The sequence below is a fragment of the Cricetulus griseus genome, chromosome 2 (genome assembly GCF_003668045.3).
Source record: "Cricetulus griseus strain 17A/GY chromosome 2, alternate assembly CriGri-PICRH-1.0, whole genome shotgun sequence".
NCBI lineage: Eukaryota > Metazoa > Chordata > Mammalia > Rodentia > Cricetidae > Cricetulus > Cricetulus griseus.
In genome coordinates this window covers 64,330,036-64,474,214 of record NC_048595.1, presented here as the reverse complement: position 1 = coordinate 64,474,214, position 144,179 = coordinate 64,330,036, and the positions used below count along the sequence as shown (strand labels likewise).

Genomic DNA, 144,179 nt, shown 5'->3' with positions numbered 1-144,179 from the left:
GCTGAACTCTTTTTGCATACAAGCAATAGGGGTGGGGAAGCAAGGTTGACAACCAGAATAGGCACATTGTGGGGAGATGTTGGAATTGAAAAGTTTGTTCATGGTTGCTTGGAGGCTATATAATACTCTAACAGGGAAAAGAATATTGTACCCAGTTAGGAGAGTTGATGATTATGCAGAATGGTTTTATATTAACTCAACAGAAGCTAAAGTCAGAGGAGGATACCTCAATTAAGAAAATGCCTCTGTTGGCAGGAGGTGGTAGCATATGCCTTTAATACCAGCCCTTGGGAGGCAGAGGCAGGGGAAGCTCTGAGTTTGAGGCAACCTGGTCTACAAACTGAGTTCCAGGACAGCCAGGGCTCCACAGAGAAATCCTGTCTCAAAACACAAAGAAAGAAGAAGAAAAAGTCTCTGGCTGTAGGCAAGCCTGTTGGGCTTTCTTAATTCAGTGATTGATGGGGGAGGGCTCAGCCCATGGTAGTTGTGGTCATCTTGGTGATCCAGGGTTCCATAGGAAAGCAAGCTGACCAATCCAAAGGGAACAAGCCAGTAAGCAGCACTCCTCTATGGCTTTTTCATCGCTGCCTGCTCTGTTTGAGTTCCTTTCCTGACTTCCTTTAATGATGAACAGTGATGTGGAAGTGTAAGCCAAATAAACTCTTTCCTCTTCAGCTTGCTTTCAGTCATGGTGTTTCATCACAGCAGTAGTAACCCTAACCAGGACAATGATCTTTAGAGCAGTTTTTGTAATAGAATAATGTATGGCCCTGGAGAAATGCTCAATGTCCCAAACTATGGGATTGACTTGGGCTATGAGAGAAGCTGAGAGTGAAAAGGAGGCATTAGGGAAAGAAGAATCCTTATAAGGATCGTATGCAGGTGAACAGCGAGAGCAATGTGGAGCATAGAATGTCTCATCCCAAAAGTGGAGATAGGTTAATGAGTAAAGATTCATGTGTCTTTAAACACAGGAGGGGCTAGGTTTTAAGAGGTTGGGAGGTAAGGCTATCCATCTCCATAAAAAAGACAAAAGATGAAACCACTGAGTGTTCAGTTAAGGATGAATGAGTTTAAATGAGAAGATATTGGTCCACCAGCAACTGTGATGTTTATTCTAGGCTCGTCTTAGTGATGGCAGTATCTGTGAGTGCTTCTGAGTCTGGACAGAAGCATCGTCACTGACCTGTCCCAAAAGGTCAGTGTCCTAATTGCTATTTATGTGCTAAATGATCAAAAGAAACTGGAGAGAAGAAGGTTTATTTCATCTTAAAGCTTATAGCCCACCATGAAAGGAAGTCAGAGAAGGAACTCAAGGCTAGAACCTAGAGTCAGGAGCTTAATCACAGATCTTGAAGGAATGCTGCTCACTGGCTTGCTCCCCAAGGTGTGCTCAGCCTGTTTTATTTTTGTTTTGTTGTTGTTGTTGTTGTTGTTTGTTTGTTTGTTTGAGACAAAGTTTCTCTTCATAACAGCCCTGGCTGTTCTGGAACTCACTCTGTAGACCAGGCTGGCCTCGAACTCAGAGATCTGCCTGCCTCTGCCTCCCAAGCGCTGGGATTAAAGACATGTGCCACCACTGCCTGCCTCAGTCTGCTTTTTATACAACCCAAACCCACTTACCCAGAGGTGACCCAACCCACAGTGAACAGGCTCTCCCACATCAATCATTCATCAAAATATTCCACAGGCTTGCCAACAGGCCAATCTGATGGGGGCATTTTTTCAATTAAGGTTCCTCCTCCCAGATGACTCTAGCATGTGTCGAGTTGGCAAAAAAACTAACCAGCCAGTTAGGCATTGAGGATCCTGGCTCAGAGTTAGTGTCTGGAACAACCAGCCTCCATCCATGAGTTTAAGAACATTCTAGTTCTCAATGTCCCTTAATGATACACACTGGTGAGGATCCCAGTAGAGTTCATAGACAGGACAAGGTTCAACCAATGTCCCTCTTCACCATACTTGAAGCAAGGTCATGGTGGCTTCCTGTTGAGCTGTCCTGGATGTGCTAGTAATCAATTGATATTCAACCTGATCTTTTCTGTGCTTGCTGTCTGTCTAGTTGATATCAAAGAAGATACTTCCTTTATTAAAGACTTTGAGGAGGTCCTTTTGAGGAGGTTAAAGGTCATCCTCCCATTTAGGGAGCATTTTCCTAACATCTGGGGAGGATTAGGCGATGCATTAGGCATCTAAACAGATTCCCTGCCTTTGAATTCAGATCTAGGTTGTTGTATTTAAGGAGAAGCTATATAAGGCAGTTCACAAAGGCAAGCAGAGTTTCTTCATGCCTCTTGGTGATTTCTTAAGTCTTATCACAGTTCACTGCCTTAAGGCAGGCCTTTTCTATACCCTGAGTCCCCAGATGAGGAAGTGACATGCATACCAGATCTTCAGAGTTAGGCTGATGATTCTATCTAGGTTTGGTAGAGGGGACCACCTCATTCCCAGAAGGGTAAGGGTGAGGATCCTGGGAATGGAGAGACTCAAAAAACAAAACAAAACAAAACACTTCCAAAGCCCAGACATGGGTTTTGCTTCTTCCAGCATAGAAGAATGGAATGTTAGCCTATAAGATCATCTGGAATGTTAGCCTATTAGAGTTTAAGACATTCTGTAATTCCTTGGTGAACCAGGCAAGATACCAGAAGAACCCAGACATGTATTGGAAAGGTGAGGCTGTGTGTATGTATGTGTGTGACTATCTCTTTGGACGCAGTAACTTGAAGAGCAGAAAGGTTCTAGAAACCTGAGAAGGTTGGGTTTTAAGCAAATGTCAGAAAGAGAAAAATAGTGTGAGAGGGAGGTAAGAGTAGTAAGAAGGGGTATTGGAGGGGGAAGGGACAGGAGGAATCTGGCTTTTGTGATGCCACAGAGAAAAAGAAATTGAGGTAGTTTTTGGTTAGTAGGACCAGAGGAGGACAGGAGAAGGACCAAAAGAGCAGTAAGGGGAAGGGTAAGTAATTAAAGACCACTTTCAAGACATAAGGAGGGAGGGAGCATTGAAGGGTTGATTACCTCAAAGCCTCAAGTGGACTGAGCCACTCTGGACAGTATGTGATGATGTCACCTGTGGAAGCTTCTAATACAGTGACCCACACCCCAAACATGCTAGTATCTACCACTTCCAGGCTGCAGGGGAACTGATTCCACATTTCCCAAATGTAGAATCTTCCATACTAGACCCCAAGACCACCACACCACATGAACACTTGTTCTGTGTTGCCTCCCTTGATCCCACTCTAACAAGCTTCCGTAGTCCGTGGGGCCAGAGTTGGTTTTCCAGAAGAGAAGTTTGTACCAGAGGTGTGGATGTCTTGCCTCCTAGCAGGATTTGGAACGTGACTCAGTATTGACAGAGAGAGAGGGGGTTGTTTGTAGACAAAGAAGAAAGCCCAAATGTAAGGACTCTCAGACCACTTACAATATGCCCTGAATGAACTTACATAAGTCTAAGAATAACTTAAAGTCAAAGGTACTATTTTCAAGTCACTGGCTGCCATTACCCAGTTAACATTGTTGTGGTCAGACAGTATGAAAAAGAAGATTGACTTCCTAAGTCAATTACGATACCCAGGATATAGTACTGTGAAGTTACAAAGAAGACAGCTAAGCAGAGTGCGTCTTTAGGCAAGTGAGGTTGAGCAGTAGCCATTCTGAAGTCTGATGACTCAAGGACTAGCAGAAAAGTGGGGGAGGAAAACTAGCACCCTCCTGTTCCTTAGGCTCCCTTCTAGTCCCTAAACCCACAGGTGTGGGCAAAGGAACAGACCGAAGCCCAGAGGATCTTCTGACCTAGTACCAAAATTCCTGGACAGACAGGTGTCTCAGAGGACCTGGGAGAATCATCAGAGGAGAACCCAAGTTCTAGGTTAGAAGTAGAGAGAACTGCAGCAAAGGAGGAGGGGCACCACGGATCCGACCCGATACCGCCAAGTTTCCTCTCCCGGGTGTGTCAGCACCGAGATGTTAGGTTTGAGAAGGAAGGTAGGAAAGAGAGGCATAAAGTCCCACTGTACTCTAGGTAAGAGGCTTGTTAGAGTCGTTAGCACATCAGGGTCGGAAGTAAAGCTTCAGCCTACCCAGGGAACACAAGGTCTTCTTTTAAGGTTCCTTAGGAAAGAAAGGGGGGGCAGTATACCACCACAGTGTCAAGTCCCCTTGACATTACCAAAGTATTCTAAAAGAGTATAGGTGCATATAATTCTTTGTGTGAATCAATGAGATATACGTATGTGTGCACCTGGTTTTTCTAAGAGGCCAGGAGTGCAGGGGCTAGCTTTAGACAAGGTAGAAAGAATACTGTCTCCCATAGATTCAAGAAAGAAAATGGAGATTTTAAAGCTTTGATGGAAAACCTAGTATCACATCGAAGCCTTCACTAAATGGAGCTAAGGGTTCAGTATTCATCTCATTAGGAAGCATCTTGTGTCTGTGAGGCACACATGTGTAAAGCTGAGTCAAATCTCTTTGGCCTGCCTTCTGCAAGGGCACTGCCTTGTTAGCAAGGAACAGACATTTTATCTCCCATCCTGGAAGCTTCTGGAGCGGAGGCTATAGCTCAGCGCTCTCAGTGTGGAAATCAGTCTGTGCCCTGCACTAAGTTCCTCCATGTTTTTATACAACTGTGACTTTCAGGCTTGCCTTGCCCTAGCTGACTCCATTTGACAGTGTAGCACCTGGCTGGCTCCCTTTCTAGTGTAGAGGCAGACATCACCAGCTATCCAACACTAACCACGAAGCCAAAACTGATAATAACCTATTCCTAGAAGTAAAAAAGTACCACCTGTTGGCTTGGAACCTCCAGCTCACCCCTGAATGATACAGAAGGTCCCATCTCTCTCTCTCCCCCCTCTCTCCCCTCTCCCTCTGCCTCCTCTCCTCCCTCTCCTACCTCTACTCACTCTCCTCTCTCTCTCCTCTCTCTCCTCTCTCTCTCCCCTCTCCCTCTCCTCTCTCTCCCCTTCTCCCCCCACCTCTGTGTGTGTGTGTGTGTATGTCTACAAACCCCTCCCACTCCTCTCTCCTGGGAGTTGTTTTTCTCAAATAAACCTCTTATTACTTTTCAACTCAGCTTGCTCTGGCTTACCGAATTGTCAGAGAAACTTATTATCAGGGAGCAGAAAACCTATTACCATCTATAAAGTTAGCAAGCAGAGTTGGAGCAGAAAAGCATATGGATATATTAAAACCATGTAAGAAAAACCAGTCTGAGAACTTGTCAAAGAAGATGAGTGCAAGATAAGTGAAAGCCAGGTGTAGAAGTACCAGCACTCAGGAAGCAGAAACAGAGAAATCTCTTGTTATGCCCAGGTCTCAGAGACCCCCAACAAGGAGACTGAATCCCAAATGTAAAAGCATGGAGCCTTTATTCAAGCTTGAGTTTGGACTGTCTGTCTGTCCAACATAGCCATTGAGAGCAGAGAGTGCCCAGCCGGGGGTTTTTATCTTAGTAGAGGTTGGGGGTGAGGGGATTTTCAGGGTTCAAGACCCTGATTGGCTGACATTTGTCTTGGGGTGTCTTGGTGAAAGGGGATGGGATAGGTATGTTCCAGGCTAAAGGATATCAGGTGATCCTATCTACAATGGTTGGAACATTAGCAATTTCCTTTGGTACCTTCTCCTTGGATGATCCATTCCTGGGTGGTCTCAGTTTATGGTCTTTTCCTGGAGTCAGGTGTTGCTTTAGGATAAACTGAAAACTCAGGCCTACTTGAGCCCTGGCATGGCAGTAGTGTAGCGAAGGCCCTACATTTCTGTGAGTTCAAGAACAGCCAGGGCTACACAGCCAGTTCCAGGCCAGCCAGGGCTACATAGTGAGAAGCTTTCTCTCTCTCTCTCTCTCTCTCTCTCTCTCTCTCTCTCTCTCTCTCTCTCTCTATCTATCTATCTCTCTCTCTCTCCCTCTCTCTCTATCTCAGAAAAAAAAAGTACAGGGGCTGCAGAGATAGCTCAGTGGTTAAGACCATTGTCTACTCTTCCAAGGAAGCAGGGTTCAATTCCCAGCACTCACATGACAGCTAACTATTGTCTGAAACAACTATGAAAAGGGGACTTGAAACCCTCTTCTGGCCTCTGAGGGTATGAAGCACGCATATTGTGCATGGACATACATGCAGGCCAAACACCCACGCACACAAAATAAAAATAAATCTTCTTTTAAAAAGTACTAACAAAATAAATTAAAAGGAAGACAAAGACATTTTGGAGCTGGAGAGCTGGCAGAAGTTAAGAGCACTTGCTGTTCTTGCAGATGACCCAGGTTTGGTTCCCACATTCACACAGTGGCTCATAATCATCTATAGCTCCAGTTCACAGGAATCCAACACCCTCTTCTTACCTTCAAGGGCACTCAGATGGTATACATATATGTAGGCAAAAACATGAATAACTGCATATTACTTAACTTTGACATAAATTGTTAGCCTGAGATTAACCTTTCCCTAAGACACAGTCCCTCTCTGGGGCCAGGACTTTCAGATATTCTAACCCCCAAAGTCCTGGCCCCAGAATGCATCCATGGAGGGATTTTAACACCTTTTTAAAGCCTTGTTACCCAGAGATGGTGCCATGTAATAACAACTGTCATTCACTAATGCGCATACTTGTGAGCTCTTTGGAGACCCTTGAGTCAGGGTCTTGACTGAGAATAGTATGTGCCTCAGATGATCCCATCATAGAAGGGCCCATCTCATGGGTTATAGAAATAGGCTTAGTAGGACACAGAAAGGGCAATGTTGTCTGCAGATCTGTAACAACAAACAAACAAACAAACAAACAAAAATGAGCACCACAGGCATAAAAGAGTAAAGGAAGTACAAGTGATGGCCGAGATTTTCTACACCACTGAAACTGTATTATATTAAACAGCACAACCCTTGTGTTTATAATAAAGCAATAAAGATTAGCAAGGAACAGCCTAGATGCATAGTTCTAGATGCTGGCACTGCCAAAGACATAGCATGGACACAGAGAGGCAGCAGGGAAGAAATACCCAAACTCCCCCCTCGCCCTCAATGAGAAACTGTTGGAGCCCAACTGTTAGGGCCAATTCAACTGGGAGTCAGCCAGCAAGGCAGCTTGAGTAAGAAAGCCAGTAAGAGTAACCTCTGGGGAATGAAATGGGTGTGAGGAGAAAGAGAATAGCCAGTGAGGCCTCTCACTGGAGATCTTGCTTTGCTTCCTCAGTGAAGGCAAGGAGTCTCCATGCTTACTCTTTCTCTTCCGTTGTGTGTGTGCGTGGGGGGGGGGGGGGGGGCGTGAGTCCTGTGATGGCAACAGCTTCCAATAGAAGTTCACAGGAACATTCACTGTTTATTTATTCACTGTTTACATATGATGCTTACTACCTAACATTCAACGAGAGGTATTTCAGATGTTGTTCAGATAATATTTACTATTCCCTAGGCACTCCGCACAAAGCTGTGTGCTAGGCGCCTACACGCCTGCTCCTTAAACCTCACAATAGTTCATCCAGGTGGTTATTATCTTCTGTAACTAAAGAGAATGATTAGAGGAGAGAGATCCAACCCATAATAAGTAAGCACCTTATCTAGGCCTCCAATTGCCTCCTGTACCAAATTGCCCCTCAGAAAGGAGAAAACAGTATTTCTTTACCTATCATTTGTTTGCCTTGGGTATACCTCACTCTTGCCTGTTTTCAGCATGAGCTGAGATTGGACAGCACAAACAACTGGTCTTGGCTCTGAGATCCAAGATCTCCCTCTGGGACCTCAAGTGAGTAGAAGAAAGCAAATCCTGTGTGTCCTCCTTAATTGCTAGCTCCTGCTTTTAGCTCACTGGTTGTTTTATTTGGAGCCTGTGAAGGAAAAACTGACCATCCTGTTTTCCCTGAGTGTGGGAGTTCTCTCAGGTATCAAGACAATCTGTAAGGTACCTTCCATGGGATGTGACTGCCATGTGGCATAGCTGTTTAGCTCCAGAGAATTCCAAATGGCAATGCCCTAGTCTTGTCAGGAAACTGGCTTTCCTCCCAAATTTTCTTTTCTTGGTCATAGTTTTAAAGGACAGAAATCTGGGCCTATGTGTTCAGCCCCTGGGGAACCCTCAAGGCTAGCCCAGGCCTTGAATGCAGCCTAGTCCTACTTACGGGGTTGCTCTCCTGAGTCTCTTCCAAGTATGGAGTGGTAGGCCTAACAACACCTCTCAGATGTCTTTTTTGTTGTTTGGTGTTAGGCTGGTCTGTACCTTTGGTTTTGTTCTGTTTTGTTTGGTTTCTAAGACAGGATCTTACATATCCCCTACTAGCCTCAAGCTGCTGGTCCTCCTGCCTTCACCTCCCCAGTGCTTGAATTGCAGGTATACATCACTTCTGCTATCATACCGCAGCCCCTTCCTTCTAGTGCATATTACAGAATTTTACTCACTCACTCCCTTCTTTCTTTCCTTCCTTCCTTCCTTCCATCCTTCCTTCCTCCCTTCCTCCTTCCCAAAAGCTGTAAGATACTTCACAGAAATGAGATTATTCCTTCGAGCAAAGGCACAACTATCTCTTCCCTAAAAGTGGTTTTACTAAGATATAACTTATATACTATGACATGAAGTCATCTTAAATACATAATTTGATATGTTTGGCAGCTACATAATTCTTAAATTACAATCAAAATCAATATATGGAACAATAGTTGGGCATAGTGGAACACACCTTGAGCCCCTGTGCTCAGGAGACAGAATCAGGCAGATATCTGTGTGTTCAAGGCCAGCTTGATCTACATATCAAGTTCCAGAAAAGCCAGGGATACATGGACATATCCTGTCTTGAAAAAAAACAAAAACAAATAATCAAACAAAAAAGACATGGACTTGTCCTTCACACACACACCCCAAAACAAAACAAAACAAAACAAAAACTTCTCTCACATCAGCCTATATTTATTTCTCCTCACAACCCCTGGGCCAAGTCTGTGGTTTTGTCTTTTATGAAACTTCCCATAACTAAAACAGACAAGGATAAAGACGTCTGACCTCACTCTTTTTCAAGATAAATTTACATTTCTTCATAAATCAGTACCTGTTGTCTGGACAAAGGATGCTGGGATTTTGTTTGGGATTGCAATCAGTGTCTAGTTTCTCTGAGATGCGTCGGAAGGTGGAGAGTTAACTCTTTAAGAGTACTGAGTCCAGGGTTGAGAAGATAGATTATAGTAGTGAAAACACCTGCCACACAAGCAACTAGAGTGAGGACCAGAATCCAGATCCACCATGCTGGGGTCGGTGACCTTGTAATTCTAACACTCAGAGGGCAGGATAATAATTATATTATGTCCTCCTGACTTTGGTCTATTGAACCATCAAGTTATTCTGGTGGATTTGCCTTTATGAGTGGCTTAACCTTTCTTCTTTCTTTCTTTCTTTCTTTCTTTCTTTCTTTCTTTCTTTCTTTCTTTCTTTCTTTCGACTTTCAATACTTTTTTGTGTTTGTAGTGTTGTAACCATGTTGTGGGAGTTTCTTTTATCATCTTCTCTTTAGTGTTCTATATACCTCTTCTACCTACATGGCTTTGGAAAATTGTTCTTTGATTTCATTGAAGAAGACTCAAATTGAAAGGAAGATGGATTTGTAAAACCTCATAGCTCAACTAGAAAAGTCACAGGAAAGCCTTGCAAGAACAACAGAAGACACCATCAGGACATAAGATAAAGTACAGGATCTAGACCAAATCAGCAAGGAATATGGAAAAAATAACACAGGAAAGGAACACACAGGAAATGTGGGACACCGTGAACAACAACAATAAAAAAAAAAAAACTTTGAATTATAGGCATAGAAGAAGAAGAATCACAAGTCAGTGGCATGGACTAGATCTTCAACAAGATCCTCGAAGAAAACTGCTAACTAAGGAAAGACATACCTGTACAGATACAAGAAACACACAGAATACTAGATAAGGCCTGAAAATTATCTAGTTAAAACACCAATATACACAATGAAGAAAGTGTATTAAAAAAAAATGCAAGTCACATATAAAGGAAAACCCATCAGAATAATGGCTGTTTTCTATGGAACTTTGAAAGCCAGGAGAACCTGGAGCAATGCATTCCAAGTCCTACAAGAATGTAAGGGCCAGCTTATATTAATAAAAAAGAGCTCAAACATTGAGACTTGTGCCTGCACTAGTGCAATACTGTTTACCTAGAATGTTCCTCAAGCCCTCTGTGTTAACAGTTTGGTCCTCAGCATGGCTACTGGAAGGGGAGAAAAGTTTCAGGGGTTATCGAGAATACCAGGAGATTCAAAGGATTGTGGGACACTAATTGAATGAAAAATAAAAATAACAAGGAAGGGAAAAGACATGATTGCTCTTAGGTATGGTCGAAGAGAAAGTTTATTGTAGCTACGTGGAAGAGAGCACATAGTCAGAGGTAGGGACATCTGGGAGAGACCAGAGTGAACATGACCAGACTGAGATGGGCCATGCCGGAGACGGGGAAGAAGGGAGGGAGAGAAGGGAACCAGGTGCAGCAGGCAGGACAAAGGTACAAAAGGGAAGGGTAACCAAAATGTCTGATTGTATAGGAAGAGCCTCTGGATGAAGGGCAGCCCAGCCCCTGGGCTGGAGAGTTCAGGTAGAGAGTGTGGGGTATGCCAGCCACACCTTGTAACAGGTATACACTGAGGGATGCTGGGAGAACCTGGGGGCCAGGCCTGGCTTTTATATATTAAATAGGCACCTCAGCATCTGTCCAGGGCCTGGAATTGAACGCTGTCGTCTCTTCTCTCCTTTGTTTCTCAGGTGCCATGAAGGGTCAGCTTCCTCAGTCAGGCACTCTGATGCTGAGGCTCTGCCTTGCCACAGGTCCCCAAAAGCTCTGATGATGATGCTCTCCTCGTCCCAAGTCCCAAAAAGCAATAGAGTCAACTGACTAAGGACTGAAACCTGTAAAATTGTACCCCCAAAGAAAAGGTCCTCTTTCGTTTGTAAAAATGTGTGCGGGTGTTTTGTAAACAGGTATGTCTGTGCATTGTATGTGCTCATTGCCTGTAGAGACCAGAAGAGGGCATCAGAACCCCTCAGACTGCAGTAAGAGATGGCCATGGGCCACCATGTGGGTGTTGGGATTTGAACCTGAGTACTCTGGAAAAGCAGCCAGTTCCCTTAACCATGGAGATGTCTCTTCAGCCCCAACCTTTTTCTCTTTTTAAATTGATTGCCTTAGACACTTTACCATAACACAAAGATGAGTAATAGAAGGGGCAGGGAGCTAACAATGAGTAGTACTATACTGAAGAAAAAGAATTTTGAAGCGGTTCATGGTAGACAATCATTTGATTGGAGTGATCAAAAAATTCTAAATACTTCTCTTTTGTGAACAAAAATTACAAGAGACCATTATACTATGCCCCCTCCTGAAATGATAGTAAATAGAAATAAGGCCTTGGGAACATTGTTGAAATTTCTAGAGCAAGAAAACACATTTGATGATGGATAGGATATAAGTTCTGAATTGTTTATTGATGAGAATATGACTTCATATTTTTAGGCAGTGTCTTATTATACACATTGTTTAGCCCAAGCTGTCCTAGAGTTCACTAGGCCTTGAGTCCTCAGTCCTGCTCCATGGTCCTCCCATGAGCCACTTCCTGCCATGACTTCCTTGTCTAAGCCAATCTGGTAAGTAAAATGTCATAACACATGTGCCGTGCTTTTCCGTCTTGGTGTACAGGCTTGGGTTCTCCTGGCCGGACTCACCCTTCTCATACTCAGATCCCATGATATCTCTCCCGCACAGTTACCCCCGAGCCTTCTCCTTCTTCTTCACTCTCATTTAACGTTCCATGCCTTCATTTCTTTCTTTTTTTTTTTTATTTTCAGTTTTCTGAGACAGGGTCTTGTTCTATAGCCCAAGGTAGAACTCACTATGTAGCCCAGACTAGCTTTTCGCACAGTGATCCTCCTGCCTCAGACTCCAAAGTGTTGAGATTACTGGTCATGATACCCAGCTTCTTTTTTGTTGTTGTTGCTTTAAACTCTTAATGATGGAAACAAAACTATAACTAAAAGCAAAGCTTCTGGAATACCCATTTGTTCTTCCCTGTCTTGTATTGTTACTCAAACTTGACCTTCGCTTTCCCCCTCACCTTTCACTTCAGGGCTGTGTCTCTAAAGACATCCTTGCTGACAACAGTTTTGTCCAAGGGGATGTCCACAGAGTACCTTGTGGGTGTGAGGTGATCATAAGTATAACCTTTCACAAAGGACTTTGTCTTTGATCTCTTGGTATTTCCTTCTTGCCCCCGACAGCTGTCACTTTTGGGGGATAGCAGTCAATTCCAGCCACCAGGGCATGGCTGTAAGTGCAGACTGAGATGCCATCATCAATGTTCTTCACAATGATGGCTTTGTGTCTGGAGTAGCATCCAGTCAGGACCAGAATCACTTTCCCAGGTTTCATGAACTTGCCCATTTCTACAGCAAGCAGCCAGCTCCCAGCTGAAAGTGATATCCAGCTTCTTATGACCATTGTCACTTCCTGCATTGTACCTTTGTATGTAATACAAATATTGTCTCCTTCATACAACCCTAGGTTTATTAGCATTAGAGACAACATTTCATTTTTATCTATATACCAGAATGCTTTGTAAATAGAAGAAATGTTTTAAATGTGTGTTTACTGTATGAAATAATTAGGTAATTAAAAATTGGTTCCATCCCTAAATTGGTGCATTTTCTTCACAGAAAATCTCAACTGGATGGAATATAATTTTATTTTTTTTCTCTATGGAATTTTCTTCTGAACCTGTTTGGTTTTTTTGTTTTGTTTTGTTTTGTTTTCTGAGACAGGGTTTCTCTGTAGCTTTGGAGCCTGTCCTAGAACTCACTCTGTAGACTAGGCTGGCTTTGAACTCACACAGGTCTACCTGCCTCTGCCTCCCGAGTGCTGGGACTAAAGGTGTGCCCCACCAAAGAAAGCCCTGCTTGGAATATGATTGTAAATAGCAAAACATTTTCAAATCTACTGAAGGACATACCTCTAAGGGACCAAAAGAGAGACAGACAGACAGAGAGAGAGAGAGAGAGAGAGAGAGAGAGAGAGAGAGAGAGAGAAATGTACATAGTCTTCTTTATGTTGAATTGAACATTTCTGTGATTTTTTTCTACCAGAAGTAAAACTCAAACAGTAAGTATTGAGTGACTGACACTGGTACCATATTGACCTCTTATCATATCAGTTGAGGCTATAAACATAACTGTTTAATGACATGCAATTGAAAGACAGATTGTAATACAACCTAGCCCCTGTTTTGAGCCTACAGCTTTAGTGCTTTGTCGGCTCTGCTTCTGCTTTCCACCACTTGATTCTCTTACTCAAGGCTGAGTGCATCACTGTTCCACTGCAGGTCTAGAACATAGGTTGCTGTGCTGTAAATGGCCTGTGGGTGGCATTTGCCAAATCAAAGAAGTTAGGAACAAATAGGGAATTGTTTGATTTAGAGAACCATGAATCTGATAATCAGATACTATGGCAACAAAATGGAAGATCTGAATGCTACTGGCTGACAGCCAGATAGGAATAGGCCACCAGCCTGTGGGGACATCACTTCCTTCCTTCGTCTGTTTTGTGTTGCTAAACAGAACACAGCTGACTATGCAATAGAGTGGTTTTCTTTCTCTTATTTATAGAGTCTGCAAAGTTCAGTAGCAAGGTTCAGTATTCAGTGAGGGCCTCCATGCTTTGTGATAGTACAGCAGAAGATGGCATGGCAGGAGAGAAAAACACAGCAAGCCCTAGACCCTGGGTACATGTGTTGGTTTGAATAAAAATGGCCCCATAGACTCATAGGGAGTGGCATTATAGGAGGTGTGGCCTTTTGGAGAAAGTGTGTCATGGTGGAGGGGGGTAGCAGATTACTGGCTTCCTGCTGCCTATAGATCCAGATGTAGAACTCTCAGCTACCTCTCCTGCATCATGTCTACCACTATGCTTCTTGCCATGATGTTAATGGACTAAACCTCTGAACTGTAAGCCAGTTAAATGTTTTCCTTTATAAGAGTTGCTATGGCCATGGTGTCTCTTCACAGCACTAGAAACCCCAACTAGGACAGTACAGGAGAGCACAAAAACCTACAAAGCCAGAATTCCAATTTTGTCTTATTTCCTGCCTCAACTCACTGGGACAAAGTGCTGACTCTATACATGCATGCTTCTGGGTTTTGTTCTATCTTTCTTTAAATCACACCTCCACTTTGAGGAAACAGACAGACTAGAATGCCTTTCCCTAGATTTGGCCAAAGCCATAAATGAACCCATTTAACATTTTATATAGTTTATAATTTTTTCTTGATGTAGGGCAGTGGTCAGAACACCAGGAGGATGAAAAGAAAACATAAAAAATTAAATTTAAGACATTTAGGATATGCCAAGCAAAAGTGGTGCACTCTTTTGGTCCCAGCACTCAGGAGGCAGAGGAAGGCCAATCTCTGAGTTCAAGGCCCCAGCCTAGCCTATAGAGCAAGTTCCAAGACAGCCAAGACTACACAGAGAAACCCTATCTCCAAAAACAAAACAAAACAATAACAAAGAAGAAGAAGAAGAAGAAGAAGAAGAAGAAGAAGAAGAAGAAGAAGAAGAAGAAGAAGAAGAAGAAGAAGAAGAAGAAGAATTAGGATAATGCTAGCTTTCCTATCATGGAATTTAAGATATTTAGGGTAAAAATAGCTAGCTTCCTATCATGGAATTCAGACATCTTGGTCCAAGTCTCTCTCCAAAATACTGCAGCTTCTCCAAATTCCTCCACTCTGTATACACACACACACACACACACACACACACACACACACACACACACACACGTATGCTCACAGGCACATATGCACCCATGAACGTGAACATACGCACCCATATCCAACATCCATATAACCTAGTAGAACTAGAATATTTTCTGATTTTTTCCCCCTCTGCTTCTGTATTTTTTACCCACATTTTCTCCCTGCTCCTGCTAATCTGGAATTTCAACATCTTACAATAAGTTGGGCACAATTTTTGAAAAAGCTAATACCTATTTTTACAGAGCAGTGGAGCCAAGATGCCTGTAATAAGAGAACAAGGAACTGCAGAGATATCTTAGGGCAATTTAGAAAATAAAAAGAAAGTCATTATGCAAATACATATCTGTTTAGTTACTCAGGCTTTAGCAGAAGCACTGCTTAGAATGGAGGGAAGCACTGGAGTCAGGTTTTCCACCTAGTTAGAATTCCTTGTAATTAACATCAGGCTTCTGAATTGTTTTACATCTTGTTTCTGACAGCAACGGCTATTCTTACTAACCTGCCTTCATAGTTATGAGCTCTTCCGCTGGCTTCCTGTAGACATGATTCTCCTCCCACTGATCTACCACCCTTCTTTTTGGCAAAAAGTAGATGCCCTTCTGGCTTCAGGGGAATTGCTAAGTCAACACGTCTCCATTTGTATTCTCAAGTCTAACAGAGCAGAGGAACATGTAAACTCACTGCAGTTCCCTGATGTTTAGAGGTGTCTGAGAAAGCCACTGAACAGTGCTTTGCCAGAGATTTGTCTTAGTTTCCCTTTTAAAAAAATATTTGTGTGCATGCATCTTGTGTATTTGCCTATGTGTGTGCCTGAGTGTATGTATGTGCACCGAGTGCACGCAGGGGCTCGTGAAAGTCAGAAGAGAGTGTCAACCTTCATGTACATGCTGGGAACCAAGCAGAAGCTGGATCCTCCTCAAGGTCTGTAAGCACACTCTCTCCCACCCCTTGATTCCATTTTGATTGACATTGCTATGTACTGTTAACACTGAGAGAAAAGAACTATTACCTTCATCTTTCTTCTTGACCCTTATCTTTAGATGGCTTATGGAGATAAAAGATTAAACACCAAAGCTAAATCTCCACACATCAGCATCCAGGACATACTTCCATGGAGTTTGAGCTCTAGCATATTTTATAGACGTCTGGAACCTAAGTCCTATTGACCTGGTGTTAGGCAGGAGTTTAGTTCTGGAAGGGACTAACAAACATGCTGCCATGAATAGGACATAAAGAACAGTGGGTGAGCCAACCCAAGGCCCTGAAACAGAGTGTAGAGATGGTGGTGGTGGTGGACTGATGGTCAAAATACAAAGGTGGCAACAATGCCTAACAGGGGGATCATTTAAGAAGGGTCCTCTGAGGAAAGAACAGATGGCCATATTCTATGTCTTGGATAGTCTCCTTATGGTAGCTTAAACCCCAGCAGCAATCCTTGAGCAGAGACTCCTTTTGGAGGACTCATTCTCCAGACTAGCTTTCCATCTTGCCCAGATCTATGAGCCTTTGCTTCACTACTGTCTCTCCTAGGAAAAGGAACGCCCTCTTTCCTCCTCATCTAGGCCCTCTCCTTCAGGCATAAGGGTGTGGCAAGAGTTGACAGGTAAAGATTCCGTCTTTTCCTGTGTACCTCTGTGGCTGATGATAGTGACTCTGCTACTTAAACATGCGGCTGCTCTAAGAGCTCGGATGTAGCACCCTGAGAGTTATCAGGCCACATGTCCTGTTCCTTAGAACAAGGGGATGATAGTGCCTGCTAGAGCACAGAGGTCTCACCCAGAAAAGCAAGCACAGCCCCTCCATTTGTAGCTGCAACCTAAGCTTATGAGCATATTTAGTCCTTCCCTCGGTGCTAGTGAAGGAACCGGCTTCCCTTTCGGCAGCCATAACAGCCGAACATGTGCTTCTATGACCTTGACCTAGTCACTAGAAAGTCAGATGCCTGCCTTGTGACAAGGAACCAATCAGAAGTTAGCTGGTGGCGCTATGCTTTACGACACTGGGTGTGCTTTACGGACAAGCGCACGACAATGACGTACAGAGCATAGCAACTACCCTGGGAGGGCCTATGGGCCATAACAACCAGTTGACCAATCAACACAGGGCAAGCCCTCCAAGCCTGGAGGCACACCAATCGTGAGCCTGTGCGTACCCCTAGACACTCCCCTTACGCTGCCCTATAAAGATCTATGCGCAGCGGCTTCAAGCCGTCTTTTCTAGCTGTCCGCCATGGCGGGTGGGTGAAAGACCTGAGCTAACATGGGGTTAGCTCGTTAAATTACAATAAAGCCTCATGCAGTTTGCAGCAAGCTCTCGAATCCTCCTGGTGATTGGGGTGACTGCGAACGTGGCCTGGGACCCCGAATACTTGAGTTTTCGGGGGTCTAACACTAGGACTCAGGCAGGCTGGGACAGGCTTACTTGTCATGCTATGGAACTTGCAACCAGTCCCCTAAACAGCTGAGTCAGAAACTCCCTTCAAATGTTGGGACATTTTAAGGTTCTTTCCTTCAGTCTCCTCATAATACCATATGCTGCCAGTTTCTCTCGAGACTTGCAGGTGTGCTTCCTCCCTTCAAGGCCCATCTCCCAGTACAGCTCTCCTGAAGCAAACTTTTTGTCACCTCCTCCTTTACATTTCTAACAATGGTCACAAAGACCTCTGACACAATGGATGGTACTGTCATTGCTTCAGACCGTGTGTGTCATGTTCATAGCTTGAGCATAACCATGGTTATTTTTCTAACTAGATGGAGATGCAACACAAGGTTCAGGCTTTTGGCAGGGAGGGGGCAGTTTCTGAGGCAGGGTTTCTCTGTGGCTTTGGAGGCTGTCCTGGAACTAGCTCTTGTAGAACAGGCTGATCTCAAACTCACAGAGATCCACCTGCCTCTGCCTCCCGAGTGCTGGGATTAAATTTGTGCACCACCCTCGCCCGGCTGAGGCTCAGGCTTAAGTTTTTTCTTAATTTATTTTCTGTGTGTGAATATTTTGCCTGTGTGTGTGTGTGTGTGTGTTTGTACACCACATACGTGCCTGGTGCCTGCAGAGGGCACCAGATCCCCTGGAACTGGAATTACAGGTAGTTGTGAGCCACCATGTGGGTGCTGGGAACTGAACCCTGGTCCTTGACCAAAGCAACGTGCTTTTTTTAACTGCTTAGTCATCAGTACAGAACTAGCGGCTAAGGCTTTAAATCAGGTTTGTTCTTAGCAACTTGACTTCTGAGGAACTTGAATCTTTGTGAGCCCAGTGGGCCATAGAACTATTTGCTCTCAGCACTCACAATCTTCACATGGGACTATTGTCATGGAAAGTCCTTTTTATGAGTTCTTAGTCTCTTTGATTAAAAAAAATAAGTAAATAAGTAAATAAAAATTAAAAATGGAATTAGGAGGAAGATTAAGGACCATTTTATTAGAGTTTGGAACAAAAAACACAGGGAAGACTAACTACAATTTCCACAACCACTAGGAGAATGGCAACAGGAAAGAGGGAGGTAGTCAGTGCTTTTTTAAACTAGGATCCAAGAAAGCTGGCAGGCTCAGCGATGAAAACTGGTAAACAGCTGTATGGGGTGGGGTGTGTCTTCAAAGAGTGGAAAGTTCTGATCATCAGAGCCAGTATGCTTAGAACTTTGGCTGGTGTCTGAATTATATTTCTATTGCTGTGCACACCATGACCAATGCAACTTATCAAAAGACAGCCTTTAATTGGGGAGTCCATGATCATCACAGCAGGGAGCATGGCAGGCACGAATGGTGCTGGAACAGTAGCTGAGAGCTTACATCTTATCCACAAGTTGATGGCAGAGAGAGTGAGACTGGGCCTAGTGTGGGCTTTTGAAACCCAACACCCACCCTCAGTGGCACACCTCCTCCAACAAAGACACACTTTCTAATCCTTCCCAAAGCCATTCCACTAACTAGGGACAAAGCATTCAAATATGTGCCTATAAGGGCCATTTTCATTCAAACCACCACAACTGGTATCTAAAATAGAGAGAAAAGGAGATAGGAAAAGTTATGCTTTTGAGTTACAACTTATTTTTCCCATCTCCTTAGCACCAAAGTTCCCAACTGTGTGTCACGCCCCCAAAGACCATTGGAAAACACAGATATTAACATTACCATTTGCAACAGTAGCAAAATTACAGTTATGAAGTAGAAACAAAAATAATTTGATGGTTGGGGTCACCACAACATGAGAAATTATGTTAAAGGGTTGCAGCATTAGGAAGGTTGGAAACCACTGCCTTAGCACATCTTTGGGTAAACCAGATGTCCTGAGAGATGATCACCTGGTAAGGTGATTGACAGGCCCAGCTGGGTTAACTATTAAAAGAGGAGACAATAGTGTGTGATGATGTAATGTTTTGAACAAGTCAGAATGTCATATCTCTATCCAGAGCTAGAGGTATAATTCAGATTCCATTCTCTGGCCAGGAAGACGTAGTTGTCCCTTTATGCACCTCAGTAAAACCCAGACACCTCCACTTTTTCATATGGAATTTTAAATATTTTTCCTTTTAACTTTTACTTACTTTTCTTTCATGTGCCTTGGTGTTTTGCCTGCACTTGTGTCTGTGTGGAGGTGTCAGATCCTCTGGAACTAGAGTAACAGACAGTTATGAGCTGCCATGTGAGTGCTGGGAATTGAGCCCAGGTCCTCTGGAAGAACAGTCAATGCTCTTAACCACTGAGTTATCTCTCCAGCCCGGAATTTTAAATCTTTATGGGGAGCAAAGCTAGTGTGGTGGGAGACACTGGCAGTGGGGTCCAAAATTGATATGACTGAGAAAGGCCCATTCCTTAATAGCCTTCAAGCCTTATAATGCCTGTCTAGACTCATAATGGTGTGGGGCTCATGTGAGGCTTTCCCCTCTCAGTTCCTCCCTCTGCTCCTACAGTAACTATATGCTAACCATGTCTCTCCATCCCTCTAGGTTCTTTTATGAGCTCTAGTCCCATCAGAACTGGGATCTGAGGGAAAACCAAAACAAGAACCAGGTAACATATTTGTGTATTCGTGTTCCCAGTTATAGGTGATTGATTGATTGATTGATTTTGTTTTTTTTATTTCAAGACAGGGTTTCTCTGTGTAGCCTTGGCTATCCTGCAACTCATTGTGTAGACCAGGCTGGCCTCAAATTCAGAGATCCAGCTGCCTCTGCCTCCCAAGTGCTGGGATCAAAGGTGTGCACCACCGTGCCTGGATTTATTTTGTCCATATTATGATAAGGCATATGAACTCCTCTCCCTTGGGTCAAGACCATCAAAGTTTTTCCTCTTTCTTCCTGTGACTTGGCTTCTATGCATGCACCTTTGTACCCCGCTATAGGACCGTTCCTATTTTTCAAGACTAAATGCCTTAGATTATTCAGTCTTGTTCCATATGTACTTCTGTCTCCTCCAACAACTGTGCTAACCTAATTCAGGTGTTTGTTCATCTATTAGAAAAGGGGTGGGGGATGGGGGATCTTGATTTCTACATACCAAGGTAAATGTATGGATTCCCCCTCCTTGCCAGTCAGGAAACAGTCCCAGCCAACTAAGGGTATCTACAGAATTGGTGGGAAGCATGCTGCCCCCATCCTTGGTACGCTTCAGCCAGAGCTCCACAGAAGCAGAAATGCTGCACTGAGGAGTGAGGTGAGGCTGATGGTGGTTAAGGGCCATTCTCTCTTGGGGATACAGACTGCTCTTGGAGCTTTGCATTGCACTGCCTTAGGCAGGAATGCAGTGAAGGGTGTGGGTAAACCTGTGACTATGAGTGTGCCCTTCAGGGACCAGAGCCATCACCATGCCCAGTGCACACTTGTTCCACTATGGGAATGGTTTAGGACCCCAATGACCTGTCCCTACCATGTAGAAAGAATTGGCAAACTAAAATTTCCCAAAGAGGCCAGACATGATGGTACATGCCCTTGATCCCAGCTCGCAGGAAGCAGACACAGGAGGATCTCTTTGAGTTCAAAACCAACCTGGTCTACATAATGAGTTCCAGGCTAGCCAAGGTTGCATAGTGAGGCCCTGTCTCAAAAAAAATATGTGTACTGTGAAACTCCAAAAGGCATCTTGGGGGAGTTTCCTCCTGGGTAGGCCAATGGGAAGTGCAACCCACCAGTGTCACCTCTCTCGTCTTCCAAGGGAGACTTCGGTTTCTCTCAGCCTTTCCCTCTAACTGAAAGGGTACTTCCTGTCCCATCCACACACAGAGATACCAGAACTCCAGGAGGCTGCTTAACAGTGATCCAGCATGGATTTTTTTTTCTTACTTAAGCCCATTCTTTAGGTGGAATCTTATGGGACCACTGTCCATGAACTCCTTGATTACAGAGTGTGGTGGTTTGAAAGAAAATGGCCCCCAAAGGGAGCAGCATATCATGAGGCCTTATTGGAATAGGTGTGGTCTTGTTAGAGGAAGTATGTCACTGTGGAGGTGGGCTTTGAGGTTTCATGTGCTCAAGACACGCCCAGTGAGACAGACCACTTCCTGTTGCCTGCAAGTCAAGATGTAAGACACTTGGCTACTTTTCCAACACCATGTCTACCTGCACATGACCATGTTGGGCCATAATGATAGTGGACTACACTGTTGAAAATGTAAACCACCCCAATTAAATGTTTTCCTTTATAAGAGTTGCCATGGTCATGGTGTCTCTAGGAGGCTTGGGTCAGTGGTAGAGCACTTGGCCAGAATGCATGAGGTCCTTGGTTCCATCCTCAGTAGTAGCAAAAGCAAGCAAACATACAAACTGGGAGGATTTCTCACACAGAATTATGTTAATTGGGAGCTAATTGATGGTAGAAATATCATAGATGAAAGGTCAAAAACCGGTAAGCCACAGGATACATGATTGCTGCTTTCAAAACTAATATAAATTAATTGCCAATATTTTAAGAACAGATAATTTTGTATTTAAAAATCAACATCTAAGCCAGGCAGTAGTGGCACATGCCTTTTAACTCAGCAGTCAGAGGGCACAGGTAGGTGGATCTCTGAGTTTGAGGCCAGCCTGGTCTACAGAATGAGTTCCAGGACAGCCAGGGATACACAGAAAAACCCTGTCTCAAAAAACAAACAAATAAATAAAAACCAACAACTAAATATCTGTGTTGTGAAATATTTTGATAGCACTCTGATACTCCCAAGACTGTCAATAGGTTTACTTTGAATCAGAGGGTGGAGCTAGCTACTAGCTGACCAAAATTAGCCATAGAAGTTTTGGAGGATTGAGAATATATAGACAGCCACAAGAAGTAGTAGGGTGGGGCTTAGAAAGATTCTCCACTTTTTTGGATCAAGGAAGGAAAGGAGATGACTGTTTGCTTCTCCACCATTTCTCTGATCATTCAGCTTCTTACTATGATATCTGACTCCTGAGTTTTTATCGATAAAGAATAATTAGATAAATGCTTCATCTGGCATCCAAAGCGGGGCACAAGATCATGAGGCAGCTGCTTGCTGCAGCTGGCTTTCTCTCCCTCCTTCCCCACAGGCCCTCAGCAGGAGTCTGGAGTTTTCCCATTGCAGCCTCTCTACAGCAACCTCCAGCTGCTGCCCAGCCCTGGCCCCAAACACCACAGGTGGCTGGGCCCCAAATGTATTTATCTCAAAGTTTATAAGAATATATATATATATATATATGTATATATATATATATGTTAAACTTTCTGTCATGATATTAATGTTCATATAAAGTACTAATTCTAGAAATAGGTTTCATCTAGCTTCCTGTACATGATTTTGGCCTTGAGTCTGAATCAGGTAACTAGGAATTAAGCTTGCATACCCTAGATGTATTTAATAGATTGTGGTCCTTTAACCTCTCCAAGATCTGCTGCATATGACATTTAAAGTGTTTGTTTTCTACAGTGAACCATGACCATTCCTAACAGCAACCTTTGAAGTCTCCAGACAGATGATGGGGCCCCACAACAGTGATATCACCTGAATTGTGGTAACACCACAAAGCTGACAAACACTACCCAAAGATCAGCTTGAACTACAAACTGCTCAGGTTAGCTAAGATGGTCCAGCCTCACAGACCACTCCAACCAGGACTTCAGATAAACCCCACACTTTTCCATCACACCAAGACTAGACAACAGCTAGCTGTCCTAGGACTTGACCTTTATCTCAATTTTCTCAAGGTCCCATAAAGATGTCGTCACCCCTAGACAACAGGAAATAATTTTAAGAACAGAATGCTCACATTCTCAAGAGGTGGGGTGAGTGGCTTTGGGTTGAATGGTGGATTGTGGGTGTTTTTCATCTTTTGGGTAGTTGGTTGCAAATTATTACTGGTCATGGTAAGGAAGGAAACTAAGCAAAGGCGGTTAGATTTAGGGATTTCTGAAAAGAAAAAGGGGGATATAGGAATGATAGGATAAAAGGATAGACTATTGGATCTACTTTTAAACTAAAAAAGCAACTACTGGTCTTAAATATTTTACATTGGTATGGATTTTTGTATATTGATACAAATTTAAGGTTATTTTTGTTAGACTATATGTTTCTACTCTTGTTTATGATATTTTTTGTATATTGACACAAATTTAAGGTTAGTTTTGTTTTAACATACTATAGATATGTTTCTACTCTTGTTTAAGGTATTGTACCTATGTAGCTCATTTTGAAATGTAATGTAAAGTTCGAGTCCTTAAAGGCTATTATTATAAACTGTTTAAGATTTAAGAAATGTAGGTCCATAGTCAGTCATATATAACAATCAAATTTGTGGCCATGTTAGGTCTGTTTTCCAGAGATATATTTTAGATAGACAGATGGTCTTCAGAGACCTACAGAACATGACATTTAGGATATTTTAATAACATTAGGCTTTTTGTGACAGTGAGTCTGCTCCTGGCAACACCAATTTGTCTCAAAAACAAATAAACAAACAAACAAACAAACAAAAAAACAAGTATGATGGGCATCAAAGAACCTCCATATGGAGTTTGCTTTCATTATGGTAAAGTCAGAAACTGCCCTTGCCTATACTACTAACTGTATGCTGTCCATACTGGACAAGCAAGACACAAAAGAAAGTGACTGCCAAACTTTGTCAAGACAAAGTAGGACAGTCCTTTAAAATTCCTGCTTCACAGAAGAGTCCATCAGATATTCTAGGCCTGCAGGTCAAAGATGGTAGCCCCAATGTTGCAGAGGAACCTTGGGTGACTGTCCAAACAGCTAAATATCTCTGTCATTTCTATAGTTTGGAAGTTGTTTGTTTAGCACTTCCTATTTCCTCAGGTAATATTATTTAAGATCCCTAATAGGGTTGAAAACTAGACAGTTATAGTTACAATTTTCCTTGTTACCAAATTCAGAAAAGAAACTCACAAAAGAGGTGTAAAGTGTATAAAGTTGAGAAACATAAAAACTTAAATTGTTTATCTAAGAAAATGTTTTGAGGTCTAAAAAATAGTTCTGAGTTGGTAATATATGTTAGGATAGAAAGTGAACTAGGTACAAAATTTTGGACTCACCAAGTTAGGATACATAATGGAGTATTGTCTCTGAATTTGCCAAATGTAAATGGACTGAACATTGTTAATGTAATTCTTATCTGATAATTGTTCTTACTGTATACAGTTTTACTGTATTAGAGTTAAAACTTTCCCTTTTTATTTAGACAAAAAGGGGGATATGCTGTGGGATATTTTGATCCCACTCTGACAATCCCAAGACTGTCAATAGAGCTCATTTTGAGTCAGAGAGCAGAGCTAGCTACTAACTGACTAAAATTAGCCATAGAGGTTTGGGAGGACCAAGGACAGATAGAAAAAGAGGAAGTAGTAGAAAGATTTTCTTTTTTTTTAGATTAAGAAAGTAGAGAGAGGAGGTCTTTGGTTGCTTCTCCAGTGCCTCTCTGATCATTCAGGTTCTTACCCTAATATGACTCCCAAGTTTTTTTGGTAAAGAATAACTAGATAAACACTTCATATTTGCTTCTTTTGAAAACTCTGAGAGTAAAGACTGACATCTTTAAAAAAGCATTTATCTTTATTTATTTTATTTATTTATTTATTTATTTAGTGTGTGTGTGTGTGTGTGTGTGTGTGTGTGTGTGTGTGTGTGTGTGTAGGCCAGAGGACAACTTGTGGGAGCCAGTTCTTTCCTTCTGCCCTGTGGGCTCTACGGATTGACCTCCTATCCTACATGGCACTGTTTTTTGCAGCTATTCCTTCAGCCCATGGCTGATCCTCTGATTTTTTGTTTGTTTGTTTGTGTTTTTTGAGACAGGTTTTCTCTGCGTAGCTTTGGAGCCTGTCCTGAAACTCATTCTGTAGACCAGGCTGGCATCAAACTCACAGAGATCTGCCTGCCTCTGCCTCCTGTGTGCTGGGATTAAAGGCATGCACCACCACCACTGGCAGTCCTCTGATTTTTTGAAAAATAATTTTGTGTCTTTATTCTCTTACAATTTCATATATGGATATAATGCTAACCCCTCCACCCTTCCCCCTCATCCTGATCTCACTGACATCATTCTTTTTCCCAACAAGTCAGAATACGACTTTTTATGTTGGGTTTTGGTTTTTGTGATGACCAGATTTAATTAGGATTGCTTGCCTTACCGTGGGTGGAAGGTTGTTTACTGGTGCATGGGTCTTTGCCAAGGGATACACCATTGAGGGACATGATTCCCACTTCCCGAGCAGCAAGAAAGTCTGATAGTTCACCAGAGAGGAGTGGGGCCTTATGATCCACCCCTTGACCATACTAGAATGCTGAAGGGTCCCATCTTGTGCAGGTCGTCTACAGGTAATCACAGCAGCTGTTAAGTTCAGGCCATGTCAGAAAGCAGTGGTTCACAAGTGTACTGTCTAGGTTTTTGTTGTTGTTGCTTTTTGTTTTTTGTTTTTTTTGTCAAGTTGACATAAGTGATAGTCATCTGAGAAGAGGGAACCTCAATTAAGAAAATATCCAGTCTCTAGAACATCTGGGCTGTAAACAGACAAGCCTGTAGGGCATTTTCTTCATTGGTGATCAATGGGGGAGGGCCCAGCCCATTGTGGATAGGGATTCCACTGGGTTGGTGGTCCTGGAATCTATAAGAAAAGCTGAGCAAGCCATGAGTTACAAGCCAGTAAGCAGCACTCCTCCATGGCCTCTGCAAAAGCTCCTGCCTCCAAGCTCCTTCCTTGCTTGAGTTCCTGTCCTGACTTCTTCATTCATGAACAGTGATGAGGAGGTGTAAGCAAGTAAACCCTTTCCTCCCCAAGTTGTTTTTAGTCATGGTTTTCATTGCAGCAATAGTAACCCCAGCAAAGATACCAGTACTCCTCCCCATCCTCTCTTCCTTACGTTCTTATGCTCTTTCTTCAGTGATATTCCCTAAGCCTTGGAGTGGGTGATGTGGTTGCGGTGTTTGAAGCCACTATAATTGCATCACCTGCTGAGCCAAGTCAGGTCAGAAAGCTCAGAGGTAAACTTAGAGGGCTTGAGGGGGTCCCTAGTCTCATTTGTCTATTTTTAGTCTTTTCTTTGATATAAAAAGAGTTAAGGACCAGGAAATGGTGTCACACACCTTTAATCTCAGTCCTCGGGAGACAGAGGCAGGCAGATCTCTGAGTTCAAGACCAGCCTGGTCTACACAAAGAAACCCAGTCTTGTGGTGGGGGAGTTGGAGTTAGGAAGACAAGAGCCAGATGACATTCCATAACCTTCTTGCCTTTTGGCAATACTCAGAATTCCTGACTCTGAACTCCACTTCATGATCACAGCACAATGGCTGCTTCCAATGTCCACAATTAGAAACCATAAGTTGTTTTTTGTTGTTGTTGTTGTTGTTTTTCCTCCCTCAAGTTAAGGACAAAGGTTAGGGCAGAGAATTACAGGAACTGTAGTTATCCTGGAAGCAAGAATCTCTCCACCTCTTGCTGCTATCGTGCGGTCCTACTGCCAGGTTCACAGCCCCATCAGCCAAATGTGACATAGGGCCAGAAGATGTCTTTGCTGTGCCTCTTCCCAGGACGGGGCAGCTGCTGATGAAACCCAGCCAATCACTTGTTAAGATTCCCCGGGTGCTAACCTATAATCCTCCTTTGCCCACGGATCCTGGCAACCTTACACTTCCCAAGCTGCTGATTCCCAACGGGAAACTGGGAGTGACACTTCCCCTGCTCTGCACCTTCTGATCCTGCCCCCACCCATTGCTGCCCAGGAGCTTCTCTGGCCCCTATTTCTGCAACCAATGTTATCACACCTTCAGATAACACGAAAGAATTCTGCTTGAAGAATGCTATTATCTGGAATGAGAGCGCCCCCTGTTGAGAGATCAGGACCAAGTTTTACAGGACTAAAGGCATGCCTGCCTGCCTGGTTCGTGCATCCTGTTCTTAAGAACCAAGAATTTGGGGCTAGAGAAATGGCTCAGTGGTTAAGAGCATTGGTTTCCTTCCAGAGATCCTGGGTTCAATTCCCAGCACCCACATGGTGGCTTACAACTGTAACTCAGTCCCAGGGAATCTGACACCCTCACACCAATGCACATAAAATTAAATAAATAATCTTAAAAACAATAATAAAGAATCAAGAATTCCAGGACATGGACTTACAAGGGAGACCCTGTCTCAAACAATAAAACCAACATCAATGGGTTGAGAAAATCTGTGAAAGTTCCTTTCTTTTTGGTCTTTGGTTTTGTTTTGTTTTGTTTTGTTTTTCAAGACAGGGTTTCACTATGTGGCCCTAGCTGTCCTGGAACTTGCTCTGTAGACCAGGCTGGTCTCAAACTCAGAGGTCCACCTGCTTCTGACATCCCAGTGCTGGAATTAAAGACATGCATTAGCACAGCTTGGTGAAAGAACCTTTCTTTGTATCAAAAGGAGAATATCATCTCTTCCTCTTCCCCCCAAACACAGGAGTTTTATTATAATCACTGTTATTCTCAATGCCAGCAATTAAGAAACACTTTCAGGGAAATGTTACTTTCAGTAACCCAGAGCTCACAGATTCATACCAGAACTAGCTCAAAGTACATGGAACACAGGGCAGCCCCTGAGGTTGCTGAACTAAACAGGATTGCAGGTGCTTCCAAGTTTACAAAGCATAAGATGGAATGGTCTGCACAGGGAACCTGGTATGGCCTGCTCTAAGGTCCTTCCCTACATTTACTTTCATAAGACAGAGTGAAGCTATGGGTTCCACAGCAGTGTTGTGGGCAAGCCTGAGCCTCCAAAGCCACCTCAATTCATACCAACATTTCAGAATTAATTTCTCCAGGAATGACAAGGTGTGGTGCTACAAGCCTGTAATCTCAACCCTTGAGGCCAAGGCAGGTGAATCTTCAAGGGTTCGAGGACAATCTGATTTACATATGAGTTCCAGGACTGCCAAATAATAGAGAGATCCTGTCTTTAAGAAAAGAAGGAAGAAAGGAAGCAAAGAAAAAAGGAAAGAGAAGGGAGGGGAGGAGAGGGAAATGAAAGGAAAGGAAGAAAAGAAAAGGGAAGGGAAGGAAAGGAAAATTGACAACACAAGCTATGGGGTTTGTACACCTGCTCTTCTCTCTCTCTCTCTCTCTCTCTCTCTCTCTCTCTCTCTCTCTCCTAGATTTCTCCCACTTATTCTCTCTGCCTGCCAGCCCCACCTACTCCTCTCCTGCCTAGCTATTGGCTGTTTAGCTTTTTATTAGACCAATTAGCTGCCTTAGGCAGGCAAGGTGAAACAAATGCAACACTTCTCTACATGATTACATAAATGCAGCATAAACAAAGGTAATATATCTTTACATCATTAACAAAGGCAGCAGAAACAAATGTAACACTTCTTCACATAGTTCAACACAATATTCCACAGCACAAACAAATGTAACACATCTTTACAAAGTTAAAATAATATTCCACAAGCCTTGTGCCCTCCCCACCAGGGATTCCCATGCTCAGTGAGGGTCATTGGCCATCAGGGAAATGCAAATGGAAAGTACAATAAGATACTATTTCACACTTGCTGAGATGGAGATAATACATTCATATGGTAACATGTTGGAAACAATGTAGAAATTGGAACCCTTGTATACCACTAAGGGCAGCTTGGTAGCCATTTTGGGAAAGCATTTGCTAACTTGATCCTGTTAGTCAGGTTAGCTCCAGGAGGGACTAGAAATGCTCCCCACCCCCATAAAGAACAAAAGATGGTAGTGATTGCTCCAGCTGGGCCAGCTAAATTCAAACTGGATCAGTTCACCCATAAATCAAGGACTTCCTTCTGTCAGGTCCAAAAGAAACTCAAGACAAGTGGTTAACTATGGTGCCTATTAGCATACTAAAGTGCATTCTGGCCTCCAGGCTCTCAGCATGGCAAATGTCTGTTAGAGAGTCCATGCTGGCATCCTGGCTCTTCTCATCATGCTCCATACCCTCAGCTTCTCATGGGTTTCCCTTCCCCTAGCTTCTCATTCTTATGTAACCCTGCCATTTCTGCCGTGTGCCCTCTGGTTTCTCTCTCTCTCTTGGCCCCTTCTCTCTTGATCTCCTTTGCCCATAATCTCTTCTCTTCCTTTTCATTCTCCCTATGTTATTGTAGTAACATATTGTTTATGATTTATTAAAGCCACTGGAGATCAAAATAGCAAAGCAGCCATATTAGTTAGCCATAGAAGCCAGGCAGTGGTGTCCCACACCTTTAATCCCAGGACTTAGGAGACAAGGCAGATGGACCTCTGTGAGTTCAAGGACATCCAGGGCTACACAAGATTGAATCAGTCTAAATGAGTAACAGAGCTCAGGCCTTTAATGCCAGCACTAGCAGGGTCTTCAGTAGTCAGTGTTATGTTTTTATTTAAAAAGAGGAAAAGAGAAAGCTGCAAGATGAGACATGTTAACTAGTTTATTATATGGCCTGGCAGAGTAGGGAGACTAAGAGAGAAGAGGAACAGAGGTAATGGCTTGACCGCCATAGCCGGTCGCCATAGAGAGAGGCAGAGAGAGCACGTAGGTGAGAGAGAGCCAAGAAGAAACAGAGAGTAAAGAAGCGGTGTAAAGAGAGGAAGCAGAGAGAGAGCGAAGCAGGAAAGTTGGAGCTTTTAAAGGGAAGACTGTGCATGCGCACCGAGGTTCCACACATGCGTGGTGGGTGACGTGGTGATGACGTAGCACGTTTTCTTGTGGGTGCCCTGACTGTTGTCAGGTGGCAGAGTCTGTCTCTTAAAGAAGTAGAGCCGATCAGCATCAAAGCCTGAACCTTTCAGTCAGTCTCAGGATTATTCTCCAGCCAGACTGAGGAGAGGCAGATCAGAGGCTTGGTGGAGAGCTTGTGGAGACAGGATCAGCTCTTTTAGCCTGGGGTAGAGGTAAGAGCTAGTGGCCAGCTGCTTTGATTTTCTGATCTTCATCTTGAATCTTGAACCCCAATATCTGTCTCTGGGTTTTTATTTTTCGTGTTACAAGTTTTAGTTAGGATTACTTTTGCTGCCATGAAACAACATGACCAAAGCAACTTGGAGAGTAAGGGGTTTATTTGGCTTACACTTCCACATCACAGGTCATCATTGCAGGAAGTCAGGACAGGAACTCAAGCAGGGCAGGAAACTGGAGGCAAAGATTGATACAGAGGCCATAGGGAGGTGCTGCTTACTGACTTGCTCCCCATGGCTTGCTCAGCCTGCTTTCTTATAGAATCCAGAACTACTAGCAAGGTGATGGTCCCACCGACAATGGGGTGAGCCCTCCCCCATCGATCAACAATTAAGAAAATGCTCTACAGGCTTGCCTACTGCTAGATCTTATTGGAGGTGTTTTCTCTATTGAGGTTCTCTCATCTGATGACCCTAGCTTTTGTCAACTTGACATAAAAGTAGCCAGTACATTCTCTCTCTCTTCTCATGGATCAGTTAGTCTGCTGGTCATGTTTAGTCTATTACATTCTCTCCCTGCTCTGGACTCTTCAAGATGTCTCTGGCTGTACTCTTCCCTCCTATCTATAAGAACCTTCCCCTCAAACTTACCTTTGGAGGGGCCATGTCCTCACTTTATACACCTTTGTCTTTTTTTTTTCTTTTTTCCATATACTTGCCGAAACGTGGGCATATTTCCCCTGATGCCCTAAGCATTTTTGTTTTTCTCCTGAAGCAGTCCATGCCCCAGCTTCTGCCATATTGTTCCTTGTCCAACCTCCCTGTCTAACTCAAAAGGCAAGGCTTTCTTCTCTCTTTCTCTTTTCCCTATTATTCTTCTGGAAGCTGCTGAGACTTACAGTTTTCTTGCACTGTTGTTGTTATCTTTCTTAGACTCTAATAAAATTGTCCTCAGGCTTCCTTCTGGTCTGTTTTTAATATTTATTTTATTTCAGACAGGATCCCACTATGTAGACCAGGCTAGCCTGAAACTCATAGAGATCCTCCTGCCTCTGTCTGCCAGATGCTGGGATTAAAGGCATATGCTACCAAACCTGACTTTTTTTTTTTTTTAGTTCTTTTATTAATGAGACTAAGAACCCCAAAAATGGACTCCAATTTCCCTGATAACTGAAACTGCAGTTGGTTCAAGGCTAGAGGAAAGTAGGACCTTCCTCATAATAATCCTACATTATAGTTATCATCATAAATACACTCCTAGCTATAGATTCAGGAGAAATGAAAGTGTGTTTCATGAACTCTTATATATATATCATCATCATAACTTAAAAAAATGTAGAAAAAAATCTTCCAATGACATTTTTCTTGTTTTTTGTTTGTTTGTTTTGAGATTTATGTGTGTGAACCAGGTATGTGCCTGATGCCTTCAAAGGACAAAAGAGGGCATTAGCATCAGAATTCCCTGCAACTGGAATAACAGGGGACTGTGAGCTGAACCAGGGTCTTCTGGAAGAGCAGCCAATTTTTTTTTTTTTTTCAGGGGTGGTGGTTGGTTTCAAGACAGGGTTTCTCTATGTAATAGCATTAGATGTCCTGGAATGAGCTCTGTAGACCAGGCCTCGAAACTCATAGAGATCCACCTAGCTGGGATTAATGAGCTGCACCACCACCGCCTAGGTCGAATCAAGTAGCAAGTATTCTTAACCCCTGAGCCATCTCTCTATCCCCTAGTGTTTTAATTCAACTTGTTTCCTATTATTTTGACTTGGCATTTTTTCTTTTTTTAATGTGTCTGGATGTTTTGCCTGTATGTATCTCTGTGCACTACTTGATTGCCTGGTGCCCAAGGAGGCCAGAAGAGGGCATCAGATGCCCTGGAACTGTAGTTTTAGATGGCTGCCATGTGGGTGCTGGGAACTGAACCAGAGTCCTCTAGAAGAGTACTCAGAGCTCTTTAACTGCTTAGCAATCTCTCCAGTCCCCTCCCCTTTAAGAGACAGGGTATCCCAGGCTTGCTTCAAATTCACTATATACAAGCAGATGACCTTGAACTTCTGATCCTCCTGCCTCTACCTTTCAAGTGACGGGTTACGGGTGTATGCCACACTGAGTTTCAATGAATAAAATGTGTAACATCCATGCACTGCAATTTAGTTCAACCAAAAAAGGAATAAAGTACTGAAACTTCCTACAAAGTGGAAACATTGTGCACTATTACAGAAACCAGTTACAAATGACCATATATATTTATATTAAATACAAAAATAAATTGGGTGTGGTGGGACACACCCTTAATCCTAGGATTCAGAACACATTGGGCAGGCTGATGGCTATAAATTCAAGGCTAGCCTGGTTTACATAGTGAGATCCTATTTCCAAAAGCCTAGATACCAAACCTTCACAGATGCAAAGCCTTTTAAGTTGTTGGCTGAAACTAGAAGGATTGGGAGTCATAGTTAAAAGCAACAGACTTCCTTTTCATGAGTGGTAAACTAATCGTTGCTCAATTGTGAATATTCTAAGTCACCGAAAGAATAGCTTCAATGGATGATCATACAGTATGTGTCACATAAACCAAACAAGCCAGGACTTGTACTGCACACCCTGTTTAGATCCTTGTAACACCTAAAAACATGGCAAAAGCTTCTGGAGTATCTAGACCCACTGAGTTTCAAGCTACTTTCATTTGCTAGCTTGCCGGTTTAGCCCTTTAACAGTCACATACGAGTCTCTCTCCCTGGAAAAGTGGTAAGTTTTAAAAATACACATCATAACTAAGAATGAACCGTGTGGGATGCAAAGCCGACGTTCCATAAACATTATTATGCACGTATACAGAAAGGCACCGGAGGTTCTGATCGAACCTGTCTCAGTGCCCCTGGTCCTAGCCCTTCAGACTCTCTTGCTCTAGGACTGGAGGGCAGCAGCACAACTCACACCACCAGTGGACAAAAGTCCCTCCCCCACGAACCAGGGCTGAGGAAAGTGTGAGCGAGACCCCAGTGAGTCTTTAGGTAACTGTGGGTCCCAGTAACCGGTTAGCTCCACCATGAACACGCCAAGCGGCGCCGCCCTCGGACAAGCGAAGAGAACAATGCACCCAGCCCTGCCCACAGCGACCGAGCCGCGCCCGGGCGGTGGCCGCGGCCTGCCGGGAAATGTAGTTTCTGACGTCTGGCTATCGCAGACGCCCGCCGGCCCGGAGCCGCGCGCAACTACAAATACCGTCACGCCCCGCGACACTCGCTCGCCAGTTTTTGCCGGAAGGGATCGCAGCTGACATGGCGGCGGACCCGCAGGGCGACGGTGCGGGTGGTCCGCAGCATCCAGTCCCTAGTGCGAGCCACGGCAGCTTCCCGGAGTACGAGCTTCCGGAGCTGCACACCCGCGCGTTCCACGTGGGAGCCTTTGGGGAGCTGTGGCGCGGCCGGCTCGGGCCCCGGGATTTGTCGCTGAGCGAGCCGCAGGCAGTCGCGCAGCAGGCGGACGGAGGGGCGTCGGACAACGGCTTGGAGGATGCTGCTGTGGCCCGGGATCTGGGCTGCAGTCTGGAGGCAGCGGCAGAGCTGAGGGTCGTGTGCGGGTGAGTGCGCAGCCTCGGGGCACAGCGTGGGTCCGGCTGGGTGCAACCTCGTCCCTGTGCTCCTCGGGTACTCTTCCGGGCGAGGGCCCGTGATTTAACCTTCATCCCCCCCAAACCCTTTCCGGAAGGCCAGAAGAGATGCTAGGGTCCGAAAGTACAGTTTATGAGGGAGGATCCAGTAACGGGACACGACAGTTGCATAAAAGACTTTTCTGTTCTCTGATCTTTAAGGCGCTTGTTGGAGTAACAGTGGTATATATACCTGTCATTGACATTTGCACAGTGGAAGTACATGAGCTGTGTTAAAACCCCGATTAACTGTAGTCTCTAGTGGTCTTCGTGAATATGTTATCTCTTTGGTTCCCCCCAAAATACCTTCCCTGGTGGTGGAAATATAAAGCTTACTTGTAATGGTCCCCCAATTGACAGTACTGGCTGCCCTCAAATGAACATATTGGCACAAAAACCATTGTCTTCTTCTGGCCTCCATTAAGCCGCCTGCTGGATTTCATAAGACTTCTTAATTATTCAGTGATGTATTCAGGACAAGCTCTGACCCGATGTTGAAAATGCACGGCTGATCATAAAATGTTGCTTTTCCTTTCTCCCTCTCCCGACCTCTCCCTCTTTCTAAGCCTTGATAAACTGAGATGCCTTGAAGAAGGTGAAGACCCAGAAGTCATCCCAGAGAACACTGACCTAGTGACTTTATGGTATGATTTTGTTTTGTTATATGCTTTTTGTTTGTTTTGATGCTGCGGTGAAACAGGAACTTCCCCTAAACTACACTGTTAGCCTTTCTGCTACTTTTTGAATATTCTATTTTGGAAAGTATAGTAGTATTCTCTACACCCCCACTACTTAAATTCAACCATTGAGTTTGATGTCCTGGCTTGAGGCTGTAATTCCAGCACTCAGGAAGCTGAGTCAAGAAGATTAATGCAAGTTAGAGGCCAGCCTCCGTTACATAGTTCAACAATGATTGATTTAAAAAACAAAACAAAACATTTGGACTTCCTTGCTTTAAGTCTGAGAGTGGAGTACAGTTGTGTGTGGTTTTTTTTTTTCCCCATCTGGACTTCAGTTTGTAGCTCCAAAAGTACCATTTTGCATAATCAGGGTGATACTCTTTTTTTTTAATATTTATTTATTTGCTTATTTATTATATACACATTGTTCTGCCTGCATGTTAGAAGAGGGCAAAAAATCTCATTATAGACAGTTGTGAGCCACTATGTAGATGCTGGGAATTGAACTCAGGACCCCTGGAAAAGCAACCAGTGCTCTTAACCTCTGATCTGAGCCATCTCTGAGCCATCTCTTCAGCCCCCAGGGTGATATTCTTACCTCTAGAAAAATTTAAAAACACAAAACCTCTAATATCCAATACATATTCAAATTTGTACTAATTTTTTAATGTATACTTAATCTACTTAGATTTTGGAGTTCAAGCTAAATACTCAGATATTATTTCTTAAATACCCGTTGTAAAGAACCAGTTGTTGTTAGGAATGGTGACATACACCTTTAATCCTAGGCAGGTAGACAAAGGCATCTCTCTGTGAGTTTGAGGCCAGCTTGGTCTACTTCGTGAGTTCTAGGCCATCCAGGGCTATATGATATCTCAAAAAAGGAAACAAGCACCAGCTGTTTTGTTTCTTTTTATATATTTATTTTTGTTTTTCAAGACAGGGTTTCTCTGTGTGGCTTTGGAGCCTAACATGGCTCAAAGGCATTCAACACCACTGCCAGGCTCACACATTAATCTTTTTTTTTTTTTTTTTTGGTTTTTCAAGACAGGGTTTCTCTGTGGCTTTGGAGGCTGTCCTGGAACTAGCTCTTAAAGACCAGGCTGGTCTCAAACTCAAAGACATCCACTTGCCTCTGCCTCCCAAGAGCTGGGATTAAAGGGTGTGCCACCAACACCCGGCTGACACATTAATCTTAATAATCTTGTTAACTGTTAAACTTTCTGGAAAAGCCTAAATCTAGCTCTATGCTTGTCTTTCCCTACAACTTCCTTTCTGCTGTCAATAAACATAAAAATAAAACCAAAAACGTAGGCAGAGTGGTGGCTCACATTTGTAATCCCAATATTTGAGAGACAGAGAAATGAGGATTGCCAGAAAGTCAGGGCCAACTTGGGCCCAGGCTATCTATTTAAAAAAGAAATCTAAGAACTCTTAATTGTAAGTTTCTGCCACTCTGTTTCTTTCTTTTTTGAGACAGGATTTCTCTGTGTAGTTTTGGACCCTGTTGTGGAACTCACTCTGTAGACCAGGCTGACCTTGAACTCAGAGATTCACCTGCTTCTGCCTCCAAGTACTGGGGTTAAAGTCATGTACCACCACTGCCCAGCTAGATTTATTTATTTTTATGCTGTGTTTTGCCTGTATGAGGGTATCAGATCCCCTGGAACTGTAGTAACAGACAGTTGTGAGCTGACATGTAGGTGCTGGGTATTGAATCTGGGTCCTTTGGAAGATCAGCTAGTGCTCTTAACTCCTGAGCCATTTCTCCACGTCCTAGTATTTAAATTTTTAATCACTTAAAACAGATAGGGAGTTGTTAATACTATATAGGCTAATGGTAAAATCTGTTTCCCACACCTCACTTGTGTGGCCAAGAAAGCACTGATTACTGCTCCAACCAACATGTACCATTTAAAGGATAAGAAGAGACTAAGAGTTCTGCAAGATAAAGAGAACCACAAAACTGGAAGACCCATAACTCTCATCCTAAGAGCCAAACCAGGATGGATGTTTTAAAAGTAGATTTTGAGCCAGGCTCACACACCACGATGCATTGTTCAATTCCTGGAACCCATATTGTGAAAGTAAGAGAACCTATTCTTCACAAGTCCTCTTCTGACCACTATACATCCAACATAGCAGGAGCACACACTGGAGCTCACACACACAGTAAACTAAGAAATGTATGAACAAACATCAAACAGTAGGCTGCTAGAATGACAGGAAAAAAAGCACCATTAAATTGGAACTTTTCTAAATTGATTACAAATTTCCCAAAAACAGAGGAGGAAATGAGACTGTAAAGAGAACTTACTGCAGGAAGTGACTATAAGACCAACTTAAGAGAGATCTGAGTGCACTAAAACCAGGATTCAAATCACAGAAAGTGAAAATGAACTGATAAAATGTTTATATGGCAGTAGCACTCTAAATAATGTCAAAAGGTAGCCTGTGAAATTGGAGGGAGTCAAGTATGTACTACAAGATCCATGTATAGGACAAAAACACCCCATGAGAAAATGAGGTAAAGAGATATGAACCAATAATTTACATTAAAAATTTTAAGGAAGATAATGTGGGTATGTGGACCACAGTTCCAACCCCTTCTAGTCCTGCTGAAACACTAGGTGGGTCACTCCAAGCCCCAGGCAAGCTTGGACTACAAATTAGACCTTGTGTCAAAAGACCCTAGAATAAAGATGTACTTGGTAGCAAAATGCTTGCTGAGTATACAAAGCACTGGTTTGACCCCCCTCTTCAAAAATCAAAACAAGACTGAAACCACTAATTTGGTCTGACTACCTTAGACCATAAAAGCAAGGAGAAATACAACCACAGCAATGAAGAGTTAAGAATGGGACACATTTTTGGCCCATACTAATCTTTCCCATTCCCTCGATTCCTACCTAATTACCCCTTGCAGACAACCAACCTCTCTCCATAGCTTTGGTTTACTCTGTTTTTTCAAATCAGTGGATACTTGTGCATTTTATCTCCTTCAGCAGTCAGAGTTCAATTAGGAGAAAAAACAGAACAGCTACTTTAATGGAGAAAGCTTAATCTAAAGGATTGTTAACTTTATAGCAGGGCATAGTGAGGCAGGAAGATTACTGTAAGTTCAAGACCTCCTGGACTATACAGTGAGTTCCTGCACATCCTGAGATGTATGGAAAACCCTCGTTTAAAAGACAAAACAAAAACAAGTGGAAAAAAAAACTTTAAAGAAGGATTGGAGCAATGAGGCCTAGACAGAAACAATAAAGGAAATGTGAGTGTATGACAGGGTGGATGTAAGGAGCATCCTATCCCTCAGGCCAGAGGATGCTGGAGGAGGGCCTTTCTTCCCCAAGAGTAAGACCCAGAGCCCTCAAGAGAGGGCCTCCTATGTTTCCTGAGTGCCAATGATGTTACTGTGGTGGAAAGCCATCCTGAGTGTGCCAGGAAAAGCTATTGAGGGAAAGGGGCTGCAAGGAAAGCTGCTGGGTACTAGATGCTGTGGACTGCAGTGCACTGCAGAAGCTGGGCATTGACACGGGCATTGACACGGGCATTGACACGGGCATTGACACGGGCATTGACACGGGCATTGACACGGGACGGTGGAGCTGTGGACACTAGGACTCTGCTGAGCTGGCATGTCAGACCAGGAAGCAAAGCCTTCCCTCATGAGCTACATACAATGCAGGGTTTCCCTGTTGTCCTTTATTTATAGAGTGAATGAGTGCCAGCTGGTAAAAGAAAACTATTTAAAACAGGAAGGTTCATTTTTTACAGAACAGGTAGAAACATGTATGTTTGTAGATAAGAACCAGTGGATTGTACCCAGCTTACCTTTCCTCCTATGCTGTGTGGCTTTGCTTTCTTCATTCTCTACTGTGTATTGGACATCACTGATTTCAAACTGCATCATAGCTTCATTATTTATTATACTGTGTGGATTTGCCATAGTGTGTTGAATACTCTCCTATATGTATGCATTTAAGATACTACAAATATTTTGCAAGCTGGATATGGTAGCTCACATCTGTAATCCTGCACTTGGGAGGCTGACAGACCATGAGTGTAAGGCTACCCTTGTCTAGTGAGATCCCATCTAAAAAGTGAACTAAGCAGGGCAATGGTGGAGCATGCCTTTAATCTCGGCACTCAGGAGACAGAGGTAGGTAGATCTCTGAGTTTGAGGCCAGCCTGGTCTACAGAGAGAGTTCTAGGACAACCATGGTTGTTACACAGAGAAACGCTCTTGAAAAACCAAAATAAGTAAATAAATAAATAAAATTTAAAGGGTGGATATCTACTGAGGATTATCTTTGACTTACACACACACTTGATTATAAACAAAGAAAATGTATGTCTGCATGTGTGTCTTACAAATGAATAAGCACTAAGGAGGATGCAGAGAACAGCCCTGAGTCTGCATGCTGGTGATGATATAAGGCTGAAGGAAGAACTACTCACCTATTAGTGTTTATTGAAGGCTGTAGGGCAGCAGCTTGGGAACTGATCTATGTGATTACTGTACTTGAACAGGTAATAGTCCTCAGAGCTATCCTTCTTACTAGTGGGGAGAAGTAATAAGTTGAACACTATGATGAGTCTTGTGGCTTGGTTTTGGGATTTGAAGTATTCAAATAGAAGGCTTTGGAGATGGCTCAGCAGGAAAGTGCTTGCATGATAACTGAATTTACTCCCTTTAAAGGAGGCAGTGGTGCACATCTGATTGTAGTGCAGGTGAGACAGGGGCAGGGGAGCCCGAGAGCAGTACAATGGAGAGGTGACTCAAGCATTAAGAACATTGGCTGCTTTTGTAGAGGACCTAGGTTCAATTTCTAGAACGTACATGGTGGTTCACAACTGTCTGTGATTCCATTTCCAGGAGATCTGATGTTCTCTCTTTTGGCTTCCATGAGCACCAGGCACTCATGTGGTACACAGACTGATATGTAGGCAAATGGCCTATATACATAAAATAATAAAAGTTTGAAAAATAATAAGGTAGAACCCGATATGGTGGTGTATGTCTTTAATTGTAGCACTGAGAAGGTAGAGAGAGGTAGGTGGATCTCTCTCTTTTTTTTTGGTGGATCTTTGAAGTTTAAGGCTAGCATGGTCTACAAGTTCCAGGCTAGCAGGGCTATATAGTAAGACCCTGTCACAATAAATAATTAAAGGAACACGATGTTCAGTGTCAACCTTTGACCTCCATATTTGTACATGTATCTACACACACATGTGTGTGCGTGTGCATGCATGCGTGTCTGTAAACGTAAAAATATCCTTGTAAATTTAAGATTTTTAATACATAACAAAGGCACAGAAAATATAGATGCCTGTACATTCATGGCTTAACAGACATACATGACTTTGCCTGTCTCAGCTGAAAGGTTTAGCAGCAGTAACTCTGGTAATCGAAACACAGTGTCTAGATACTGGCTTCTAAATTTGTCCCCCAAGTTGGGTATGATGTGTGTAATCTGTAACCAACACTTAGAAAGTGGAGGCAAAAGGATCAAGAGTTCGGGGTCATCCCCTACTATAAGTGAGTTCAAGAAAAGATTGGGGTACATGAGACCTTATTTTAAAATAAACAAAAAAACCCTCTCCAGTAAAAGAACTTGGGTTCCTAGAAGGGTTAATGTAATGATAAATCTTTCCGCCATAAGCTGTCCGAGCCCCACCACCACGTGTGAGCTTTATGCCAGCTGCCCACCCGAGTTAGGCCCAAATGAATACACAGAAATTTGTATTAGGTTCAAAGCTGCTTGGCCAATGACTAGGATTCTCATCTGCTAGCTCAGTCTTAATTATAAATCTATATATTTTATAAGACTTAACTTATCGGACGCTTTACTGGCATCCCTCCTTGCTGGTGGATCACATTGTGCTGCTGGAGCAAGGGGAAAAAGGGACCCTTCCCGTTTCTCCTTCACTTAAATATGAGTCTCCTTGCTATGTCACTTCCTGCCTGGATCACCATTTCTCTACTACATTTCCCAGAATCCTCTTTGACTCCTAGTCCCGTCTAACTTGCTGTCTTACTGGCCAAATAGTATTTTATTTAACAATCAATAAGATAAACATACACAGTACATTCCCCATCATCTCCTCTTTTCTGTCTAAATAAAAGAAGGATAACTTATCTTTTATAATAACTGAAGAAAACTATAACCATAACTATCTGTCTTCAACTCTATCAAAGACCACAGAAGGATAATATATAAACTCTAGAATTGACAGAGACATCTTGCTACCTGGACAGTCACCCAAAGTTCCTCTGTAACGTTGGGGCATACATCTTCAGCCCATAGGCCACAGTGTATCTGGCACACTTCTCCATTTCAACAGGAACCCTTTAGTACTGTCTTGTTTTGTAAGTTCAGCAGTCACTTTCTTGTGGGTCCTGCATGTCCAGTTTATACAACAACAAACAGTCCAGGCAAGAGCAATTTCTTGCCCAAATGGCTAATCTTGCCATGTTGAAAGCAAACTCCATAACGAGTTTCCCATCCTCCTTTTTGATGTAATTGGTGTGCCAGGAGCAGTTGTATCTTACTGCCAAGAAAAACCCTAAACCATTTAAATGCCATATTTCTGTAGGTCTTTGAAAGGTTTGAAGAATACCTATCCATCTTAAATACATCTTATATCTAGAAAACCTAACTAACCTAATTATAAGGTCAGACTATTATAGGTAAAAGATCTGTATAAACACAATACCTAAACAAGAGGAGACATATATATATCACAAAATTGACCTTAAAGTTGTATCAATAAATGAAAATCTATACCAATGTATTCATTCCTATATCCTATTCCCCTTTTTTTCTTTAAAAAAATTTGACTATGCTCATTATCATTTATAACAATCCCATTTAAATGAAAACAAACATTTATAAACAATATTTGGGAATATGGGCATCGTTCTTTCTAAACTGCTTCCTGCTGATTAAGGGCAATGTTCATATACCATAGGGATCATGTTAAAACATAGAAACCTGACCAGGTCCTTGTTTTTGTAGTCTGTAAGGCTGTATCGTCTCAGCTTTAGGGGGTCTTGTTTGATCAAACCATGTTTGATCAAATATGTGGAAGGAATCCACAGCTTTTCATTTTCTGTGGAAATACAAGCAAAACCTTTATTTCTAAGTAGCCTGTCCTTAGACTTAAGTTTTGAAGTTAAAGCATTTTTAAAATGTATAAGTTGGATTAAGTTAGCAGCATTTATAATCAAATGTATTTTAGCAGCAGTAAGTCTTTTCTCGGTAATCAAACAATTTAAAGACAACAATATGGCATATAGTATCCAGATTCTCTGTGTATTTTCCATCTCTAGGTGGCTTTTTTACTATTCTACTTTTACTTCCTTTTTCTTTTTTTCTGAGACAGGGTTTCTCTGTGGAAATCTGCCTGCCTCTGCTTCCTTCAATAAATCCTACTGGCGTTGGCCACCATAACCGGCTACTCTATTTCCTCCTGTTACTTTTTCTCTCACAAGCCTACATATATTTTTAAATGTAGTGTAAACCTTTAGAGGTTTTTCTTTATCATCTCAGAAATGCCGAGTCTAAACTCCAGCAGCGCCAGGATGGCAAGAGCATATGGAAGCTGCTCCGATACCTCTCAGCAGCCCGACAGGGCAGGCTGTGGCAGCAGGTTTACCTCTTTCTCTGGGAACCTTGGGGGCATGGGTCATCCCGCTCACTGACACCATTGGTTAATGCCAGGATTTGGATGGGAAAAGTAGAGAATGGGTTTTGAATACCCATGGTTCCACAAACCAAGAAATGCACACCTTCCTCCCCTACCCAAAATAATAAAAGATCAGAGCCTGTTGAATGTTTGGGCTCCTTATGACTAAAGCTAGAGCAATTTGAGCAACAAAATAATAGTAGATTTTTTAACCCACGGAATAAAATTCCTGTGTGAGATTTTGTGATCCCCGAGGATACTGGGAGGAGGAAGCTGTGGGGAGAGATATAAGGGGTATGGTCTTGGTGCTATTTTTGTATTTTAAGTGTAAAAGTAGTCTAAAACAATACATTATAAGATTAGAGTTGGTTAGTGGAGCTCAGGAATAGAGTTGTTGCCTAACATAAGTAAAATTTTGGGTTTGATTCTTATCCTAACTGAAAATAGCAAAAACCGTTAAAAATTTAAGATATGTTAAGGACTAGAGATGGCCTCAGTGGTTAGAAACACATGCTGGTCTTCCAGAGGACCTGGGTTCAGTTCCTGATAACTACATAGGAGCTCACAAATCTGTAATTCCAGTTCTGAGGGATCTGATGTCCTCTTCTGCCCTCTGTGGGCAACAGGTACACATGTGCACAGACATACATGCAGTCACGCACACAAATAAGTCTTTTTTTTAAAAGATATTTTAAATATTCAGGCAAGCATGCTGACCATTTTGTTTTCATGTGTCTTTGTCAGTGTTAGGAAGGGGCTCTTGGACTATCGGGAAGAAAACATCACGATAGACCGCGCCTGTAGACAAGAAACGTTTGTCTATGAAATGGTAAGTAAGTCTCACCTTTCCACTCCTCTCTGCTATGAAACAGAAAGCCGAGCATGCCATTGACTGTTAGTCAGGAGAGCTGGTTGGAGAGTGTTACTCATGGAACTGAAGGGCCACACTTTTGACTCCAGCTTTCTGGCTGCCTTTTTTTTTTTTTTTTTTTTTTGGTTTTTGGTTTTTTGGTTCTTGGAGACAGGGTTGCTCTGTAGCTTTGGAGCCTGTCCTGGCACTCACTCTGTAGACCAAGCTGGCCTCAAACTCACAGAGATCTGCCTGTCTCTGCTACCAAGTACTGGGCTTACAAGCGTGTACTACCACCACCTGGCATCTCTGGCTGACTTTGCTTTTAGTTTGGTTGTTGGTATCTGGCCAAATCTATGCCTGTTTACCACTCTGTTCCTGGAACGTTTCTGCTCCTGGTTTTACTTTAACCATATTTTTTGGGGGAAGGGAACAGATTCTGGAACTTGCTTTGTAGATGAGGCTAACCTTGAATTCTCAGATTGACCTGCCTCTGTCTCCTAAGTGCTGGTATTAAAGGCATATACCACCATGATCAGTTTTAAAACCGTATTCTTATCCATTGCTTCATGCATGAAACTCTAAGACAAAGTTAAAAGTGACAAGTATGTGGTAGAAAGAAAAATAGCCCCCAAAGGGAGTGACATTATTAGGTGTGACCTTGTTGGAATAGTTATGGTCTTGTTGGAGGAAGTGTGTCACTGTGGCTTTGAAGTCTCATATATGCTCAAACCACACCCAGTGAGACAGACCATTTCCTGCTACCTGCAACCAGCACCATGTCTGCCTTCACACCATCATATCCCACCATGATGATGATGACTGAACCTCTCAACTATAATCGAGCCACCCAATTAAATGTTTTCCTTTATGAGAGTTGCCATGGTCATGGTGTCTCTTCACAGTTGAAAAGGTGGAAGACCTTTTTGAAAGGTCTTCCACCTTTTCAACTGTGGTAGAATTACATATCAAAATACCATTTTGGCTGGGCATGGTTGTGCTTTGCTATAAGCTCAGCACTCTGAAGACAGACAGGAAGGGTCCCTGTGAGTTCCACTCTAGCCTTGTCTACATAGCAAAGTCTTGGGAGGGTAGGGCATGGAGGTGGAATACACTCAAAGTATATTAATAACTTGGTTGAAAATAGCCTAATAAAACTCAGGATCATATACAATGAATATATACAAATGAACATTTAAAATGCTAGAAATTAATAAAATGAAAACATTTTTGTCTTTTTTAAGGGTTCAGTAAAGTGACATTGGGGCTGGGGATAGATGGCAGTGTTGGCAAAAGTGCCTGCCACCAAGCCCAACAATTTACTTGATCCCCTTGTGAAGAGCCCACATAATAGAGAAAAAGAACTGACTTTCTAAAGTTGTCCTCTGACTGATACATTCTCTCATGGTAGCATGTTCTTGCCACAAACACACACACAAATAAAATAACAGTTTTGGGCTAGAGAGATGGCTCAGCAGTTAAAAGCACTGACTGTTCTTCCAGGAGAGCCAGGTTTGATTTCAGCCCCCACGTGGTGGCTAACAATGGTTTATAACTCCAGTTCCAGGGGGACAGATGTCCTCTTCAGTGGCCACTGTAGGCACTGCATGTACATTATACAAAGACATACATACAGACAAAACACCCATACACAGAATAATAAACTTAATGTAATAAAAAGTAATTTTTTAAAGAGTGACTTTAAAGCCAAGCATGGTAGTGTACACCTTTAAATCCCAGCATTCAAGAGGGGAAGGTGGAGCATGGCGGTGGTGACACATGCCATTAGTCCCAGCACTCAGGAGGCAGAGGCAGGCAGGCGGATCTCATGAGTTTGAGGCCAGCTTGATCTAAAAACCATGTTCCAGGGCAGCCTGGAATGTTAGTTACACAGGTTACACAGAGAAACCCTGTCTTGAAAAACCAAAAAAAAAAAAAGAAAGAAAAAAGAAAAAAAAAAAAAAAAAACAGAAATGACTTAATTTCCTTTACCTGGTAACTCTGGTCTATTTGAAATTGCTGTTCTATGTGTCTTATTCACATAAGTAGAATTATACAATATTTTTCTTTTTGTATGGCTTGTTTAGCATAAAGTTTAAAGGTTGGTCCATATTGTAGCATATGTTAGAACTTCATTCCTTCCTATGACTGAATGAAATCTTTTGTTTCAAGGATATACCACATTTTATTTGTTAACAAGCTGTTAGCTTTAAAGTTGTTCCCACCTGTTGGTTATTGTGAATTATTGTTACTGTGCATACTGGAGTATAAGTGTTTGGGATCTATTTTCAGTTCTTTTTGTGACTGACACTCCTGGGGTGGGATTGCTAGGCACTATGATGACTCTGCCTTAAATTTTATGTAGGTGTGATGACTCTGTATTAATTTTATTGTCTTCCATATAAAGCTGTATTCTGGGGGACTGGAGAGATGGCTCAGAGGTTAAGAGCAGTGGCTGCTCTTCCAGAGGTCCTGAGTTCAATTCCCAGCAACCACATGGTGGCTCACAACCATCTGTAATAAGATCTGATTCCCTCTTCTGGCATGCAGGCAGAATACTGTATACATAATAAATAAACCTTTTTAAAAGATTCATTCTGTATTCCCACTAGTAATTCATGAAGCTTCTGTTTCTGAAGATCCTTTTCAATTCATAGTTTTAAAATTTCATAGTTTTAAAATAACCACCCTAGTAGACACTTATTTTATAATTTTGATTTGTTCTTCCTAACGGTTAATGATGCTAAGCATTTTTTTTATTTAATTATTGGTTGTTTGTATATTGGTCATTTGAGAAACATCTAATTCTTTACCAATTAGAGTATATTGTCTTGTGACTGGATATTCCTGGATACTAAAGCTTTACCATATTTATTACTTGAAAATATTTTCTCTCATTTTGTGGATTGTCTTTTTCACTCTTTTGATGTCAGGTTTTAAAATTTGATGAAATCAAGAATATCCTTTTTGTTGTTGTTGTTGTGTTTTATTCTCTGACTTTGGGCATATTTAAGAAATATTAACCTAACCCAATACCATGAAGATTGTCCTCTTTGTCTGCAGAGTGTTAGAGTTTTAGCTTGTAGGCTTGGTCTTTGATTCATTCTGATTTTTTTAAATTAAAAAATGTGTATTTTGTATGTTTGGGTTTTTGCCTGCATGTAGGTCTATACAACACCTATGTTCCTGGTGCCCATGGAGGCCAGAGAGGGTGCTAGATCCCCTGGAACCAGAGTTAAAGATGGCTGTGAAACCTGTGTGAATATTGGGAACCAAACCCAGGTCCTCTTAAAAAAGTAAATGCTCTTAACTGCTGACCCATCTTTTAAGTTTATTTTAATGTGTGATGTAAAATGAGGGTTAACCTTCATTCTTTAGTACATAGCAGTACAGCACCCCTGTCCCCCAAAACATAGTCTTAAAATTGTGCGCGTGCGTGTGTGCGTGCATGTCTCTTACTTAGTCTTATAGAGACCTCAGGGTCTCACTGTGTAGCTCTGGCAAGCCTGGAACTTGCTATGTAGAGCAGGCTGTTCTTGAACTGAGAGATCTGCCCAAGTCTGCCTCCTTGGTGCTGGGATAAAAGGTGTGTGCCACTCCACTAGCACTCAAAATAATATAAAATTGTGTTACACAGAAGCTATTCAAGGTTTCTCTAGCACTGGTTGATACAAAGCATGATGAGAAAACACTTTATAAATAGTAACTTCAGAACAGGGTGACAAGATGAGTTTCATGTGGCTAATTTGGTGGTATAAGCATTCCCTCCCTCCTTCCCTCCTTCCCATTCCTTTAATTTCTTTCTAGGAAGCAGCGAACACTAAGTGGTCTCCCAGTGTAAAGGGCCACATGGTCCCTTTTGTGAGCAGTCAGGAAGTGAATAGAGATAGATTTAGTCTAGGGTAAGTGCATAAGGCCATGGCTCAGATCCCCAGTGCTAGGGGATGGGGTATCTCATAGAATACCATCTTGATTTGATCACATATGACAATAAATAAATAAATAAATAAATAAATAAATAAATAAATAAATAAATAAATAAATAAAGTTGCCCAAAGATACCTAAAGCCAAATACTTTAACACAGAATGGGCTTTTGAGGGGGGATTGGAGGTACCTTCTAAATCAAGTTTCTGGTTATATGCAGCATTGAGGTTGTAAGCCTTCACAATGTCTCCAGCCACTGCACCATCTTGATAGCCCTCTCCACAGACAGATTTACAGCCAGAAGGATTGCTTTGTTTAATTTTTCTATTTTGTTTTCAGTACCTTATAGTATTTCCTTCTTGGTTTTTTGGAGACAGGGTTTCTCTATGTAGCCCTGGCTGTCCTGGAACTCACAGAGATCTGCCTGTCTCTGCCTCTGCCTCCCAAGTGCTGGAATTAAAGGCATGTGTCACCACTGCCCAGCATATTATTCTGCTAACTCTGGAATTAGTTTGTTGTTTTTTTGTTTTTGTTTTTGTTTTTGTTTTTTTTGCTCCTTACCACAGTTAAATTTTTAAGGTTGTTTTTACATGGAGCTGTTTCTCTGAAGTGTATTCAGTATGTTGCGCTTTAACTGTCTCATACTGTTTTCTAACTTCCCTTGTATATTTTATCCTATGGTTGTTTTATAAATGGGCTTTTTATTTTGTGTTGTTTTCATGTGTGTATATATGTGTGCCTGAGTTTGGATTTGTGAACATGAGTGCAGTGCCCATGGAGGCCAGAGCCATCTCTTCAGCCCATTGGTTTGTATTTGCAAAGGGTCTCCCTATATAGCCCAGGCTGGCTTCAGACTTTAAAATCTTCCTGCACCAGTCTTCCCTGTCCCCACATTGATGGGGTAACTGGCATACATCACTGTGTATGGCTGTACTATTGTATTTCTAAGATTCTCGGTTTTCCTTGTTACTGATTTCTAGTGTTTTTGACTGGTGATTAGAACTACTTTGTATAACCTTAGTTCTTTTCAGTGTAGTTGGTGGTCTGTCCTACAGAATGGTTCATGTGCACTTGAGAAAGCTACTGTTGGCTGGAGAGTTCTGCTTATTTATATTAGCCTTTGTTTTTAGTGTTCCGTTCCTCCACTGCCTATTGAGTTCATTACTGTAAGAAAAATATCCAAGGCCAGAATTTTTTTTTACTCTGTCAGCTTTTTTTGTATATATTTCAGGATCCTTTTTCTCTCTCTCTGTTTGTAACTGTGTCTCTCACTGCTGTATAGCACATTTTATCAACTATAATATCCTTGTTACCATCTCATAATCTTAACTCTGTTTTGTCTGACAGTAAAACAGCTTCCAACAGTTTTATTTATGATTTGCATGAAATATATTCTATTCTTTTACTTTCAACATGTTTGTGTCTCAGTATCTAAAATAAGTCTCCTGTAGACAACATAAAAGCTGAATAAAGTTTTTGTGATCCAGTCTGTCAGCCTGCCCTTTCAATAGTAGAATGTCATCCATTTACAGGTACACTAGTTACTGGTAAGAAAGCACGTCTGTTATTAGGCTCTTTGGGTATCTTTGTTCCTCTGTTCTCCCATTATTTCCTTACTTTAGATACTGCTTTTTGTTGTGTTTCAATTTGATTCCCACCTCCTTCCTTTTCTGCATACATTGAAAGTATCTTCTTAGTGGTTATCTTGTTTGTGGCTTCAAGTCACTACCTTTTCACTTCAGACTGAACAAGGTCTACTGTGACTGGTACTTCCTCAGCTACTGTGTATCCCCAGTGTTTTTGGTTTCCTTTATCCCTAATGGATAGTTTTGCTAGATATACAATTAACTTTCAAGTGTGTCATCTGACTTGTTTCTTGTCTTGTTTTCTGATGAGAAATCTGCTGTTAAATCAGTTGAGGAACCTCATTTCCTGTAGTTAAGTAATTGGTTTCTACAGTTCATTGACTATATTTATGACAGTAGACTTATCATCATCATATTTTATTTACTTTTATTCAATTGGCTTTTATTTATATGTGAGTCTAGAATTTGCTTCTAGGAATAATTACCATATTAAGACGTTTTCTTACATTTACTCAGAGTTACTGGAATGTTGGGCAGGGTGTACATGTACATACATACACCTGCCACAGCATATGTATGGTCAGAGGACTCAATTCTCTCCTTCCCTGTATGGGTTCCTGGGATCGAGAAATCAGGTTGCCAGGCTTGGCAGCAAACTCATTACCTGCTAAGCCATCTGCCAGCCCTCATTAATTAACTATTTTTCTTCAAGACACTAAGTAGCTCTGGCTGTCCTGGAAGTCACTATGTAGACCATGCTGGCCAAAGAGATGTCAGAGAGAACTTACAGAGACCTGCCTGCCTCTACCTCCTGAGTGCTGGGTTTAAAGGCCTCTGCACCATTACACCTGGCTTCCTAATTAACTTGTTTAACTAGTAATCTCAATGATTTCAGTTCCTTGAGGTCAATTAATATAAAATTCTTTCCTATAAATGAGCCATATTTTCCTCTTCCATGTGTGTGCTTTGTTGAAAACTGGACACTGGTTGTTATGCTTTTTACTTTTCCAGACTGTTTTGCTATGTGCATATTAATTGTGTATGGTCGTTGATAGTTATATTCTATTACCTCGGTGTTTAGTCAGTACCTAAATGTTAACATTAAAAAAGTTAACATTAAAAAAAAAAAAAAAACAACCAAAAAAAAAAAAAAAAAAAAAAAAAAAACCCACATTTTAAGGACAGGGTCTCTGCTTGTCTGCCCTGGCTCCAGCCTGCTGTTCTGGGAACTCAGCTGCTATCTCACATCTGCAGTGTGGTGGGGGGAATGGGGTGAAGTACTGGCACACACTGCTTATCTGCAGAATACAATCAGATTCTCCCCTCTCCAGTATCGTGTGGGAATATCCAGTCAGTTTCCAGACTTCCAGAGTAATTCATCATCTCAGTCTAGTGGCTGCTTCAGTAAAGACACCTACCTGCTCTGCATGATGCCACTCCCACTTTTTCAAAAACAAGAATATGTATTAGTTTATGTGAATTTGTATATACCTGAATGCATGAATGTACACCACATACAGAGAGCAAAAAAGGGCATTAGATTCCCTGGAGTTACAGGTGGTTGTCTGCTGTCATGTGGATGCTAGGACCTAACCCCAGGACCTTGGCAAGAGCACTAAGTGCTCTTAATCATCAAGCCATCTCTCCAGCCCTGTCCCCCATTAATTTTGAAAACATCTTGCATTTTCATTTAACTATTTCACTTTAGTGGCTCTTATAACTATTAAGTACATATAAAAGAATATGGTATATTAAAGAATATAAATATATATAAACACACACACACACATAAATATATTTGCAACCTGAATCGATTGCAGAACCTCCAGGCTCATTGTTAAAACTGATTTTATAAGCATATTAAAGGTTGTAAACAAGGAATAGTGATGAGAAAATGCCATTCAGAACAGTATTAGCTGATACTCCTGTTTATCATTAGTGGCTAAGCATATAGCACCAGATGTCGTATTACATATTTTATGTACATATTCCCAAAAACAAGTCTGAAAAAAATTTTCTCTTTATTCAGTAGGTGAAGCTGAGCATAAGGAGAGTAACCATTCCTCACTAGGAATTAGACATCAAACCCGAGGTTGACTGGAGCCCTCACTGTGGGCTCTGTACTGCATTGTCTCTTAGCTGAGTTACAATGGCTGATTTCAAGATCTCGTTTCCTTTCTTCAGGAATCTCATGCACTTGGGAAAAAACCTGAAAATCCAGAAGACTTGATTGGAGAAGGGGAGCTTATCCTATCTGTGAATATCTTGTACCCAGTTATATTTAATAAGGTCAGTAGTGAAACCTGGTTTTCATGGCTACGTAACTTTGAGTGTTAGGGTAGAACCTAGAACTTCAAGCATACTAGGCAAGTACTTTACCCATGGGGACACCACCAGTCCCTAAAAGTAACTTTTAACAAAGCATTTAATTATTTGAGTCTATCTCAGGTTTCAAAATAAATGTTAGCATATATAGTCTGACATCTTATTTTTTTAGGCCTGACAGGATGCATTTGTGAGTTCTTTGTTTTAAGAAATGTTCCAACAAATTTCACTCGGGAGGCAGAAACAGATCGATCTCTGAGTTCTAGAACACCTAGGGCTACACAGAGAAACTGTCTAAAGGGAAAAAAAGTAGTAACTTCATTTAGATGAGGTCTTGGTGGGATTTGTGGTTAGCTGGTTTTAAAAATGGACACTTCTTACTGTTTGACTTCAGCACAGAGAACACAAACCATACCAGACAATGTTGGTATTGGGCAGTCAGAAGCTCACCGAACTGAGGGACTCAATTTGCTGTGTCAGTGACCTCCAGATTGGTGGAGAATTCAGCAGCACTCCAGACCAAGCCCCTGAGCACATCAGTAAAGTAAGTGACCTTTCCCTTCCCCCTAGAAGAAGAAAACAGTATGCAAAGGAAACCGTGTGTGATTGCTTCATCGGGGTCATGTTCTCATGGTGCTAAGGTGCTGCCATCTCTCCTACCATCCCTCGAGCTTTTCAGAGACATTGTTGTGTGTTCATTTCCTCGGTGCTCACAATTCACAGCTAGCTGTTCTATGGTGCTCTTTCTGAGCTAATACTGATCGTCTAGCTGTCTGGCCAGTTGTGTTCTCTTTCCCTTTTCCCTACAGTCAGACTTCACCCTAGCTTCCTTATTCATCTTTAGTTCTTAGGATTAAACTAAGGAAGCACTCTCCAGTGAATTATAGCCCCAGCCTTATTGTTGCTTTGATTTTGTCCTTCAACCTTTCCTGTGTAAAATGCTGTAAGATTTTCAGTCCACCTTAACTACCCCAAGGAAAAGTTTGGAGTTCACCAAGAGCCTCAGTCATTTGTACCTCTTCTTCACTGCTTGTAGGATCAGTAAATACACAGGCCAATATCAGATAGGGAGATGGTGGAGAGCTTATCTTTGCTAGTGTTTCCTGATAATGGCACCCTTCATGAGACAGAAATGCCCGTGTCTGTCTCTTGGGAGGGGAGCAAAGTATCATGCGGTCTGCCCAAAACATTTTCAGAAGTGAGGGAGTGCTTCTATAAGCAAAGAGAATGACCCAATCTTGCTGAATCTCAAGACAGATAAAGATTGCTCTGATTGTGTTACATGGTGCAACCTTGGCAGAGGACCTGGAATTTACTTGCCTACTGAGGAGAGGGCATCTCTGTAGGCACATAAAATGTGAAACAAGTAGGATAAAGTTAAAATTTTGAGAAGAATCAAAAGTCAATCTCCTTTTTCTACCAGCCATGTACATTTCTGTTTCATTGATTTTTGAGTCCCATGTTAACAGCCAGTGAGGTTTCACAGTGAATTTGTGTCTGTCTTCGTGTGTTCCATCTTCCTGTTTTGAGTATTATGGTGTGGCAAGAAGCAGCTTATCATGCATCTGGGGGTAAGGGGGTTCCATGGTTTTATTTCCAAACTTGGTTCCAGGCTTTCCATGTCTATCACAGTTCATATTATATCCTGGTGCTGTTTGTGTCTGTTTGCCCTATAAACTCACAATGTTCTAGTGACTGACATGGAGATGTGTTACGATAACTCTTTCTGCCAAAAGCCTCCCAAGTTCTACAGCCACGTGGGCAGTCTCTGCCAGCCGCCCAAGTTCTGTCCCCCGTGTGGATGGACAAAATGATACACAGACTTATATTAGGTACAAATGCTGCTTGGCCAATGACTAGGATTCTCATCTGTTAGTTCAGTCTTAATTATCATAAATCTATATATTTTATAAGACTTATCTTATTGGACACCTTCCATAGGTGTCCCTCCTTGCCAGTGGATCACATTGTGCTGCTGGAGGAAGAGCGGAGGGGAAAAGGACACTTCCTGTTTCTCCTTGCTTAAATATGAATCTCCTTGCTATGTCACTTCCTGCCTGGATCACTACTTCTCTACTACATTTCTCAGAATCCTTTTGACTCCTGTTCCTGTCTAACTTGCTATATCATTGGCCAAACAGTACTTTATTCAATAATCAATAAGATGAACGTACATAGTACATTCCCTATCAGAGATGAGCTTCATAGCTTAGGCAGAGATTACACTAAATGTTTGTGGTTATGTTGAAAATGGCTTTAAGTACTTAATCTCTTCCAAATTGCCATGTCAGTGCTTGAAGAGATAACCGTAATGATAAAGAGAAACAAATGGAATTTTAAGACAATAGGTTTATCTTTTTTTCAAGGAAGAAAGCACTGGTCTTTTGTAAGGCCCCCCCCCCCCTGCCTTTGGTTTTTCAAGACAGGGTTTCTCTGTATAGCTTTGGAGCCTCTCCTGGAACTCACTTTGTAAACCAGGCTGGCCATGAACTTGGCCTGCCCCCCAAGTGCTGGGATTAAAGGCATGTGTCACCACTGCCCAGCACAAGCTTTCTTAAACCCTACAAGAAAAAGAAGGTATAGCTATAAATAAATTAACATGGGCTGGGCATGAGCATGGTGGTACACTCAGGAGACAGAAATATGTAAGTTAAAAGCCAGCCTGGTCTACATAGCAAATTCCAGGACAGCTGAGGCTACATACAGTTTTTTCTATTTAAAAATAAAAGATTAACTTTAAAAAGATTTTATTTATTATGTATACAATATTCTGCTTCCATGTATATCTGCACACCAGAAGAGGGCACTAGATCTCATAACGGATGGCTGTGAGCCACCATGTGGTTGCTGGGTATTGAACTCGGGACCTCTGGAAGAGCAGTCAGTGCTCTTAACCTCTGAGCCATCTCTCCAGCCCCATAAAAGATTAACTTAATGTGAAAAATCTGAACTTGTTCTTTGTACAACCTGTCAGCATTGGTCAGAGCAGTTTGAGTCAGAAATGCCAGTCATTTTCTTGTCAGTGGGACTAGTCAGTTTATAGAATTTGTACCAGTTTTCTAAGCAGGGACTAAATAGTTTGTCTTATTTACATTTCTTAAATTTTATTTGTAATGTCTGTGTACCACATGTATGCAGTACCTGAGGAAGCCAGAAGAGGGCACTGGATCCTGGAAGTGGAGTTACAGATGCTAGAGTGCTTCCTTCCATATAGGTTGTAAGCTGCCATATGGGTGCTGGGCATGAAACCCAGATTGTCTGGCAAAACAGCAAATGCTCCAAACACTAGGTCATCTCTCTAGCTCCCTGTCTCATTTAATGATATTTACACATGTGCTGTTAATATTCTTTCTGCTTTTGTCTACTTAAATAGCCTGCTTATTGAGCATACACCATGTGCCCAGTATATACTGTCCTTGGAAAGAAAAAGAGCAGTCAGCAAGCAGTGATGGAGGTTGAAGTCAGTTCCTCGTTGTTCCCCCTTCAAAGCTCTGCTGCTGACAGAGTGCTGGCTGTAGATGACTGCTTACCTGGTTAACAGGCACTGAATAACAGTGTGCTTAAACTTCACCAGCAGGCTTCTAGCACAGAGCTTTGTGGGATGTTTATCTGTTCATAAATCTGTTCAGTGATTACTGCAGTGAGGATCATTGCCCCTTGAAGTCTTGTGGTATGATTCTGAGCCTCAGGATTGAGACCACTTGTGCCTACTATGTTAACATAGGGCAAGATTGCTTAAAAACAGAAATTCTGGTGGTGCCTTTAATCTCAGCACTCAGGAGGCAGGTCAGGTTCTGAATTGAAGGCCAGCTTGATTTGCAGAGTTCTAGGACAACGGAGATGGTACAGAGAAACCCTGACTCAAAAAAAAAAAAAAAAAAAAAAAAAAAAAAAAAATTCATGCTCTAAGAGATACTGAAAATAGAAAGTTTTTGTAAAAACAGTGAAAAACAAGAAATGCCAGAAAAACTCAGAAACCTTTGTCATTATTAGGGAAGCATCAAAGCTTATGGCAGCAGAGAGGGGCCTTAAACATGAGTAGCCGGGTATTCATGTCATTTTTTATGGTGTATAAATTTTTGATACTTGAGTGGTTACAAATGGCCTTTCATTCATACCATCTGTTTTCTTGTAGGACCTATACAAATCGGCTTTTTTTTATTTTGAGGGAACCTTTTACAATGACAAAAGATACCCGGAATGCAGAGACTTAAGCAGGTACTGGTCCCAAAAATCTTCTCAAAGTCTTTTTCCCTGTTGGCTTTTCTTTTGAGAAGGGCCTCACTATGTAACCCTTGATGGCCTGGTACTCAGTGATCCGCCTGCCTCTGCCCCCCATGTACTGAAATTAAAAGCATGCACTACCACACCTAACTGTACAAATGCTTATTTCTAGTTTTTTTGTTTGTTTTTTCAAGACAGGGTTTCTGTATGTAAGTAACCCTGGCTGTCCTGGAACTTGCTGTCCTCGAACTCTGAGATCCACCTGCCCCTGTCTCTTGAGTGCTGGGATTAAAGGCATGTACCATCATGCCCAGTTTATTTCTAGCTCTTAAATTAGTGACATCTCCACAAATCTTACTTTTTTGTACTTTAAAGGACCCCTGTCCCCAGGAGTTGTATAAAGTTTGCATTGAATGGCATGTACCTTTAGAAAGATTAGGTCCACTAAGATACTGGTTATTAATCTCAGGTGATAATGCTAACCCTTCAGTATTTTTCCTTCTGTTCCCAAGATAATTATGTGTGTGGGGGTGGGGAGAGGACCTCTATATGCTTGTGAGTGCAGGTGGTGGCAGAGCCAGAAAAGGAACCTGGGTCCTTGGAGCTAGAAAGTATCTCTATTTGCCCTTTGTTGGTAAGTAGATGGACACATGTGTGATGTTGCTCAGGTAGAAGAATATTAAAATTCATTTCTAATAGCATTTCATTAGCACTTTATTTCATTATCAGCTTTACCCTTTTTAAAATGTAGTTCTCAGCACTTGCTGTCAATTCTTAATTGAGTACCCCAAAGAGCTGCAGTTTCTGTGGGTCATAGCTAACAGGGTTTCTCTGTGTAGCCCTGGCTGTCCTGGAATTTACCCAGTAGATCAGGCTGGCCTCTAACTCAAAGATCCACCAGCCTCTGCCTCTGCCCCCAGAGTGCTGGGATTACATTTGTGCACCACTGTTACACACCACCTAACACGTTAGTTAGAATTTGAAACTAAGAAATACATTCTGATCTTAGTACATGCTAACTTTTTGGTAAAAACAAACAAAAAAACCTATTGCCAAAAATAAACTCAGAACAAAAATGTGGCATTGTTTAACATTTCTTGTTTTTGCTAAAGTGGTGCATATCACACAGCCTCAAAAAAACTGGTCCTTACTGAGATGAAAAGGGCAGAGGTGGATCTCCATGACTTCAAGGCAGTCCTGGTATAGTGAGTTCCAGGACAGCCAGGGTTATATAGTGAGACACCCTGTCTTAACGTACAAAAACCCAAGAATAAAAAAGCTATTACTCAGGTAGGAAAAGTTCAGTGTCTAATCCTCCCGCACATTCCCACCCCCTTTTAACATTTTTGTTACTCCGTGGAAGCTTAGGTGTATGTGTTTGTACCATGGCACACATATAAGCAGAGAAAAACTGGGGGGATTGCACCCAGGTCAATAGTTACCTACTAGTCCAAATTCACAGTCCTAATTCAAGAATTTATTAACCACCATGATCTTCCCTTTTAGATGGTAAACATCCATTTAAGTAGGAGACCAGATTGTGTGAACTACTGCAGGTATGAACTCTTTTTCTTTCCTGTTCAAGTTTTAATAATACTGCTTTATCCTTACTTTCCTCCCAAAACAGAACTATTATAGAGTGGTCAGAGTCCCATGATCGAGGATATGGAAAATTTCAGACTGCTAGAATGGAAGATTTCACATTTAATGACTTGAACATTAAACTTGGCTTTCCTTACTTATACTGTCACCAGGGAGACTGTGAACATGTGGTTGTTATTACAGACATAAGGTATGTGGCATCGCTCAGAATATTTTATGTTAACAATGTCCTTAATTGGGGAGGGGGAAGGACACATGCAGGAGTGTGGAGGTCAAATGACAACTTGCAGGAGCCTGTCCTTCTACTGTGCAGGTTGTGGGGATTGAACTGAAGCCATCAAGCTTGACAGTGAGCACGTTTACCCACTGAGACATCTGATTAACTATTTCTATCTCTTTTACAGTACAAAAGTATAAATAACTTAAATTCAGAGAATTAAAGAGGTATCAATATGGTTTGGCTTGGGAGCAGCAAACATCTGCTTTTCATGCAGCGGAAAGTAGATACTCGCTGTATTGTTTTTTTTTTTGTTTTTGTTTTTTTTTTAATCTAGACTACATGGCACTGCAGGCCAGCACTTGGGCACACAGATTTCTGTGAATTTCAGGTTAGCCAGAACTACTTAATAAACACTGTCTATAAATCAAAACAAAATATATGTTGGAAATCTTATGTATTAGAAGATTAAAATCCCATAATTTTTAAGTAACTCAATTTAATCAAAAACATAGTAATTCTATAGTAGGAAGTTGAGTAACTAAATTCCAAAATAATGGTTTAGGCTTGAGGGGCTGAGAAAATGGCTTGGTGGGTAAGAGTGCTTGTTGAGCAAATACAAGGGCTCCAGTTCAAACCTCAAGAACCCATATGAAAAGCCAGGCATGGCCTTGCATGCCTGTAACTCTAGTGCTGCGGAGAGTGATGACAGGAGAATCACTGGGACTGCCAGCCTAGCTCTAGATCTAGTGACAAATCATGTCTCAAGGCAATAAGGCAGAGTGGTAGTGCAGGATACCCCATTTCCTCTTCAGCTACCTACATGCACACAAGTACCATGTACACCTACCTCAGACACACACACAAAGAGTAGTTTTCTGGAGATTAATAATATAAAGGTAATATCTCATAACTTCATATTTTATAACCTTTAGAACCTATTTATAGTATATCTTTGTTAACCTTTAAAAATTAAAAACCTACTTTCTTATTTACATACACACTTTTTTGAGACAGATTTTGTTTCACGTAGCCCAGGCTGGCCTCAACTTTGCTGTGTAGCTAAGCTTAAACTGCGGGCCCTTGGGATTGAAAGGATTGCTCAGTGGTTAAGAGCTGTTCTTCCAGTAGGCCTGGGTTTGATTGTCAGTACTCACATGATGCCTCACAATCATCTGTAACTCCATGTCAGGAACCTAACACTACTTTCTGGCTTCTGTGGCACAAGGCAGAAATGTGGTATAAAAACATACATCTGGGCAACACTCATAACACACTTAAAAAACAAAAAACCTGGTCTTCCTGCCTCTTCCTCTCAAATGCTGAGATTAGAACTATGTCACCACACCTGGTTTGTAAATTTTAGAAGTGACAAATCTCTAGAATTTAAACTTTGTGATGGATTATAATTTATCCAAAGCCATGCAGCTAGTTAGTGGTACTTAAATTTTTTTATAGTTGTGACATTTAAAATCTAATTCATGTCGTTTAAGGATCCAAATTTTGGGTTTTTAATAATGAAAGTCATGTAGTAAGAGCAAATTAAGTAAGGTATTGCCAGGCAGCCTTGCATATACAGTGCTGTTAAACAGAGCAAGGACTCTGATGGAAAACATTTAAAAAAAATTCCTAAGAGCATGTTAGCATAAGGGGAGTTGAGAAATTAATTCCTTGCTCAATCTGAAAAGCACAAGTGACTGCCCTCTGGTAAGGTAGGCAAGAACTCTAGCACTAAGTTACATCCCTACTAAGGGGTCAGTTATTTTGCTTAACTCAAGTATAAGAAATCAGTATACTAGAATCATTTCTGAGCAAAAAGTGGAATGTCAAACCATGTTCCTAATGTTGGGGAACAGGAATAGTGTCTGCATTTTAATATCTTCATCTGTTTTCCTCATGAAAGGCTTGTACATCATGATGACTGTTTGGATAGAACACTTTATCCCCTTCTTATCAAGAAGCATTGGCTATGGACAAGGAAATGTTTTGTTTGCAAAATGTATACAGCTAGGTGAGTGACAGCTTTCTTTCCTTTAAAAAATACTGGTTTCCACTTTTAGTACTTTGGTTATCTGTGTTCATTTTGGGGTTTCAGAGCTTTATCTCTGTTGCAGTGTTTGTGCAGCTCTGTACAAAGGATCGAACCCAGAGCCTGCTGCCTGTTAGTGAGCATGTGTATAGCATGAGGCAAAACCCCATAAAATTTTAAAACAAGGAAATGTATGCATGAAGTTCAGAACAAATTTTAAGGAACCATGCTTTCTCCGATTCTTGTGTCATTTACATTTCATCTCATTTCATGAAGCCAAAATAAGGTTTTATGTTTCTTATCAATCATTGTGACACAACACAGACCTAGAATTACTCAGGAGACCGAGGCCGGAAGATGTTGTTAATGCTGGCCTGGGAATCTTAAAAGTTCACATCCAGGAGAAAAGATGGAAGCATAGCACAATGTGACGACTCTCTGAATTAAATCTTCAGTGCTGTCAGCATGTTTACGCTGTGGGGATTCTTTTCTGTTCTTGCTTTAAAGATAGGGTCTCACATAGCCTGAGCTGACTGTCATCAAACCAACATTGTAAATGGGCTTGACCTTGAATTTCTGATATTCCTAGTCTCTTGAGTGCTGGGATTATAGCCAAAAAAGTCTGGAAACTACTCAGGGAAATAAGTTTTGAACTCACTATCCCTAGTTAGCTTTGGGTTACGAAAATGAAAATCCAGAAATCGAACATTCAGGAAAAAATTAGACTAAACTTAAAGTTTTATGTGACCAGTGACATGGCATGAAACAATCTCAGGTAAACATTGTCACCCATACTCCACGTACAGCCTAAACTGTAGTATTTTTGTCTTCATATCTAGATTAAAATGCCTGTATTCTCAAAATAATCAGAGTACTATGGCCCCTGTACAGGGATGATAGGAAAATTCAAGTGTTTGTCACCTCCAGTCAGTCACATTGTAGAGTAACTAGAAGAGCTTGGACATAGTCTCCACAATAGAATTATCATAGTCCTCTATTACTTAGATATGTGTAAGTTTGCCTTATTTAAAATAAGTATCTGGATATGTGGACACATGCCTCTACTCCCAACACTCAGGAAGCTGAGGCAATGGGATCATGAGTTTAAAGTCAGCCTGGATTACATAACTTAATTAAGGAATTCTTTTGGGGTCTATATAATGTAGATGTGTTAGTTTTCCAAGGTGACCTACTAGAAAATGAGTGAGCTACTTAAAGGATAGGTGTTCTCATAAGTGTGTGTGCTGCTTTCTGATAGAACATTTCCTTACCTTAAGAGGAAATCCTAGGTAACATGGTTCTTCAGCATTTCCTGTTGTATGTCCCTACTGTGTTGGTATAGTCTGTTGAGGCAGTAGTGAGAATGTTCATTATGCATTGTTATACAGAAGTGGTTCACAACCTTCCTTATGCTGCAACCCTTCACTACAGTTCCTCATGTTGTGGTAACTCCCAATCATAAAAACTTATTTCTGTTGCTACTATAGTAATTTTGTAACTGTTATGAATCACATCTGATGTGCAATCTCTGTGAACATCATTTAACAACCCTCCAAGGGGTCATGACCCACAGGGTGAGAACTACTGTTATAGGCCATAAATCAGAATGTTGAAGCATAAAAGAACCTAGTTGTAATATAACATACTCTTTCTTTTTTTAAACTACAGATGGGTGACAAACAACGACACCTTTGCACCAGAAGATCCATGTTTCTTTTGTGATGTTTGCTTCAGAATGCTCCATTATGATTCCGAAGGCAACAAGCTGGGGGAATTCCTTGCTTATCCTTATGTTGATCCAGGAACCTTTAATTAGTACCAAAAAAAAAAAAAAAAAACAAAAAAAAAACCCTTTTCCCTACTAAAGTTTAGTTCAACATATTTTGTACTTCTTACATAGTATTTTTTGTTGTTGTTGTGGCTTTTTATTTAAATTGCTCATGTTACTGAGATGTTGAATTTTTTTGGGGGGGAGGGGGATATTCTGAATATATAAATCTTGTTGGAAACACTACATCTGATTCTTTTCTCCGAGTCCTATACATTCTGTACACGAACGGGTTTGGCTAGTGATAGACTTCAGTTAACAATAAATACATCAAGTCTAATCTCTTTACAGAGATTATTAAAGAAATCTTTTAAGGATATAAGAGCTACACCTCCTACTATGAAGCTGCCAAGGTAAAGACCCTTCAAATATCTGTGGTAAGGAGATACTAAAAACAAATTGTCGGTTATCAACAGAAATTAGGAGTAGTTACAATTTAACTTTGGGCTCTTGTGATATTTTTTTAAGGTAGACACTAGGTACGTAAGACTACAATGAATCTAAACAGATTTTAAGTTATGCTCATAGCATTACTTAAAGTGAAGCCCATTTCTTGAAATCACAAATACATTGAGTTTAAAATGTCATTTAAAGTCATGGCTGAAGAAAATAGATTTTTGCATTTCCATGGCTCACTTAATCTTCATAATACTTTTGAGCATGTAAAAATTAGAAGAAAGAAAAGTTTTCCAGCTCAGCACCTCCGTTCTTCTGTACCCTTACTGTAACAATATAGAAAAAAAGAAAACTGCTAAACAAATTCTATCAAAATACTTTGTGAAAACTTTTGGGATAGAAAATGAACACTTTCTAATAACATAAAATGGACTTTTAACCATTACTTTCTCTGTCCTAGGTTTAATTTAAATTCAGCTGAATCTTCTCTAGATGTCTAAGAACAGATAATTACCTTATAAATAAACCAATGAAGCCTACATGTCTCTTTAAAGACTGTGAAGTTTAAAAGAAGGTGAAGCATATTTCATGGACTTAAATGTCACAAATCCAATTATGGCGACTGACATGGAGATGACAAGTGCCTGCATGTGGTATGTCTAGAGTATTATTATTTAGTGCTATAGCCAACACAGGGTACCATTTACTCGCCAGGGCTAACTTACAATGCGTCTCAATCTTACTTTTCTGTACTGTACTGAATGGTGTTAACATTAAATACACTGAGATTCTGCTGCAGAATCATTCAATCATAATGAATGAATGATTTTCTCAATTCCTAGAGTAATACGGCAGTTCATTTGGGTATTGCACTAATGTTCATACTGTCACAAAGTAAATTCCAGGAAATTAGTTACCCCTAGTGTATAATAGACAAAGATGACGGATAACAGATAAATCATATTATTTATTAAGAATGCTATTCTACTTTTTTACCAAAAGTTCACATACCTTCCATTTCTTTGATGGTGGAAATGAGGAAACGCTAACCAGGTTACTGCAGTTATCAATTATTATAGGTATCCCAACTATTTCACATAAAAGAATTTCAAATTTACATTACAAGCTCTAAAGCCCTTGTCTTGAGTTTTTCTTTATGCCATTAGCAATCTCTTATACAAATAACAAATTTCATGTGTCACTTTAAGGACAGAGATAAATATGAATAGCACACCTTTATCAGTGAACATTCCTGTGGATATACCTGCAACTGTATAGAAAATAGCTGTTTCCTCAAGCATCTTGCTTATGCTTACAATTCTTTTAATTTTACCTTGTAATTTTAAAGCAGGAGGAGTCATCCCTAGTATTTGTTGGTGAATTACACAACACAAATTTAAGTAAATTTTTTAGTAACCTCTTCATTTCTTAAAGGTCTCAAGCTACAATTTTATTATTTGCAGTAGATTTGCATTTTCTCTGACCAATGGAATAAAGTTTGTTAACTGAAGCCTTTGCTCTACATACAGGAGTAGATAGATGGCAGATTCCATCTTCACCTGGCATTTTTAATCAGGTAAGTGGATATGAATAGGAACATTTTTAGTGTGCCACATCTTGGTAAAAATCTACCATGCTATAGAATTCCTAGCTAGAATAGCAAATATGCTCAAATTGTTTATACATGTAGACTTACAATCAGAATCTCTCATTAAGGTTGGACATCTGAAATTGATCCAAACAGCTGAGAAAATGAACATTCAAAATAGGTATCCATACATGCATATTACACATGCATACTATACACAGTGGGAGAAGTGGCTAACACACTGAATAGATCTTAGTTCAGCTGTAGTTTTAACTAAATAATTTTTGTTTACAGAGTTTTTAGAGTGATATCTTGCCTGCGAATTAGCCTATGACAGACAATTCCAAGATTAAAAAGGCAGCTGTGCTTCAAAAGAACACACATGGTCAAAGCAAGACAGCCCATCCAAGAAGGTACATAAACTACAAGAGTGCTGCTAATGTTCTGAGGTTGGATATTCTATAGCTTCTTCATGAAGCTTAACACCTGTGCTTAGGGACGTCAACGCAAGGCAAGTGACAGTGCCTTCCTGAGGTTACTATTAACAGGATGTCAGCGAAGGCTAAAGAGGACCCTACTTCCTTAGCAGGAAATCTAGAATTTTTTCAGTAACTCTTCTCAATTAGCAGTAATAATAATTTACTAATAAGAGTTTGGTAGAAAAATTTTTAATTAAAACAAGTTTACACATTTGACACGTATGGCTTAACTAGAATAATTTTTGTCCAAGTTAAAAATGTACTAAGGACAAAACAGAAGACCGGTGTATATATAATGTACAGCATTTGCCCAAAACAGTAGTTCCATTGTAAGAGCAAAAGTCCAATTATTGATTAATTCAAAATCCTTTACATAAGTGAAAATAATTATGTGAGAAGTCAAGATCATGTATAATTACACCACATACAAACACTGGTATTAAGTCACTTTCCCATTAAATTTCAAAGCATAGCGATGAACCTTTCTTCCTACTGGAAACCAATAACTGACGTGATTACTCAGAATACCTTTGAAATGCTATTCCTTAATTTAACAGACCCTGTTAGTCTACGTTTATGTGTATGGACAATCTAGTTACTACTTTGGAACAACTGATATTTCTACCTTTTACTTTTGTAATCCTGTGATGTCTGATACAGAAGTTAAATACCAATCCCATTCTAATATGGGCTTGTTTTCAATTAGGTTAGTTTCTTTATTTATATTTATCACTTAAAAGCATCATGGATTGATTACGATTTAAAAAAAAAAAAAAAAAAAAACTAGTTTTAGGATTGTTGATGAACTTCCTATATATACCCAGTCTGTTCTGACTCCACTGAATTCCCAGCCCTAAAACTAAATTACTTTCAAAAGTTAACAAATTTGTACCTTCTAGAACAATCAGTTGGACATCTAGTTGTCATAAGACGACACATTATTACAAAGAGGCAAGTTAATGCAGCACAATAGACTGAGGTTAAAGTTAACTTGTGATAAAAAGGAGTGAGTGCTTAGAAGTAACATTCATTTTATGCTCATAAAAATGCTCAACTTCTAAAAAACCCACAAACAGTGGAAAGACAGTCTGGTAAATCCAAGATTTGTAAAAAACTATGCACAAATCCACAGTATTTGGGAGAAAAGGAACAATTTATACAAGTAGCAGTTTTAAAATGTAACTGGCCTACTACCAATTACACATGAACACACACACTAACCCAAATACACTAGTCATGTCTATAAAGCAGGCAAACCCTTCTAAGTAGGTTTCCCTCACACTTGAACTGGATGGAGCTGTTAATACTGCACATGGAAAATTAGTAATAATAACTTTTACTTTTACACAAACATAAAGGGATTTTCTTTCCCCCAAACTACTTAAACATCAAAACCTATGCTTATAAAAATTTAACCCTTTCAGCAGCCTAAGTATTTCAAATGAAGCCATTCACAACAGACTTCACATATTCTTTACACCCCACATCTGCCAACCTAGTTAGTTATCTAGTGGTGACTCCTTCAGAGATAGTTCGGCCTCTCTCTCTTCTCCAGATGACCTAAAATAAAGGGAGAAAAAAAACCTGTCACAACAAGGCGTGGGGATTTTCTCTGGAGTAAAAAGGGCTATAATTCCCATTAAAAAAAAAAAAAAAAAAACTAAAAACACAAAACATTTCTTACATATGTTGTTAAAGTAATACACAAATCTGGTGAGATCCTAGCTAACTTTAAGATAAATTTTGTTTAAACAGAATTTGTATCTGTGATGACAACATAAAATAAGAACTAGACAAACATCTAAATTATTTATTATTTTGTGTGCCTTGGTGTTCTGTCTGCCTGCATGTCTGTGAGGGTGTTGAATCCTGGAGTTAGAAACACTTGTGAGCTGCCATGTGGATCCTCTGGAAGAGCATTCAGTGCTCTTAAGCACTGTCCGTCTCTTATTTAATAATGTAAAATAGTGGTAGTGGCTGTACCTATGATTTTTTTATTCTAACAATTTAAGAAAGTGTGAGGGTCACTAGCTAATAAAGTTCAATGAAAAATTGTTTTCTTTCTGAGTTCTACTGAGATCCATTTTCCTGAATAAATATAGGGGCAATCACCGGGCATTGGTGGTGCACACCTTTAATCCCAGCACTCGGGAGGCAGAGGCAGGCAGATCTCTGTGAGTTCAAGGCCAGCCCGTTCTCCAGAGCAAGTGCCAGGATAGGCTCCAAAGCTACACAGAGAAACCCTGTCTGGAAACAAACAAACAAACAAAAATAGGGGCAATAACTGTATAATCTGTAATCCCAAACAGATTGAGGCTGGAGAACTACAAATTCAAGGCTGACCTGGGCAATGTAGGGAGGGAGACCTTGTCTCAATTATCTGGTGCTAGGGGTTGAACTCAGCCTTAGCCAAGAGCATTACACAACTCCAGTCCTTCCTCCTGTCCTTTTCTCCTTAAACAAATGTATGAATGCACTTTCTGATGTTCCTCTGCACACCAGAAGAGGGCATCAGCCACCGTGTGGGAAGTGGAAATTGGATTCCAGGTCTCTGGAAGTGCAGCCAGTGCGCCTAACCACTGAGCCACCTCTCCAGTCCCTCCTGCCTTTTTGATTCACAACTTTAAAAAAAAAAAAAAAGGCTGATTTAGTGGCACCTTTAATCCTAGCACTCTAGACTCAGACTTCTCTGAGTTCAAGACTAGCCTAGTCTACATAGCAATTTCTGTGATAGCCAAGGATGCAAATTACAAAATGAGACTTTGTCTGAAAGGAGTGTTAAACAAAAAGAGAACTATGCTCAGTGATACAGTGTTTCCCTGGCATGGTTGAGTCTTAGGGAGAAACAAACCAAAAAAAAAAAAAAAAAAAAAAAAAGAGCCAGGTGGTGACTGCATACACCTTTAATACAGAGACAGGCATCTGAGTTTGATTTGAGGCCAGCCTGGTCTGGAGACAGAATTCTAGGACAGCCAGAGCTGCACAGAAATCTGTGGGGTGACGGGGGAGGAAAGAAAATGTATTAGCCAAGGACAATGGTAGTCCCAAAAACTACGAAAGCCAAGGCAGGAGGATCTCTAGAGCTTAAGAGTTTGAAGCCAAACTGAGCAAAAGAGCAAGACCCTTCAACATGTCCTATTTTATGTATATGAATGTTCTTCTTGAACTGTCTGGTGCCAGAAAGGCCAGAAAAGGGAAGTGGATGCTCTGGAACTGGAGTTAGATCGTTCTGAGCTGTTCTGTGGGAACAGGGAATCAAGTGAAACTCTCTGAAGAGCAACACGTGTGAAGAGCTCTTCACATCTGAGCCATCTCTCCAGCCTTACTTTCCAAAGGTCCATTACTTTCCTTACTGCCCTTACTTTTTCTTACTGCTGGCCTCGTGGCTGTCTTTGCTTTCTTCGTTACTGTCACCATTATGTTGTGGATGACTACTGTCTTGAGTGTCAGATCCTCCATTTAAGGTCTTTGAACCTTTAGAATACAAAACTGTTAGCACATACAAAATAATACACTAAATTATCGTAAATATTCAAGGTCACTAGCATGTAGCTTTTTATAGAGAATTAAATTTTGTATTAATAGTATTTTAGAGCATAAAGTGCTCAAATTTCCAACTGAATGTATCTAATAAGTGAAAGATTTTTTTGTTGTTGTTTTGTCTTGAAGGATTGGTTTTTGCCTCAAGTATATGCCAATTATGGTGGAGCCAACAGTATTAGATCTTGACTATAAGACTCAGTTTCATATGCATCAACTATCATCACTCTTATTCCTGACTCCATTTATGCTACTATTAAGTTTTACTTAACACAGTGCACAACATGCTCAGGGTAACTAAGCAACACTGAAAACCTGTTGGCTATGATCAGAAAGAAACAAGCAACATCTTTGGCTGCAACTAAGATCAACAGCTCTGGTTGTATGCCTATTGTACATTGTTAGTTTTTGGCAAAAGCAAATGAGAGGAAATGGGTTGGTTCTCTAGGAGACATTCTGATTCACAGCAAGCTCCCCCAAACCAAACTGTCATTAGCAATGGTTTTGTTGGAAGTTTTACATAAGCCCTACATAACATTATACCAGATTTTGTGTACAAGTACTCTGTTAATGTAACCTCCACTGTTAATAGTGATAATTATCTTGACTAAGAAATATTTCAGCTGGTTCAAGGTCAATGAATAAATATACACCGTAACCCCATTATTGATACTGGCTTAAATATCCACTTTTTCTAACATATGTAACAAAATCATTATACAAAAGCAGTCCTGGCAAACATTGAGAAGGGGAAACCCAGCTTAAAGTTATTAGCACATACCTGTTTGGTCCTTCTCTAGCTTTTTGTTTGGCCCTTTCTTCCCTTGATCTTTGGTTTTATTTGCTTCCTCGTGCTGTCTTTGTTCAGCAAGGGATTTGTTCAGCACTTGGGTGATGACTGAATCTCCTTCACCAACCAAAAACATGTTCTTAAACTTGTTATATAACATTGTGGACTTTTCCATGATAACTTGACTAACTTTGAACCGCCGTATCTGAGAAAACAAGTCATAATTATTTTTCCTAACTGATTTATACTTTTCCTTAAAAATGAAGAACTGAGAATAGATGTGAGATTTACAGGTCTTGAAACCACTTACTTTCTTCAGTGTTGTGATCATCTCTGTGTGTTTCTGAGCTTGCTGCATTGTTACCTGAAGTGAAGCAAGTTCATCCAGTGCCTCAATGCATCTGTTCACATCCTTCATGACAAAACAGCAATTTCATAACTGTTAATTACCAAAGTATCTATGTAATCTACTTCTGAAGACTTTTAAAAGCTCTTAAGGCACTATATGCAAAATGGCCAGGTAGTGTTCCTTTTATCTTAAACTTACACACTTAAGTCATGTGAGAAAAATATATAAAGCTATTAAAGCAGTGCATTTTAAATGAGGGTAAACACTTACTAGATTATCAATTTTGAGGGAATTTTTAATTTCAGCATGTATCCTTTGAAGTCGAGAATCCATTGATGTTTCTATAAATTGAAATATGTGAAAAACAGTAAATACTTTTTCCCCCACACCATATCTCTGTACAGTCTAGCAAATAAAAGAAATGGTGGTTGCAAAGTTATCTTAAAAATCTCTTAGGAAGCCCATATAGATGAACAGTGTAAGAAGTTACCTACTAAATTTAATATATGATATGGTCTGGAGAAGAAAAATGCAGCATAAAAGCACAAAATTAGCACCATGCTGCATTCGTTTCTAAGCTCCTGTCCCAGATGATGATGAACTCCTACATGTCAGCTCTTAACTTCTGTTTCACCGTACCCATTGTTAAACTGCAATTTATCAAAATGGGTAAACCTGCAGTGCTTAGCAGGGTTTTGAAACTGACACCAAATAAACATTAAAATATAAAGACATTAGCAAGTTTAATTGCGCAAAATGCAATTTAATGTAGAACCAATCAGACTTGAAAAGGTTTGTTTATAGGATATAAGAACATTAGATGGAATTCCAAAATCACTTTTAAATTGTTAACTTTAAAAATCTTTTAATCTATTTACTTTGGTTTTTTTTTTTTTTTTAAGTCAGGGTCTTACTTTGTATCCCTGGTTGCCCTGGAACTTGTAGTTCTCCTGGCTGTGCCTCCTTAAATGTTTGGATTATAGGCATGTGCCATCACACCCAGGTTACATAAACTTTCTATGTGAAATTTTGTATGTCTTAAAAAGTAAAATAACTAACCTCTCTTCTTCTCCACTTTCTTAACTTCTGGCTTCTTTCCTTCATCTTTATTCTGCCTATCAAATGTTAACACAAATATTTCAAAACACTGGAACTTTGTGACTGAGGTTAGCAGATGCCCATATTCCCTTATGTAAAGGCTTAAAAAATGTTCCTTAAAAATAATAAATCAGCCTACAACACAGGACACTGACTAGTTTCTAGAATGATGCAGCTCTACAGTATTAGCATAAATATACACAAAACTCAAACATGCTAACTTAGTCTTTTGGGAACTTTGAAGCAGGCACAGTGAAATATGATGCTAAAAATCCAATTTCAAGATCACTGGCCAAATAAGCCAAAACGGGAAGAGAACATCCAAAAATGCCTAATGGACTTAATTTTCCTATAATTATTTTTTAAGGCATATTAAAGTAGACCGATTAAATTGTTCCCCATATCTTCAAAGGGCAGGTAATTCAAGGGACTTTGAAATTAGCTTCAGTAGAGAGTAGACCTGCTTTAAGTTGACACTATGGATTTTATTTTAAAATTGGAGAGGATGCCATTATTATCAAACTAAATGACATCCACTAATATTTCATACCATTTCATAAATGAAAAAGAACCATATTACTAACAAAAATAACCTTTTAAATTAGAAATTTTAATTTCTAGTACCTTGGCTTGGCGTTCAGGCCCTAGTATGAACCAATTAAAATAGACAAGAACAAAAAAATACCTAAAAATCAGTTTTTTTTTTTAAAAAAAACTTTATTTTAAAATTTTGGTTACAGTTTCATTTTCTTACGTAACAAGTCTAATGTTTAATCTCTCAGGATTAAAAAAAAAAACAAGACTAAAGAATTTAACAACAAAAGAATGTCAAGGGTAGGGCACAACTGCCCCATTTTCAAGAACGTAATAGCTATTCCAGTTTAACACCTAGCTTCAAAACAAAATGAGTTTTCATATTTTCTAAGTGAAATAATGTACAACCACCATCTTCATCTATGTTTGTTATAACTTTCAAACACAAAGCTTCATTTTAAGCTTGGTTTAAAAAAAAACAGGAATGATGGCCAACCTTAATATGTAGTGTGTACCTTACAGGATATTTTGTTAACAATCATAACACAGTTAATAATGCCATTAATAATGAAGTCCTCAATTTAGAATCTGGAACATTTCTTCCATCAAGGGGGGGAAGGGGAAATTCAGTCCAATGAGTCTGTCTCAAGATCTTCATCGCTTGTATGCTCCACTTGTATTCTCTTTTCAGTTACTGGATTAATGCTTTGAGCCCAAAATGAGATATATTTTTTTATTACTGTAGATTACATGTTGTTTGGCTGGGAATACAATACAATAAACTTTATTTTGCATAATGCATTTCACACAAGTTGCATCTGAAATGCTTTACAGAGCAAAACTGTCCAAGTACAAAGTTTTGTAATAACAGGAGAAGGAAAGAAAACACAAATATTAGAATTTGAGAAAGTTACATTGGAGGACATTCAAAAGAAACTGAAATACAAAAAGATATCTTGAAGATTCTGTAGAAGGATTGTGCTAGACTTACTAAGCAACAACTAATTTATGCCTTAAGTCAGGGAGCACGGTTAAAAGCAACAACAGTAACAGTTATTCAGTCAAGAGAAAGGACAGGAATAACGGCATTTACAGATGTGCCCAAGGTCTGGCATTTTAATCACGTTTAAATTCCCTCAAGCAACTAAAGTGCTCTGTATCCTCCAAACAACTACAGAAGCAGAGACAATATATCTATAAAAATGTTCAGCTTGCAGATGCCACACTATCTTAGTGACCTACAATATGTTTTCAAAATCATCTCACTAGCAATAAAAAGCCCAGTTTTCTGACACTATAAACCAGGAAAAATAAGTCTAAAAGAGTCTAATGATAAACTAAGGAACAACTGTATGATAAAGACATGAAGCCTAATTATAACATGACTACTCCTTGTACTGACAAAATGATTGTATATAATAAAGGAGGAAGACATTCCTCAGGGTAAATGTATATTGTTTCCAAGTGTCAAAATGTAATTCAAACTTAATTCATATTGTACACGTAAAATGCAAGCCTTTGGGTTTACTTTTATCAGCTTTGGGGTTTCCAACTGTGCTTTTGTTATTTTTACTGATTTCTGTACAGGCCTGCTGGTGGTATGACAAATACAAGTATTTCCTGCATTCTTCCTCCACCAGTATTTTCATTAGTTTATGTTTAACACGTTATACAAAGAAATAGAAGATAAGTACTCTGTAAAACACTAACAAAACCTAACTGTATTTTCACTTTAAATTACAAACAGTTCACAGGACTACCTCAGTGAATTTCATGCTCTAAGAAAATAATAGAGCTTGAAATAACACATAGGGAAGATTGTTCTAAGGTGGGAAGTTGTTTCAAAAGACTTCATGAAGTCTGGAAAATGAGTCTACTTAAAAACTTTCATACTACTCTTTTAAAAAATCAATCTAAGATTTATAGAACTAAAAAGAACACTTACTGCTCGGTTTCCATTTGTTCCTCTTGCTTGCGTTTCCGCTCTGCAGCTTCTTTCTCATGTTGGCCTTTCAACAAGTTCCTCCTGTGAGCAGTCTGGAAGTTTCTTCCACCCTTTCTCTTCTGTTTATTTGAAAATAACAATCTTGGTTTAAAAAAAAAAAGGAAAAAAAACCCAACTCCTCTTAAGCAGCATGACCACGCCTCGACTCTTCCCTGATAGTGGCTATGCTATGGATCCACTACTTTCCTGTACAAGCGAGCCTATGGCTAAAAGGATGCCAAGCTATTTGTCTCCACAGTCATCTCAACTTGAACACTGTGATGCTATGGAATTAAAATGTTTGGCTTTGAGCAGGGTATGGTAGCACACACCATTAGTCTCAGCACTTAGGAAACAGAGGCAGGTGGATCCCTGTGAGTTCATGGCCAGTCTGATCTACAAAGCAAGTTACAAATTAGCCAAGGTTGTATAGTTAAACCCTGTCTTAAACCTACCCCTTCACCCCAAAATTAAAACTTGGTTTGTAAAATATTCAGACAAATCAGATATAAAAGCCCAAATATAGAGTTAATAAAATGTAATAGCATCCAAATAAAATTATACTTCATAAAAAATACAAGATAGCAAAATCTTAAAATTTCATGTATAAATGCACCTCTTATGTCTTTGCTGATCGTGGTCATCTAGGTTATCTACAACCTCTGCTTACATATCTGGGTTAGTAGAAGTATGTCTAATTTCTAGAAATAAAGTTTCAAATAAGTCTTTTATATTAACAAATGGAGTTCTATTAGGAAAGATAAACCCATGTAAACTTCCACAAAAATAAATGCTTACAACTTAAGAATTACATTAAGTATTAAGAAACAAGGAATCTCTGAATTTGAGGACAGCCAAAGAAACCCTATGTGGGGGGATGGGGGGAGCAAGGAAGACCTTTAAAAAAAAAAAAAAAAAAAACTAAAGGACAAGCAAGGAATGGTGGTAAGCACTTTTAAGTCCCAGCACTCAGAAGGCAGAGGCAGGCAGATCTATGAGTTTAAGGATAGCCTGGTCTACAGAGTGAGTCCCAGGACAGCCAAGACTACATGAGAAAAACCCTACCTTCAAAAACTTTAAAAGAACAAAATTACTAGAAATATTTGGTTTCTTTCTGTTCAAGACTTCAACTCCCTAGCATCCATGTAAAAGCTGGGTATGTCTGCACACATCTGAAAATACCTGTGCTTGGGGTGGCAGGGATGGGGAATAATATCACAGTTAGATAAGAAGCTGGCTGACCAGTCTGGCTATGGATTCAGTGACACCCTGTTTCAAAACATAAAGTGGCTGGGCTGAGTATGAATAGATAACACGGTTGAGAACACTTACTGCTCTGGCAGAGGACCCAGCCTCAATTTCTAGCACCCACATGGAGGAAGAGTCTATTTTACCATCCCTGTCTCTAGTTGAGAGGATCTGATGCCCTCGTCTGACCTTTGAGGATACCAGCACACACACACATACAGGCAAAGCATTCACACATGAAAGAGACAACGACATAAAAATAACGCTGGGTGACGCTTTAATGCTAGCTCTCGGGAGGCAGAAGCAGATGATCTCTGAATTTGAGGACAGCAAGTTCCAGTGCAGCCAGGGCTACAGAGAAACCCTGTCTCAACACTCCCACCCATCCCCCAAAATTAACCTAAAGTGGAGGGAGCTAGGGAGATTGTTCAGCGGTTAAGGTTCCTGGTATGCAAGCAACAGGATCGGAGTCTGTATCCCCAGAACCCCAAAATTCCAAATAATTGTAGTGGTCCACCTGTAATTACAGCCTTGGTAGGCAAATACAGGTGATCCCCAGAGCAAACTGGCAAACAAGATTAGGCACATGGGGAGCTCTGGGTTTGCTTGAGAAACTCTTCTTAGAAAACAATCAAGTCAAAAGGAACTGAGAAAGATTACCCACATCAACCCAAGGGCACATGCAAACCACACAAAAATACACAAGAAGAAAAAAAAAAGGACACCTGATAGCACAAGTGTGCTATTTTGCATATATACAAATATGCCATAAAAATAGGGGGATATGAATGAGTCTACCTTTTCACCTCCTTCTTGATCATCTTCGTCTTCTGAATCAGAGGTTGATGTAACCCCTGGTTTAGCTACATTTTTCCGTTTAGATTCAACTTCTTTCTTCCCCTCTTTCTTATCTGGTTCTTTTCTTGGCTTATCCTCTTCCTTTTGACTTTCTTCTTCCTTTTTCGGCTGCTTTTTAGGTTGTTTTTCCTCTGGCCCCTTTTTTTTACTTTTGTCTTCATCAATAACCCTGTTGGAGCACAACAATGGAAGATGAACTTTTATGTATTCATTTATACTTTTTCTTTTCTGAAAGACTTATTTATTTGTATTTATGTATGTGTATGTATGTATGGAGGTAAGCATGCTTCTAATAGCTGAGCCTTTTCTTCAGCCTTCATTTATACTCACTTATTCTTCCATAGGGCCCACGTTCAAATTCCAGCAACCAAATGGCAACCTAGCTCCCATCTGATAGATTATATTTTACATATTTATAAGAGTATTTGTTTTAGGGACTGGAGAGATGGCTTAGTGATTAGTAGAACTGACTGTTCTTCCAGAAGACGTGGGTTCAATTTCCAGTACCCACATGGCAGCTCACAACTGTAATTCCACCTCACAAAGAAATACATGCAGGCAAAACACCAATGCACATAAAATAAAAAAAGAATACTTTAGAAATAAAATCAGTCACTTGTAGGGACTGAAAAGCATATAATGGTAAATATATGACCAGTTACTTTTTATTAAGCAAAAAATCACAGAAACCATGAAAGTCACAGACTTCTTGTGGAAAAGTGACAATTTTTTAACTGGCAAGTAAAAATTATATGTATTAAATACATATCCAAATGACAAATGTATACACAAACACACGCACACATAGACACAGTGTTAACCAAAAGAACTTGATGTGTGTCTGCTCCACTGCCATGTTTTGTTGCTGTTATTTGTTTCTCCCTTTGAGAGTATTCTAACAGCTAGCTTGGAAATAAAGCTCTTTTAAGTGTCAAGTTTTGGTTGACAAGTACAGCCCTCCAGTAGTATTATTCCACAATCAATAATCCTTCAAATAATCAGTTTACGAGTGTTAAGATGGATTAATTTTAAGAATACTTAAAATGCTCTTTCACAAATCTATAGAGTTTGGTTCCTGAGGCAACCTCAGATGGCTCACCATCGTAAACTTCAGTTCTAGTGAAACTGATACTCTAAGAGCACCTGTGTAAATGTACATGTATATATGCCACATACAGTGTTGTTTTTATTTTTTAATCAGTAATTTTGTTTTTGAAACATTATTTCTCTGTGTAGCCCTGGCTTGGCCTTGAACTCACAGAGATCCACCTGCCTCTGCCTCCCCAGTGCTGGGACTAAAGTCATGCGCCATACCAGCCCTGCTTAGTAAATCCATCAATAATTGAGTGTTCCCTACAAACCTTTAGATACAATCATCACTTCCTAAATATATCCTTTCTCAAATTGTGAGAAAAGATGATGGGGGGGGGACACTTCTTGCTTTGATAACTAAATATTTATCATTCCAAGTTTAATTTTTTATACTATTTAAAAAAATAATTATTCGGGCTGGAGAGATGGCTCAGAGGGTAAGAGCACTGGCTGCTCTTCCAGAGGTTGCTGAGTTCAATTCCCAGCAACCACATGGTGGCTCACAACCATCCATTATGAGATTTTGTGCCCTCTTCTGGTGTGCAGATATACATGGAAGCAGAATGTTGTATATATAATAAATAAAATCTTTTAAAAAAATTTTTAAAAAGAATTATTATACATAACATAAAAAGGTCTCTGAACACTACTTCGGATATAATCTACCCTGCCCTTTTAGCCTAACATTACCAATTTCCCCTTTTAGCCTACATTACCAAAGTTTATGTTATCATGCCCGAAATAATGTTAATAGTCTCCATAATTTTTACAAATAGCAGAATAGCAATAGAAACAAATACTGTATGTAATACACACACACACACACACACACACACACACACACACACACACACACACACACACACGCACACAAAATAAACTGTTAAGAACACAGAAGTTTTTTCTACTTATTTACAAGTCTCAATAGCTAATTTTATATTAAAAATAAACTCACATGTCACTCTCTGAAGGACAGGGTTGTTTTACCACTTTAGGTCTGCCTCTTGGTTTTGGAATCTTGACTTCAGTAGCTAATTTTCAAATAGAAAAAAATACAATTTCCCTTTTAAATACAAAGCTTTATGTAGAATACAAAAGTTACATAATATATAAAAGTATTATTTAGGGTTTAACTAGTAATCCCATGCATCAAGAAAGTCAAAATTTAACACATTAATAATAAATTTCCATTTGTCCTTATTATATTTGACAGATTAAAAACTGGGCAGAGTGGAGGAAGGGGAAATTATGGTGAATAAGTAATATACGAGAAGAGAATAAATTTTAAAATATGGATATATTTTCATAAAAGCATTTTTCATTGCTGTTTAAACAAGTGTCAGAAAACAGTATCATTCATTCAGAACTTATATTTCTATAACAAGTTTATATATTTTATTTACATATTTGCAACTTTGTATCAGTATTGACCAAGATCTTTATTATTCTCAGTTTGATTCATTATAATACTACAAAACATGTAAGTAGATTTTAATTTCTTTTCTTTCCCGATTTTGAAATTCCCTTAACAGTTTTCAGTAAAGACCCTATTACGATGTAGGGAAAAAAATGGCTCTATCCTGTTTGATTTTTCAGTGTTTTACTCTGTATTAGGAAAAACAAATTGTTTTTCAAATTGTTAAGTCAATACTAAACAAATATCCTATCAGAGTGATTTTTTTGTTTGTTTTGAGACAGGGTCTCTCTGTGAAACAGTCCTGTCTGTCCTGAAACTCACTCTGTAAAAGAGGCTAGCTTCAAACTCAGAGATCCACCTCCCTCTGCCTCCAAGTGCTGGGAATAAAGGCGTCTGCCACAACTGTCTGGCTGAATGTAGTAATATTTTAAGGTGACACATGACTGTCTTTAATTAACTGCTATTCATATTATTCGAAAAACCCTTGAGCCATCAATATTTTAATGGACTGGAAAATAAATCACAAGCTAAAAAGTACTTAAGTACTAATGATCTACCTGCAGGTCGTCCTCGCTTAGGACTTGCTTTTAAGTTAGAAGAAGCTGTTGCTGCAGCCACCATTCCCGATTCTTCAGTTTCCACTTGTTTTTCAGCCTGAGTCACAAAAATTTAACTTATTTAGAAAAACTGTGTCAATCTTTAACAACATAAATATAAACATAATTTCTATATGGTTTTTATTTCTTTTAAATAATCAGCTGATAAGTATCATCTCAGTTTTTCCAATGATCCTTTTAAAATTTCCTATTTGAAAAAATAACAGTAACATTTCTTGATACAATATGAGAACCAAAGTATAATGCAATTTTGCTGTAACAAATCACACTGCTACTTCTAATTCATTAATTTTGCTAATATACAGTCGCTTCATCTTTCAACTGAGGAAGACATCTGATGTTATCCTATAGAAGTTACTTTTTTTTTCATAGAAACCTTTCCAAACTACAAGGCTGAATGGTTAATGTGCCCAAATAACAATCAGTTGTTACTGACTTAAAGCATTTTAGGAAATTATAAGGATAAGGACCACATATTAGATAGGAAATGAAAACATGAGGGAATACATGATAGCCAAGGGAGGAACAATTGAAGGATGTAGGACGGACATTAAAGAGCCACTTGGACTTCAGTATTAACTGTGCCTACCTAAAATAGAGCAAGATTATACCCCAAAACATGTAGAACCCAATAGCATTAATTAAAAAAAAATCAATATATTTAATTTTGGTCTTGAGTAAGAAACAGCATTCCTTTTGTTACTTCAAATTGGGGGAGGGACAGAGATACACAGCCAAGACCAGCTTTAAAAAGGCACTTGGAGCCAGGAGAGAGAGAGTTCCAGGACAATCTCCAAAGAGAAACCCTGTCTCAAAACTGAAAACAAAATGGATATTTGCCACCAGGCCCAGCTCAATCTACCTTTTAATCAATGATGCCCAGATTAGATAAGGCTCCATCTCTGAGAATTTATGCATAATGTATACTACTAACCTAGGGTTACTTTTTGATTGTTCTCAGAAACAAAACAAAAATTCTGCATTAAGAACTGGGGTTAAGACTGATCTGGGTCAGCCAGGCAGTGGTAGCACACACCTTTAATCCCAGCACTGGAGAGGCAGAGACAGGTGGATCTCTATGAGTTGGAGGCCAGCCTGATGATCTACAGAGTTAGTTCCAAGGACAGCTAGGGCTGTTACAAAGAGAAACCCTGTCTCTCAAGGGGGAATAAAAAAAAAAAAAGACTGTGCTGGATCTCTGAGTTCAAGGACAGCCAGGGCTATTCCACAGAGAAACTCTGTCTCCAGAAACAAAAATTAAAAAAAGAAAATGAGATCCAAATCTGATCCTGCAACCCCATGTTAAAGAACCAGATAGCTTTATTTCTGTAAAGCTCCACAAGTGCCAAAGGTCAAACTCTTTATACTGATGACTTAATAACAGGTCAAAGGTACTTCAAAGTTAGGTTCAAACAGATTTATCAGCTCTTCAGGGCAAAAAGAACTTATTCACTTACCCTTTCTGCATTTGGAAATAAGTTGAAAGCAAGTTAAGATTTACAGGTTCAATGGATCATTTGAGAAGATACCAACAGACAGTAAGTGACATAGTCATGAACAGTTAATACAGTAAAAATCAACTGTAATATTAAACAAAGATTGGCCCAACCATGGATATGTTTACAACTATTAGTGCAAAACCATTACTCATGAAAATATATTTGACCAAAGAAAGTACTAATTCAGTTATCTGAAATACATACATGAATATCTTTAATATTCACATTCTAACTAGATTTTACTTATAATTTTACTCATCTTACTGAATGTTTTAACATTAGATTCATTCTTTCTCATTATTATCCCAATTCGCAAGTGCATTGTTTTTTCTCTTTCCTAGAGTCATTCCATATGCATCATGGATTCATATCCCTTACAAGATCACAGCATCCCTGCCTTGCTACATCTGTTTCACAAATCCTGAACAAAGATTACACTAAACTTAAGAACCCTAGGAGGCAGGGTGAGACAGGGTACAAACATGAAACCATTTTCTGTATTGGAAGTTGGCTTCTCAAATCTGTTGTTAATCCTTTGGCCTTCTAATACAAGCCCTGAATAGCTAACATAAACTTTTAGCCATTTATCTATTGAACCAAAGTCTTGAGCCAAACTGAATGGGGGAGATAATTCCCTTGATTTCAAGTTACCTTTACTCAAAGTGAGCACATGTCTTCTTTTTTAATTAATCCCTTCAATCCATTTAACTTTCAAATGTTCCTAGTTTTGCTAAGAAAAATGATAGGATTTTTACTGTTGTTTCACGTTAAACGTTTCTCTTTATATATGCAAATCCTTGATGCTTTTACATTAACTTCTACCATCTGAGATTTCAAAAATATATTACCATTAAACATTTATTCTCCAATCTACTTCATCTCACTTCAGTCCTTAGCACTGAACTAAATGAAACTGCAATCTCCTGAATAGGCTAATTACCAAACATCTCACTGGATCCTTTGTACTGGACACTATTGTTCCCTGTCGCTTACAGATAGCTTCTGGTTTCTCTTGATGGGTCTTCCAGTCACCATTTTGAAGAGGCACCTTCCCTCATCTTCATTTTATCACATCCCAATTTTGGTGTCTGCATCTACCCCAGTAAACATTTTTCTCTTCATCTCCTCTAATATCTTACCTTTATGCCAGTGGTTATCTTCACTGCATTTCCCAAGTGTATTTAACTTTTTCTTCTGACCCCAAACCAACATGTCTCTGTCCATATCTCATATATAGTCACTCAAGCAAACACCTTCCAGTCTTCCTACAGTCTGTTCCATTCTCTTTACCTTCTATTTCAATTAGCTATCACCAAACTTCAAAAAGTGTACTAAATCCCATCTCTCACACTAACAAAAATAAGTAAACTTGAAAATAAGGCCTGTGTCTTTGGAATTCAATGCTAACTTCTTAGAAAGGCCTTTTTCATGACCTTCTCATGCTAAGCCACTATTATATCCCCTCACCTTAACTGTTACAAGCAATTAAACAAATACCCGGTACATATCAAAGTTACATGTACACTGTGCTATAGTTTATTAGATATATGGAAATATTGTCTTTAAAAGAAAGGACATGCACATAACTCAACTTAGGGAACTTAACTAGGATAGGCATGTAACTCAGACAGACCTCTTGCCCACCATGTATAAGCACTGGTTGAGTCCCAGCACCAAAAACAATACTCAATGGTTAAAAGGGCTAGCAAACAGGGCTTTGGGTATTCATTCAGTGGTAGAACCTCTGTTTGTAGCATGTTGAAAGCCCCAGGTTTGATCAACACAAAAGGAGATCAAAATGCCAACAAATCACCTGTGCCTTCAAGTAAGCCACACCGTTTTGCCAAATGGAGAGCCTTACCTTGGTGTTGATGGTTACAACTTAATCAGCATGGTAGTTACTAAAGGTAGTGGTACCTGTGGCAATTTCTTAAAATGAGACAAAAAATGAAATCTGTCCCAAATAAATTGATTTATTCCATGCACAGAATGCTCCTTTGTACTATGCAGAGATAGTTTTTTTAGTATTTTAACAATAGACTTCTTTCAAAATTGCAGTCAGCTTTCTCAAAATCTGTTGATGCTTTATCAGTCATTTACATACTGTCCTAAATCCTTTAGTGTCATTTAAACATTTGAATTATCTTCACCAGGAGAAGTGTCTATCAAGAAATCACTTTCACTGATTATCAACAAGTGTTGATTGTCCACAGGTAGGAAAACATTCTCAATGTATATCTGTACAAATCCATCACATCACAGCACCTGAACAACCAGGTATGTTGTCACTGAACATCTTTAGAAGCCACTCTTTTTCCTGAGCAGTAGGACTCCACTGCAAACCATGCTGTCAACAGCTGCCATTCAGGCTTTTTGGTTTCATTTATAATAAGAGGCAGGGTTCATTTAGTTTAAGTCCTAAATGCCCTAGGGTTTTCAAAATGGGTTCATTTCCAAGTCACTAAGTAGTCTCAGACCCAGGGATCACCCTGTCTTCTCAGGTTTTGAATAGAGACATTGAGTCCATTCCAAGATGGCAACTTCTTCCAAAGTAAAGCTGTTTACACTGAAGATTTCATTGAGGGTAGTCACAGTTATCTTACCTACATCTAGGTAACTTAATGGAGTTCCTCCATCAGCTCCTGCTACTTCTTGCAGCTTTATGTTGTGGAGGCAGCTTCTTGCTATGTACTTCATCATCTGACCCAGGACAGCTTCATCTGTTCATCTGTACTTTTTTCACCTCCCTCAGCCTAGCCTTGGATTGGTCTTTGGCTTAATCTTCTATTCTGACCATTAACACTTTCTCCTTAGCAACAGTGAATCTGTTGTACCTTATCATTCCAGCATTCACTTGAGCAGCACTGTGAATTTTGTACGAGAACCTTTGCTTCGTATCTGCATTCACAACTTGGATTATAAGTCCAAGAAGTAGGCTCAGCTTTTAGCAAACTTCAGCCTCTAACATGCCCTCCTTACTAAGGTTAATCATTTATAGCTTTTAGTTTAAAGAACCTGCCTGTGACTTTTTCCACCTGAAGATATACAGGCCTTTTATAAACTGACTAATCTCAGTATATACCTCAGACTGAGAATGACCCACAGGGGAGCAGTCAGAACATTTATCAATTAAGGCTGCTGTCTTATATAAGCAATTTGTAATGCCTCAAAAAATTAACAAAGATCATTATACCACTGTAACAGATATAACAAAATCTATACATAGAATTACCAAACCATGACACAAAATGAACTCATATCGTTGGAAAGACTAGTTCAGCAGAGTTGCCACAAGTCTTTAATATGTAAAATGCTACTAGGTGGGCAGAGCATGGTGGCACAGGCCTTTAACCCAGGAAGCAGAGGCAGCTGAGTTTGGAGGCAGCCTGGTCTAATAATGAGTTAATGAGTTCTAGGAGCGCCAGAGATACACAGAAAGACCCTGCCTCAATTAAAAAAAAAAAAAAAAAAAAATTCTACTTTGTATTGCAGAGTACAATACAGCAAAGCTTAAGAAAATGAAGCATTCCTGTATTTCTCTATTTTGATTGAAAAAAAAAAAAAAGTCCACAAGAAACCTGGTTTATCCACTATGCCAGTGAAATCAGTTCTTAAAATCTAACTTTCTCACTGATCTGACCTCATTGTCCCCTAATATAATTTCTTATCATCACATTGCCTTGAAAAAAGGAGTCACATAAAATTTGGGATGATTCAATTATTTCCCATAATTTCAGTTCCTCAGAAAAACATTGTAGTTTTACAGACATTTCCCTCCAACTTTAAAGGCTATCAATAATATATATTAAAAAGTCTTGAAATTTCTCTGTATGTGCCTGATATGTATCCTCAGATGACCTGCTCCTTTATTTCCCCATTGTTTAAAACTGTAAAGTTATTACATTAGTTGCCACATGTGTACACCAGAGGACAAAAAACCACTGTAAATATATTTTTCAATTACTTCATGACACATTAAATTCTTGACTTAATTTCTACCCGTGGCATACAAACGTCTAGAATGTAGTAACTAGGGCCAAAGGTGTGAACAAAACAAACTAAAATGAATAAAAAGCCTACAAAATACCTAGGGTATACTGTCATTGCCACTTTCATTTGACACAACATTAAATTAGCACATTGGATAATAGTCATGTGCTAGTATTGGATCAGGATTTACTATATCAATATTTCACTTTAATAAATAATCAAGAATGTGATTATAGGGCTTGGGAGATGGCTCAGAGGTTAAGAGTACTGGCTGCTCCTCCAGAGGTCCTGGGTTTAATTTCCAAAAATCACATGGTGGCTCACAACCATTTGTAATGAGATCTCATGCCTTCTTCTGGCCTGCAGGCATGCATGCAAGCATAACACTGTATACATAATAAATAAAAATATATCCTAAAAACAAAACAAACAAAAAAGAATGGGATTGGGCTGGAGAGATGGCTCAGAGGTTAAGAGCACTCACTGACTGCTCTTCCAGAGGTCCTGAGTTCAATTCCCAGCAACCACATGGTGGCTCACAACCATCCGTTATGAGATCTGATGCCCTCTTCTGGTGTGCAGATATACATGGAAGCAGAATGTTGTATACGTAATAAATAAAATCTTTAAAAAAAAAAAAAAGAAGAATGTGATTGTGATTATATACTTTTCATTTTATAGAGAAAAATGAGGCAGAAGATTGAAAGGAATGAAAACCACTTCACTTTTTATTTCCTTTCATCTTTCAGCTTAAACTGAAGGATGCCACAGCTTTATCACTAAGAAAAAACTTCACTAAGTAACTAAGAAAAACTTTAAAAATAAGGGCACAGGTCAAGTGTAAATGAGCTTTCCTTATCTCCATTCGTCCTCAGTTTAAGTAAAATTTCTATTAAAATTCCTATGGTTTATTAAGGAAATTACCTTTCTCTTTCTTCCTCGCCTGGCAGCTTTTGGAGTGGTTATGTCAGCTGCTTTAGTCACATCCTAAAACACAAAACAAAAGCAGACAAAACTAGTGAAAACCACAGATGACATTGAATATATTATACAAGAGTATGTAAGACATTTTCTCAAACTAAAAGTCACAAACACACTTCATTGAAAGTGCTGGATGAAGTCTCTTGTTATTCATTAATTCTTTGGAATTCTGAAGTCTTAGTATTAAAGTGACAGCAACAATTAGTATCTTCAAAAAAGAATATGTGCCATTTTCAGGAGTCTGAATATGAATGGTTTTGATAGGCTCATATATTTGAATGCTTAGTCATCAAGTGTGGCATTACTTGAGAAGGAATAGGAGTTGTGGCCTTGGTGGAGAAAGTGTGTCACTGGGAGTGGGCTTTGAGGTTTCAGAAGCTCAAGCCAGGCGCACACACATGCTCTCTCCCCCCCCTGCACACCCCCCCCCCCCTGTGTGTGTGTGTGTGTGTGTGTGTGGTGTGTGTGTGTGTGTGTGTGTGTGTGTGTGTGTGTGTGTGTGTGCGTGCGCGTGCGCTCCATCCAAAGGCAAAAAGTTCAGCGGTTAAGAGCAACTGCTAGTCTTACAGAGGGTCCATGTTCTGTTCCCAGCACATAGTGGCTCACAAACATTTTTAAATCCAGTTCCAGGTTATCCAATGCCCTCCACAGGCAACAGGAATGCATCAAGGGCACATATAGGAAATCTAAAAACCTTTTAAAAACATGCACATTAAAACTACCTAAACTATTTTATAAAACCAGATTTAATATTTGAGGCAATTAATCTGTTTTCATTCACATCTCAACTATTTTAAAGATTACTTCCTAATCTGCCAGTTAACTCAATCTATAATTTCATTCTTACATTAACTATAAATCCAAAGTAGTATTCAAGACACCCCCCACCCCCAGGACTATTCCTCCCTTGCAGTATACTCAATGTAAATACTATCCATAAACACATTTTCTTCATTCTTCTTAGACCAGACAAGATATAAAACATACTTCATTGCTGGCTTTTTCTTCATGATCAGTATCTTCCTTTGAAACAGTTTCTTTTTCTTCAACTTCAACATCAGATGATGCATTTGATTGTTTAGTTGATGCCTACGGAGAATAAATTAATTTCTAAAAACTGATTTATCCACCTGAAATTTTTCTACTCATGAAAAATAAAAAGCTTACATAGTTAAGGAGTACCCCAACTTCTGTTGCAAAGGACTTTTTTTTTTTTTTTTTTTTTTTGATTTTTTGAGACAGGTTTCTCTGTGGCTTTTGGAGGCTGCCCTGGAACTAGCTCTTGTAGACCAGGCTGGTCTCGAATTTACAGAGATCTACCTGCCTCTGCCTCCCGAGGGCTGGGATTAAAGGCATGCGCCACCAACACCCAGCTTGCAGAGGACATTTAACATAAAGTTTTTAGGATTTATAGCAGGAAGTGGTGGTGCTACTATATAATCCCAGCATTTTAGGTAGCCGGAAGGCTCCAAGTTTGAGACCACCCTAAGCTAAACAAACAACTAGGTATAAGTTAAGCAGAGATATGTAGTGACACCTACATAATTTAAAACTGTAAATTAAAATAATCAGTTTTTGCAAGATGGAGTGGCACTCAAGAGAGTGAGGCAGGTGAATTCTAACTTTGAAGCCAGCCTGAGTTGTGGACCAACAAACTAAGAAAGCTGGAGTGGGAGTTGTATCACCACCTTAAATACTGCTGAAGGCTCAACATACTTAATCAGAAAATCCAAATGTTTCAAAATTCCCAAACTTTTTTTGATCATCAATTCTTTTGTAAAGGAATAAAATGTAAAAATCTCATTGAAAATTGTTCCTAACACAACAAAATGTTGTCACAATGGCCAGATTTGTTTTAAATTAATTTGAATAAATAAATCACTGATATAGGCCTGAGAATCCCATCATGCATCCAATCAGCAAGTTGATCACAATGTGACAAAAGACTGTGGCAGTCACAGGTTCAGAAGCAATTACAACATACTATACTGAGTACCATGACAAATACTAACTAGATGGAAAGGGACTTAAGACCATCTAAGGAAGCCTTGGTATATCAAGGAAAGACATCAAAATTCCACAGAACATCTAAAAATTTGTCAAAGGCAAGGAACAGTATAGCACATGTTTGGTTTTTTGGTTTTTGCAGCTCCCCACCCCCACCCCCACCCCAGGGTTTTTCTGTGTAGCCTTGGCTATCCTAGAAATCACTCTGTAGACCAGGCTGGCCTCAAATTCAGAAATCCACCTGCCTCTGCTTCCTGAAAGCTGGAATTAAAGGCATAGAGCACCATAACAGGCTCATCACCCATTTAAGAGTTGAATTATGGTTACTTTTTTTCAAGTGTGATTCATGCTTTTCCAGCTTTTGCTACATAAAGCTTTAACAAGTTGTTTTGTTTTTTTTGTTTTGTTTTTTTTTTTTTGCTATCTAAAGCCCTGTTGTTAATTTTTTTTTTTTTAGGGGGGGAGGTTAAGTTTTTTGGAACACGGTTTCTCTGTGTAGCCCTGGAACTCACTCTGTAGAGTAGGCTGGGATTAAAGGTGTACGCTACCGAGACCAGCATGAAGCTATTTTTATTAATAAGAAAGTGAAGAATAGTTTCATAAACATCTAATTGTAAGTTCTCTGGCCCTAGTGTAAATAGTGATTTTTTTTTTTTTTTTTTGCCCTACAAGACAAGTTTTCTCTGTGTAGCCCTGGCTGTCCTGGAACTCTCTCTGTAGATCAGGCTGGCCTTGAACTCATAGAAATCTGCCTGTCTCTGCCTCCCAAGTGCTGGCATTAAAGATTTGTGCCACCACTGAGCAGCTACAGTGGCTCATTTTATCTAAGTTATAGAGCATTCAAATATTCAAGAGTGCAACTGGCAATTTAGAAAACAGTATTAAAGTAGCATCAGGGACCACAAAATGCAGGTAAAGGTACTTGCTGAGCAAGCCCAACACCAACCATGGTAAAAGTGGATACAGAACCAACTCCACAAAGATGTACCCTGACCACTCCACATGCACTGTGGCACATGCACACATTATACAAATAGCCATATAAACACAGGAAAAAGACAGGAAAAAATAAAAACATTATTTCTGTTACAGAATAAAAACTGAACAAGCATAGAGTGGTGGCGCATGAATGTGAGTTTGAAGATATCCTAGTCTACAGAAGTTGTTCTAGATCAGGCAGGAGACACAGAGAAACCTTGAAAAAGAAAAAAGGGAAATGGAACAAACCAGGTACAAAGCAAACCACTATGAGAATGTAATGCCATATGTAAGTTAAAAGCTCTGGGCAGGATGCTGTTTAGAATTAATAGGTAGAATTTCCATTGGGGCTATAAGTACTTCTGTTACATATTTAGTGCATAAGGTCCATTCTAATATCATTCTATAAATCTTTAAGGGAAAAAAAAAGGGCATAAGCTGTTAAGTTTATAAAACATTAGGTCAGTAAGATGGCTCAGCAGGTAAAGGTGTGTAATACTCATTGATGCAAGCCTGCTGACCTGAGTTCCATCCCCAGAACCATGTAAAGGTAAATGGGAGATATACTTGAGCTCCACACATGCACAACAGCATATGTCCACAAACATCTCAAAAATACAATAATAAAATTTTAGAGCCCTAAATCTAACAATACATTAAGTTTTGGATTTAAATTCAATAATAATTTAAGAAGAGCTCAGCAGCCAGGCAGTGGTAGCACTCAGTAGGCAGGCAGGCAGATCTCTATGAGTTCGAGGCCAGCCAAGTCTACAAAGGGAGTTCCAGCACTGGCTCCATAACTACTGGGAAACCATGTCTCAAAAACAAAACAAAAAAACAAATAAATAAGTAAGAGCTCAGCAGTCGTGTTTGAGTTTTTGAGATCTATTTAGCCATTCAATTAGTAACAATTTAGACATAAAATGTAAGGTTCAACCTAAAGACCACAACAATCTGAAACCTGAAAGGCTCTTCAATTGACTATATATTTTACAATGACAATATTTTTCCTCTAACACTAAATAAATAACAATAAATTTTAATAGAATGACTCACCTGTTGACTTGAAAATTTCACTTTTGGATTGTTATCTATCTCCCATAATCCTTCATTGAAACCTTTTCGTTTATTTGGTTTACCATACTTCTCCTTATTTTCTGAGTAAGGAAATATGTCCTTTGGTCCTAAAAAAGCACTGTAACAGAAAGGGAGGATGTAAGTGCAAAGCAACCTCAATTAAATATGTATTAGGCTACTAGATGACACGATCCAATAAACACTTTATATATACAAACTAATTTTTTGCTTTCTTTTGTTTTTTTTTCCAAATATTTATGTATGTGTGTATTTATTTATTGAATTACTATACAGTGTTCTGACCAGGCCAGAAGAGGGCACCAGGTCACATTATAGATGGTTGTGAGCCACCATGTGGTTGCTGGGAATTGAACTCAGGATGGACCTCTGAAAGAGCAGTCAGTGAGTGCTCTTAACCTCTGAGCCATCTCTCCAGCCCTCTTGCGTTTCTTAAGGCAGGGTTTCTGTGTAGGCTGGCTGTCCTAGAACTCACTCTGTAGACCAAGATGGCCAAAAACTCAGATCTGCAGTACCTTTCTTTGCCTGCCTAGCCCTGGGATTAAACGTGTGCACCACCACACCCAGCTCATATAAACTACCAACTAGTTTTAATTCCTAGTGATCTCATTAGTGAGATCACCTTCACCAGGGTACAAAGATAAAAGTGCTCTTATTATCAGCACTTGGGAGGCAGAGGCAGGTGGGTCTCTGTGAGTTCAAGGCCAGCCTGGTCTCCAGAGCAAGTGCCAGGATAGGCTCCAAAGCTACACAGAGAAACCCTGTCTCGAAAAACCAAAAAAGTGCTCTTATTAGAACATTCTTCAGGTGCTGTTTACTTAAAAATAAATTTTCACTGTTGTGGGGGGTGATAAAGAATATAGTCATATTTAATTCCAAATGCTATTTTCTTTTATAGTACTAATGATAGGCAAGCTCTTTACCAACTTATTATACTGCCAGTTGGGAGTATAATACTTTTATAAAATTCACTAACAATTTCCTAGATCCATAATTCTATTTTTAAAGTTGAACAAAAAATGAAATGTATTTAACACCAGAGTTGTACACTTAAAAATGGCCAAAATAGCACGTCTTTAATCCCACACTCATGAGGCAGAGGCAAGCGGATGGCTCTTTCTGAGTTTGAGGCTAGCCTGGTCTACAGAGCATCTTCCAGGACAGAGATGGCTACACGGAGAAACCCTGTCTCCAAAAAAAAACACAACAAAAACAAAAGCTAAAATAGAGACTAAGGAGATGATTCAGTGGACCTGAGTATGAATCCCCAGAACCCATATACAGTTAGATGTGGCAGCTAAGGTTATCTTTAATCACAGTGCCCCAGAATGAGATGGAAGGAAAACAGGAGAACCCCCAGAAGTTAAAGGGCATATGCAGCACAAAAGACCAAAGACCCTGGATCAAACAAGGTAGAGAGAAGGGACTAACACCCCCCCCCCCCGTTTTTTCTGGCTTTCTACAAAAAGGTCAAGGTATGGAGTGCCTATACTCAAACGCAAAGATAGTAGTTATAAAAAATAAATGGTTTAAATCTCATTAATATCATTTACATTTCAAAATAACTAAAAGGGATTTCAAAGAGTCTTACCCAAGAAAGGATAAAGGTATAGGGTAATTGATGCTGTTGATGCTGGTTACTGTTAATATTCAGGCATTTGTACTGGCCTGCCCTTGGGGTCCTAACAGGATGTCTTCAAATGCAGACTTCAAAAAAGAGTATCTCCTATGCACATTCACTATATTCCCTTTTAAAGGGTGGGCCTTGCCTTGCCCACCTCCCATCTTTTTCTTTTTCTCTCTTTCTGCCTCTCTCCCCAACTTCTGCCTCTCTTTTCTCTTCCAGTGCTTCCGTCTCCAGAGGCCATTCTCTCCTCTCCCCTCCTCCTTTTCCCATTCTCTTTTCCCTAATAAAAAACTCCTCCACGTAAGCAATGTCACATGGTGTTTTTCTCTCTCATGCCGATTTTTAAATTACAACAGTTATCATGATTTCCTCCACTGTATAATATACATATATCCAATACCCGTCTTGTATCCCAGAAAGGTCAACAAGTATGATGATAAAAACCTGGCTATTTTTCACAACTGAAATATGACTACTATTAAACATTTAACTGCATCAAAATGTGTTCATTTCAACATTTGGCATATTACATAATTCCTAAAAGTATCAACAAAGTATGTTATCTAAATAAATGTTTAGAAAGGAATGTGTTACGAAATTTATTTTGTCAGGCATGGATGGTGGTTCACACCTGTGATCCCAGCACTTGGGAAGTCCAAGCAAGAATAAGAGGTCAAGGTCATCCTTGGCTACTAAGCAAGTTTGAGGCCAGACTGGGCTACATGAAATCCTGTTCAAAAAACAGACATTTTCTCAATGATGGACATCATCTTTTTATTCATCCACATGAACAGTAAACTCTTATCCTTGACAGAAAAGGCAAGTGGACATAAACTAATACCTCGAGAGTACATACAGGATTAAATTCCTACAATCACAACATTTTGCTTTCATTAATGTGTGTTTCATTAATGTGTTCATTAATAAGTTTAAAGATAACTTATTTAGGCCGGGCAGTGGTGGTGCATGCCTTTAATTCCAGCACTTGGGAGGCAAAGGCAGGAGAACCTCTTTGAGTTCGAGGCCAGCCTGGTCTACAAAGTGAGTTCCAAGCCAGAAATCCTGTCCCGAAATACTAAAAGACAGCTTATTTAATGTTTTCTGGTAATTCTTTAACATTAAATTTATAGTCAAAGCTTATTTAACATGGATTTAATCTAAGAAAAAGCATAGCCTTCTTGTACTTAAAAACCATTAAACAGCCTTTTACCACCATAGTTTAAAAATCAAAATGACTCCACAACAGCACACAAAACTCCATTCAATTGGACAGACTATAATAAAGATATATTTGTAGTATGAGTTGAAACAAGAACATTCCTTCCCTTATTCAATTTTAATTAGGAATGTTTGCATCAGAAACTATTTTGCTCCTTTGGTCTTAACTACATGGTTTGTGGTTACACTAAAATTTAAGGTGAATGGGCAATTAAAAAATAGAGGAGTGGTTGTGCTCATGAGTACAGTATCCAGAGGTCAGAAGAAGTCAGATTCTCCTGGAGTAGGAGCTGCACGCAGTTGTGAGCCATACAACATAGGTGATGGAAGCTTGGGTTATCTATAGTTCTCTTAACCACTAATACATGTCTCCAACACTACCAACGCCACAAAAAAAGAAATTTGAGACAGGGTCTCATTAAGTAGCCCTGACTGACCTGGCATTCTCTATGTATATCAGCCCGGCCTAGAAATCACCTGCCTATCTCTGCCTCCCAAGTATTGAATTAAAGATGTGTCCCATCATATCCTGGACCAAGATTTTTTGTTTTCCAATTTTTGAGATAGGGCTTCTTTGTGTAGCTCTGGCTGTCCTTGAACTCGCTCTGGAGACCAGGCTGACCCCAAACTTAAAGATCTGCCTGTCTCTGACTCCTGAATGCCAGAATTAAAGGCATGCACCACCACTGCCCAGACCAAGATCTTTTTTTAAGTCACACATAAAAGACACTCAGCATCATAAAAGACAGAAATAAATAATAACAATTTATGGCTGGGATATAGATATTTGGTACCGTGCTTGCCTAGAATATAGGAAGTCCTGGGGTCATTCCCAGCACCACAAAATCCATGTATAGTACGGTGACAAAGACCTGTTAATCCAGTACTCTAAAGGTAGAAGCAGGAGAATCTGTTTAAAGACTGGGGCCTTCATGATATACATGAAACAAGTCTCAAAAAACAAAACATCAACAAAAAAACTAAAATGAAGAATTTAGGATATTTATACATGAATGCTCTCTGCAAGTAGTCTGGCAGTTTCTCAAATGATTAAACATTAAGTTGTCATTAGAACCAAGAATTAATTTCCAGAGAGGTGAAAACACAAAGCATACACAATGGATGACTATATATAGTTCAGTAGTAAAAGCTTGCCTAGAATATACACAACCCTAGGCTAGATGCCAGTATCATCATCATCATCAAAAAAAAAGCTGCGCATAAGTGCGTATATCATATTATTCATAATAAACAATTAATATGGGATAATTAAATACAAAAGTATAGCAGCACTAGGTGCCATGAAGCTGCTAAACACACAGTCCATCTTACGGCATGGTGAGAGTCATAGCACACACCTAACATTGCCACATGTAGCTATGGTGGTAGGAGTTAAGGAAGAGGCTAAGACAGAATTACTATTATAGAAGGAAATAAAAACTCAATCCTATGATTCATTCTTTTATTTCTTTTTTCTGACCACCAGTACCCCATGTACCTTCATTCCTGAAACTGAAGTAGGCAGGTTTTAAAATAATTTATAACATATATATTTTAAGATTCCTACAACTGAACATTCAACTTTTATATTAAAAGCACTACAAGCAGCAAAATAAGTATTATAATTTCAGAGAAATAGAGATAAGAGTATTGTTTAAAAAAAAAATACAACTCAGCCGGGCGTTAGTGGTGCACGCCTTTAATCCCAGCACTCGGAAGGCAGAGGCAGAGGCAGAGGCAGGCGGATCTCTGTGAGTTCGAGGCCAGCCTGGTCTCCAGAGCAAGTGCCAGGATAGGCTCCAAAGCTACACAGAGAAACCCTGTCTCGAAAAACAAAAAAAACAAAAAAACAAACAAAAAAATACAACTCAGAAACATTAAGTATCAGCTTTGAAAAAAATATATAAGGCTGCACACCTTTAATCCTTCCTTTAATCCCAGGATTTGGGAGGCAGAAGCAGACAGATCTCTGTGAGTTCAAAGCTAGCCTGGTCTACAAAGCGAGTTCCAGGACAGCCAGGGCTGTTACACAGAGAAACCCTGTCTCAAAACAAACAAACAAACAAACAAAAACAAAAAAAGCTATTAATTTTAAGGTTATATATTTATTATAATTTACATATAATATAAATATTTTATATGGGTTATAAAATATATGTTGCTATTAATTTATAAATCCAAGAAAAGCTGATTCTCAAAAGCTTGCCAAAGCTTTACAATGTATTATATCAAGTATGTCTTGGCTCAGGTGTGTGTGCACGTTGTCAATGAGAAGGGCAGACTGTTTTCTTCTGTTGCCCTCCATCTTATTTTCTGAGATAAGGTCTCTCACTAAATCTGGAGCTCCCAGATTTGGCTATGGCGGCTGGCCAACTGTCTCTGTACCCCACGGCTAGTTACAGAAGCACATCACTGTGCTCAGGTTTTTAACATGAGTACTAGGAATCTGAACTCAGGTCATCATGCTTATTCCACACTTTAATGACAGAGCCATCTCCCCAGCCCAGTATGATACAATTTTTAAATACTTAATGTTTAGCACATGCCAAAACACATTACATGTCCAAGCCTTTTCATGTAATACCCTGTTTACACCTCTAAAACTCCAAGGTAGATGATGATATTCTTATTATTCTACAAATTAGGAAAAGACCTGCCCAAGGTCATGTAACAAATAAATGACAGATTTCTAATAGCTGTATTTAGGATGGTCCAGTATGTCAACAAAATTCATAAACAGAGACTTAGCACAAGAGCTTTCCATTATCAAATATTAACATCTATTACATGTCAGCCCCTTAAATGACGACAAGATAGGGCTGTTCAGGCTCTTCAATTGTAATCAAAGGAAAGGAAACAAAACCCACCCATCAACAGAGAATATAAATAGGATGAACTGAGCTAAGATCTGAATGACTTCAATATCCGAAAGTATAACATTCCCAGAAAAAAGCAGGAGAACCCTCAGGCAAGGTGAAACAAGGCAGTGAAAACAACAATGGGGAGTAGGTTCAAGTGACTGATTGAAGTGCTTGCTACTAAAGCCTGAGAACATGAATTCTGGCCCTCAGAACACACATACAGGTAGAAACAGAAAATGAATCCTACAAAAAAAATAAATCAGTAACAAGTTAGTACACTTTCCTCAATTACTACTTCTGTTTCTATATTCTTCCTTCCCCATCTCTATAAACTCCTGGTTATTATAAGACTTCCATCTTAGAAAAATCCAAATTCAAAAATTTTACCTAGTTATCATTAATTTACTTCTAAAAATTGTTAAAGAAAATGCTAACCAGAACAATAGGGATACAGCAACACTGTCTTCCAAAGGTAAATAGTATATATATCCACTGTGGATTAGAATATTATAAATCTATTTGAAATAAAAATATTATTAATTCATCAGGAATAAGTGGCACACGCCTTTAATCCCAGCTCTCGGAAGACAGATCTCTTTGAGTTGGAGGCCAACCTGGTATACAGAGCAAGTTCTAGGACAGACAGAGCTATACAGAGAAACCCTGACTTGAAAAAAACAACAAAAAAGCCTTTTAATTCTTTAACTATATCCTAGTTTCTTTCATAAAAATTTATTTTCTTCATTAACGACCTTTACTGGTATGGTGCTGGGGAGTGAATCTACAGCCTCAGGTGTTATAGGTAAACACTTTACCAATAAACTGTAATCTCAACCCAATACTGACAATCTTTTTTTAAATGATTTATTTTTATCTTATGTACATTGGTATTTTGCCTACATGTGTGTCTGTGTTAAGGTGTCAGATTCCCTGTAATAGGAGTTACAGACAGATATGAGATGCAATGTGTGTGCTGGGAATTGAACTCTGGAAGAACACTCAGTGCTCTTAACTGCTGAGCTATCTCATCAACCCCAACACTAATCATCTTGATTCCGAATTAACCAAAAAAGTTGCATATTTAATGTAATATTTGAATTTCGAGTATATGGAAATCAAGCTAAGGTATAACAGGTCAGTGGTAGAGCAAGGCCCTGGGTATGATCCTCAGCACTGAAAAAAAAAATAAAAGGATAGGACTGGAAAGAAAGATGGCTCAGTGGTTAAGAGCACTGGCTACTCTTCCTGAGATCCTGAGTTCAATTTCCAGCAACTACATGGTGGCTCAAACCATTTACAGTGGGATCTAATGCTCTCTTCTGGCACACAGGCATATATGCAGGCATATACACTAAATAAAGAAAATCCTCTTTGTAAAAATGTAAAGTATTCACAATACAAAAGTTCTATTTTTAAATGCTAGATAAGAGATGATAGTCTTTTTTTTCTTTTCTGATGGGGGATGTTCTCCTGTGTGCTGTGAATATATGTTTCTCTTATTGGTTGATGAATAAAGCTGTTTTGGCAAATGGACAGGCAGGATATAGCCAGGCAGGAAGCATAGGTGGGGCTACCAGACTAAGAGAATTCTGGAAAAAGGAACATGGAAACAATGAGTCAAGAGGGAGACTCCATGTAGCTGTCAAGGAAGAAAGAGGACTAGGCTTCACCAGTAAGGCAAGAAGACCATGTGGAGATGCACAGATTAACAGAAATGGGTTAATAATTAAGAGAGCTAGCCAATAAGAAGTCTGAGCCATCGGCCAAACAGTTTATAATTAATATAAGCCTGTGTGTGTTTATTTGGGACTAAATAGTTGTGGGATCAGGTGGGACAGAAAGATCCATCTACACTTCTACATTTAAAATACTGGAGGATGGGGGTTATAGCTCAGAGTAAGAGAACATGGTTGGTTGGTGCAGAAAAGTCCAAAGGTTGGATCTCTAGCACCACAAAAGAAACATTTTATTTAAAATTTTAAACTGAAAAACCCTAAAAATAAATACCTCCTCTATAGCTGGGGGGGGTGGGGGGTGGAGGGAGATGCATCACTCTGAAGGCAGAGGCAGGCGGATCTCCCTGAGTTTGGCCAGCCTATCTATAGAGTGAGTTTCAGGACAGCTAGAGCTACGCTATACACACACACACACACACACACACACACACACACACACACACACACACACACACAATATCACTGGGCCCCACACATCACACATGACTCCACATGTCTAGGATAGGCGCTAGAACATTTTTTTCAACTACAGTTCCATGTGACACTGACACTGTAGAGTTGCACCATACCATGCAAATAAATCCCTATTTTTATACACAGTGCAGTTTTCTTTTAAAGATCTTTCCCAGGCTAGAGATGGCTCAGCAGTTAAGAGCACTGGCTCTTCTTCCAGAGGACTGGGGCTCAATTTTCAGAACCCACATGGCAGATCACATCTGTCTGTAACTACAGTTCCAGGACTTCTGAACTGTATATCCTCACACAGACACACATGCAGGCAAAACACCAATGGATATAAAGACCCCTTTCCCTATTGAATTTACTAGAATGTCTCTAAACTGTAGAACATTACCCTGAAATCAGAAATTCAGCATTCCTTACAACTTTTATTCTCATATACAAAACCTACACTCAAACTAAATATTATGAAGGTCAATCCAATTCTAGTTCCAAAACTCTGCTCTTAAATTAATTATGGGCTAGACAGTGGTGATGCACACCTTCTATCCTAGCACTTGGAAGCAGAGACAGGTGGATCTGAATCCGAGGCCAGCCTGGTCTACAGAACAAGTTCTAGGGTAGCCAAAACTACACAGAAACATGCCATCTTGGAAAAACAAAACAAAAACAAGAATATATAAGGACTGCTGCTACTAGGTTGCCTTAGTTGATATCCCTGGGAAGCCTGCTCTTTTCTGAAGGAAAATGGAGAAGTGGATATGGAGACGAGGGACTAGGAAGAGAGGAAGAGAGGGAAACAGTGGTCGGGATGTAATACATGAAAAAGTAAAAAGGGAAAATTACACAATGATAATTGGAGTATCAACAATTTTGTTTCATCTCAAGTAAACTATCCTATTCTATAGAAATTACATTCAGTCCAACTCAGGTAGACTGCACAGTTCACGTAAGGCTAATTAAATATAGGTATCTAAGAATACAAGCTTTGGCACTTAGTTGAGATAGCCTTCAAAGCAGTTTCATGTGGTTACAAGGAACAAAACAGTTCAACATTCAGCTATACAGAATATCAATTTCCTTCAATCAGTTCTCTAGACATACATCCACCTGGGGCAGCAGGTCAGACAGACTGTCTCTGGGGATCATAGAAACATACATAGGACACTGTCTAGCCTTAGCTTCCCTCTTCATCACATCATCTGTGTGGCTAACAGGACAAAACCTACACAGTACCAGGCAGTCCTTATTTTACTATTAAAGAATACTCAAAGCCTTTCTTCGACTTTCATCCATCCATCATTCTTGGGATTATAGAAAGGATTTCCTTTTGATCACGTAGCATCTATTCCATTAAGTAAACTTTTTTTTTTAACTCTCTGGAAACTTCATACATGTACAGAGCATATTTTAATCACATCCACCCCTCATTCCCTGCATCCAACTTGCCCTTTAATTTCTCCCAAGATGTACTGTATAATATCTACCTTAAAACAAAGTCAGGCATGGTGGCACATTTACATCCCAGAACTTAAGAAGCAGACGCAGATGTATCTTGCTGAATTCAATACATAGTGAGAGATATCCTGACTCAAAAACAAACAACAAATGTTTCCAGCATTGAACTGGAAAATGTCAAAAATTTTTAAAGGAAACTTAAAGGCTTATTATAAAATTTAAAAATCACTTTTAAGTTTTCTATCTCAGCAGAGATATGGTGGTATTTTATCTCTAAACATGGAAGGCAAATAGGCAGATATCAGGCTAGCCTGGTCTACAAGAACACCAGAGGCCAGCCAGGGCTACATAAGACCCTGTCTTAAAAAAAAATAGTAAAGTTTTCTACTTCATTGTCACTTCCCCTTGAAATTTGGAATCTCTACTTGCTTCTCATTCTATGCCTAAACTCTGCAAAATAAACTGTCATTTGAACTTAACACTAACAGGACTTACGTCTCATGGGTTCCAAAAAAGAAAATGGGTAGTTTGTTTGTGGGTGGTTTCACAGCTCCATCAGGAACTTCATCTACCTAAAAGAAAGATCAGAAAAGTTAAAATATTTTAAATCTTACACACCTCATTACACATGATCGAACTCAAAATAAGACACCCTAAGTGGATCTGATACAAAATTGACCCAGTTTACAATTCCTCTCAAGTAAGTTGCAAAAGGCAAGATTTTTTTCCCCAGAACTCATTTGGTGGCAAAACTTGTACTGACACCATTGCCCTTTTTATCAAATGCATCTAACATTTTTATCATTTCTTTGGAAATATACAAAGGTTATCATGTGCTTGCTATTCTAAATCATCCCAGCAGCGACGTTTTTGTTTTTGTTTTGTTTTGTTTTGTTTTGTGGGGGGTGTGCAGCCATGGCTGTCTTCTCTGGAGACCAGGCTGGCCTTGAACTCAGACCCACCTGCCTCTGCCTCCCAAGTGCTGAGGTTAAAGACTTGTGCCACCACTGTCCAGCCCAGCAGTAAATCTTCCTGGTTGTTGTTGTTTTTCAAGACAGGGTCTCTCTGTGAAACAGTCCTGGGTGTCCTGGAACTCACTGAGTAGACCAGGCTGGCCTTGAACTCACAAAGATCTGCCTGTCTCTGCCTCCTGAGTGCTAGGATTAAAGGCATGTGCCACCACTGCCTGGCTCCCAGCACCAAATCTTAAAACAGTGATCCATGATTAGCTTCCTAAAATCCCCAATTATCTAATTTTTAAAACACATTTGACATCAAGTATTTCATATAGAAGTCTCAAACTGCTGTGCATTACTTCGGGAGGGCTGTACAAATAATAAGAGTAATGTGAGGCTAGAAAATGGCTCAGTGGTTAAGAGCATTTGCAACTCTTCCAAAGGATCCAAGTTCAGTTCTTGACACCCACATCAAGACCCTTACATCACTTCTTCGAGGAGTCCATCACCCTCTTCTGGCCTCAACAGGTACTCACATACATATGGCACAAGACACACAGACAAAAATAAATTTTTTTTAAAAAGTAATATAAAAGAAGACAGGCAAAACAGTTTAAAGCATTATTTCCCAATGTTTGAGTAACAATTAAGAGAAAATGGGGGCTGGAGAGATGGCTCAGAGGTTAAGAGCACTGACTGCTCTTCCAGAGGTCCTGAGTTCAATTCCCAGCAACCACATGGTAGCTCACAACCATCCATTATGAGACCTGGTGCCCTCTTCTGGTGTGCAGATATACATGAAAGCAGAATGTTGTATACATAATAAATAAAATTAAAAAAAAAAAAAAAGAGTGAGAAAATGCCGGACTGTAGTGGAGCGTTCCTTTAATCCAGGACAGCCAGGGCTGTTAAACAAAGAAATCCTGTCTCAAGTAAAACCAAATTCAGTTGCTTCTAAGAAAAAGAAAATGAAGGGGAAAAGATATATCCTATTCCAATCCAAATGAACTCATTAAAAGCAGAAATTGTAGCTGGAGAGATTGTCTCAGTAGTTAAGAGTACTTCAATTCCTAGTACCCACATAGCAGCTCCTAACTGTCTAACTTCAGCTTCAGGGATCTAACAATTTTGCACAGCACAAGTCATGGAAATGGTGTACAGAGACATGCATGCAGGCAAAACACCCATAAACATAAAGCATTTTTAAATCATTAATTTTTCAACTGGTGGTAGTGGCATACACCTTTAGTTCCAGCACTTGGAAGGCAGAGGCAGGTGGTTCTGTGAGTTGGAGGCCATACTGGTCTAAAGAGCAAGTTCTAGGACAGCCATAACTACATGGAGAAACTCTGTCTTGGGAGAAAAAAAGTTAATTTTGAAGAGACACCTGTTTAAATCAATAGAAAATACTCTGATCCTCCAAAGGCTATCTTTGCCTTTAACAGCATAGCAGACCCAAGGTGTCAGGAGAACGGCATGAAAAAAATTTTTTTGTTTGTTTGTTTTTCAACATAGGATTTCTCTGTGTAGCTTCTGGCTAGCCTAGAACTTTTTGTAGACCAGGCTGATTTTGAACTCACAAATACACCCACTTGCTTCTACCTCTTGAATGCTGGGATTAAAGGCATGCAACACTACCACCACCACCACCACCAGGTTAAAAAAATAATTTTTTTTTTAACTAAATATAGGTGTATGTGCCTGCACAAGTATGTGCACATGTGTGCAAGTACTAATTTTTAGCTGGAGTTCCTCCCGGACCATTGTGGTTTTAGCTGCCTGACATGAATTCTGGGAACCAAATACAGGTACACTGAAAGAGCAGCAAATGCTCTTACCCACTGAAACACACTCCAGCCCTCAAAAGCATTTTTTTTCTTTTTTTTTTGGTTTCTTTTTTCGAGACAGGGTTTCTCAGATAGTTCTATAGACAGGCTGGCCTCAAACTCAGAGATTTGCCTTACCTGCCTCTGCCTCCTGAGTGCTGAGATTAAAGGCATGTGCAACCCATTGATAAAAGTAAAATTTTAAAAGCAGTTATACCTGGCTTCTCACTACACTGTGGTATGGAACTCTGAATATGGATTATCAGATAACCCTGAACTTTATAGCGCCTCAAAATAAGCACAGATGCCTTGATATTCATAAAATGTTGTCTGGGGGAGGGACGGATCTTAAACATTCCCAAATCCAACAGGCCTTATTTAAAGTTGAAATACAGTGTTTTAAAAGTGCATGATTATGTAACTAAGAACTGGAGGATAAAGAAATTCAGTTTCACTACCCTAAAGATGTTTGCAATATATCAATATATGTAAAAGTCAAAGTTTGCACAAAGCAATAGTTAAAAGGTTTTCCTATAGTAAACAATCGAGAAACCAAAAATATAGATAGACAAAAGCTTATGATCAAGGTTTGTTCAAATAAGGCTCTACCAAAAAAGTATACCTCCAGACAGGGGAAAGCTGGAGAAGGGCAGAAGTGCTGTAAGTAATGACTCTAACAAAGGGATTTCCCCTTCATCTTCCCTGCTGACATAGCTATAACGATGGGATTATTTTTAAGAAATACCTTTCATAGATTAAATGAGTTATAAGTATAAAAAAACTAAATGAATCAGGCGGTAGTGGCACACACCTTTAGTCCCAGCACTTGGGAGGCAGAGGCAGGTAGCTCTTTGAGTTCCAGGCCAGCCTGGTCTACACAGTGAGTTCCAGGACAGCCAGAGCTACACAGAGAAAAACTGTCTGGAAAAACAAAACAATGAAATAAAAACAAATAAATTGTACGGAAAATAATTACAATTTCAGAACATCAGTTATATCTTAAATGATTGAGTTTATCCAATCAAAATTCTTTAAGTACTATCTATTATGTTCTGATCCTAGGTGCCATTATAAACTAACCAAAAAAATAAATAAATACTTTTTTTTTCCCCCTGAAAATGGTGCTTGGGTGTTTCACGTCTCATCTTGACCCCTTAAGACTTCTCCGGTTACGGTTACGGTTGAACCCTGGTCTACCCCCTTTGCCTATGGAGAAAAAAACGTAAAACAACTTCTTCAAGGTCATAAGGCAAGGTATGTGAATAAAAAGGTCCAAGGGCATCACCAACTGCAAATCCTGTATTAAATAAGTATAAATCTAGTTTAATAATTTCTGACATGCAAGGGTTTGTCATTTTTCATATTTCGTTGACGATTCCAAAATTTAATGAAATGTCAAAGTTTTCACTCATTTTTAAACATAAAAATCGTACTTGATGATCTCGCCTACAATGGAACATTAAATTGAACGTCACCTCTAAATACTTCCTATGAAGAACACCTGTCAGACTCATTGGGAAACCGCCGTTGTGCAGGAAAACCTAGAATTTTACAACTGCACGGGAGAGTACTGAGAAAAACTAAAATGAAGGGCTCCAAGTAACGGTAAAGGGAAGCGAGGGTGGGGAAGGATAGAAAGAAAACGGAGAAGAAACGATGGGAAGCAGGCCTCGGGAGAGGCTGCCGCACCGCTACACCGGGGCTACAAATCACTTACTCGAGCTGGCCAATGAGGATAACCTTTCATCTTGGCGAAGATGAGGTCTCCAGGTTTGAAATCGCGAGTCATGTTTGAGGGGCGACGCCGGGAGTCCCAAGACCAGAAGGGGGAGCAGCGCAGCAGCGATCGGGAGATGCGAGCGCGGACACGAGCTGGGACTGTCGGGCCCGCGGGCGGGGGAGGATGCCTCGGGGTGTCCCGACGCGCCTGCGAGGGACAGCAGGGAGGGCGGTTAAAGCGCAAACCCCAGGGAGGGGCCGCGGGGAGGAGGGCAGGGGGAGGGGAGGCCGCGGAGGGGGGAGGGGGAGCCGCCTGCGCGCCTCCTCAGAGCGCGGCCTCGTCCCCGAGCAGCGCCCGGGCCTGCGGCCGCCGCCACCTGAGGCAAGGATGCTGCCCGGCACTCGGCCGCCAGTCTCCCACCCCATCGTTCGCAGGGCTTTTCCCACGGGCCGCAGCCCACGAGGGAGGGGCGCGGCGGGAGAGGAGGGAGGCAGCGAGCGCGGCCGCCCGCTTCCCACCCGCGCCGAGCGGGGGCGGGGCGGCCCTCACCTGCCGGGCGGCGACGCTGGGGCTGTGGGGCGCGCTGGCCGCGTCTGCCCACGTCCACGCCGGCCACCTGCGCCACCAGCTGCCGCAGAGGCGTCTCAACGGCTCCGAGCTGCAACCGCCACCGCCACTGCCGCCGCCGTCGCTGCGCCGCTCCCGCGCGGCTCCCGCTCGGCGCCCGCTAGCGCTGGGCCGTACCAACTGCTCGCCCAGGTGGGGGTGGCACAGAGACCGGAGAGGGTCGTGGCTCGGAAGCTGAGCTCCTAGAGACCCCAAGGGCCCACAGGTGCTCCTATCTACAGAGAACTGCAGCCAGGTGCCGCGGTACGCGAGTGATGGGAAGGGCTTCCAGGGAGGCGCGCCCGAGCCGCCCGCCTCCTCCCCCCGCGGGTGATACAGTGGTCGCTCCCGGCCCGCCCCTGCTGGCTGCTCTGCGTGTGTGTATTTGTATGTGTACTGTATGTAAAAGGCGGAGAGGGAGGAAACGATTGTTGTGGACCAGGTTTGGGGGCGGGTATCCGGGCCTGTAGCCCATGGCTGCATGTTTCAGTCCAAGGTGCTTGTTCTCGCATCCTTCTCCAAGGGGGGGGGCGGGGGGGTAAGCTGTAATGCTCCTGCGCGGTTTACATCATCCAGAAAAAGAGGAGCTGTGCACAAACCCAGAGATCAAATTGGACTATAAAGCAGTTGCAGGGTGTGCACCTTGTAGGCCTCTTAAACATCTCAGAATGGGCTTTGCTGTCTCCTTTTCCCTGGGACTGTAACATGAGAAAGCCCTATTTCATTTCTTTGACATTTTAACCACGGAGAACCGTTAAGAAAAATGCAGTCTCAATGAATGCAAAACGTGAAGGGTACATAACAATGACACCAAAAGCGTAGTTAGGTTGTTAGGATATGAATTTGGGCCTAAAATGAATTTTAGCTGCCCTTAAATTTTTATTTCCTTAGAAGAGTGGTAGCTAGTAGGTGGTACAAGGGAGAAGTGTTACTAACCCCTACATATTTCCCCTCTTAAACTATTCTTAAAGGGTTTTTAAAGGTGGTCTTAGTTTTGATCCTTTAGCCAATGCATGCTTTTAATATTTTGTAATATACCCAGCCTTCTGATGTGGATTGACACTTCATGATTTTTACTGTACCAGAACCGTCTAATATTACTTATCCATTAATACTCAGGTTTCTAATAAATATATAGTAAATTAGAAGACATTTAAGTATTTAAAAAAAAAATGAATCTTTTCTTTCATCCTTCATTGAATCTCCCCAAAATCCTATTTATAATTAAAGCACTGTTTGGTGTTGAATATACAGCCATAAGCAAGATCAGATATTTCCTACATGAAACAGGCTAGAAATACTAAGGACATTGAAATATTAAAATATGTATTAGTATCTAATAATGCTTTAAATAAAGACTCAGCTGAGAATAAATCAGGAAAAGCTTTGTTTGAATAGGAAAATATTGAGGGATTTTCTTTTTTTAAAGGAATACTCCATGCCTTTAAAAGAAAATAAGACACACCAGTGTTAAATGCCCTGCAAGGGGCAACTGTAGATCTGCCTTGTGCAGAGGATTCACATAGAACTAAAAGAAATAAAGGGAATTATTGGTGACATTACTTCAAGCTTCTCATTCTGAATTTGATATTGTGTATTAGGGGATTGCATGGCAATGAGGTAAAATTGATTATTTAAAACTGGATCATTGCCAGGCAATTGTGGTGCACGCCTTTAATCACAGCACTTGGGAGGCAGAGGCAGGTGGATCTCTGTGAGTTTGAGGCCAGCCTTGTCTACAAAGCAAGTTCCAGCACAGCCAGAATTAGACAGAGAAACCCTGTCTCAGAAACAATAACAGAAAATACTGGATTGATGTTTCAATGCAGATGGGAGCAGATAGAGGCCTTTTTTTTATGTGACTGTTGACTAAGAAGGGAAGGAACAAAAGGAGGGAAGAAAGAGCACAGCTAAGCAATTACTGAAACAATTGTCAGGTATGGGTGGTAAATCATGGACCCCAAAAGGGACAGAGCGGAGTCTCAATGGGAAATTTCTAATCCTGAGTAATAATTATCAAAGCAGCACCCAGCTATCATTTTTTTGTGGATACCTGCCCACCCAGTGTCCTCAATTCTGCAGGGCCTTAAAACTGCCATTGTGCTCTGGCTTCACAGTTTGGGTTCCACCTGAGGATGTGCTTGTTGCTCAGCCCCTCCCCCATCTGCTAATCAGCCTTTTAAACCAGATCCCCAGATTGTTTTGGGGGTTTTGGTTTTGGGTTTTTTGTTGTTTTAATTGTGGTGGGGGCACTGTCTATGGAGATAAGGGAATACTGTGTTGGAGTAGGTTCTCTTCTTCTACCATGTGGGTTCAAGATTAAACTCAGGTCACCAGGTTTGGCCACAGGGGCCCTTACATACTGAGGGCTTGCTGCCCGACTCCTGTCCTAGGTGATCTTTATGAATATTCAAGCTGTAGAGAAAACTTAAGATCCACTGAAATTCCCCCATGGTGGTTATGGCCATAATCCACGAAGCAGTAAAACTCAGCCTGGAGGGTGAGAAATTAGAGACCAACATGTAGGCAAAGCCTTTTCTGAAAGATACACAGAGAATATCACATTAAGATGTATATTGCTATTAAAAGATACTTTTGTGTTAGTGCTAAATGGCCATGCCAACAAATAAAGGAGGTGGTTATTGTGAGTGGGGATAATCAGGAAATACGAGAATAAAAGAAAAATGGAAATGCACTTTATGTATTAGTGTTGAGCCAATATCATACTTACACTCATTAGCAGTACATTTTAGCAATTTTAGCTAGTAGTAGTCTGAACACAACAGGCGATACCTTTTACACAACAAATCAAGGCAAAACAGGTGGTGGTTTAAGCCTCGAGAGAACAAAGGGCAATGTTCCCTGGGAACAGCAGTTCTGAGTCTAAGTGGGAGAGAAGAAAAGGTAAAAGGGAGGAGTGGGGTGGAAAAGGCTAGGTGTGTGGGAGCTGCTGGCAGAGCTTTGCTCCTCCCCCACCCCACAACCCCCGCCCCACCCTCCACACACAAGAAAGAATACACTTTTAACCAGCTAGCCAAAGAGGGCAGGCAAACCTAAATGTGTCTGGGCAAAACCTAAGGTACATTCTTCCCATTTTACAGGTGAGAAACCAGGCTTATAGAAGTTAAGCAACTTTCCCAATCACACTTGGGAGTCAAGGAGCCCTAGCCAACTTGCAGCCCTTCAGTCCTGGTCTACACCCTTTTGTGATTTTACAAGCCCTCTAGGTTGAACAGGAATGCTGGAAGTTGCAGAAGAATGAGAATGGCCCGTAATTAGAAAAAGATGCTGGAAGTGGACTTAGCCCAGTTCTCTTTTTCCAGCTTCAAATTCCCTGACAATCTCCCCCAGCCCATCCCATTCCCCAGGTGGTCCCATCTACCAGCTCTTCTGTTTAACTCTTTCTGGACCTAAATTCTACCCCAAAATCATGCCTAGCTATCATCTCCTGGTAGCTTCATTTCTTATTTACATTCTTCCTAGTCTTTAAACTACTTGGAACCAACACTATCTTCATTAGTGCCTGTGCTTCGAAGGTACTCAGTAATTTTTTTTCCAAGAGGAGTTACTGAGTGAACAGTAAGAATAGACAGATGATAAGCATTGCCACAACTCTTAATTCTTCAGGCTAAGAAAACAGGTCAGAAGACACATAAATGAGGCTATGTCATGTGCTCCTCAGGAAGTGGAGACTGGAGCAGCGGGTTTCACCCTGTGAGTTGAGAAGGGGTCACATATCATATATTTAAGATTCATCACAGAAAAAAAAAGAGTAGCAAAACTGCAATTATGAAGTAGCAACAAAATAATTTTATGGTTGGGGGTCACCACAACATGAAACTGGATGAAAGGGTTGCAGCACTAGGAAGGTTGAGGCTGAAGGATCACAATTTGGAAACCTGCCTTTACTCCTTTGCCCAGCAGGCAAGAGGCTTGGGATCAATCCTCAGGGTTGGAAATAAAAAACTAAATGAAGATACTCATATTTGATTTTATGATTTATTGATATACTTCAAGGTTGACTTTAAAGGCAGTAATTTTTTCTTCTCTAAAAATCATTTAATAGGACTAGAGAGATGGCTCAGTAGTTAAAAGTGCTTGCTGGTCTCCCAGAGGACCTGAGTCCAGGTACCTGCATTCACATGCAGGTACCACACACAGACACATACATACATACATACATACATACATACATACATACATACACACACACACTATTTTAAAAAGAAAATAAATTTTAAAGTATATTAATAGAAGTCTTCCTAAATGAAACTTGTTGCTTATTACAAAAATATTCTTTCACACAATTTCTCTCTTTCAGTCTTGCTAAACTACTTTATACTTAGTAGTAATTACTGATCTGTTTTATTATTGCTAATCCCAAAGATACAAGGAGAAAGACCACCAACTCAAATCATCATGGCCAAATTAATTAAAGCAGGCTTTTTGTTTGTTTGGCTTTTGTTCTGTTAGGTTTTTTTTTGTTGTTGTTTGTTTTTTTTTTTTCCTGCAGTCCTGGCTGTCCTAGAATTCGATATGTAGACCAGGCTGGCCTAAAACTCACAGAGATCTGCCTTCTTCTGCCTCCTGAGTACTGGGATTAAAGGCATGCGCCACCACCACCTAGGTTTTGGGGGTTTTTGCTCTTTCTTTTTTAATGTATCTCTGACTTATTGTGTTTTCCTCAGTGATTAAGATTTTGGCTTAAATATATCTATTTTGAAGGTGTATTAACCTAGAATAACATGAAGGTGAATAGCTTTTTAAAAATTAGGTTCATGTACCTATTGAAAAATAGAAAGTAGTTGAAATAGATTTTTAAATTTTCTGTGAACATTAATTACCCTGCTAGGGCTGATGGGGTAGCTCAATAGATAAGTACTATTTATCTATTGTTGTACAAATGAGAACATGATTTCAAACCCCAGTACCCATGGGAGAAAAAGCCAGCAAGTATGGCACATGGATGTGTTGCTAGTGCCAGGCGGTAGCAGAAGGTCCCAGGGACTAGCCTAGCCTACTTAAAGAAAGGGCCAGCAAGAGATTATGTCTCAAAAAATAAGGTGCATATAGCTGGGCACACACACCTTTATCCTAGCAGGTGAGAGGCAGAGACAGGTAGATCTCTGAATTCAAGGCCAACCTGGTGTACAGAGCAAATAAATTCCAGGACAGTCAGGACTACATAGAGAAACCCTGTCTCAGAAAATCAAAACAAAAAATAAAATAAATTAAGTGTATGGTTCATAAGGAATAACCCCCAAGGTTGACCTCTGGCCTCCACATGCACACACACACACACACACACACACACACACACACACACACACCACACACATGCTTGTGTACCTCATACATATTGCACATGTGTCACACAGATACAGAGACATATACACACAGAGAATCGTGCATTTTCAATTTACATTTGTATAGTTTTTTTTTTTTCTTTCTTTCCCTGTCCTTTTCTTCCCTCCTGATCCCGGTCGTCCTTTCTTTCTTTCTTTCCTCCAGTCTTTCTTTCCTTTCTTCCAGTCTTCCTTTTTTTGTTTGTTTTTTGAGACAAGGTCTCATGTAGACAAGGCTGGCCTCTTGTCTCAGCTTCCAGAATTACAGGTGCACACCACCACATGCAACTTCATCTGTGTAGCTTTTTAAACATACTTTGTAAATATTTGTTTTGTTTTGAATTGGCCTGAAATGGTGGCATATACCTTTAATACCAGCAGTGGGGAGGTAGAGGCAGGAGGATCTCTGTGAGTTCAAGGCCACACTGATCTACACAGGAAGTTCCAGGTCATCCAAAGCTACACAGTGAGACCCTGTCTCAATAATTTATTATATCCTTATTTATTTATTAGTATGTGTATTCTAGCACAAGTGTTGAGGTTAAAGGACAATTCCATCTACCATGTGAGTCCCAAGAATCAGTTGAGGTTGTTATAATAGTTTAATTGCAGAAGGTAACAAGGGGCACCACAAAGTCACACCATGCAACAGAGCTCACTTAGGAGGTTTATTTTGGGTGTGTGTGTGCAGATGCTGCCTCTGATCTAGAGCAGGAGGTAGAGAGAGAGAGAGGTGAGAAGGGCTTGCTTTTTATAAGGGGATATATTACATGCACATAGGGAGTGTGCACAGTGTCCCATCTTGGCTGCTGCTGCTGCTGAGTGTCCCAATAGGTCCGGAAGGGCAGGCCAGTGTAAATGTCTGAATGTTGACAGTTGTCTCTGGTTATTAGGCTTGGTAGCAAGTGCTTTTACTCAATGAGACATCTCACCAGCCCCATTAGGTGGGTTTTTTAAAAAGAGGGCAAATGGAGGGTGGTACATGGGAAGGTTTGAAATGAGAGAAAGCAAGGGGAAATTATGTAATTATATGAATTTCCAAAACTAAAAAAATTTAAAAAGAAAAATTTTCAATAAAAATATTAAATGGAGATCATTTAGGTGGTCTATACTCTTTACCTGATTTGGGTGTTTTGCAATTTATAATCAGATGGGTGGTGTTTGAGTGTTTGTTTTATTCACTTAATTATTTTTTAATGTGTGTGAGTATTTTGCCTATATGTATGTGTACTACATGTGTGCTTGGTGCCCATGGAGAGCAGAAGAGGGTTTCAGGTCCCAGGAATTGGAGTTACAGACAATTGCGAACTACCATGTGGATGTTAAGATCCAAATTGGAGTTCTCTGCAGGATCAACAAGTGCTCTTAATCACTGAGCCATCATCCCAGCCCCATTAAATGGGTTTTTAAATCTGCTTTTGTGTGTGTGCCAATAGGCTTTTCCTCATTTTTTTAAACTAGCATGCTATTAATACAAAAAAAATGAATTTTGTTTGCCATTTTCATATAGGTAAACATACTGCTCCTGTTTACCCCATACTTCTCTCTTATCCCTCATCCATCTCCTCTACATTCAGAAAGGTTTTGTGTGTGAGTGTGTGGGTTCATAAGTGCATGTGTGTATGCTTGTGAAGGCCAGAGGTCAACTTCAGGTGTCTTTGTCTATTGCTCTACACCTGTGTGTGTGTGTGTGTGTGTGTGTGTGTGTGTGTGTGTGTGTGTGTGTACATGCACGTGTATGCCATAAGACAATTTGTGAAAGTCACTTCTCTCCTATCACACTATGTGGGTGTTATGGAATATTCCTTTACACTGTGTGAAGATATGTCCCTGTGATTTGTTTAATAAAAAGTCAAACAGGCCAGTCAGTGGCACATGCCTTTAATCCCAGCATTTGGGAGGCAGATCTCAGTGAGTTTGAGGCCAGCCTGGTCTACAAAGAGAGTTCCAGGACATCCAGGACTGTTACATAGAGAAACCCTGTCTCAAAAAACAAAACAAAACAAACAAAAAAAACCCTAAACAGCCAATAGCTAGGCAGGATTTTTCAGGGCAGAGAGAATGATGAACAGAAGGCAGAGTTGCCAGACAGAGAAGGAGCAAGACATACAGGAGGACAGATGGTAACAAGTAAATGAATAAGAATGAGTTAATTTAATTGGTAAGAGCTAGTGGGACCAGATGCTGGTGGCACACACCTTTAATCCCAGCACTCAGGAGGCAGAGGCAGGTGGGATCTCTGAGTTCAAGGCCAGCCTGGTTTACAAAGTGAGTTCAAGGACAGCCAGAGAAACCCTGTCTTGAAAACAAACAACGAGCTAGGGGAACAAGCCTAAGCTATGGCAGAGCTTTCATAATTAATAAATCTATGTTTCATTATTGGGGAGCCAACAGTCCCAGTGAAAATGTCCCGCTACATGTGGGTCCTAGGAATCAAACTCATGTTATCGTCAGCCTTAGCAGTAATGCCTTTCACACTGAGATATCTCACTGCCCTCCACCTTGTTTTTTGAGACTGGGTTTCTGGTGAACATGGAGCTCACCAATTAGGCTGGCTAGCCAATGAACTCCAGGGATCTTCTGGTCTTGTCTCCCCAGCACTGGAATTCCAGATTCATTGTACCTACTGTTGTTTTGTTTTGTTTCATGTGTGTGCTAGGGGTCTGAATTCAAATCCTTTTTTTGTATGTGGCAAGCACTTTACCACCAGAGCCATTTTCCCAGTTCAGATGTTTTTTTGTAATACTTAATCATACGTAACTAATCAAATAGTGTGAGTGGCCTCCATAGGCTCATATATTTGAATGCTTAGTCACCATGGAGTGTGGAACTCTTTGAAAGGATTACAAGGATCAGGAGGTGTGGGCTTGATGGAGGAAGTGTGGCACTGTAGGTGGGTGTTGAGGTTTCAAAAGCCCATGCCAGGGTCAGAGTCTGCCTGTCTGCCTGTCTGTCTCTCTTCCCCTGTGGATCAGGATGTACCTCTCAGTTGTTGCTCCAGTACTTTGTGAGCTGCTATGTTCCCTGCCATGATGATAATAGACTAACCCTCCGAAAATGTAAGCAAGCCCTGAGTTAAATGCTTTCTTTCATAAGAGTTGCCTTTGTCACCATGTTTCTTCACAGTAATAGAACAGTGATAAGCCATTTGACATATATAATAGATTTTGATAAACTATTCATTATGAGAATTCTATTAAAACTATTTCTGTTAAGCAGATGCATCATAAGTAAGGAATAATATTTAATGACTGTATTGAAATATTCACTTACAGTCTTTCATTTGTACCAGTCATTAGATAAGGACAGTGGGAAGCTGGAGAGATGGCTAAGCAGTTAATAGCATTTGCTCTTTCCCAAAGGACCCAAGTTTAATTCCAGCATCCAACATGGGCAGCTCTTAAGTGTCTATAACTCCAGTTCCAGGGAATCTGATGTCTTCTGGCCTCTGCAGGCACCTGCACACGTATAGCAGGCACACACATAGACTTTAAAACAAAAATCATAAAAAAGGAATTTCATATGTTGTAACGATTACTCTTTCCGCCAGCTGCCTGGGTTCTGCCGCCACTTTAGGGCCCCCAAATAACACACAGAGTCTTATATTAGTTACAGTGCTGCTGGCCAATGACTAGGATTTCATATTTGCTATCTCAGTCTTAATTATTAACCATAACTACTAATCTATATATTTTTATAAGGACTTATCTTACTGAGGATGCCAGCCTTATGTGTCTTCTCTTCCTGGGATCACATGGTGACTCCCTCCCTTTACTACATTTCCCAGAATCCTCTTTCTCTCCTAGTCCCGCCTAACTTGCTTCCATATTGGCCAACAGTGCTTTATTTACCAACCAATAAGACAAACATACACACAGAAGGACCTCCCCCATCAATATGCCTCTATATTTAATTAAGGGGGAATATGTATGTGTATACACACACACACACACACACACACACACACACATATATATATGTATATATATAAAATGTTTCAGTCTGGCAGCATATATTTTAATTTTGCCACATTTTAGAAATGTTTTAACATGTTGCAGGATAAAAGTAGTCTAAAGGTTAGCTAGAAAATGTTATAGTAAGTTTGAAATATATTATTATTTCAGAATACATTACATTTGACAGAATCACATTTTTATCCTGGATTTGAACTGACATATATGGAAATAGGAATCCTGGAAACTTTCCAGATATGTATTAAAATCATGGTTTGCTAAGTGGGTGAGAAATCAAAGGGATGAGTAAAGAGAACACTGAGGGACCGGAGATGGCTCTGGTTCAATTCCCAGCACCCACATGCAGCCCGTGACTGTCTGTAACTCCAGTTCCAGAGGATCCAATGCCCTCATCTTCTGACCTCTGCAGGCACCAGGCATGCATTTGCAAAATACTCCTAACACAAAATGAAACCACTGAGAAGAATTATCTCTTTGAAAGGAATGAGGAGACACTGTAATAGTGTGTATTTCTTATCAGTGCTATGTTTGCTTTGTTCCTGTGAGAGCCTTTCATACTCTTTCTACATAATTCGAGAGTTAAAAGAGACAGAACTGGACCATTGTCTGCTGTTCTGTTAGACAATAAGTGCTTATAAGGAAAATAGAAAAAATCACAAGTAAAGAGCCAATTAATGTGATAAGCTTGATTTCACAAACTTTTTATTTTTTGATACAGGGTCTCATGTAACCCAGATTGACTTGTTCAAACTTTCTATGTAGGCAAGGATGACCTTGAACTTCTGATTCCCTCCTGCCTCTACTTCCCACATGCTGGGATTACAGGCATAAAACAGGATAGAAGTTTTTATGTTGTATTCAAACAGGAAATCGAACTAGGGCCTCATCTGCCTTCTCTGCAGGAACCCTACCAACTGAGCAACATTCCCAGTTCTCCAAACTTTAATAACAAATATCTAGAGTCAGGTGTGGTGGTCTCTGTCCACAATCCCAGCACACAAGAGACTGAGGCAATAGGATCATGAACTATAGGCCGGCCTGGAATATAAGGGAGAGACCATATTTTAAACAAACAGAACACAAAACTACAACAAAAAGGTTACTCTGACTCCAATAATACCGACTGCAGGAAGTTCAGTCTCACTGAGAGATTCCCTTATTCCTTCTAGAAGTTCATAAGAAGCCAGCAGGCTATGTGTACACAAATGCATGCAGAAGCTTTTGCATCTTCAGGTCAATAGCACAGACAATTCAAATTCAACAAAATATCCTGATAGGCAGTGGTGTTGCACACCTTTAGTCCCGACACTTTGGGAGGCCAAGGCAGTTGGATCTCTGTGAGTTTGAGGCCAGCCTGGTCTACAAAGCTAGTTCCAGGACAGCCAGAGCTGATACACAGAGAAACCTGTCTCAAAAAGTCAATAAATAAATAAATTAATTAATTAATGGAAGTATCCTATTGCTTTCTCACTGAACTCTACTTATACTCAACTGACTGTCCTTTAAATATTGTGTTTGTGTTTGTGCATGTGTGTCTGTTACACATGAATGTAGGTGTCTACTAAGGCCAAAGCCTGGAGCTATATAGGTCATCGTGAGCAGCCTGACATAGGTGCTTGGAACTGAGCTTGTGTTCCAAACTCCTGAACCAACTCTCCAGGCGCTTATTTGATCTTAGTTTATGACGAAGGGGGTAGAACCAAGACTTTTCTCCCATACCATCTCCATCTGATGTCAGCTAAAACATAACATTGGCAATTTTTTTAAAGGCTCAATATGCATTCTGTGTACAAAAAGAATAATGAGGAAAGGGAAAATGAAAGAACAAAGAACGCTATACTCCGGTTTGTGGGGAACTAAATTGCTACTTTCTAGCTGAGAATGTATTCGTAGCAGCAACACAATTCTGGAATAAAGTAGTGCTCTGCACTTGCAGGGGAAACTTCCTGTCCGCTGCAGTAACACCTCCGTTGTATCTTCATCCTCCGCTTCAACTGAGTGGGCGTGTCTGTTTCATTGATTGGCTGTCCATCAGACAGGAATCTGAGCTGCCTGGTTCACTAACCATGTCGTTCACAATAGGCTGTCATTGCTTTACTAGGCGGTGCAAGCTTCTTGGGTCTTAAATTGCACCACAGAAGCATCCTGCCCCGCTCACTTCAAAATAATATGATCGTTGTTCTCAGTCTCCACTCCTCCCTTGGGGAGCTTGTGGAGCTCAGCATCTCTTCAGCTGCGTCTTCACAAAAGAGGTTGGAGGTCCTTATTGATGGAGTACAGCAAGACCAGAAGGTGAAAGGAAGAGGAGGCAGCGGTGGCGGAGCATCAGGCAGAGCGCACTGCCATTTCCCCTTCCCTATGTGCCCCCATCTTTAACATTTTTTATTTCTTATATACTTTAAATTTTATTATGAAAAGCATTGCAAATAAAGAATCACCACACACAGACATAGAAATATTTAAGGGAATGCTTTAATTAAGTGAAATATTCAACAACTATGATTTCTGTTTGATAGTATCCGATTCTGGGAGTGGGGGTTGGGGTGTTTTGTTTTTGAGACAATCTCACTCTGCAGCCCTGGCTGGCCTGGAACTGGCTGTGTACATTACACTGGCCTGGAAACTGCTGTTGTCCTTCAGCTTTGTGTCTGGTTTGCTACAATTGTAATGTGCTACCACACCTTTCCACCGTGTGTGTGTGTGTGTGTGTGTGTGTGTGTGTGTGTGTGTGTGTGTGTCGCTGAGGAAAGAATTTAAGCTCTCCCCAGCACCCCTTATTACTGCTTTCTGATTCTGTCACTAATTGAGAAGGGTGTTTAATTCTCTAACTAGAATTGTGGGCTTAATCTTTATTGCATTTCAATTACACAGGTTTTACTTTGTGTATTTGTAGCTTTGTGTGTGTGTGTGTGTGTGTGTGTGTGTGTGTGTGTGTGCTTTGTCCTTGATGAATGCTCTATATATCCATCCATCCATCTAATTTTTGCACTGTTGTCATCTTTCCCCTGGAGACCTACTCTATCTAGTAATGTAGCTACTCCTGCTTACTGTATTTGTATTTGTCTCTGTATGGTGCTTGGAATGTAACCTAGTGTCTTGCTCTTGCTAGTCAAGCATTCTACCACTGAGCAACATTCTCAGCCCTTTCTTCTATGTTTTGTAGTTTGAGACAGTCTCACTAAATTGCTCAGGCTTGTCATGAACTCCTTCTCATATCCCAGACAAGCCAAGAATTTGTGATCCTCTTGCCTCAATCTCCTGGGATTATATGCCTGGGTCACTGAGCCCAGCTTCCTGCTTACTTTTTTTTGTATTGAGAGGCAGGGTTTTTCTGTGTAGTCCTGGCTGTCCTGGAATTCGAACTATAGACTAGGCTGGCCTAGGACAAACTAAAATGGAATTCTAATAGAGAAATGACCTGCAGGAAGGTGGAACAAAGCAAATAATGTAAACAAAGGGAAAGAACTGGGCTGGCCTCAAACTCAAGAGATCTGCTTGCCGAGTGCTGAGATTAAAGACATATATAACCATGCCTGGCCTTCCTGCTTACTTTTGATAAACATTTGCATGATATGACTTCTCCGGTGGTTTATTTTTTAATCTATTTAATACATATATTGCTTGACCATATTCCTCACCCCCATTATTCCTTACCCCTCTTGTTTTAAACTGACCTGTTCATATATTTGAGGTGTTTTTAGAGATACACTGTAATTGGGTCATGTTTTATATCCACGATGGTCCTCTCTGTCCTTTACTCAGTGTATTTTAAGTGGATTGTATCCAATGTCATCATTGATATGTTAAGTCTCTGTTCTGGAATTCTTCTTTTTCTTCTCTGTTCTTTCCCTTTGTTTACATTATTTGCTTTGTTTTTCCTTCCTGCAGGTCATTTCTCTATTAGAATTCCGTTTTAGTTTGTCCTTGAGCTATTGAGTCTGTTTGTTTAGATTGTGAGGATGATGTTGCTGTAGTTAGAAGGCAGGTAGAATGTGTGTCTTCCTACAGGCACTTGCTCTAAGAATTTTGCTACATACATGCAATTCACAATAGCCTATTTGGTTGACATTTGCTAGTTCAAGTGAAGTATAGAATATATACCTCATTTTAAGTCTCCTTACCACCCCCATTGTGTCAGTCACATGAAAAACAAAATGACTGAGCAATCACCTTAGAGAAAAGGTTTATTTTGGTTCAAGATTTCAGAGATTCCAGTCCATGGTCATGTAGTCACTTTGTTTTGGACCTTCGGAAAAACAGCATAGCATGACAGGAATGCATGGCATAGGGAGACTGATCACGCATGTCACAGTTGTTATGAACAAAAAAAAAAAGAAAAGAAAAGAAAAACAAAATAAACAAACAAAACCCAGAGATATGGAGTTTAAGGCCAGATAAAGGGCTGCATAGCAAGACCATATCTCAAGACAAATAACAGAGAGAGAGAGAGAGGCCAGGCGTTGGTGGCGCACGCCTTTAATCCCAGCACTCGGGAGGCAGAGGCAGGCGGATCTCTGTGAGTTTGAGGCCAGCATGGTCTATAAGAGCTAGTTCCAGGATAGGCTCCAAAACAATACAGAGAAACCCTGTCTCGAAAAACCAAAAAAAAAAAAAAAAAAAAAAGAGAGAGGAGAGAGAGAGAATGAGAGAGTGAGTTAGTTCAATATTGAGATATTCCATTTCAATTACACAGGTTTTACTTTGTGTATTTGTAACTTTGTGGGGTGTGCACAGTGACCTTTTTCTGCCTTCTGCCCTGCCTTGTAAAAGTTCTACTGTCTCCCAGTAGTGCCATGGGCTGGGGACCAAGTATTTAACACATGGGCCTTTGAAGAACATTCTAGGTCTAAAATAGAGCACCTATTAATATTTTCTTAAACACATGTAATCCCCATCTGATTGGTAAATTGTTATGTGCTGTTTGTAATTGTTGAAAGCAGACTCTGAAGGCTTCCTGCTGCTTCAGATTTTGCATATTTATTTCAAGTGTCCTCTGAGTCTCCTCATCCCATGTAAACACTTGTATAAAGAAAAAGAAAGCTCAGAGTTGAGAGATGGTTCAGTGGTTAGGAGCACTGGCTCTCCTCAGAGGACCTGGGTTCAATTCCCAACACCCACATGGGTGATCATAACCATCTGTCACTCCAGTTCCAGAGGATCTGACATTCTCTTCTGACCTCCAAGGGCATCAGGCATACACATGCTGCACAGACATATGTGCAGACAGACACCCACAATGGTAAAATAAAAAAGTAAAATAAAATAAAAGGCTGAGCATGGTGCATATGCCTTTAGTCCCAGCACCCGGGAAGCAGAGGCAGATCTCTGTGAGTTTGAGGTCGCCTGGTCTACAAAATGTGTTCCAGGACAGCCAGAACTACAGAGAGACCCTGTCTTGAAACACCCCACACACACAAAAAAAAGTTTTTTACTTTATGTTGTTTGTGATTGTTTGGCCTACATGTGTCTCCGTACCATATGCATGCCTGTTGCCCACAGAAGCTAGAAGATGGTATCAGATCCCCTAGACCCGGAGTTATAGATGATTATAGCTACCAAGTAGGTGCTAGTAATCATGTTGTTCATGTTGTTCCATTATCTTAGCAACTTTCTTTTCTCTATACACCCAGTGCCCATCTTAGAACAGAAACTCTCGACATCACATAGCTTAAGCTATTGGTCCTTTCTTTTGAATTTTCACTAGCACATACATTGATTTATTGATTCTTTTCACCCTGTGCTTGTCTTCATACTGTTATCTACTGAAAGTTCTTTAGTTACTTTCTGTCTCCTTCCCTTCCTTCCTCCCTCTCCCTCTCTCAAGCCCAAGTCTAGTTAGGTGTCTTAGGTCTCTTTTTTAAAACCTGTCACCCTATCATACAACCCTATATTCACTACTGAATACTGATACTCAGTAGGAATTACCAAGGTGAAGTGTGGTGGTGAGTCTATAAAACTGACACTCAGGAGGGTGAGTTGGGAGGATTTTCTTATGTAGAAGAAGTTAAGATGCTGAAGTATATAACTCCATGAAAGGGGACGTACTTAGTACATATAAGACCTGGGTTCAATCCTTAGAAAAGAAAAACAAAAGGAAAAATGAAGAGGAAAACAAATGCTAGCATGGCATTGACACTGGGTAACTGGAAGGTTGATGTTGCTTTGCCGGCTGTCTAGTTTACGCACAGACAGGAGACGACAGCTCTTCTGGGAGCCACATTTGAGTTTTAGGAAGGAAGAAATGGCACAGAATGAGGGGACAGGTTTACCAAGCCATCTCATCCAAACCAGAAGCCCTCCCTGGAGTCCCGCTCAGGCTTTTTATTATGGTACATTGATCAGAATCTTGTAGCTAGCTCTCCTGGCAATAATGCAGAAACTCATCAACGGGCAATTATCCTAGAGTAAGATGGCTTCAAGTCCTTTGGATAAACATGAGTTTTTCCATATGGCTTAGAAGTCATATAGAAAATTTGCTTTTAGATTTTTTCATTTTTGTTTTTTGTTGTTTTGTTTTTGTTTTTTGTTTTTTTGTTTTTTGAGACAGGGTTTCTCTGTATCTTTGGAGCCTGTCCTGGAACTCACTCTGTAGACCAAGGTGGCCTCGAACTCACAAACATCCATCTGCCTCTGCCTCCCAAGTGCTGGGAACTTTTAGGATTTTTGTTTTGTTTTGTTTTTGGAAAACCTCATACTCATTTCTATAGTGACTGGACTAGTTTACATTCTGACTAGCAGATTATGTGACTTTCTTTTGTTCACATACTAGGCAGTATTTGCAGTTGTTTTCTTCATGACTGACATTTTGACTGAGATAGAATCTTCATGTCATTTTGATTTTCATTTCCCTGATTGGTAATATGATGGTCTGAAAGAAAATGGCCCCCAAAGGGAGTAGCACTATTAGGAGGTGTAACCTTGTTGGAGTATGTGTGGTCCTGCTGGAGGTAGTGTATTACCGTGGAGACAGGCTTTGAGTTCTCCTGTGCTCAAGATACTTCCCAGTGTCTCAGACTACTTTCTGCTGCCTATGGATCATGATGTAGAAGTCTCAGCTACCTGTCCCACGCGATAGTCTTGCCGGCAAGAACCACACAGGACATTCGGATCCTTCTGCAGTAAAGCTTTAATGCGTCTTGAGAGGAGAGCATAAGCTTACCAGAACGGAGACCCCGAGCCAAGAATCCCGTCCCCTAATAAAGGCTGGCAACCGCAGCCTCGGACGTGTCACCCCATGATTGGCTGCAGCTCATCGGGCCATATGACACCACGGAATAGGCAGAGATCAAGGAATGGATCTCAGCGCCTGCGCAATAACTTGTTTACATTCGGTGCCTGCCGGATGCAGGCGCCATCTTGTAATGGAGAATGCAGGGACGGCTCCCTACAGCTACCTCTCCAGTACCATGTCTGCCATGATGATAATGGACTTAACCTCTGATCTGTAAGTCAGCCCAAATTAAATGTTTTCCTTTATAAGTATTGCCATGGTCATGGTGTCTCTTCACAGCAATAGAAACCCTAACCAAAACAATTGATATTTAGTTATAACTGTCAACTCGAAACAACCTACAATCTTCTAGAAAAGGTGTACTAGTGAGGAATTAACTAGATCTGGTTGGCCCGTGGGCATATCTGAGGGAAATTGTCTTGCTTGTTAATTGACATAGGAAGACCAGGTTGTGCTTGGCATCATTCCCTAGGCATGGGGTTCTGAACAACGTACGAGAAGAAAGATAGCTGAGAGAACAAGCAAGGATCCGTCATCTATTCTCACTCTGTTCTTGCCTATGGATGGGATTTTTTAAGCCACTGCCTTGACAAACCTGAAATAAAGGACCATAATTTGGAATTGTAAGTCAAACAAACCCTTCTTTCCTAAGATGCTTTTTGTTAGTGAGTCTAGGACACTGTCTTAGTCACTGTTCTATTGCTGTGAGGAGACACCATGAACAAGCCATTTATTTATTATTTTTTATTTATTTTTTGGTAAAAGAAAGCTTTTAAATGAGGGCTTACTTCTAGTTTCAGAGGGTTAGTCCATTATCATGGCAGAGAGCATGGAGGTAAGCAGGCATAGTGCTGTGGAATTAGTTGAGAGCTACATCTTGAACTATAGGCAGAAAGAGAGAGAGAGAGGGAGGGAGGGAGGGAGAGAGAGAGAACCTAGGCTTGGCATGGGCTTTTGAAACCTCAAAGCTATCTCCAGTGACACACTTTCTCTAACAAGGCTACACCTCCTAATCCTTCTAATACTATCAAAGAATTCCACTCCCTGGTGACTAAGCATTCAAATATATGAGCCTGGGTGGTGGGGTAATCTTATTCAAACCACCACATTCCACTCCCTGACCCCCATAGGCTTGTAGCTATATCATAATGCAAAAATACACTCAGTCCAACTTCAAAATTCCCCATAGTCTATCACAGTTTCAACACTGTTGAAAAATCTTAATCCTCTTCTGAGATGCATGGCAATCTCTTTAAATATAACCCCCTGTAAAATCAAAATCAAAAAGCAGATCACATACTTCAAACATATGTTGGCACAGAATAAACATTGCCATTCCAAAAAGGAGGAAAGGGAGCATAGTGAGGAAATACTGGACCAAAGCAAGACTAAAAACCAGCTGGGCAAACTCCAAACACTGCATCTCCAGCCGGATATTAAAGAGCTCTTCAGATCTCCAACTCCTTTTAGTTTTGTTGACTACACCACACTTCTCTCTCATGGGCTGTTTCCATACCCAGTCTGCAGCTTTTATCAGCAGGTATCTCATGACTCTGGCATCTCCAAAATCTTGGGGTCTCCAAAGAAATCCAGGCTTTACCCTTATAGCTTCATATAATGGCTTCTCTGGACCTCCATGGAAGGACATCCCTGATATATGTCTTGCCTCAGCAACTTTTTCCTTAGCCCCTTCCTTAGCCATAGAGGGAGGTTCCACAGCCCCTTTCTTGTATCCTTGACTCTAAAGTCAGAACCAAGTGGCTATAGTTCCCAAGTTCTGCTGCTTGCTAGGGCTGGAACCCCTCATTCAGTTACATTTGTATCAGCTTTCTGTTATTTATGGTTTCTTTCACTGCTTAAGGTCTCCTTTAAATCCTTTTCACAAGATGGATGCTTAGCTGGGTGGGGTCTTTTGATGAGGTCACACTTGTTGCTGGTTTTTCTTTCCTGCCAGGTTGGTCCCACAGCCGCTTTTGCCTCAAATAAGAACACAGACGCTATATTAATTATTAAATGTTGGCTGATAGCTTGTGATTCTTATTGGCTAGCTCTGACTTAATTATTAACCCGTTTCTATTAATCTGTGTTTCTACATGGTCTTGGCTTACCGGAGGACCCCTGACACGACCTATCCTCCTGGTCCCTTCATGGCATCCTTTTGGCGCTTATCTGCCTATCTTTCCCAGAATTCTCTTCATCTCCTAGCCTTGCCTATCTTCTTAGCTCTATCAGCCAAACAGTGTTTTATTCATCAACCAATAAGAGAAACATATACAGAAGGACATCTTCCATCACACACTCCCTTTATTCCATTTAGTACCAGGCCTTTCTTTAAACTTTTTATCTCCTTGAGCACTGGACTTCTCTAGTACTGCATTTCCTGGTGTTCCTTTTTTCCTCAAAATATATTTTTACTTCTCTTTGCCTCATTTGCTCCTATTTGCTGTAGAATTTGTGTAAGAATGATGACTAATAACCAAACAACATGGTCACTACTAGGCTGTCTTGAAATCTCTCTGCCAATGCCACTAATTCAACTCTTCGATTTAGCCTTAGGCAGGTTTTTAGGACAAGGACAAAAAGCAGCCATAGTCTTTGTCAAAATATCACAAGAATAGTCTCTAGGCCATATGCTAATATTCTTCCTTCCTGAAACCTCTTGGGCTGGGCCACATCAGCCTCAGCACCATTGCCTTCCATGTTACTAGGAAAGCCCAGTAAGCTCCATTTAAAGCATTCAACTGCTTTTCTAGTCCAAAGTCTCAAAGTCTTCCATATTCTTTCAAACAACACATGGTCAGGCCTATCAAAGCAGATACTTAGTGTGTCTTAGGGTTTTTATTGCTGTGAAAAGCCACCATGGCAAAGTAACTCTTTTTTTTTTTTTTTGGTTTTTCGAGACAGGGTTTCTCTGTGTAGCTTTGGAGCCTATCCTGGCACTTGCCCTGGAGACCGGGCTGGCCTGGAACTCACAGAGATCCACCTGCCTCTGCCTCCCGAGTGCTGGGATTAAAGGCATGTGCCACCAATGCCCCGAGACCACAGTAAGTCTTATAAAGTAAAACATTTAATTGGGGTGACTCACTTATAGTTTCAGAGGTTCAGTCCATTATCATCATGACAGGGTGCATGGTAGCATTGAGGCAGATGTAGTGCTGGAGCTTGAAAGGGTGCTACATTTTGCAGGCAACAGGAAGTCAACTGACTGACTAGGCATAGGAAACCTTCTTGTAACAAGGTCATACCCACTCCAACAAAGCCATACCTCCTAATAGTGCCACTCCCTATGAGATTATGGGGGCCAATTACATTCAAACTAGCACACCTAGTAAAGTTGAACACTTTTCTTATGTTTATTGGTCATGTTTATTTTCATCTTTTTAAAAAAGATTTATTTATTATGTATATATTGTTCTGCTGGCATGTATGCCTGCATGCCAGAAGAGGGCACCAGATCTCATTATAGACAGTTATGTGCTACCATGTGGTTGCTGGGAATTGAATTCAGGACCTCTGGAAGAGCAGCTAGTGCTCTTAATTTCTTCGAATCTCTCCAGCCCCCTGTATTTCATCTTTTGAGAACTCTCTATTCATTAATTAGTCCATTTATTTACTAGGCTGTTTGATTCCCTTTTGTTTATTTGTTTTTTGAGACAAGTTTTCTCTGTGTAGCCCTGGCTGTCCTGGAACTCACTCTGTAGACCAGTCTGGCCTTGAACTCAAGAGATCTGCCTGCCACTGCCTCCCAAGTTCTGGGAGTAAAGGAGTGTGCCACTGCCCCAGTGGTGGCTGTTTGAATCTTGTGGGTTTTGTTGTTGTTGTTTTAATTTTAAAAGTACATTTAACAGGGCAATGGTGGCACAGGGCTTTAATCCCAACACTTGGGATGCAGAGACAGGCAGATCTCTGAGGTAGAGGTCGGCCTGGTCTCAGAGTGAGTTCAAGGGCAGCTTGTACTACAGGAAGAAACCCTGTCTCAAAAAACCAAATCAAGGGGGCTGGAGAGGTGGCTCAGAAGTTAAATAAATAAATTTAAAAAGAAAGAAAATGAAATAAAGAAAAAAAAAAGATGCTATCTTTCCTCCAATATCTATTTTTGGCTTCTTTTTTTCTTCTCTCCAGTAAGGAATACTGCTGAGATTCACTCTCAGACAGGACAAGCTACAAAAAAGACTCAGAAAGCCAACCAACAAAGAAGGGTCTGAGACCAGACCAGCTGCCTGGAAGAAGCAGAAACCAGCCAAGCTGCCTGGAAGAGGTTTAAGACCAGAGTTACTTGGAAAGGGCACTGAACCGCCTCAGGCTGTGCAATGTGCTTCAGGTTTCAGGTTTCTCAGCTTTTGAGAGCTGTTGCCCATGCTGGGGTGGGCCTTGATGATGCAGCTGTTTTTTAGTCATTTCTGACTGTAAATAACCCCTCACCCATATTCCTGTAAGTAACCCCGCTAAGACTCCTTGGTTCACCAAGTCCAACTTCGGTGGTGTTAGTACTTTGTTCTGTCATGGGTTCTTTATCTGGCACAAGTAGGTGTGTATATAGCATCTCCTCAGGAAAAGTTTTGTCATACAATAGTTCCCCCAGAACTGGAGTTGCAGACAGTTGTGAGCAGACATGTGGGTGTTAGAAATTGAACTCAGGTTCTCTGCAAAAACAGCAAGGTCTCTTCTTGATCTCCCCACCCCCAAATTAGGGACTAGTGGCAAAGAATGCAAGAAGCCTAACGAAGAACAGAGACCTATAGATAGCAGAGTTAATTCAAAACCTTCCAAAACAACCAAACAAAAGAAACAAAATAAAGCAATAAAAGCATGCAGACTGGATCATTAGTCTCTGGGTCCAAGCACATAGATCTGGTTTCAGAAGTCTTGGATGAGGTCTTCTAAATTCATGTAGACATCTTGATCTGACCATTGTAGGTAGGATCTGTTTACTCCTTAGTTTGTGGTTCTGGTCCGTAAGATTTTCCAGTAATTTAAGGATGACTAAGTTTCTTTAGTTGGCAAAAATAATTCTAAGCAGCAACATTCTAGAATTTTTCTGGAGTATTTGTGTTTAAAGTAACTGGCATGGGTCATTTACCTTGGAAATCTCCTCTTTAATATGAAAAACATCAGAACATTATCAGACTAGAAGACAATAGAATTTTCTTCTTTCAAATTTACTTTACTTGAATGAGTGTTTTGGAGTGTGCCTGGTGCCATACCCTAAAACTAGAGTAACATTACAGAGATGGTTGTGAGCCCCCATGTGGATGCTGGAACCAAACTTGGGTTTTCTGCAAGAACAACAAATGCTCTTTTTTCTTTTTCTTTTCTTTTCTTTTTTTTTTTTTTTTTTTTTTTTTTTTTTTTTTTTTTTTTTGGTTTTTTGAGACAGGGTTTCTCTGTAGCTTTGGAACCTATCCTGGCATTCACTCTGAAGACCAGGCTGGCCTCAAACTCACATAGATCTGCCTGCCTCTGCCTCCTGAGTGCTGGGATTAAAGGCAAGCACCACCAACGCCAGCTCAACAAATGCTCTTAACCACTGAGCCATCTCTCTAGTTCTAGAATTTTCTTGAAGTCAAAAATAAAATGGTATGAAGTTGATCGGTAGTGGTTCGCACCGTTAATCCCAGCACCCCGAGGCAGAGTCGGGTGAATCTCTAAGTCAGTCTCCTATGCCTTTGATCCTGTACTTGGGAGCCAGAGGGAGTCAGATCTCTGTGAGTTCCAGACCAACTTTGTCTATATAATGAGTTACAGGACAACCAGAACTACATAGGGAGATACTGTTTGGGGAGGAAAAAAAGTAGAGGAATGGGGCTGGAGTTAAGTAGTTAAGAACATGCATTACTCTTCCAGAAGGACCCAAGTTCAAATCCTGGCACCCGCATCAGGTAGCTCACAACTGCCTATAACTCCAGTTCTAGGAGTTCTGACCCCTTTTGTCTCTGACTAAAAATAAATATTTAAAACCTAGAGGGCTATCTCAAAAAAAAAAAAAAAAAAGGTGACGTGCAGTAGAGGAAAACCCTGATATAAGCCTCTGTCATCGGTGTGCACATGTGTTGCACACACATATGCACACATACATCTACACTACACACACACTGAAGAAAAAAAAACAAAACAAAACTGGAGCCCAAACAGTCTTCTTGCTGTTTGTTGTGTCCTGCAGTGTCACTCCAGTGCCCTCTGCTGATGAGCAATAATAACATTTTGTGTGTGTGTGTGTGTGTGTGGGGGGATCCTAATTGCTGTGCTAGGCTCATAAATCAGGGCAAAAGGATAGATTTACAACAATAATATTAATTATTTACACAGAAATTCACAATTATCAAAAGTTATCTGTGGTTTTATGTTTCCTCCTAAATTTGATAGCATTACCACCATGTTTTGTTTTTAATAATTTATTTTCATGTTATGTACATTGGTGCTTTTGCTTGCATGTATGTCTGTGTGAGAGTGTCAGAAGTCCTGGAACTGGAGTTACAGACATTTGTGAGCTGCAATGAGGTCCTGGGAATTCAGAGCAGCCAATGCTCTTAATTGCTGAGATATGTCTTCAGGCACCCACCCCATCTCCACAAGTTTTAAGATAATTAAATGTTAGAAAGATCTAATCAAGTCTGGCTGAACTTGTGGATACCCTAGTAAATTCAAAGAAAATTTCATTTTGTAAGAAATAGTAACCTAATGTGATTATTTCAACTTTGTTTCTTAAATTTGGGACAAATAATTGAGAGGAGTTGTCTGTAGGCTGTTTCATTCAAAGACAAGAGATACTTTTTTTTTTAAGGTTTATTTATTTTATTATGTATGCAGTGTTCTGCCTGCATGTATCCCTGCACTCCAGAAGAGGGCACAAGACTACATTACAGATGGTTGTAAACCACCATGTGGTTGCTGGGAATTGAACTCAGGACCTCTGGAAGAACAGGCAGTGCTCTTAACCCCTGAGCCATTTCTCCAGCCCCAACAAGAGACACTTTCATATAAAAGAGTCTGGGCTGTGTCCCAGATAGAATATGGGCTTAGCATGTATGAAATCCTTGGCTTAATCTCCAGTTCTCAAACAAACATTAATAATTATAAATAGTAAATATCAAATATAACAATTACTGGTAACAATTATTAGTTTCTTAAAAAAAAAAAAAACTTACCAAATGATTAAAAGTATGCCAAAAGTCTAGAGAGCATGACTCATTTGTTTACAAGAAGAAAAATACTAATTCTCATTTTTAAAATAGCAAATAAGGGGTATAGAAGTGACTCAGCAGTTAGGAGCACTGGCTACTGTTCCAGAGGACCTGGGTTCAACTCCCGGCACCCACGTGGCAGGCAGCTCACAACCATTTCTAACTCCAGTCCTAGGGAACTGATGCCCTCTTTTGGTCTCCATGGGCAGGCATTGCATGAACACGGAACATAGACATACATGTAGGCAAAACACTCATTCAGATTAAATGAAAAAAAGGAAAAAAATAAATAGTAAATTATATATAAGCCATGAAATTTTGTTTTTAACCTTTTTAAAAATTTATACCCCTCTATATATGCATTGAGGTAGCCACAAATATGAAAATAGGTCAACATATGAATAAACTAAGGCTTTAAAATATATTTAACTTTACTAATCTCTTAAATTGGACTGAATATGTATGTGTATAGATATACATATATATCATTATTTAATTTAATATCTTTATAAACTTCAACAATAATCTTACAATGCAAACAGATATACTATACTTATTTAATTGCATCATTCTATTTCTTTTGTGGGGGGCAGTTTCAAGACCGAGTTTCTCTGGTCCTGGCTGTCCTGGAAGTTGCTCTGTAGATCAGGCTGTCCTCGAACTCAGAGATCCACCTGCCTCTGCCTCCTGAGTGCTGGGAAATACAGGATAGGGGATGTGTTGGTTTCTTTTTTTGTTGTTTTTTGTTTTTTGAGACAGGGTTTCCTTGTGTAGCTTTGGAGCCTATACTGGCACTTGCTCTGTAGATCAGGCTGTCCTTGAACTCAGAGATCCACCTGCCTCTGCCTCCTGAATGCTGGGATTAAAGTCAGGAGCAACTCCAACTGGATCAGTAAATACTCTAGGAATGAATCTGAATAAATACATTATCTGAAACAAGAAAAGTTTGAAGTAAGGAGACATTATCAGTAAAAAATACTATATTCTATATAATAATAATAGTAATACTATATTCATACTGAAAAAGTGGAAGAATGAAAGTTCTCTTAACCACTGAGCCATCTTTCTAGTCACTATAGATTATACGCATATAATCTTTAAAAATGATTTATTTTTTATTTCATATGCATTGGCGTTTTGCCTGCATGTATGTCTACATAAGGGTGTCTGTCAGATTCCTTCCAGCTGCAGCTACAGACAGCTGTGAGCTACCATGGAGGTGCTGGGAAGTGAACTGAGGACTTCTGAAAGAGCAGTCGGTACTCTTAACCACTGAGCCATCTCTCTAGCCCTCGCTAAAGTACATTTTTAAAGAGAATATTTTTCATCATTGCCTCTGAATTGACCACTTCTTCTCTGTTTCTGAGCCCCTCAGTATTCTTCAGTCTTCTGGTAGTATTAGTGACAACAAAAAGCTCATTACTGTCTTCTAATGGCAATGTTGATGTCTCAACAGTTTCCTACAGAAGACTAGAAGAGGTTAATATATATCCTAGGCCTAGCTTCCTTTCATAAACTGGTGCATAGTTTGACTGTTATTTTGAACTGTTATTTTCTCTATCAGTAGTTATGACATTCAAAGCAGTCTTAGTTACTTTTCTATTGTTGCAATAAGACACCATGACCCAGCTGGGCGCTGGTGGCGCACGCCTTTAGTCCCAGCACTTGGGAGGCAGACGCAGGCAGATCTCTGTGAGTTCGAGGACAGCCTGGTCTACAGAGTGAGTGCCAGGATAGGCTCCAAAGCTACACAGAGAAACCCTGTCTCAAACAAAACAAAACAAGACACCATGATCCAGGCAACTTGTAAAAGAAAGTGTTTCATTTGGGCTTATGGTTCTAGAGGGTTGGGGTCCATGATGGCAGAGCAAAGGCATGGTGACAGGAACAGCTGAGAGCTCACATCTTGAACCACAAGCAGGAGGCAGAGATGGTGAGGCACACTGAGACTGGCAGGAATCTTTTGAAACCTCAAGGCTTGAAACCCCAGTGACACACCCTCTCCAACAAGCCCACACCTAATACTTCCCAAACAGTTCCACCAACTAGGGAGCAAATATTCAAATCAGGAGCCTATAGGAGCCATTCTTATTCAAACCACCACAAAAGCCATACACCAAAATGTGACTTTTTTGCCAGGCAGTGGTGGTGTACACCTTTACCCCTAGCACTTGGGAGGCAAAGGCAGGAGGATCTCTGCGAGTTCTTCAGAGAAGCCCTGTCTCAAAAAATAAAACAAAACAAGTGACATTTCCCCTAGGTTGGAAACAAACATGGTGGAAAGAGGTCCACAGTGGGCTTTCTTGGCTCCCAACTTTCCTTCACAGTGGAGCACTGCCCTGTTAGCAGTACTGCTTTATTTTCCTTTGGAAGTCCTGTCTTCTGAGCACCAGAAAAGGTCTCTCCATGGGAGACATTCTTCCTCCCAGAGGAACGGTTCTGTGCCTCTGAGTGAAAGTCTGTGGCAAGCTTTGGGAGAGGAAACCATGCAGAGATGAATCACATATAGTGTGCACAAGGTCCTGGGTTCAATCCCCGGGCACTGAAACAAGTAAGTTATTACTGCTCATAAACATAACATCATTAACTATATAATTAACTTATAACTCGTACATAAACATCATTACTATGCACATATCTATCTCTTACTCCTTCTATCATTGACCTCACTCTCGTGTGTGTGTGTGTGTGTGTGTGTGTGTGTGTGTGTGTGTGTGTGTGTGTGTGTACACAAGCATAGGTATCCAAGGCCAACATCAGCATTCATTTTTCAGGAGTCTTCCAACTTGGTTTTCTGAGGTGAGGCCTCTGGGATCTGTGGCTTGCCAACTAGAATAGTCAGGGATTCTGACACTGCTTCCCCAGGGCTGAGATTTCAAGCATGTGCCATCCACCACACCTGGATGTTAAACATTGCACTCAGGTCCTCTCGTTTATATGGCAAGCACTTTATTGACTGTGCTTTCTTCCAGGTCTCCTTCTTAACCTTTATTTTTTCTTTTTCTTTTTGCTGTCAATTTGTTCCTTCTATAGAACTTCAGAGAATAATAATAAATAGGTTAAATAATTAACAATATATTAAAGGATACTACCTTACCAAGATAGGATTTGCTAGAAGAGTATTGTATTATAATTATTCTTTTTGTTGTTGTTGTTGTTGTTTGTTTTTGAGGCTGTCTCTCTATATAGTCCTGGCTGTCTTGGAACTCACTGTGTAAACTAGGCTGTCCTCAAACTCACAAAGATCCACTTATCTCTGCCTCCCAAGTGCTAAGATTAAAGGCATGCACACCACACCTGGCTATAATTATTCTTTGTGAGGTTAGAAATTAAGTTCTCAGGCATGGTAAGGTTTCTAAATTTTCCTAGTAATGGTGATGACTCATACTTCCAGTTATATAAATGTGATATTTTTAGATGCATTAAACTCCATTAATCTTTACATAAATGTAAATTATAAGAAAATTATAAAAATGATGTATTATTTTTATATATCAAATTGTAATGTTTCATACCATAAAACATAGTGCTGCCTAAAGTAGCAGGAAACAGACACTCTTCTATGATTCCATGCTGGTGCATTCTTCCTAGAAGGCATTCTGATATGGATAAATAATTACAATATGTTGTCAAATAATTCTCAAAATCGCATCACAGAAATGGCTGATGAAGCAAATTCAAGTGTCTTACATTTGTTGCAATAACAAAGTCTATCAACTTCAGTGTCTCAAAATGGAGCATTCTTGAGCTAAATGATACTAGGGAAGGCCTTAAAAGTCAGAGAAATACCTGAGACTGGGTGCATGGTAGGAAGTAACAGAATATTTGTGATCACAGTAAGGCAGTTTCCTAGGGGGTAAGTTTCCTCCATATCTCTTTCTCTTGATGTTTGAGATATGCTCTTCACTCATAGGCAAGGCTGGCTTGGAATTCACTTTGTAGCTTAGGCTGACCTTCAACTTCTCATTTTTCTGCTGCAAACTCTATATTGTTGGGACAATAGGCCCATGACACCATGCCTTGTTCTTTCATCTCTTTCTTATTTGAATACCATCAGTTAACCCATCCATTCTCCCAGTGAAGGGTATCTTACTTACCTCCAAGTTTTAGCAATTTTGAAGGAAGCTGCTAAGAATATTTGTGTTCTGGAGTCTCTGTGGATATCTTTTTTCAAAGTATCTGATTGTTGGATTACATAATAAGGGTATATTACAAACAAAATAAAACAAACAAAATAAAATAAAAACAGGTAAACTGTCTTTCAAAGTGGCCTTGGCTATCTTGGAACTTGATATGCATAACAGGCTGACCTGGAACTCATAGAGATCTACCTGCCTCTGCCTCCCACTACCGAGGTTGGTAGTGTTTCTGGATTTTTGTCATCCTGATAGGTGTGTAGTGATGTTTTTCTCATCTAACATCTTCTTAGGTGAGGTCCCACTAAAACCTTTGTTAAAAAATATTTTTATATTTTAATCACATTTTAATATGTTTATATCACATGTCTGTGGAGGCCAGAAGAGTGTCACATTATTTGGATCTGGATTTACAAATGTTTGTGAGCCCTCAGTTGAATGCTAGGAACTGAATCCCAGGTCCTCTGCAAGAGCAGCATGTGATCTTATCCACTGAGCACTTTTTCTAGCCCACGTTGTTCCATTTTAAAATGTTTCCTCAAACTTTCTTTTTTCCTCTCTCTCTCTCTCTCTCTCTCTCTCTCTCTCTCTCTCTCTCTCTCTCTCCCTCTCTCCCTCTCTCTCGACAGGGTTTCTCTGTGTTCTAGCTGTCCTGGAACTTACTTTGTAGACCAGGCTGGCCTTGAACGCACTGAGATCCACCTGTCATATCCATCCTACATACTGGGATCAAAGGTGTGCACCACCAATGTCTGGCTACTTCAGACTTCCTTATTATTGAGTTTTAAGATTTCTTTGTGGGGCTGGAGAGATGTCTCTGAGGTTAAGAGCTCTGGCAGTTCTTCCAAAGGACTGGGGTCTAATTCCCAGCATCCACATGGTAGCTCACAACTATCTATAACTCTGGTTCCAGGGCATCTGGCACCCTCACATAGATCTACATGTAGGTAAAACACCAATGCACATAAAATTAGAAATAAATAAATTACATAAAAAAAGATTTCGCCAGGCAGTGGTGTCTCATGCTTTTAATCCCAGTACTAGGGAGACAGAGGCAGGGGATCTCTGTAAATTCAGGCCAACCTAATCTACACAGCTAATTCCAGGAAGACCAGGGCTACACAGAGAAATCCTGTCTTGGAAGACAAAAAAGATTTCTTTGTATATTTGGGGATATTAGACAGACTTGGTTTTCTGTAATTATCCCCATTTTAAAAGTCACTAGCTATGGGACTGGAGAGATGGCTCAGAAGTTAAGAACACCAGCTGCTTTTCCAGAGGTCCTAAGTTCAATTCCCAGCAACCACATGGTGGCTCATAATCATCCATTATGAGATCTGGTGCCCTCTTCTGGTGTGCAGATATACATGGAAGCAGAATGTTGTATACATAAATAAATAAATAAATAAAATCTTTTTAAAAAATCACTAGCCATTATCAAAACAAATGGTAAAGATATTTGTATTTGCAGTAGTTATCAGTTGATGTGGTAAGATACATGACTAAAGGAAACTTACGGAAGAAGGAGTTTGGCATACATTTCCAGAGGGATAAGAGTCCTTTGTGAGTCGGGACACATGATGGTAACAAGTGGTAGGCATGGTGGAAGGAACCAGAAGCTGAGAGTTCAAGTCCTTAATTGCAAGCACAAAGCAGACTGAAAGCTGGAAGTAAGATGAGGTTTTAGGGATTCAAAGCCCACTCATGGTGGGGTACTTTCAAGGCCTCCTAAGACTGACCTGCCAGTGCCATCAATTGGGAACCAGGTGTTTAAGTATGGAATAGGGGACATTTCTCATTTAAGCCACTGCAACAACTGTTGAAAATTGGAACATGCTGGGCATGATGACACAACCTTTAATCCAGTACTCAGGAGGCAGAGGCAGGTGAATCTCTGTGAGTTCAAGGTCAGCCTGGTCTACAGAGTGAGTTCCAGGACAGCAAAGGCTACGTAGAGAGATCTTGTCTCAAAAAAAAAAAAAAAAAAAAAAAAAAGGAATAAATGCAAAGCTCCTTAGCATAGAACTTAGCACACAGTGTGTGCTTTATAATGTTACCTGCATTTAAAGCTTTTGTATTAAACTGTATATGTCAAGACTTCTTATAAGCCTATCCCTGTTTGTCCAGTTGTATGTTTTCATTGCCAGCAAGAATGAGAAAGATTTCCAGAAGGAAGCAGTGCTGGAAAGGCAGCAGAAGCTGATGAGTGTCTTTTGATTAACACAGAAGTTTCAGTTGTATCCTGTAAGCAATGTGGTGACACCAGAATTAATCAAGATAACAACATAGTCGGAGCTATGCTTCAGAAAGAAGGTTCTGTTATAGCATATGGAAGGAACAAAGGGCCAGAGCCACCTAGAGCAACAATTATGCCAAGGCTTTTCAGTTCTATGACTTGATACCAAACATTGCAATAATGAAGCACCTGGTGCTTGAGCCTTCTGGGGGCGGGGGAGTTGTGGAGGGGTCAAGGGGAGGTGAATCAGCTGGAGCTTAGCCCTGAGGCTCACACATGTGCAGCCTGCTGTAACACTCCCCTGTGCCACAAAAACACACATGTGCCTCCAGGCCTCCTTTTGACTTTTTTATGTTTTTGATCCTTTCCTCTTATAGTTGTCAATTTAAAAATGCCCTACATGTTAGGGTAGGAAGAAACAGTGACCAGACACAAGTGTTCAGGAGCAGGCATGGAAAGAAGACTGAAGGCAGAGAGAGAAGGCAGAATTCTTGGGTGTAGGAATTCAGATGTTGAAGGCAAAGAAAAAAAGAAGATATTATATATGCTTTATGCCTGAGATTTTAAGCTTTAAAATCAGAAAAATTGTTTGGGCAACTCATGATAACCGAGAAAGATAAATTTTAGATACTTAGATGTCAATACTGCTAGCCAAGACCAGCATTGTGGCACAGATTGGTAATTGTAGCAGTTGGAAGACTAAGGCAGGATGGTCATAAGGGCATCGTGGGCTGTGTGCAGTAACACCCTGTCTACAAAGGAAAAGAAACAAATCTAAGAACCACCAGCATCAGCAAATACTGCCAGACACTAAAGCAGAACTGTTGAATAAGAATTAAAAATTCAAACTCAGATATAAATAATCAAATTTCAGTACCTTAGGGTTCACTTCTGCAGGACTGAATATTCTTATCAGGTATCAAGTGAAAGTCAAGGGCTGACTTTACTAGCAGTAAAATGGTGAGAGTTGAGAGATGAGTATATTCTCACATAAGCTGGAGAGAAATCTGAGAAAGCTTAGCAAAGCCAAGGGGTCTGGGATTTGGTAATGAGGTCATTACTGAGGTGGTAAGCTGCTCTGAGAGAGTGCTGGGGTGAGTCTAATTGTCTCTCAAAAGGCTTGGTAGAAAGAGGAGAAGGGGATGAAATGACAAGTGCAGACAACAGTGGAGAGCATCTCATTATATATATAGCCTTTAACCAAACAAGAGACAACAGAAAACGGACCTGTAACCCACCAGAGAAAAATAGAAACTCTCTAAGGATTCTGAGGTGATCAGATTTATTATGTAATTACTATAATTTTCATTAGCTTTGTTGCTAAGTGACCTGAGAGGCTCTCGGTGATCCTAATTGAAGGTATTTCTCTAGCAAGTCTTTTATTCTTTCTCCCCTGCACACAAAGCGTCTACCATTTCAAAAGCCTCCTGTTTTTTTTCTGTTCCAATTTGCTGTTACTTTGGTGAACCTTTTACTTTCTTACACTAGACTTTAAATTCTCCATAAATTGCTTCCATGTGCTTAAGGTTGATTTTAACAGTTCCTTTCTCTGATCCCCATTGCACTTGTACTTTGAATCATGTATTTCTTTCTTTTCTTTTTTTCTTTCTGGCTTTTCAAGACAGGGTTTCTCTGTGGCTTTGGAGACTGTCCTGGAACTAGCTCTTGTAGACCAGGCTGGTCTTGAACTCACAGAAATCCGCCTGCCTCTGCTTCTCTAGTGCTGGGATTAAAGGCGTGTGCCACCAATGCCCGGCTTACAGCAAGTATTTCTATCACCTAGCTTGTTGGGTACATGCACTCTATTCTATAAATGCTAAAAACCAAGTAAACTAAGTTTGAAAGGCTTTATGTTACCCAATTTTCTTTAAAGTGTACAGTGTAATACACTTAACATTTATTATTGCATTGTAATACTTCTTTCTGTGATGTTACTGAGACGCGATTTGTAACCCTAGTGCTCCGGAGGATGAAGCCTGGGGATCCAAAACTTGGGGCCTAACTGGGCTACATAGGGATTTCTAAAACGTAACGTTCTCATTATTATGATAAACCAAACCAAGAAAGCAAAACAGAAAAAAAAGTCACCCCTCAACAAAAACCTCTAATATTATTTATCATAATTCTCCATTTGATTCCTAAGTAGAGTGGGCTACTGTTTTGTTTCCTTCAGATGTTTTTTTTTTTTTTTTTTTTTTTTTTTTTTTTTTTTTTTTTTTTTTTTTTTAAAGGAGTTATCTTTTCTGGCTAAAGTATTAAGAAGCAAGGAAGACCTTCTAAAAACTAAATGACTGACCTTAAACCAATTAAAGTTTCTCAGTAGCTCAAGAATCAGTTTTAATCCATTTGCTTTTAGGACTGTTAGCTTTTCAGATCGAGAGCAGGCAAGGACCACCGCAACACCTAGTTCAGGCTGATTCCAACCAACGCGGGACAAGTTTAACATAAAGGCTCATTTAGTATGAACACTTGTGGAGGAAGGTAGTGGTGTTGAGGATAAAACCTTTCATCAAAATCCCGCCAATTTGCATTGTTCTTCGGGGAATAGGCTTTCTAAAGCCAAGGAACAAAAGAGGATTTGCTTATCCAATCCCCTGAAGCGGCTACTGGGAGAACCAAAGCTCTTTATAAATGGGAGGGGGGGGAGGGGCTGATATCTTGCAGAGATGGAGCACACACGAAGGCTCCAAGGCCTTATTTGCCAATGAACCCGGCCCTGCAATATTTATAATCAAAGACTATCAACAGTATCAGAGCACCGACCTACATTCTTCCCACCCAAGCCGAGGTACAAAGGGAATGGAAGAAAAAGACAGACTTTGTGCAAGCGGAGGGCACTGGGGAGAGCCCGCCACCTGTGCCGAAGCCTGGGCAGACTCTCCCTGGGGACCCTGTCATCTGCCGCGGTCCCAGGGAGATTCCCAGGCCCTGAAAGCCAGCTCGGAAGTCAGTTTACAGGGCAGGAATGGGTTGTTACTCTTTGGTAGGCAGGGAAAAGGGATTAGAAACTGGAAATTTGCACGTCAGTCTGTTCCGGGAGCTCTCAAACAACAAGAAGATACAGAAACCTGGGAGACGGAGCGCGCACAGGGCAAAACGCGTACCCGAGCCACTTGTGTGGTCTGCGCACGCGCACCCCATCCCTGCCGCATGCGCAGGCTGGTCCGCCCAGCGCGGGAGCGCGCGCCCGATTTCGCGGGCCAGCCCCCTCCAGCGCGAGCCCGCGTTCTCTCCGTAACCAGGAGAAGCGGCTCGGGCGGCGGGACGCTGGGGACGCGGAGACGAGGGGCGGGCCTGCCGGGGCGGGGCCAGGGAGGCGGAGAAAGTCGCGGCCGCCCGGAGACCCGTCGCGTGTTCCCAGCCCCCGGAAGTGGCCGTTGTGCACTTCACCTCGCAGACTTTCTCCATCCCGGTCCTAGAGTCCATCGACTTACCTCAGTTGTCACTCCTTCTCCTGAGGGCTGCCTGGCCTTCCGCCCTAGACCTGAAGCTGCCCGGGGGGTCGTGGGTGTGCAGGCTGGACCACGCGAACCCGAGGTAACCACGGGCTGTGGATGCACGCAGACGAGCGCCCGGGTCGGGAGGTGCTGAGAGGAAACTGGGCTTGCAGTGAGAACCTGGCTTGGGGCTGCTCGCCGGTGCGGACACGCCTCCAGCTCATCGCCGAGGCGCTCCCCCATCTGGAGGTAGATGAGATGAGCATCCTCCGCGCTGCCTGGAGGACGCATGGGGACCAGAGTCCTCGGAGCTCCTTGGGATCAGTACCTAAGGATCATAACTTTTTCCCTCCCTTTCATTGAAATGCTGGCCACACTTTAGGCATCCTACAAAGGTTTGATAAGCAAAACAATGAGTTGTGTGAGATTGTTCTCTGCAACTTCTGCCTACCCACCAGGACTCCAAGAAAAGTCACAGCTGTGAGTTTTTAAAGCTGAAATTTGTGTAGAAGTGCCTGTTTTGAATGTTTAATCCTTTACGATATTCATCTCAGGCAAATATATAACTCTTTAGAGTCGATATCAAACACTGAGGCTTTACACATTGATGTATACTTCTCATAATATTGGAGAAAAGAAGTTGCCGTTTTGTTACTTGCATTTAACAGTGCTTAGTAACGATCAAAGAGTGGTAGAGGAAATGAACATGTTTTCCTGTGAAAAGCAGAGGGATGAGGCCAGTGCAATCTGATACTAGGAAAAGTGAAGGCAGTTATTGTAGAATGGAGCTTTTTGTGTAAATCCTGGCTCAGCCGTTTATTAACGGGCTTAAGTTACCTAACCTCTTGGACCTTAGGTTCCTTATGTCAGATAAGCAGAAGGGGCTTAGTCTTTAACGTTCCAATAAATGTTTGTTTCAGTCCTTTTGTCTTAGCCTTGTTTTATGGAAAGACCCACGTATCTCTTTTTTTCAGGCTTGGGTGGAAGGTGGTAGAGACTGAGCAGGAATCATAGGCATGAAATGTTCTATTGCTGAGCTGCACTCCAGCTCTTAAATTCCCCTCTTACCAAGTGAAAAGTAACTGTTGCCACTCCCAACGCAGGTGTTGTGACTACTGGACACAGATCTGCAAAAACCAAAACCAAACCAACCAACCAAACAAAAAACAACAACAAAACGGACTTAGTATTAGGGAATATGAGCCATTTACTCCCGACTTGGAAAAGCCTGAATGATTGGAGAACAAATTGTTGGGTCAAGGAAAAAAAATAGTATTTGGTAAGACAGCCCAACTAGGAAGATAGTGAAATATGAGCACAGGTTATAACTTCCTTTTATATTTAAGCAAGAACGAGAAGGATGGAGGGGCTGGATTCAATACTTAATGAAACCTGGTGGTTGCTGAGTTAGTGTTCACCAGTTTGAAAATGGAGGAATGAGAAATTAGGCTGTGTGCTCAAGAAGGCATAGGCTTTTCTAGACAAACAAATACAACTTGGAGACTGTGAGCCTGTTTACTTTGTATAGTGTCATTAGAAGTCATGTAGATGGGAGTATGCATTTTAACTCTTCTAATGAATATCTTGGTGCAAATTTCTCAACCTCTGGGAAACTCTGTGAAATGTGCAAGTAGTCTCAAGATGATTGGGAGAATGAGATCACGTATGCTTAGCTGTGTCTGTGGCACTTAGTAAGTGCTCGATTCTAGGTTCTGACTCTTTGCCCACCCACTCTTTCCTCTTATCTGTGCAAGACTGGTTGAGAGGTGTGTGTATTGTGGAGGAACAAGGGAAGGATTTAGATATTGGTAGGAAAACTTGTGCCAGAAATGGTCCTTAACATCCAAAGTAGAATCTTCTTCCCTTTAGGATGGCCAGATGATTGATCCCTTGGCCTATTTTTAAAATGGCGCGCGCGCGCGCGCGCGCGTGTGTGTGTGTGTGTGTGTGTGTGTGTGTGTGTGTGTGTGTGTATTGTACATATTCCTATGCCACGTTATTTATTTATTTTTAAGATTTTATTTATTATGTATACAGTTTTGTGCCTGCATGCCAGCAGAGGGCACCAGATCTCATTCAAGGTGGTTGTGAGCCACCATGTGGTTGCTGGGAATTGAACTCAGGACCTCTGGAAGAATAGCCAGTGCTCTTAACCGCTGAGCCATCTCTCCAGCCCGCTTATTCAACTCTTATTGAACAGTGTACATAACACTCACTTATATATTTGAACAGGAATAGCAAGAATAGTTCAAATCCACAAATAAGAATGGTATATTTGTGGGGTGTCATTTAAGGTTCAGTGATAAAAATCTTGCCTTTGTCTACCAGTGTTTCCCAACCAAGAGAAGCTACCAACATGGCCAGGGGGTGAGAAAAGGTTGGGTTGAGTCTTAAGTACCACTTTGTTTTTGGAAAATGTGGAAAAAAATACATTTTTTCCAGTTTTTTTTTTTTTTTTTTTTTTTTTTTTTTTTTTTTTAGAATTTCTCTGTGTAATAACAGCCTTGGCTGTCCCAGAACTCACTCTGTAGACCAGGCTTTTGTGGAACTTACAGAAATCTGTCTGCCTCTGCCTCCTAAATGCTGGGATTAAAGGCAAGTGCCACCAATGCCCAGATAAATTTTTTTTTTCTTTAAGCAAAGTTTTCTTAAAGTACACTTTGTTTTGTTATTACCTTGATGTCTGTCTTTTTTGTGGTGCTGGGAATTGAACTTAGATTTTCTTATTCAGGGACTTGTGTTATTTCCAGCTGATCTATCTGTCCGTCCGTCTGTCTATCTGTCTGTCCATAAACCAGGCTGTCCTTGAACTTGGCGTTTTACCTGCCTCTGCTTCCTGACTGTTGGTATTAAAGGTGTGTACCACCACCGCCCAGCCCCTATCTTCCTTCCTTCCTTCCTTCCTTCTTTCCTTCCTTCCTTCCTTCCTTCCTTCCTTCCTTCCTTCCTTCCTTCCTTCCTTCCATGTTATCCCTAATTTACCTTCCTTCCTTCTCCCCATCCCTCCCTCCTAACCTCTCTCCCTCCCTTTCATGTTATCCCTAATTTATCTACCTTCCTTATTTATTTTTATTTTGTATATATGGGCATTTTGCCCACATGTATGTTCATATACCATGTGCATGCAATGCAGTACCCTCAGGGGCCAGAAGAGGGCTTTGGATTTCCTGAACTGAAACCATTGCCTTGTGGTTGCTGGGAATTAAACTAGGTTCTCTGGAAGCAGCCAGGACTTAATGGTCGAACCATCTCTGTAGTCTCCTCTTTAAAAAATGTTATTTTCATTTATTATTATTATTATTGTGTGTTAGTATTTATATACACATTTTAAAGTTTAATAATTTTTGTCAAGATTTATTATTATTATTTTTAAATATTTTATTTATTTATTATTTATACAGTCTTCTGCCTGCGTGCCAGCAGAGGGCACCAGATCTCATTCAACGTGGTTGGCAGCCACCATGTGGTTGCCGGGAATTGAACTCAGGACCTCTGGAAGAACAGTCAGTGCTCTTAACTGTTGAGACATCTCTCCAGCCCTATTTTTATTATTTTAAATTATGTGTATGCATGTTTATTTGTGTGTGAGTATGTCTGTGTGTGAGTGCATGTTCCCACAGGGGCAGGTCAGAGACATCGGAGCTGGAGTGACAGGTAGTTGTGAGCTGCCTGATATGATGTGGTTGCTTGAAAATGACCTTGTATTTTCTGTAAGAGCAGTGTGAGCTCTTAGCCACTGAGCCATCTCTCCAGTCTCCATTTTACCTGTTTTTTTTTTTTTTTCTTTTCTCTTTTGGGGCATTTTTGTCCTATTAGTTATTATGTTCCCTCCAGTCTCTGCCACTATATCAGGTACTTTTGAGAGTTTCTCTCTCCTTTCTCTCACCCCTCTCCCAAGACAAAGTTTCTCTGTGTAGCCCTGGCTGTCCTGGAATGCTCTCTGAAGACCATACTCAGAGATCCCCTTGCTTCTGCCTGCCTGAGTGCTGGGATTAAAGGCATGCTCTGCTACACTCCTTGCCTCTTTCTTGTCTGTGCCTTTTCTTGATGTTTTTAAGTCATTTTGGAGTACTTATATTTTCCTTAGTCTTGGCATATCTTTGTTTCATACTTTTCATTTATATAGGGTATTGGTTTTTCATTACTCATTGATCACATGCCTTTTCTTTTGCTTAATTTTAAAAAGTACTTTATTTTTATTTTGTGTCCATTGGTGTTTGGCTTTGTTTCCTCCTCCAGTTTTACTGAGCCATTTTCTTCCCTCCCCTCTCCTCCCTTCCCTTCCCCTCCTCTTGCCTTCCCCTCTTTCTCCCCTTCCCCCTTCACTCCCCTCTCCTGTCTCTCTCTCTCTGTGACTCACTCTGTCTCTCTCTGTGTCTCTGTCTGTCTCTGTCTCTCTCTCCCAGTCACAGAAGTTTTTCTTCAGTCATGGAAGGACCTTAACAGGACTGTTTTTGAGAGTTCATCAGGCTGAAACAGTTCTTTCATGACTGTTTTACTGTGTGTGTTTCAGATGCCCACTGTTAGAATTGGCAAAGCTCTCCCACTTTGATCTACTGCTCTCAAATTGACCTGTTAGAAGTATTTGTTCTCTCAGCTGTCCTTGTCCCTCTGTGTTCTCTGAAGACTCCACTGCTTCTCTGTAGATTTCTTGGCTGATGGTGTTTTGCTAAATGTTGTTCATGATTGATTGGATTCTCTTAACTTGTTGCCTTCATTTTCCAGACTCCCTTATTTACATTAATAAGGACACTATGCTATAAAAAAACAAAGAAGCTAAGCATGATGACTCACACCTGTAATCCCAGCACTTGGGAGGTGGGGAGCAGTCAAAGGCCAGTCTCAGCTACATAACAAATTCAAGGCCCATTTGTGCTTAATGAGACTTTGTTTCAAAGCAAAAACAAAAAACCAACCAACTAGCCAGGTATGTTTTTAATCCTGGAACTCAGGAGTCAGAGGTAGGCAGATCTCTGAGTTTGAGGCCAACATGGTCTACATAATGAGTTCTAGACCAGCTAGGGCTTCGTAGTGAGATCCTGACTCATAAAACAAAATCAGCCAACCAAACTGAAAACCAAAACAACAAAACCAATGAAAAACAAGCCAAGAGCCTTAATTGAACACACTTGTAGCCAGAGGTGGTTTGAGAATTCATTCTCCTATTATATACTCTTGTCTTGTGCTATTCATCTTTAAAAACTTCTGCCCTCTTGTTTTTTCTAAAGAGACAGGGTTTCTCTGTGTAGCTTTGGCGCCTATCCTGGCATTCACTCTGGAGACCAGGCTGGCCTCCAACTTGCAGAGATCCATCTGCCTCTGCCTCCCGAGCCCTGGGATTAAAGGCGTGCGCCACCAACGCCCGGCAACTTCTGCCCTCTTATCAGCATTTTCAAACTATCAATATTAGTTTTATATTGCTGTATAACAAGTTATTACAAACTTGAGTGTTTTAAAACTATGCACACTTGGAATAATGCTTTATTAATTTCCTGGTTTCTTTTGAGACTGCGTTTTGTTACGTAGCCCATTCTGGTCTAGAGTTGGGGAACCTCCTTCCCAAGTGTAGGGATTACAGGTGTCTCCTCCCTCCACAGCTGGCCAACAACACACCTCTGTTATCACAGTCTGTGTGGTTTACTAGCCCTGGAGCTGAGCCCTGTGCTTGGGGACTTACAAGGTGCTTACTGGGCTGTATTTTTACCTCTAGGCAGACTGGGTGGGATCTGCCCCCTTACTTAGGCCCCTGACAGAGTTTGTTTTCTTGTGAATGGTGTGCTTGAGGGATCTAGTTGTATATTAGTATTGGGTGGAGGTCATGAAGCTGCTTGCACTTCCCTGTAGCCCTGCCTTTAGGTAGTTCATAGCATGGCAATTTGCTTTTTTAAGGGTGACAAGCTTTGGGGCTGGAGAGATGGCTCATTGGTTAAGAGCACCAGTTGTTCTTCCAGACAATCTGAGTTCAATTTCCAGCAACCACATGGCAGCTCATAGCTGCCTGTAACTCTAGTTTCAGGGGATTTGATACCCTCGCACCAACGCACATAAAACAAAATAAAATAAATAAAATAAAAAAAGGTGGTAGGCTTTTTATTTTTCGAGTGCTGGGGTTTGAGGATAGGGTTCTGCATGTTTTGTGCAAGTGCTGCGCCAATGAGCTATACTACCATCCCCAACAGTCTTATATTCATAGCAGTGTCATCCTGTCACCTTTGTCATAGAAGCAAGTCACAGTTGTTCCTTGTTAGGTGCAGGATATTACATAAGAAAGTAACTTTGGGGGTTGGAGAGATGGCTCAGTGGTTGAGAGCACTGGCTGTTCTTCCAGAGAATCCAGGTTCAATTTCCAGCATCCTCACTGAAGCTCATAACTGTCTGAGACTTCACTTCCAGAGATCTGAAACCCTCACACATGGACATGCATCCAGGGAAAATACCAATGCACATGAAATTAAAAATAAAAAAGAAAGTAACTTTGGGGATGAAGATGTGGAAACCATCTTCTTACCACATCATCTGTCTGAATGATCTGATATCGGGATTGAAGAAACTCCCAAGTGGGACTCTATACAAGTCTATGTCTAGAAGACTTGAGATTTCAAGATGTTATGTGCCTAAATACACAGAAAAAATGATGTTTGCTATTGCAACAAACTTAACAAAGTTATAATCATTTCTTTCCCTCTTTTGTTCCTAAGACAAAAATAAAACAAAAATAAACATTTTTAAGGTTGTTCCTATCTAAAACATTTCTAGGGCTGGAGAGATATCGCAGAGGTTAAAAAGCATTGGATGCTATTCTGGATGACCTGAGTTCAATTCCCAGCACGCAAAGGGTGGCTCACAACCATATATAACTCTGGTTCCAGAGGATTTGACTCCCTCTACTGGCTTCTCAGGAGACCAGGCACATATGTGGTGCACAGACATATAATGCAAGCAAAAACACTCATAAACATAAAAATGAATAAATAAAAATTTTAAAACTTAAAGTTACTTTTGTTATTTGTGTGTTTATGTGCTGGGGAGGATCAAATTCAAGATCCCCTGCTTGTTTAGCTGGTTCCCTACCACTGTTTTACATCTGTGGTCCATCTAAAATTCTCTCCCCAGAGGGTGAAATGGAAATAACTTCATGCTTTTGGAGTATATATGTATATATCATGTGTATGGAGATTGTGTGTATATTGACCCCACCTGGCCTCCCCCCCTGAAATGAAAACCTTTGCTGAGTTGGAGAGATTGGTTAAGAGGACTTGTTCCTCTTGCAAAGAACCCAGGTTTGAGTCCCAGCATACACTGGATGCTCACCACTGTTTGTAACTCCAGTCACAAGGAATCTCACACCCTCTTCTGACCTCCACTTGCACCAGTCAGACACATGGGGCACGTAAATACACTCAATCGAAACACTCATATGCATAAACTAATAAAATTTAAAACAGAAGAAAACAAAATCCTTTGTTATGTGTGGTAGTGATCCCTGGGCACTACTCTGAGTACAGAAGAGTCTGTTTTTGCTAGATTCCAACCCTTCTTCTAAACTTTCTGAAGGAGGCTTGTCTGGGGTCTCATCTTTAGGAGCATCCAGGTAGTATAAAAAACTTTAGAAATCACACTCCAAAAACAAACAAAAAATGTGGCTGAGTGCCAGTGTCACCTTCCCCACATTCCCTTAATGGTCTTGGGCAAGTCACCTGGCTTCTCTGTCCCAGCTTACTTTCCGTAATGGAAACAATGGTAACAAAGGTAGGGGAAGATCATGAATGCTCTGAATAATGTGACCTTGCAGAAAGAACTTAGGCTTTGGAATCTTAGTTATGATTGGGGATTTGGTCCTTTTTTGTTGTTGGTTTTTTTGTTTTTCAAGACAGTTTTTCTGTGTAACATCCCTGGCTGTCCTGTAGACCAGGCTGGCTTCGAACTCACAGAGATCAATCCACCTGCCCCTGTCTCCCAAGTGCTGGGATAAAGCCGGGCAGTATGGTGCCATACCACCCAGCTTGGCATTTGGTCCTATAACTCTTGTCACTTTCTTCAAGATATTTCTGCTTTACTCTATGTCTTCTTTTTGTCCTTTGAAAAACTGGACAGTCCTTTTATTGCAGTGTTTGTAGGGAGGGAGTTCTATATACTAAAACTATAGTTCTGGATGCTGCAGGGAATGCTCAGTAGATGAGTGACAGTGTTTGTCAGGATTAAATTTAGTTATTTAGGTCACTGGAGAAATTAGATTTTTCTTTTCTGGATTTGGCTAAAATTTCATCCTGTTTTCCCTGGACCAAATTATTCTTTCAGCTGCACGAGTCACTGATTGTTGGAATCATTATTTCTCAGTACTAGGATTTGTTTTGGTCTTCATCATTTGAATACCTTCCTTCCATGGTCTCTTCTGAGTCTTGGTTAACGGGGCAGAGGCAGAACATGTTGGCACTTCTCTTGTTTCCGTCTTTTGGGTACCTTTGTACACTCACAAGATCATTAAATAATTACTTTATTACATCGATTTCCAGACCACATTACCCAACTATTTCCTTTTATTGGGGATTATTAAGCTTTTCCAAGTTCTGTGACCCAGTAATAAAAGCTGATAGCGGCTGAGGCCTGGGTGTGCTGTGTGTGGGATTTAGAACACAGAAGCTTGCCATAGGCAACTCTTTTGGGCAGAGGGAGGATGTTCAAAAGACTCTTAAGTGTCTTGCTTAAAGCCATACTACGTCAGGTCTTGAGTTTAAAGTTCAATCTTTCTTAAGACATTGGATTTTAGGGACTATAAGGAGGTATTTGTGGGATATTGATATTTGCATTAGTATTGGCTCTGCTTAGAGCATTTACGTAGAGTTTAGCACTGTGGTAAAGTAACTTGATTTACATGGTTGGCTCTGTGTAATTTGGAATATCTCCTGTAGAAGAGTGTTCCAG

General features: G+C 40.5%; 3 protein-coding genes and 1 pseudogene across 9 annotated transcripts in view; 2 read left to right on the top strand and 2 right to left on the bottom strand.

Moving 5' to 3' along the window:
• Positions 1 to 12,016: 12,016 nt before the first annotated feature.
• LOC103162399 lies at positions 12,017 to 12,426 on the bottom strand (annotated as a pseudogene).
• Positions 12,427 to 33,348: 20,922 nt separating this feature from the next.
• Snapc3 (small nuclear RNA activating complex polypeptide 3) lies at positions 33,349 to 60,896 on the top strand. Its single transcript, XM_027400197.2, has 9 exons — positions 33,349 to 33,682; positions 34,318 to 34,395; positions 42,868 to 42,952; positions 50,670 to 50,774; positions 51,205 to 51,354; positions 54,946 to 55,028; positions 56,662 to 56,826; positions 58,757 to 58,864; positions 60,551 to 60,896. The coding sequence occupies exons 1-9, from the start codon at positions 33,381 to 33,383 to the stop codon at positions 60,696 to 60,698; spliced, it is 1,224 nt and encodes a 407-aa protein (XP_027255998.1). The 5' UTR covers positions 33,349 to 33,380; the 3' UTR covers positions 60,699 to 60,896.
• Positions 60,897 to 63,346: 2,450 nt separating this feature from the next.
• Psip1 (PC4 and SFRS1 interacting protein 1) lies at positions 63,347 to 101,797 on the bottom strand. Of its 4 annotated transcripts, XM_027400191.2 has the most exons (16): positions 101,661 to 101,797; positions 101,109 to 101,318; positions 97,105 to 97,181; positions 87,212 to 87,350; positions 84,158 to 84,259; positions 83,114 to 83,176; positions 76,641 to 76,737; positions 75,622 to 75,697; positions 73,515 to 73,743; positions 71,430 to 71,548; positions 68,912 to 68,967; positions 68,123 to 68,193; positions 67,814 to 67,915; positions 67,495 to 67,708; positions 66,536 to 66,647; positions 63,347 to 64,733 (listed from the first exon to the last, which is right to left on the bottom strand). In XM_027400191.2, the coding sequence occupies exons 2-16, from the start codon at positions 101,178 to 101,180 to the stop codon at positions 64,673 to 64,675; spliced, it is 1,590 nt and encodes a 529-aa protein (XP_027255992.1). In that variant the 5' UTR covers positions 101,181 to 101,318; positions 101,661 to 101,797; the 3' UTR covers positions 63,347 to 64,672. The 4 variants fall into 4 exon arrangements, with proteins under 4 accessions (XP_027255992.1, XP_027255996.1, XP_027255995.1 ...); XM_027400195.2 differs by lacking the exons at positions 63,347 to 64,733; positions 66,536 to 66,647; positions 67,495 to 67,708; ... (1 more) ...; positions 68,123 to 68,193; positions 68,912 to 68,967 and adding an exon at positions 69,720 to 70,325; XM_027400194.2 differs by lacking the exons at positions 63,347 to 64,733; positions 66,536 to 66,647; positions 67,495 to 67,708; ... (1 more) ...; positions 68,123 to 68,193; positions 68,912 to 68,967 and adding an exon at positions 69,720 to 70,245.
• A 33,343-nt stretch (positions 101,798 to 135,140) lies between these two features.
• Positions 135,141 to 144,179, top strand: part of LOC100756343 (coiled-coil domain-containing protein 171) — a 332,880-nt gene continuing 323,841 nt past the window's right edge. The window contains exon 1 of one of the 4 annotated variants that reach the window (XM_035439823.1): positions 135,141 to 135,357. The gene's annotated coding sequence lies outside the window, so the exon portion shown is untranslated. The remainder of the gene's footprint in view (positions 135,358 to 144,179) is intronic. The other 3 variants (XR_004768216.1, XM_035439825.1, XM_035439824.1) reach the window with 3 other exon arrangements.

What these genes read in the sequence shown, in the direction of transcription:
- Snapc3 (XM_027400197.2), top strand. Translation starts at nt 33,381, where the DNA reads ATGGCGGCGGACCCGCAGGGCGACGGTGCGGGTGGTCCGCAGCATCCA. An exon ending in ACCCAGTTATATTTAATAAG is followed by an intron (nt 50,775 to 51,204) that starts GTCAGTAGTGAA and finishes GTTTGACTTCAG; the next exon opens with CACAGAGAACACAAACCATA. An exon ending in TGCAAAATGTATACAGCTAG is followed by an intron (nt 58,865 to 60,550) that starts GTGAGTGACAGC and finishes TTTAAACTACAG; the next exon opens with ATGGGTGACAAACAACGACA.
- Psip1 (XM_027400191.2), bottom strand. Translation starts at nt 101,180, where the DNA reads ATGACTCGCGATTTCAAACCTGGAGACCTCATCTTCGCCAAGATGAAA. An exon ending in GGCGAGGAAGAAAGAGAAAG is followed by an intron (nt 76,738 to 83,113) that starts GTAATTTCCTTA and finishes TTTGTGACTCAG; the next exon opens with GCTGAAAAACAAGTGGAAAC. An exon ending in GAAAGTGGAGAAGAAGAGAG is followed by an intron (nt 68,194 to 68,911) that starts GTTAGTTATTTT and finishes TTCAATTTATAG; the next exon opens with AAACATCAATGGATTCTCGA.